The sequence below is a fragment of the Maylandia zebra genome, linkage group LG7, assembly GCF_041146795.1.
Source record: "Maylandia zebra isolate NMK-2024a linkage group LG7, Mzebra_GT3a, whole genome shotgun sequence".
Lineage (NCBI taxonomy): Eukaryota > Metazoa > Chordata > Actinopteri > Cichliformes > Cichlidae > Maylandia > Maylandia zebra.
In genome coordinates this window covers 53,828,751-53,939,996 of record NC_135173.1, presented here as the reverse complement: position 1 = coordinate 53,939,996, position 111,246 = coordinate 53,828,751, and the positions used below count along the sequence as shown (strand labels likewise).

The window sequence follows — 111,246 nt, the reverse complement described above, 5'->3', positions numbered from 1 at the left end:
CAAACCAAATCTAAGGATAATCTACAAAAATTTGTTGTCACATATTACTGCCAAAAATCAAATGTGAAAGCCAACACCATTACTGGGCGGAGTCACCCTCAAGGACCAATGACTGTGTGTACTGTGTATGAACTCAGATCAGAACCGATCTGGACCCAAGTGTTGGATTGCTGATCACATAAACCCATACTGCTGAAAGGATTTTAAAGCAGAATCAAACATTATACATGGTGCTATAATGAGAAACGGAAAAAGGCTAAGCAAGGAATAGGGAGTGAAACCTACACAGAGTGAATGAGTCGCTCCCAGGGAGTAGCAGAAAAATTCCCGTGTTCTTCTCTTCCTCCCTCACCAGTAGTTCCAGTCTTGGTCTGATTGTGACTGAACTGGACTGAACGAAATGATGGCGTTTAACTAGGTTCTAGGTTCTAGGTTCTAGGTTCTTTATTATTTGTCACATGCATAGTTATACAAGTATAACACACAGTGAAATGTAGCCTGACACGCTCCTCGACATGTGCAAAAATGGGGGGGGGGGGGGGGTGTAGAGGAAAAACATTATATATATATATATATATATATATATATATATATATATATATATATATATATATATATATATATACACACACATATAGTATATACACTGGGTGAATGTGCAGTAGTAGCAGCAAGCAGGTGAATTCTGTACATTAATATGAATGGACATCTGACTATTTTACAGGATAGACAATATAAACATATTTAAAATTAAAGGAATTGAAATGTACATTGTGCCTTGGTTTAGTGTCTGGAAGAGAGTCCTGTCTCAGTCAATTATAGATGATGTGAGAGGGCGGGTGTGTGTGTTTAGGGCACGGATGGCTTGGGGATAGAAGCTCCTCTTGAGTCTCTCTGTCCTTGCCCGGAAGATGCGGAACCTTCTACCAGATTGCAGAAGTTGGAACAGTTTGTTGCCAGGATGGGACAGGTCCTTCAGTATCTGCGCTGCTCTAGTCCGGCATCTCCTGGTGTAGGTGTCCTGAAGCGGGGGGAGAGCAATCCTGCAGCAGCGTTCTGCTGTACGGATCACTCTCTGGAGAGCTTTTTGGTCCTTCACACAGCTGTTCCCGAACCACAATGTCATGTTCTGTGTGAGGATGCTCTCCACAGCGCCTGTATAGAAAATCCTGAGGATCTTTGGAGAGACCCTGAGCTTCCTCAGTTGTCGTAGGTGATACAGGCGCTGCCTAGCCTTTTTGGTCTGGACCTGAATGTGGGCAGCCCATGTCAGGTCTGAGGAGATGTGGACACCAAGATACTTGAAGGACTGCACCCTCTCCACTGGAGCTCCATTGATGATAATGGGCTTGTAGTCTCTGTGCTGACCCCTTCTGAAGTCCACCACCAGCTCCTTGGTCTAGTGGAATATTCCACTAACACCCACCGTCCTAATTCTGGATGATTTTGTCCCAGTTATAGCTCCATCAATATTTCACCATTTACATTTTATGCCCAGTCTATGGAGTACATTACCTAAGTCTGAGCCACACTGTTGTAGTCTGGACTTATATGAGAGGAAAATTTTCACAAATGTTTTTTACTCATTCAGAGATTTGTGGTGTATTCATGTGAGTGCGTCATCAACCACATGAAGCAACCAACAGACCACAATTTCTGACATGTTGCCCCCTCTTCCTTGCTACCAGCCTTTCACAACCAGACTGCCATGTCCTGTGGCTGTCTACATATTTTAGGCATCACTTGTGGCCATATGTCTTTTAACAAAGACACAGAAACGTTTAAACCTCTCAGGTTTTCCCACTGAACCCAGTCCATCTTCATCACGTGCATCTCCTAGTAACCCCACACTCTTCAACTCTCATGTCCTCTGTTCCCGCCCTCCTCTTTCCACTGAAACGACCCTCCTCCTATTCTCTTTTTTTTCCCCCAACCGTGCTTTCACCAGAAGACATCTGGATTTCCAGTGCAAACCATTACATGGTAACAGCTTCAGCTTTTATGATCTTAGCAAAAGAAGTGGCAAGTAGCAGCCATAAAACAACAGACATCCAAGGAGTGGTATTACAGCATGTTATGAATGGGTAAATTGTGCCCTTATGTTTCTTTCATGTACGCTTTGATTAAAAAAAAAACCAGTTGATTTTTAAATATACTGAAGGAGTAAGTTCACAAGAAGTTCCCACTACTATGCTGCGAGTCTCGTTTCCAGACATTGTGTTTATCAAGACCAATAGCCGTTGGGCACAAGCTGAAAAGTTAAGATTTTCCATAGGAGTGCTGCCAAACCTCAATTAAATGTTTTGATGAATCATTTTAGATGGAAAGTGTATCAAACAGGAGCAGTAAAAAGACGAGTGATGGAAAAGACATGCGCATGTATGGATTGTATATCCGTGTTCATGCTGCACGAGTGCTTGTATAAGTATGCTTCCACCTGGCTTTTAATACTTCTCTTCATGCATAGAATAAACATGGTATTTTCTTAAGTGGCATAAAGGACAGAGGTGAGAAGGATTGCTCCCTTAGGCATAAAACACAACAGGGAAATAGTTCGAATATCTGAGATGGGTGCTCCTGGAATTCAGAGAGGCCTATTTAATGCACCAGGACATAACCGTATTACATTTGGTACTGCTTTTTGTGTAGATCTGACTATGTGTAAGAACATCTGCTGGGCAGATATGAGAATGGAAGTGCGATGGAGAATAGTCTAGGGACTGTCAGGCAGTTTTCAGTCCTTACTTTTGTAAACTATATACATCAATGGACTTATTTTCCTCTTTACTAGTTTAACATTATATTAACTGTAAAGTTTCCTCCATTCTGGAGTCAGTCATATGGCCAAGACTTTCACCATCAAGAAATATGACAAAGACACAAAGTGCCTCTTCTCTAAAAGGTTAATATGAGTTGGAATCCAAACCCTCAAATTGCATTTAGTCAGCGAGGCACTGGAGCCAATGGCATCATGAGCAATAAAGGGAAAAAAAGATGACCACAGGCTGCTTGACTCAGCACATCTCACTGTTTCCAGCATTTCCTGAACATCTTGCAATGCTTCATACACAAAAGGTCTTATGTAGCTCAGTAAAAAGAAGAATTTTAAGAAACGTTTGGAACGAGAAACAAGAACACTGTTAGTTTAGGAGGGACACGTAGTACTTGGATGTTTTTTGTGTAAAGTTCAGAACATTCACTTGCACCAGTCCAAATTAGTTAATCTGTTTTCATATATATAAAATAATTGTACTGTAAATAACTTGCATGTCTTAGAAATGTCTAATGAAACCAAGAGCAGGTAAATGTCCTGGAGAATTTTCAGTGAGCAAGTCCCACCCGGTGACTGAACCAAACAGAGCACTAACAGAAGTGAGAGCATGTGTGATGTGGACAAACTACAGTTATGTGCTGCATGTGAGAAAGTGCAACTTCAGACAATGATTGGATCACATCTGAAAGCAGGGAGACGATGTGTGAAAAGGATTTTAGAATAAAGGCACTATGAAAACCAAAACTGCATCAACAGCAGCATATATTGTATATCCTAAGGCAGGAAATGATTGGTAAAAGACTGGTTAAAATAATATTTATATGTAAACAAGCAGCCTAAAGCATTAATGAGTTGCAGGCCACTTGATGTCTCTGAATTATGAATCCTTTTTTAATATATTCTGTCATTTTAGTGTTTGAAGTTCTGATTATTTTTTTTGTAGGTTGAGTTTTGTTATCTTTTTAGTCTACTAATGCTGGGCCTCAGTGTTTATTGTATTATTTAAGTTCCATTTAGTATTTATAGACTTTTGGATGCCTTTGTGTTTAGTTCCCTCAGTGTTTCCTGTTTCTCCCCATTTCATTCTTCTGTGGTTGCGCCATTGTCCTGTCTTTTTTCAGCTTTAATGTGAGTTTTCTTGTCTCTGTTTATGATTAGTCTTTTGGCTAATTCCTGTTTTACTTTAAAGGTTAGTTATCAGTTGTACTCTGTGGTATTTTTACTTCCCTAATTGTTGACACATGAGTTAATTGTGTTCAGCTAGCTCTTGTTCCCCTCCTGTCATGAGTTACCTCTCATTCTATTTTTAGTACTATTTATACACATCCAACAGTGTATAAATAGTCCTTTCCTAGTCTTTTTTATTTTGTCTGTTAATATGCTGGTAATGTTTCTGGTTCTTCTCTTTTCCCTTGTGCCCTGTAACGTTTGGATTGTGGTCTACCTTTTACATTTCTAATGAACATTTAGATTTCTTGGTTTCAGTTGGAATTCTATTCCTTCTTTGTTTGGCTCTTTGGGTCCTCAACAATCAACTCACCACCAAAACAATGTATCTAAACAAAATGGGACATCTTACATCACCGTTCACTATGGCTAACTGAATCTCATTAAACTTGGGTGCATCTCTTCTCATTTCTTTACAAAGCCATATTCAAAGTCTAATACCTCCCTAAAATAAGTACAAACAATATGAGTGGGCTGGCAAAATTAGGTAACATAGAATCACCATCTACTAAACTAAAGGTTCGTGGGTCCCTGGCTGTAGCCTTGGGCAAGATACTGACTCCCAAATTGCTTCTCATGTGATCAGATTGTCAGTGTGTGAATGTTAGATAGAAAGCACTTAAATTTAGGGAAAAAAAGTGTTTGTGTGAATAGATGAAATAGGAGACATGTTGTTTAAAGTGAGTTCTCGAGATGAAAAGCACTATTTAAGAGCTAGTCCATTTACCATGGGCAGTTTGAAGTTCAGCGACTGAAGCTAGTTTTCCACAAAATTAGGACAATGTCAGGGTTGGGTCCTTACAGCGTGTCTGCATCACTGACAAACATCCACAAACAAACCAATAAGAACACAATAATGAATCACAATACACTGGGGAAACCATATGTGTCATTGGCAGATTGGGGCCAAACAACACACACACATGTGCATTCATAAAGAAGATAGAGATGGAAGGAAGAAGAAGAAAATCAGAGTGCTTCACTGGGTAAATGGCTAACCATTTACACAAGACAAGCCTTCAGGGTGGCTACATTCATCAATTATACTGTCTGTGATCTTAATAGAATAAATTTTTACTAATCCTGATGTATCCTTGGAATATGTAGCAAAGAAAATGACAGTAAATCCAATAGTTTTGTAGAGATTTTACTCAAGATCATAAATGTAATTAATCTAATGAAGGCACCAGTAAAAAAATGGATGATCAGAGTCAATATGACCCAATACAGAAAGTGCCAGCTGTGAAGAGACAACAAGACAGAGGATTACTAGAATTACTAGTAGACATCCTTCAGGACCATGCACCAAAATTTAAAGCACGTCATCCAGTAGCTGCCAGGACATTTCACTAGATGTAAAGTCTGAAGAATTAATGCTCAGTGGACCAAAAACTGCAAAAAATATATATATATATACGTTCTTTGGCATAAAACCAGATTGTGATGAATGGGAATAGAAAGCAAATACAGAACACATATCTAGTAATATCCCTTTATATTATATACATACAGTTCATTTAAATGTGGAAGTTAGAGTATTTGGTGTTTGTGATGTTGCCAAAGGGTTAAAAGCTTTTGTCAATAAAAGGAAAATGAGCTTTACCACAAGCTTTTTTCCTTCCAACTTTGCACTCTGGGACTGCCTCTGCTTTATAATCTGGCAAACAAAGCAACATAAAATGACACACGATTTACAAAAAAGAAGATTTGATCCAGATTTCGGGACTACCCCTTCTTACCCCTTCAGTGACATCACTAATGATTCAACCACACCACTTCAACTTATTCAATGTGGACATTTTTTTCTCAAGTGAGGCACAGCCACCCGGACTGCAGCTGGCGTGCGTTTTATCTCTCAAACTCCCCTTCTAGCGCAGAGTGTAGCGTCTCTGATTAGCATATCCTGCTGGCTCTTAATTATTACAGCATGTATGTGATGTTTAATTTATGACATCAATTCTCCAAAGAGAACAAAAAAAAATTAAAAATCAAAACAGAGTGTGACAGAGAACAGCAGGACCAGTGTGAGCCAAGAGGGGCTGCATGCCATATGGGAGACTAAGGTAGTGCATCTGAGTGCTTGCTTGCCTGCAGAGTATACAGCCAGCCTGGGGCAAGGAGCGATCCAAAGTGTTCCTCAGCTGCTGACAGAGTCACTGGAGTCATTCAAGTTATATAGAATAGATGGAAAAACTTTCATCTGATTTAACCTAAACTTGTAATCATTAACGAGATCATTTCCTTTTATATATATATATGCATATATATATTTGTACGGCTGTCTCAAACCTCATGCCTCAAGAATCTCATCAGAAGAAAAGCATTTCATTAAAATATAAGTTGTTTTTTTTTACCAGTACTGGAAAGAGAGTGGAAGAGAGCTATACACATTACATGCATGCAGCAAAGATCCGGCGCTGAATCAAAGCCAGCTTGCTGAAATAATGAGTCAATCTACAAACAAGCTACCAGGTGGGAAACTGCGGTGCCCCAGTGATTGGTGCACTCTGCCTTCATGTAATAAACTTAACTGGGAGTGCATAAATGATCACTGTCAGAAAAGCATGATATTTATTTATGCTGTTGACTAAGGACGCCACCTACAACTCCCTTCTGAGGCGATTCTTGCCTCTGCTCTCTGACTTGCTGCCTGTTTACACAAGAATGAGGCTGAGCTTGTAAAAACTCTGCAGAGATAATGAAACAGACTTTTTAGGTATCAAGTCAAAGGATTCAGTGCTCGATCCCTTAGTGCAACAAAACCCACCAATAAAAGGAGACAATTTCTGAAACACCTTTGTAAACAAGCGGAGCATAAATTTGTAGCAAGGGGCCATCTTCAGTTTGATCCCCTTTCTGCTCGATTCGCTGCCTCCCTCTCCAACCGCATCTGATATTTTTACATGGATGTTTGGTGTGGGCGACCGTGGCTCAGGGGGTTGGGAATCGCATCTGTAACCGGAAGGTCGCCGGTTCGATCCCTGGGCTCTCTGTCCTGGTCGTTGTGTCCCTGGTCAAGACACTTTACCCTACTGGTGTTGGCCAGAGGGGCCGATGGCACGATATGGCAGCCTCGCTTCTGTCAGTCTGCCCCAGGGCAGCTGTGGCTACAACTGTAGCTGCTTCCACCAGTGTGTGAATGCGAGAGTGAATGAATAGTGGTATTGTAAAGCGCTTTGGGTGCCTTGAAAAGCACTATATAAATCCAATCTATTATTATTATTATAAATACACTGCTCAAAGAAACTAAAGGAATGTAGATCTCAATGGGAATAAAAATCATGCTGAATATCTATAATGGTATGGACTGGGTAACAAAATACATTTATTTCAGCAACTCAAAGTTGCACTGAGTACTTCTCTGAGTACAATAATGTACCCAGCGTACTGGGGGATCATGCAAACCTTGGATATAGCTCCTCAGACCATCACTGTCCCACCACCAAATTGGACATGTAAACAATGTTACAGGCAGCATAAAATGCTCCATGGCTTTTCCAGACCCTTTCGTGTCTGTCACATGTCAAGGTGAGCCTGCTGTCATCTGTGAAAAGCACAGGGCACCACTGGTGGACGTGCCAACTCTGGTATTCTCTGGCAAATCATAATCGGGCTCCACAGTGAGCATAGGGTCCACTAGATGATGTTGCTATCCTGTTCCTCCTTGAAAGAGGGAGCAGACAGTGGTCCTGCTGATGGGATAATGACCTTCTATGGCCCTGTCCAACTCCCTCAGAGTAACTGCCTGTCTCCTGGAATCTCCTCCATGCTCTTGAGACTGTCCTGGGAGACACAGCAAATTTTCTCACAATGGCACGTATTGATGTCCCATCCTGGAGGAGCTGGACCACCTGTGCAACCTCTGTAGGGTCCAGGTAAAACAAAACATGCACACGCACCTTGTGATTTTAAACTCAGTGTGTGTACTTAGCATACTGAGGTAGACACACAAACAGTATTTCACAATTAAGCAACATTTTATCCTTCTGATTTCATTCTACAAAAACTGAATACCCTGAAAGGTCTTCCTCGGGGGATTACCCTTCATACTCAGGGGAAAGGCATTTCTCTAGAGCACAACCATGCAGGCCGTTGTACACTGCCAGGAAGGGATTTGCACTCAGTTGATAACATGCATTTGGTGAGTTCATGACAACGTGTCAGTTGTGTAAATCTGGAGGAAAGATGTATTAGTGTTTGTTAAAAGTATGCGAGTGTGTGTGTGTGTCTGTGTGCATTCATGCTTTTCTAGTTTAATCTGATGTATTGCTCTCCTGCGGGCAGCTGCAAAACACATTAACAGGTGCACAAGTATTATGCACTCATGATAATATTTATATGAGCTCGGTTCCAACCAAAGGCCAGTGGAAACTCTCTGTGTTTTGGGCATTTTGGGCGTTCACATCATCGTGATCAAAACAAACCGCAAAAGACGGGGGTGCACCACGTGAGTTTATTTTTTTTGTCTGCGTAGGTGCCTTCAAGCATCCAGCAAAAGTGCCTGCTTAGAAACACAAACTAGACAGATTCGGCCAAATTCCTGCGTTGGCACTTGCTATTTCCCGCTTCCCATATTTGCGTGAAAAAGTAAATGTTATTGAAACTCAGTAAAGGGTGCCTAATTATATAGAAACACGAAGAAGAGGTTTGGTTTGTCTGTCGGCTATGACTGACAGAAGGTGGGTCCTGACATAACCACAGACAACACAGTGAGTGTTTGGAAACTTTATTCTGGAGAGTAAGCAGAAAGTAGCGCGAAGACACATAGTCCTGCATCATGGTGGAGTCTGTGACAGACTATTTAGAGTCCATTGTGGTTAGCTGGGATGAAGGGGCATTGTACAAATGTGCAGAAAAAGAGATTTTCAAACCAAATGAGACTTTTTACCTGGTTAAATTAAAAGAAATGCCTTTTATTCACATGGTCCAAGGCTATTTATTGTAGACTTGTGGAGCTGTTTCTGGTTGAATTTGAGAATGTGTCTTTATGGTGGAAGGTCCGTAAGTTTGACAGGTTGACACATTATAGTCTTTTTTTCTAAAACCAATTAAAGCTTAACCACAGCAATGAGATGTCATAAATCATTGCTTTTTTATCATTTATTAGTAATGGCAGTACTAAAGACTGATGCAAGACTACAGTGAGTCACCAATCAGCTGCCAGGCCTCCCCCCTTTTGAGTTCAATAAATTGGAAAATGGTGTGAAGAAGCAAGTGAAATATAAACAGGTCTGCATTTTTAAGATTCTCCTGGGTTGACTTTGGCTCTTAAAACAGAAATATGCTTATTTCCACTTTAAAAATGTGGGTACTCGGTTTCAGCTTGGAGAATCTTGCAGTTTGCCCAGAGAGAGTCAGGTTATAGAGGACTTACCTAAAAAAGTTTCCCTATATTCAAATCAGTTCAGTTCAGTTTTATTTATGTAATGGCCAACAACAGTATCCTCAGAGCGCTTTTTATTGAAAGGTAAAAAAAACCTGCAATAATAGAATGAGAACCCGAGCAATCAGGCGACCCCCTGTGAGCAAGGGAATAGTGGGAAGGAAAAACTCCCTTTTAAGAGGAAGAAACTTCCATTAGACTAGGCTGAGGGAGGCACAGCCATCTGCTGCAAGCAGTTGCGAGGGGTGAGGGAAGGAAGGCAGAACAAAAGACACACTGTGCAAGAGAGCCTGACATTAACAATAACTTTTGTCATAACTATATCAAAATGTCATGCCAAATAATTACACATTCAAGGAAGGCTATGCTAACGAAGCTTATTTGAAGACAAGATAATTTGAGCATCTTCGTGAGAAAACTGTTTGACCCAAAGATTAGATCACAAAGCATTAAGGGATTTACCATAATACTGTATCAGTATTTAAGTCCTCCTTCTGTTGGACAGACTAGTAACTTGCCTGCACCATGTCTCTCCTCAGATCCTTGCAATTATGTGACAAGCCGCCTTCAGCAGGGAGAGAAGAACATAACAAATGGGTCTCGTTAAAACACATAGTTATGAGCTGCCTTTCATAATTACAGTGACCACTACAAACAGCCGACAGGGCGGAGATGGGCTCGTAGGGTTGGGGAAGGAGACACGGGTAGTTAATTTCTTAGACGACAGGCGACGACTTTGGCACTTTAATTTTTGCTGCTCTGGCCGAAAGGTTTTATTTAAGGCGGTGTTAGATCTCTTCACTCAGAGCACTGAAATCCAAAGACATGTTGAATATGATAGTTTACAAAAAGAAAAATTGCTTCACCTTAAAAATGTTCTTCTGTAATTTGGTTAATTTTGCAAATTATAGCTGAAATTGCGCTTATTACATAGTCGTAACAACTATAATTTAGTGAGCCAAGACCTAATGCACCTCACAGCAGTATGTTTATGATGACAAGCAACTTCAACTTGTATTTACGTTAAAGCAAGTGCAAGTCTAATTTGCCCATTACCACACAGACCCCCCACCCACCCCCAAATTGTAATGAACTCTACTACGCACCACATTAACAAGGATAAGGCATGTCTCTCTATGTTCTGTTTTCTCTTCTCTCCCCAAATGTCTCAACCGTTCCCTGACCCTGTGTTTTTCTGCTGGAGGTTTCTTCCTGTTAAAGGGGAGTTTTTCTGTCCCACGTTTGCCGAGTGCTTGCTCACAGGGACTCCTCAGATTTTTTTTTAGGTTTCTCTAATATAGTAGAGTCCTTACCATACAATCTATAGCATCTTGAGGTGATTGTTGTTGCTATATAGATCAAACTAAATAGAATTGAATTGATAAATAAGCTGACAACAGCATTTATGAGCACACACTTTCGAAGAGTGTAAGCAGATGTCTTGCATTTCTTGAATAGCACAAGCTGGATCAAGTTCAGTGTTGTTAAAACAGGAAGGTTGCAGCTCCGTTGAACCCAAGGACCACAGGGAACTCTTGTGCTCCACAATATCTCTGTCACGGCTGATAAACTAAAGAAATCCACATCTCGTCTGTGATCACAGTGCCAACAATACATTGTCCTTTGAGCCTACCTGTTTCACACTCTTTGGCATGTAATTGCAAGTTATAATACACCCACGCGTCTGTTTCTTATTGTAGTTATTATAGTTAATGCCGCTGACTGATTCATGGTTGACAACAATATGTTTGGCCTACTTCTTTTGCAAGAGAAAAATCTGTGCTTCCAAAATGTTTTCCAATACAGCATATTGAAGGAAGCGAGCAGATAGGTAAGACTGACTCATTGAACACCAGTGCTTTTCCTCTCTGATGACAGATGTCGTTTTGTCTTTATGGGTGTGTAAGTATAAGCCTTCTTTCTCTCTAGACTTCTGCAAAATTTCCCCACAGTGTGCACGGGGAGATTTGCCATGATAAAATCTGGCACGGAAGGAGTCACACATTGTGGAATGGAAAATATGGTGTGCCGCTGTAGTGCATCGTGCCAAACAGGCTTTAACAAAGCATAACAAAAACAGCCTGCAACTGAAAGAGAAGGCACTTGGTTCATTTTATACATAGATTAAAAAAAAGATCAAATATAATTTAAATATATATTTAAAAAAATGCTACCAGCTTGTTTTGTGGAGTCTTGATTTAAAAAATTGTGATTTGACCCAGAGATACCTGTTGTGTTTGGGATGATAGATGTACCTTTTTTTTTTAGGCTTTTCCTCTCTTTCTTTGTTCTCCTACCCCCCTCTTGCTGCTTGTGCACCTGAAGGAGGCTGATGGGCCATTGAGCTCACAGATCAGAGAGCAAAACATGCAAGCAGACAAGCACTTATGTCGTACCTCTGATCTTTTTGTTATTTCCACATCCTTGATCTGGAGTGCAGCATCCAATATTGTGTAAAAATCCTTTCTGTGTTTGGAGCTATGAAGAACTCGGTGACAGGATCTACAATTTATCTGGTCTTTTGGCGTTCTGTATATGACTTTCCTGCTTCTACCTCCTAAAGAAACTATGATTAAAGTGTAACCACAGCATGGGCTCCATTCTGTGATTTGTCTCTAGGTCACAGTGCCGAAGGGCAATGTTTTGATGGAGGGTCTGTGAAAAATTATTGCCTTTACTTGAAAGCTCCGGGATGCAGGTTTGATGTATATGTGAGTCAGCTTGCACAAAGTTTACAAGTTCTTGATTAATTAAATGTGTTTGTTTATGGGGAACCTGAGGAGCTAGCTAACATAGAGCTGATTTTTTTAAACAAACTTAACCTTAAAAATATCGATATATCTAAATATCTCAAAAATATCTTTATTATATCAAGGGGGCAAGGGGCAGGGATAGCTCAGTAGGTCGAGTGGTCACCCCATGATTGGAAGGTCGGGGGTTCGAATCCACTGAACGGCTATCCTGAGGTACCCCTGAGCAAGGTACCGTCCCTACACACTGCTTCCCATGCACTACATTGGCTGCCTACTGCTTCGTTACATTGAATGGGCTAAATGCAGAGAGTACTTTCCCTCTGCCTACATTATTATTATTATATCTTCCATATTTAGGAGTGGCTTTCTATACTTTCCTTCCTTTCCAAGCGATCGAGACGCATGTTTTAGTGATGCACATACTGTAACTGTAATGTCAACAAAAACATCAAACCTTGTAATTGTCCCTTCATATTCAGTAATCTTAAACATCCCACTAGCCACTTGGGGTTTCAAAATGGCCACCTTTTTTTTTCAAGTTAGGCATCATTTCTGACAAAACTACTATTTTACCTCCTAATTTCAACTGCTGGATCCATTTCAGAGGTGTAACACTTGATTTCCATGTTTGACAATGGGGAAGTCAAATTTATGCACTCAAATTTCTAAGTTGCAATTGGGCTTTTTTCCCATCCATTCATCCAATTCTCCTTATCCAGTTCAAGGTTGCGTACTCACAGATTTTCTATTAGATAAATGGGAACGAGACTTAGGTTATATTGCTTTATTAAAACTAATATGCAATTTCATTAAAACGGCTTACAGTAGGAACAATCAAAGAACAATTTTGCTCCTATATTTCGTAGCGACACGTCATGAAAAGACAAAAAGAAAAGAAAGAAAGTCACTTTGGCCACCAATAGCACTACCAATTTCAGAATTGGCAGTGCTATTTTTCCCCAAAGAGTTGATTTGCCATTAGTTGAGGCATCATGCTATACGTATTTCAGCTGCACTGATAATTATCACTGTAAAACTGTGAAGGAGATTCATGGGTGTATTCTAAAATTCAAAAATATTTTCTGTTTCAAATGTACTTAGCTGTAATAGAAATGTAAACATATCATTCCAGCACACCTTAGATGAAGATTACTGCTCAGGGTTAAGGTTGCGGTCAGGTTGGGCACCATAAAACGTGACTGGTTAGGGGCACTGAAGACAAAAGTCTGGAATCAGACTTTATTTCCCTCCATTCTACTTTTGTGACTAGTGTATTCTAATGTTTTCCCGTCTTGGAGCCATAATACAATCAACGCCAACCCGCTGAGAAAAAGCACAAATTACATGCAATTTGCTGCAATCAGGTGTTAACAGTTTAAAAGCTCATGTTCGTGTGTCATACGCAGTTTTAAATGCTTAGCTCTGACCTAAGTAATCCTTTCAACCTCCAAACTAATTTTTTTTTTTAAATAATATTTAATTAAAGGTCAAATCAATGTGTGCCAGTCAAATATATATTTATGGGCCCACCTGGCAGGTACTGTAACTAATCTCAACATGTGACTGCAGATTATGCAGTGCTGCATGCTTTGATTTAGTGCTATATAAATCTTTACTTTGCTAATATTATAACTTGGCTAAGCTTGAGCCTGCGAACAGCTGGTCCACTCTGCTCATAGTATATGTTTACTGAGGAAACTGTCAAGCAAGGATGTGGAATTTCTCAGCTACTTTTCTTTTTTTCAGCCACAATCTCACCATCCTTAGGTGTCACTAGCAGCAGACAAGAATTAAAAAAGAGAGCAAAAGCTGGATAATAATAGTAATAATAATATTACAGGGAGTGCAGAATTATTAGGCAAATGAGTATTTTGTCCACATCATCCTCTTCATGCATGTTGTCTTACTCCAAGCTGTGTAGGTTCGAAAGCCTACTACCAATTAAGCATATTAGGTGATGTGCATCTCTGTAATGAGAAGGGGTGTGGTCTAATGACATCAACACCCTATATCAGGTGTGCATAATTATTAGGCAACGTCCTTTCCTTTGGCAAAATGGGTCAAAAGAAGGACTTGACAGGCTCAGAAAAGTCAAAAATAGTGAGATATCTTGCAGAGGGATGCAGCAGTCTCAAAATTGCAAAGCTTCTGAAGCGTGATCATCGAACAATCAAGCGTTTCATTCAAAATAGTCAACAGGGTCGCAAGAAGCGTGTGGAAAAACCAAGGCGCAAAATAACTGCCCATGAACTGAGAAAAGTCAAGCGTGCAGCTGCCAAGATGCCACTTGCCACCAGTTTGGCCATATTTCTGAGCTGCAACATCACTGGAGTGCCCAAAAGCACAAGGTGTGCAATACTCAGAGACATGGCCAAGGTAAGAAAGGCTGAAAGACGACCACCACTGAACAAGACACACAAGCTGAAACGTCAAGACTGGGCCAAGAAATATCTCAAGACTGGTTTTTCTAAGGTTTTATGGACTGATGAAATGAGAGTGAGTCTTGATGGGCCAGATGGATGGGCCCGTGGCTGGATTGGTAAAGGGCAGAGAGCTCCAGTCCGACTCAGACGCCAGCAAGGTGGAGGTGGAGTACTGGTTTGGGCTGGTATCATCAAAGATGAGCTTGTGGGGCCTTTTCGGGTTGAGGATGGAGTCAAGCTCAACTCCCAGTCCTACTGCCAGTTTCTGGAAGACACCTTCTTCAAGCAGTGGTACAGGAAGAAGTCTGCATCCTTCAAGAAAAACATGATTTTCATGCAGGACAATGCTCCATCACACGCGTCCAAGTACTCCACAGCGTGGCTGGCAAGAAAGGGTATAAAAGAAGAAAAACTAATGACATGGCCACCTTGTTCACCTGATCTGAACCCCATTGAGAACCTGTGGTCCATCATCAAATGTGAGATTTACAAGGAGGGAAAACAGTACACCTCTCTGAACAGTGTCTGGGAGGCTGTGGTTGCTGCTGCACGCAATGTTGATGGTGAACAGATCAAAACACTGACAGAATCCATGGTTGGCAGGCTTTTGAGTGTCCTTGCAAAGAAAGGTGGCTATATTGGTCGCTGATTTGTTTTTGTTTTGTTTTTGAATGTCAGAAATGTATATTTGTGAATGTGGAGATGTTATATTGGTTTCACTGGTAAAAATAAATAATTGAAATGGGTATATATTTGTTTTTTGTTAAGTTGCCTAATAATTATGCACAGTAATAGTCACCTGCACACACAGATATCCCCCTAAAATAGCTAAAACTAAAAACAAACTAAAAACTACTTCCAAAAACATTAAGCTTTGATATTAATGAGTTTTTTGGGTTCATTGAGAACATGGTTGTTGTTCAATAATAAAATTATTCCTCAAAAATACAACTTGCCTAATAATTCTGCACTCCCTGTAATAGTAATAGCTTGCCAGACAGACTGCCAGACTGTCATAGCTTGCCTGACATTTGGTGCGTGTGTGGAAAACAAAGCGTGGAGAAACGGATAGAAACACTTGAGGAGTAAATCATAATTTCCTGTTTTAGACACTATATCCTATCTTACGTCTCACAGGAACTGTTTTTTAGCAAATGATGAAAGTCAAAATTAAAATGAAAGTTAACCAGCAGTGTGCCAGCATTAGCGTATCAACATCCTTTTTGTTAGAAGGCAAATTAAGTAAGCTCGTGACGGCCTTGTTCAGGAGTAGTTTGGAGTCTCTGAGATTAACACAGTGTGGGCAAGTGTGGTGTAGGCATGAACCCACCCTAAATATAGGGCTCGGGCCATAATTTGACCCATGTTACCACATAACGGTTACAGTATATGGCTAAGTGGTCAGTTTAGAAATACTACTTTATACTTAATGTAAATTTTTACCCCGCTTTTTAGAACAAGCTTTTCGTTTCAAACAACAGAGGGGAAAAAATGAATGTCTTTAAAACCAAGGAGTTTTTCCATGTGGTCAAAGAGGTCACCTGAGGATCTGAGAGAGGCCATCTGAGAGATCTTTCAAAGGTGCTGAACTAATCTAACAAGCTTAACAGCCTTCAAGTAAAGCTGTTGCTCTTAAAAATCCTACAGCGTGTAACATACAACACCTCTTAGTCTGAATTTAGAGGTCTGAAGTTAGAGGGACCATGTTCAGACTCATCCTTTCCTATCCTATCCCACTTCACAATGTGACATCATGGCACGGTTTCCAATGTTGCTGCTTGTTTACTTTGCGTAGAACCAACTTTTACTGGGCAATTAATAGAAGTCTGCCCCCCACTGGAGGAGGCATGTGACAGCTTATAAAAGACAGCTGCCATTTTTGGCAGTTCTTGAAACAACAGAAAGTTTGAATCTCATGCTACATTCAGCTCTAAAAAAAGTGTTATTTGGTGACTATATGGCACTAAGTGTTGTTTTCTTGTGTGTTGCATTGTTTGTTGCCTCTCTATCCTCATCTTTTCCATTTCCTGTTCCCCCCCCCCCTTCAAACCAGCTTTGCGGCACATGGCCACCCTCCTGGTCCTCCTGGAGATGTTTCTCTTTTTAACCCTCAGCTGTTATTTTTTTTCCCTTTCACTGCCATATAAATTCTTATCATCGATCACCACCCACCTCTGCTCCTCTAGATTTGGGTTGTCAAACATAAGCAAAAACTCCATTCGAGCCCATTGGATGGCTTTGGAAATTTAGGAAATTGGGCATTTTTAACTGTATTTTCACAAGCTTTACAGCTTTTCCTACTGATAAAGACTTCCCCTATGGCCGTTCATACAACACCAAAGCAATTAAGCAATAGATTTCTGTGTTTTACACATTTACTTCTTACAATTCAAGCCCAATGAGTCATGCTGAGAGATTTCTTTAATTTACTACAGAGGCATTACTTTGCCATGTAGAGAGAGTGAGACATACTGTTGAATTTGAGCTTCTTTTTCTCATATTGAGATCTTGCATTGATTAAATGTGTAGTTAAATTTCTCTACACTGACATAAAGGGTAGTTTCACTGGTCTGGCCTGCATAAGATAAAAGTGGGCTGTATGTGGGAATGATATTAAATGAATTCACGTCTCTGCTCTAGATAAAGAAACCACATAAAAGGTGGAAATTCTTTTACATATTTACTTTTATTAACTCTTAAACATTAAAGTGTTGTGGTACTAATGAAAAAACTTCCGAGGGTAATAAAATCTGCAAGCACATTATTTCATCATACATTCAACAGGTTTAAAGCCCGTAGATCACCGATTAACATGAAAAAGATATGAGCTTTGAGTGGATTATTCCTTAGAGTAAATATCTGATTCATTTAAAAGGCAGAACATTACAAAAAGTCATAAATAGATGTATCTGATCATCTAGGCTCAGTATACTGTTATATCAACTAGCACTGGGGGTCCACCTGTGGATTGCACAGCACGATTTTTCTCGCAGTCCCATGACAATCAGCTCCAGATAAATCAGCTCTTGCAGATAAAACACCTCGCCTTTCCATCTATAAAAAAGCAGTTTTGCTTTTCCCGCTCTGAACCACTTCTCTGGAAATAGCGGACTCCATGTAAAAGAATTCCGAGCGCAAGAGCTGGAGGCGTGAAACTTTCACCTCAACTTTTCCTCCCACCCTCGGCCAATAACAGGGCTGGCCCTAATATACGGGCTCCTCTGATTTGCCCGAGTCTCCTGTCCGCAAAGTGAGTGACAGCCTGGGGGGGAAGACTTCTTCCTCTTCTGTGCGTGTGTGTGTTGCCCTGTTGAGTTGAAGGGGCTCTACGTGACTGAAAGAGAGGGGCCAGCACTTCAGATCGGAGGCGCAGCGGTGCAGGACAGTTCAGAAGCGCAGAGAGGAGAGGAGTACGGGAGAGACGGTGGCCGTCCGTCAACCAGCTGGGGGAAAACACACACTAACAAACCCTTATGGCTGCTTGAGAAATAACGATATACCCCCCCTCCCCCCTTTTTTTCTCTGGGACTTTTTTGGCTTTTAGTTTTTTTTTTTATTGTCCTGACCAGAAGTTTTTGCAAGTCTAATTAGCTGTTGAAAAAGTGAACCCACTTTGCCGTGGACGTCTCTGGCGGTCATGGATACCCATATAAGATGGAAAGTTAAACGGAGGATAAGGGACGTCCAAATCACTTTATCCGTGATTCTCCTTTTTATCACGTCGCAAGCGAGCTCAGGTGAGATGCAGCTGTGTGGGGCTTTTTTCTTTCTTTTTTTGTGGATGCACTTTGGAGGAGCGTTGCACTGAAAAGTTTTTTGCCTTTTCGCTCATAGTGGACCACAGATGTCTGCCCCTCCTCTTTAATGTATTCATCTTGGTGGTGTGCCCCGAAACTATGGGAACTTGTCAAAAAGAATTAAAAGACTGCTTTTGGAGGTTTCATCTGCAAGTTGTGCTTAAGTTTTTTTTTGTTTCTTTGTTTGCCAAAGCAGTATAGCTGAAGTGCATTTATTTATTTCAATGCATAAAAAATAGGAAATATATGTATTAATTAGTAACCATCATAAGTAACTAGTTTTTCTCTGGCATACTTATTATGTAGGAGTAATTGCTGTGGTGCATCTTAAAGTCTAAATACTCTTTTACCAGTGCTCCTTTTTCAGCAGATGAGAAGGATGAGTATAATTTTCATAAGAAGGAGGGGCTGAAGCTCCTCTGAAGTGGTAGGGTGGAGCCGCCTTAAGGACTCCACATCAGGGGACAGCGCTGGGGCCCTGCACTGAGGCTCAAGCAAACACATCTTTCACTAAATGCATTCTATAAATTCTCCCGATGTTTCTCACTGACAGTTATATGAGTCTAGTCCAAAAACATGAACAAATAATAGTTTGGTATGCCAGTTAGAGGCCCGCTTATTTTAATTGGAGAAGTGACCACCTCTTTGTCTCAGTGGTGAGAGGGCATGCAGTTGGGTTTATGCTTGGCCTATATGTATTATTAGCGCCTTAAGACTGCCTGGCATGGGTGGCGGGCTGCTGTGTGCTGTGAAGGTCTGACACAGGACATTGAGATGAACAGATAGCTTCTTCTGTCTGCTCGGGGCAGTTAAAAAGCTTCCATGATTGTGCTGATGGTGTAAATTTGTTGTGATGCCTGATTACAGCCCATTATGGAGTTCAAAATGCACTCCGGTTTAGAAAGCCATGATAACATATAAAGTTGAAGTGGTTTTATAGGTTCATGTCGTTGAATATACACTAAGAAAATTACTGCAAAGTGTTTATTTTCATGTTTCCTATAAACACTGGTTATTAACTGGACAAAACCTTGGTCACTGTATGCTGGCTGGGTCAAATCTGGGTCATTTGTGATGACTGAGGAGGAGTTGAATTTTTGGTGGGACATTAAAGAGTGTGGGCCTGAGGTCATTTTGATGGTGGTGGCTGGATTTAATCATCTCTTGAAACTGACAGAGAGGAACGAGAGTTTTGTAAGAAATCCCTAAGGGTTCTGGTATATTTTCTGAAACTTGACACACACCAGACAGGAAGCACTTCATGACTGATTGCAAGAAACATGCCAACTCCATGAAAGCTTTTTTTTTGTGAACTAATTATTCTGTCCATCAAATATCTTTTAGATTTTTACATTCATTTTTTAAAATTAGCTGCTTTCAGTTAAACACTGTGCAATGCAAAAATGAAATCCAGTTTAGCTATTAATACAAACTTTTCTTTTTTTTTTGCTAAATGGCTTTTCTAGACCTCTTACAATCAGATAAGACAAATAGTCTACAAATAATTACTGACAGCTAGCAAGTTTATCACAAGTGAAAGCTTATTGCTGACCTAAGCCTCATCACCTCTTAGCCTGAGGGAGGACCAAAATGCATCAAGCTGAAGACTAGTAGAGACCTGCCCAGGCATACAATACTAATTGTTTAGGGCTTGTCAGCTATGGTTAAATTAAAAACCAAAATTTTAAGTATGCTTTTTTGTTTTGTTTTTGTTTAACACTGAAATCAAAAAAGGACAGTTGAGCAAATACCATTTACTAAAGAATTAATGTTGTATTCATGTTTTATCACCAGCTGTTTAGGTAGTATGATGCTAATTCCACAATGGTTTTTGTTTTGAATACAATACCCAGTCAAGATCATAGCCCAACAAATTTCTTATCAAATGATATATAATGTGTTCATAAATCTATAATTAATGTATTTCCTATAACTAAAATGCGTATAGAGCTCAATAAAAAGACAAGCAAACAATACAGCAAGGCCTAACCTATTAGCAGTTAGCATATTCTTTACACAACGGGTTACTTACCCATGAAGCATAACTACATTTTCACTACATTTGATTCAGAGCCTTTTCCACTGTGAACTGTTGGCATGTGATACATTTTGAAACACAGAAATGAGTTAATAAACAAATACTAAAACGCCACATTCTATAAACTAACGCAGTTGGGAAAACGATGTTAAAATAGCCTGCTATGTAGAGCTAAGCTAATTTGTTGCAGCTTTATTACAGTCTCTCTTAAAGTATAAAAGACAGTCTTAATGCTGTGTGTCTGCTGTTAAATGTAGCTTAGCTTATTTGATGCTGACCAGAATTGAATTATGTGGAATAAGCTCCTTACTCATTATTTTATAAAGACAAATACAGAAATATGCATTGAATTTATACTGTGATTAAGTTATATACTTGTATCACAGTGTATATATTTTAATATTTTGCGGTCAGTTTGTCTTTCAGTAGACTTACGTTTAGAAAGACCTTGTCTTGGTATTAGAGAGGAAAAACTCAGTTTAAGCTATGTGAAAAGTGGTAATAACAGAAGGCCCTGGACAAGAATTTGAAGAGGGGTCAGAGTTCAAAAGTGAAGGTCAGGACTGCTGTCAGGTTTACAGTTTCACTGCCTGAAGAGAGGCATTCTTTATAGTGTAGCTCCTCTCATCTTTGCTTCCCATAATTCTTCTCTGTGTCTTGGAGGCAGCAGGGTAAGATGTGAGCTTTTCAAAGAACCTTTGCAACAGTTTGAAGCCAATATAAACCCTGAAATGCAGAATTCAAATTAGGATTGATTGATATGTGTAGTCTCGACTTTTTAGCTTACTGATGTTTTCACATGTCTGTGGGACACAGTATAACTGCTATAGAATAAATCTAGCTTATTTTACAAATGGTTTCCTTTGTGTTTCTGCTGACTTGCATTTTTTAATCTGGCCTCCTCAATCAATGGACTCTTTTCACAAGTATTAGATAATCTGCTTTGACTCTTTTTTCTTTGGTTTGTTGTTGTTTAATTAGTAAAAGGTTTTTTTTGGATCACCCTTGTTAATACCAGACATTTAAACCAGTTCAGATCGTACTTGTCGAGTGTATTTTAGTCATCGAAAATGCTGAAATAACATTCTTTGAATACCTTGTGCAAATGAAAACATTAATGGGTTTTGGCCAAAGTCACCAAGGGCATTGAAAATATTGGAAGAAAAGGCTGACAGGCTAATAGATCACAAAATATGGTAACGACTTGAGAAATACCCTATACAGTAAGAACTGATATATGTTGATTCTCTACATAAGTTTTAAAGAAATATAGAGAAGAAGGCCTCGCTGTTTCTCTGAGCTCCTTCCCATCTGGACTTGATAAGTTCCATTGTGCTGTCTGCTAAGCCCTTCAAAAAGCCAGAAAAAATGGCTTCCAGATGTTTTCTTCCCATTCTATGTGGAACAGGGGACCATGAAAAAAAAATACTGCTGCATTTTTTTTCAAGTGAAAATACATTCTGTGCTAGTTTTAGAGAAGATTTCTAATCAAATAACATCTGTAGTCTTAGAGCAGATTTGATAAAAATAATGATGCTACGCCTTGCATTTCAGCAAGGTTTGCACATACACATTGAGGGCTGTTAAAAGGTTCTTTCTGTTTAAGCACGCCAGGTTTATGGCAGGGTTAAAGGTCGACTACAGCTGGTCCACAGCTGTTTTTTATTTATAGTCTCATATCTGGAAAACTCGTTTTCAAAAGGAATTTATGTGGCTTACTCTGATTTTGACTTTTTTTTTTCCATATACCGTTTTTCATGAGCCCAGTAAGAAAAAAATCATAAAAGATACTGTGACCAGAGAGATTTTAACCAATGACATTACTTCCTGATTGGTAATTGCATATCAGTTTATATAAATTAAAGGCAACAATGCCAATGTTTCATTTACAACATTGGGTTTTAACCTTAAGAGGGATATTCAGATTTATGTTACCATCACCAATCTGCCTTAGCTTCAATCTTCCAGTGAGAATGTAACTGTAATTTCTGAAGGGCCTTTCTTACTTACCTTGAAGTGGCAATCCTGAGGTCACGTCAAACTCAATCAGATAAATGGCGATGAGAAAAAGTGGCTTCTTGTGTGTGCCTATTGCCATGGCGCTGAGGAAGGAATCCGAGTTAGCTGTTCTGTGGGGAGAAGCAGTGACCCTGCAACTGCATGTGCCACTTCAGCCCTGTAAATACAGGCTTTGTGGAAACGACTCTGTAAATCAGCCCTAATGCCTGATAATAGCATGGAAGATAAAGCAAAATATGCAGGACAAGTTTTTGACCCCGTGTCAGAGTTAAGGAGATCCTTTGTGCTGCACAAATAGTTCGTTATTTGCCATATCTTGGAAAGTATATCATCTAGTCCTTTCCAGACTAATTAAGGTTCAAATAATTGTGTTGAACCGCTCAATGGTCCTCTGTACTCATGACACAGTGTGCTTGATTTGAAGCCAGTGGTAGATTTTTCTCCAAATTAGCTTATTGCTAAAAGCACACCGACATAGATGGATCATTCCAGCTCCAAACTACAAGCAAACGGGGACGATGTGTTCCTTACACTCTCAGAATGGAGACAGTGGTGTTGGAAATGTCAACATGACCCTACGAGTGATGTAAAAGTTGGATGCTCTACCTAATGATGCAACCCCCCACGCCTGTTTTTGATTTCAACCGTATGCTTTGTTGCAGCGTGTAGTGCATGGCAGAGTGAAACGTGAATTCTGGTCCAGGCTCACAAGCCGAGTATTCACTTTAGCTGGGAAACAGTGCTTCTCTCTGTAATGGGGTATTATAATCATTGAGCATGGAAAGCAATGTATGACTCATCCTTTCCAACCCCATTCCCCCTTCCCCAGCCCGAGCTAAGCCACAGCCTGGGCAGCAGAAATACTGAGTGTAAGCATTTTTTTTCCTACTAGGGGGAAATACAATGGCTTTTTGGTCACTCTAAAAACTTTACTGTAGCCCCATGTACTCTTTAATTTATTGGCTGACAAATTTAGAAGGAGTTGAAATAATAACACAGTAAAAAGTAAGGTTTTGCTTATTTAGCAGTGTTTTGTCATGAAACCAGCCTCAATGAACTTACAAGGGAGCAACAAAGGAACAAGCTTGAGTTTCACTAATTTGCCAAAGCAAGCTCAATGAAGGCTAAAGGTCCCGGAAAGGAAACCCTGTTTCTTATTATCTTCCCAGTTGCAAAATGGTGACAATATAAGAGGAAAATGTTCACTGTCAAAACATCTTGCAACAAAATAGCATAATTTAAAACACAATAAAACTTTTACACGTACAGTACGCGGTTTAGTGAATACTATTGCTCGCATTAGATATTGAAAAGCTACACATTATAAAGCTAAAAACTGAGACAAAAAGTTTTTTGGTTGCACTGATATGCTAACCAAAACCGCAATCTTTCCCTATCCTAGGCCAAAACTCTTTTTTGTTATGCAAACTCAACCACAAGTTGTACTCAGAATACAAACTATGGCCTGTGGCATTGATGTCATTTACTCTGTTTGCATGAAAAACCCAGAAAATGTTTCCAATGAAAGTAAAAAAACAACAAAAATTGTGTAATTTAGAGTTTTGAGTTACAGTTTTGTGAACAGACTCATGATAAGAAGCAATGTCATACAGTGATGCTCTAAATGAAGTTCGGAGCTAGTGCAGGACCTCCAGAGTCAAGATGCTAGTGGTGATAATGTAGAGTTAGTAAAAGGAAACCCAGGAGGACGAGGCCGTGATGGGTAGGGAACGGAGGGCTGCATTTTACGTGGAAGGCAGAATTCTTAAAAAGTAAAGGCTACTTCAAGAACAGGAAGTGACTGGTTTTCAGAACACAGTTATGTCAAAATTGTTAAAGGAGTGAGTTTGACAAAGTGGGAAAGCAAAAATGATGAAAAATAGAGCAACAGAACGGGACTACAGCATCACTCTGACACATAGAGGAACAAAAGCAAACTGTCAGGGAACAGATCTTCCTCAATGAAATTAACCTGAAGGATCATTTCTTCAAGACTTCAAGACTGTGCATCTTATCATAGTTAGCAGCTGATTTTGATCACTTATACTGCAGCTGTCTGTCATTCCTGAGATTTACTCATGCTTTAACTTCTGTTCACCCACAGGCTTGATGTTGCTCAACTGTGACACTGGTTAAAGTGTCAGCAGGAGATGAATTGATGGTTGACTTGGCTGTCAGTGCAGCTCGTTGCATGTTATCTGGCACCGTGATGAGATGGCAAGGTTTTGTTTTTCTGCAAGTTTCATATAAAGACTGTATAATGAGAAATATGACTGATAGTTTATATATTCCTGTTGTTTTCATGCCTTTTCACACTTCATTGGCTTGCTTTTAAAAGAAAGAAAAAACTTTCCTCATTCTTTTCTCTGTGATTTCCATTCTCATCACTGACAAGCTTGATGTGCGCCTTGAAATTATGCTTTCATTTACTTCTCCTTAGCCATGCCTATGAATGTAAACATTCCCAGTTTAGAAATATAATTGGATTTTTTTTTGCACACACAAAATATAACCCATGTTCCACCACACATATGTTTAACCACTATATTATTGATTATGTGGGCTGAGTGGGACTATTTCATTATGGGTCAATGAGTTCACTAAAGATGATGAAACACCTTCTTGGTGAGAAAACATTGCACATTTGATTCCCATCATTAGCTGTGAGGCACAGCAGCTCCGTCGAGGCAAATAGGTTTGATAGGCAGTGCTGGATAGTCCTCAACGAAGACAAAAGCATCATTATTGTGCAGGATTTTGTATTTATTATTCTGTTTCATTGCGCTGTCCCAGTGTGTTGGTGCTGGAGCTGTTCTTTGTGAGGCTTTCCGAGAGGAAATGGTTCCGTAATGTCAGTGCTGCAAGGCTCTCCTTTATCATGAATTTCTCAGCAGTCAGCTATTAAAACCATATCTGCTTGTGGGAGAGGCAGAATGAGGGGAAGGCTTCAGTGCAGAAAAAAGGAAAAAGATAAAACAGGCAGTCTGTGTGTGGAAGAAGGTTGCACAGAGAGATTAAAAAATAAAACAGAAGCTGCCGAAAAAGACAAAACCACAGTGGGCGGAATGAGAAAAGACTTAATAAGTGAGAGATAACATGGATCGCATATGCGCTTCAAAAGAACCAATTCTGTAGTTTTTGCTGTAAAATGAGAGGTGCACAGTGGAATCTTGACTCTGTGGTGGACGGCAGACAATGATTTATCTTCAGCGCTGTGAGCTGCAGCGTGGAGACAGTGAAGTAAACCATATGGCATTTACACTGTTAAAGCAATAAGAGTGCAGCTAAAGTACAGAGCATCAGACTGCATTGAGGAAGCTCAGGTCAGGAAAACTCTGTTGTCTGGATCATCTTTCAGGTGTGTGTCTGTGTGTGAATCCTACCTGCTTGTCATTTTTTTAGTGTCTTGTCATTTTGCAACTAGGCTTGAGCTAATGTTTCATATTTTAAATGAATGTCAGATTTATTTGATCAAAACCACAGGAACAAATGCAGTGGATATGTAAACAAAACGATCCCGGGCTTCTCATATCCTCCTCTCCTCCTATCTTCCCTGCTGCTTTATCCTTGTGCAGCTTTTTCAGCTGGTCACTGGGTCAGTGTCCTGAAATGTCTGGGACTGAAGCTGGCGGATAAAATGAAACTGATACTGGCATGTGAAGTCATTTACAGACTAAACACTGGCCTTTGTTGCCTTTGGAAGTTGTTGCCTAAGAAAACATTTTCTTATGATCTAGTCATTAACTAGATGTACTGTGTATTGCTACTTGGGTTGCACTGATTGTTAAATTCAATACCAATGCCAGTGTTTAAACGAGCAATGTGGGTGATACCTGAAACCAATTAATTTTTTTTCTTTTCTCAAGCTTTTGTTTTTGTGCTCATTTATTCTCTCTCTCTCTGGACATGTTTTAAAGTTTTTCCAGCTCATTTAGTTTGTGCAAAGGTAATGCAATACAACAAATAAACTTCCACCAATGACATGAATAAATTCCATCTTTCTTTTTCTTTTCTTTTCTTTTTTTTTTTGTCAGCAGCGCAAATATCAGTTGATGCCAATATTGGGTTCATACTTTGGTTCATCCCTACTTGGATCTTTGTAAAGTACAACCCTGCTGAGGACATGATGGTTGCTATTGCTAATGCTAACAGTAGCAAAGGCATCTAGACTTGTAACTTGAGCTGAATTGCAGCAGACACATTTCAAATGGTAAAGTGTTTACTTTTACCATGGTATAGGTTTTTCCAAGGAAAATGGTATAGGTTTCCAGTTTGTTTCACTCTTCTTACAGTTTCATGACCAGTTGCTGAGTAGTTTGCCAGTGTTTGCAGAAAAGTCACTGTCTTCCATGTAATCAGTTGGCAACTGCAGCAACCTGCTAACAATCAAAGCATAGAGGTTTTTGGTGCAGCACCAAATACCTCTTTGTTGTCACTTTTACTCTAGCAATTACCAGAAACTTGAGACCAAAATGTCACAAATGTCACATTTTTTATGACACTGTCCGTTTGTGAGATTTCTTACCTCCTTGATATTCGATGAACAACTTAAGTGGTATTATTGCAAAGTGGAAGTGTTTAGAAACCACAGTAGTTCAACCACAAAGTGGCAGACCATATAAAGTTGGGTCACGTAGTGCTGACCCACATGGTGTATAATAGTCACCAACACTCCGCTGACTCAGTACTTGCAAAGTCCGAGACCTCTGGCATTAACTTCATCAACAATACTGTATGCTGGGAGCTTCATGACGTGAGTTTGTATGGCTGAAAAGTTCCTGTCGGTGTAATGTGTTGTGGCCCTGTGATTCTCTTTATATAGTTTACGCTAACAGGAACTTTCACATTCACTTGGTATTCAGTGTAGGTGTTTTTTTAAGGTGATTTCAATGCTTTGCCACAACTTAAAACTTTGTCTGAGCCTCACTGCAGCGCATGCAGAGAAGTGTGATTGGCAAGAAACCAGTCTAGTTATAGTTTACGAGTTAATTAAAGTTGTGGAGATGATTACCATCTTGGGTACTGGCATCCCATTCCGGTATGTGCTTGCATTAGTTTACACATGCATCTGCAGTAACATGTGCCCGTGCAGTGTGTATAATGTGCTCAGTCTAGCATGAGCATAATGCCTACAGTATGATTCTCATGTCTGGTCACATGAAACCCAGAAGCAACAACTTAAGGTCAGCGCTGATGGAGGTGTGTTCATTTTTTTCCTTCATGCTCTGGATCTAATATGCTGTACATTTGCAGGAGTTCATATCTTAAGACAACATCTGCAAACTTAATAAAAGGTTTGTTACTTTTATGGGATTAAATGTGAACCATTAACGGGGAAAGAAAAAGGATGGCAAAAAATCTCAAATAATTTGTACTGATTAGGCATTTTCTGTCAGGATCTAAGCCAGTTTTAAGATAAATCTTTCCGCTTCAGATTGTAAAGCAAAGTGTTTTGCTGAAGGACAAATATGGAATAATAACAATAAATGTTCAAATGAGGTGTTGCAGAAGGGTAAGTTACAAAAGTAAGTTGGTGAACTAGATAATATCCACCCGCATGAGTCATGCCGGTCCAAATATATCTTATGTGTAAAACCCCTGAGGCTACTTGGTTGTGTGTTTTGTTGGTTATGAATTCTGCTTTCAATTTTGAACTGTAGGAATGCCTTACATCGCCCTATTTTTAAAGTTACATAGTCTTGCTTTAAGTAATTAAAGCCAGGACCCTAATTGTAACCTGCTGTACTCACAGTGTGGCTCCAGCTTCATAACACTTGGCTTCAAGTTTTATAACAGAATCAGGTGAAATAAAAAAAGACTCCCAGACCCTCCCCATCTGTAATGCGCACTAGGAGGGGGAAGTCTCTCTTTGGGCATTCTTGTTTTTGACTGTGCTGATTTCCAAGAGGAGCCAGGGTCCTCTTTATGACTGCTAATTACTCCTTGTCCTCAGCGCCAGGTCAAGCATGTGCCTGGAGAGTTAGGCCTCACTTCAGGAAGGGCTGGAGGAGGAGGCAGTGAAAGAGGGAAGAATGTTAATCCACCCCACCACCATGAAAAAGTCCTAATTCAGTGGTCCGGCACCCCTCCTCCTGTCAAATGAAATGCTGCTGTCTGGAGTCGCTGAGTGTTGTCACAGAGACTCTGTGTGTGTACACGTATGTGTGCGTTAGTGGAAGTAGACGGTAGATGGATGTTTAGGGGAATGGGATCCACCACAGTCCTGGCACGGAGCCGAATGTGGATTAAGAATGTGGCACTCGAGCTACTGTTCACATAAAGAGAGAAAATCTGAAATAAAAAAGGTGTAGTTAGGTAGGGAGGGGAAGATTTATAAAAGAGCTTTCTGCCAACTTCTTTGTATAACAGTTTGTTGCAATGTAATGTTTCACCACACCTTTCAAATTAACTCAGACTTTATGAATTCATTACACTTTATTCCACTGTGACGACCTGTGCTTGACAAACAAAACCATAAACGGCTTTTTTTAGCATGTCACATCAAAGATCAAAGTAATTTGGTGGCTAATATATGTATCCAATGTACAGGGTTTTTTCTTTGTACATGGATGGGGACGCACTAACTGTAGGATTACAGCCACTCTCAAAAACCAACAGAAAGTTTCATAGAAAGAAAAATTTTGTGTTCAGGTCGTAGTTTTCATTACTGAGAAAAGATCCATTAATTTCACAGTCTTGCTAATACCACCCGATGTTCTGAGTGGTGGCAGTGCAGGTTTACTTTTCATGCAGGATTCATGTGGCATTGCTTATTTCACATCTTGAATGGTGCTTCAGTATTTAGTGGAAGCATGCGCAGGTAACATGAGAAGTATAATGTTTTTATTTACACTGAAGGAGTTCCTGTAGAGTACTAAAGCTTAAGGAATGCCATTTACCATATTTGTGTCACATCCACTTGCATGAAAGCAGTAAAAACAACAGCAAAAGTGCTACAGCAGATCCATTGGGTGAGCAAATGTACACAAGACCGTGTCATGTAAACAGTTTTCTGTGTATGTATGGAGAGCCAGCGTCTTGGATGTGAGGGGCTGTGGTCTGGGAGAAAATTATTTTTAGCATCCAGCACCTCAGGTGTTGGTCTCTTGAGGGATCTGCCATGCTAAGTGGGTAAACATCTCAGGTTAACAAGGTGGGATTGAGAGCCATACCTGTGGTTTAGGATGTGGTCAAAAAGGTCGACTGCCTGTGACAGAAATCTGTAAATGAAAGTGCGTATGTGTTAACGGATGATGGAAACATAGGCGATAATGTTGGTGTTTGTGCTCTGAAGTGCCCAAAAAGATTGCTTTATTGAAAGGGACGCGCTTTTGGCTGATTCTCAAATGGGTTTTTCAATAGGGCTTTTATTTTATAGCTGTTATATTATGCTTTCCTTTAGTCTACCCCCTTCTCTTTTAATCCTATTGGCAGGCTCCACCTTGGTTCACCTCCAGGTGACCGATCCCTGAGGTTGCTTTAAGGACCAGGCGCATCCATAACCTCACCTGAAACCAAAAGGATTTTATATGAGGATAAAAGAATAATATAAGAAATTGACTTATGGATGCTCTGAACTGGATATGAAAGAATGCTGTCCTGATGCTCCCTTCCAATTTGCTAATCCACGCTGACATTTGATCATGTCAGTGTGGATTAGCAAAAGCAACACTCCTTGGAAAGGGTCGCTGGGTGCTCCTTACAAACATCCTCCTTTTTTTCTCCCCTTAGTACTGACCTGGATGTTATTACTAACTTGTTATTGAGTATTAATCTGAGTTTAAGTGGCTGTAGCACAAAAATATTTGATCTAACTTGTCAGTATTTGTCTGTGACTTAATAAAATGGCTTGTTGGAAACATCTCATAAGTGGAGGTAGTGTATCTGTTTGTGTTCATACTTCATACAAAATGATAAAAAGGGGTTGTGTTAAATTACCCCTACGGTCTAGAAGCACAGGCTAAAAAATCAGGCTTTTTTTTTTTTATCAGTGAGTTAAAGTTGAACTTGGTGTTTTTACCTGTCACCACCAGAGTCTGCAGCAGTGGGGAATAGCAAGGTTGTGTCCAAATAAGGACACGGGGACAGTGTGTGATAGAAGGAGATTACATGAAGATGTATGAGGAGGTGAGATGGAAAAGGGAGGTTGTGGCTTGCTGGTTGAAACAGTCTGAGAATCAAAGACACCACAGTACGCCACCACCTGAGCATTACTATTGGATTGCAACACTGTGTACTGACTTTATGACCACACTACTAAGCTGCATCATTTAGACAGTGGTCACTGTGTCAGCTGTGAGATAGTTATTTCCATCCCTTGTATGGACTGCCTCTGTGCAGTTATCAATTGATCTGTCTCCCAGTGAGCGCTGTTAGATGTTGGCAGGTTAAAGGGAATGACTGTTGGGGCAAAGAAGTCTGCTGGGGAACAGCAGAGATATTTGCATTTTGTGGTCCCTCTCAAAAATTGTAGCAAATAACAAAAATGTTTCTGTGATTCTATGCTTAATGCATCAGCCTTATAAATAATCTTCCTGTGTGGTTAATAATGGATTATAGAGGCTTCAGATGGATATTTTGATGAATAGATTGTGCTTGCTAATGCCATTTAAGAAGTGTGAAGATACAGGGTAAGTTTTTTTTTCGGCCAAATATTTCTCACATTATCAATTGAGGAATGACACAGATATTGAAAGCAAATGCATACTTTAAATGAGTTAAAGTATTCTAAACTTTTTCAACTCTGGAGGGTGACCAATGTATCAGCAGGCTGATATTATCTAATTGCCAGTCTGTTGGTATTTGTTTTTATAACAGTTGCTAAATGAAAAATGAAAATGAAATCAAGAGAGAGGAGAAACACCCTTCAACCATGTTATGAGTGTTAGCGTTGCATAGTTTGTCCACCAGAGGGCACTGCACCCTCCCTGTTTGTATCGCAAAACTCTGCCACAAACACAACAAGCAGCTAACCTGAACAGAGTCGAGTAACACAAAGGGTAAATCAATATCTACACATAATGAATTTTATGGAAATCTGTTCACGTGTTTGAAAAAATAAAATCAGTGGATATTTTGAAACATATTGGCCTTAAAAATCAGTCTATATGATGATAGGTGGACCAAGTTTTCACAGGCTTTGTTCGCCTTGTGCCGCGTGACTCCTTCAGTAGGAATAGGCTCTTCTGACCTTTTGTTCATGAAGCAATAATGATGTAGAACACGAATGCGGATTAGTAATCTATCAATGAGGAAATTTGTACAAGAAGCACATTTCCATTAGTGTGCTATATCATTACTCTGCTGCTGAGCTCTGAAAGTAAGCCTCATTAGGTGAACCTCTGTCATCATGACTGAATGATAGACATTTTCTGGCTGCTGCGTGAGCTGCTGCTTCATTGTGAGCTGATGACAGACGAAGCTCTTTGTGTTTAGACCCTTCACCCGCGCAGAGGCTCTGTCATCCTGTGGGTTTGGACTGACAGGAATATAAGAGTAGTTATCTTTTTGACATACTCACAGGCTTGACTTGTTGGGGTTTTAAACAGATGGGTGCAGTGGGTGTAAAAGAGCTGCTATCACAAATCCCTTAACCACTTTTGCCTAATATGACCCCAGCACAACAACACAGTGTAACTCGGACACGACTCGAATCGTACAACTTTCTTGCCTTTACAAAGTAATATCTGAACTGGAAACAGATGCTTCAGCATTCTTGCTTTGTGTTCATTGCCAACCTGATGTTTTAGTAAAACAAGCAAACAAATAAAAACAGTATGATTTTTATTTTACTAATTGTAGCCTTAGACATCAGCAGCCCTCTTTAGCTAATTCTTTGTAATGTCGGAAACATGCAATCAAACCTTCGAGGATGAGGAGGAAGTTTTTCTTTTACGAAGCCTGCACAGCTGCAGAGGAACACGTGCATCCAAAGTACTCTTAACTGAAAACCTCTGTTTAGGACGCCCCCCTCCCCCCCTTTTTTTCTTTTTAATTGATCTGCTCTGAACGTGAGTCATGTGTAATGACATCCAGCTGGAGGTTGCTGCAGGGCAATGGAGAATGCACTCAAAGACTATTTAGAGATGCCTGTTCACCTTTCTTAGCAGCCCTTTCACTCTTAGATGGATGGGACCATTGAACATTTTTTTAAACAATGTGTGTGGTCTGTGTAGACCGAAAAAGACATAGCTTTACCTGTGTGTGGGCGTGTTTTTAATCTTGTCTAGTGGGTTGGCCCTTGGTATTCACATAACAATACAAAAATGCTTTCTTTTTTTCTTTCCTAACTCTACTGCCATAACCCCCTCTGTTGTCCTTTTTTTAGATTGTCCTTTCAAAAATGAGGACAGCCTTTGATCCTCAGTCGTGACCCTGTGTGCTATTGTCCAGAACCTTTCTTGGGCAATGCTTGGTACTAATGTGTGTCATTGGGTAGCTTGCTATCTGTGCATCTGGCTGCAGGAACAGCTGTTTGTCCTGGGTGGTTTTGGCATGTGACAGTGCGGTCCAGGGTCAAACCTCGTGTCACATTGTTCTGACCTAGTGTACTTCTGTGGTGGCCTGGTTACAGCTTGGACGACCGGCTTGAGAGTGTGCTAATTGCATGGTTGTGGTCTAAGGGAGGCAGCGGTAGATTTAACATAGCAGGGAAAGAGATGGAAGGATGGGTTTTGGTGCAGCTGAAACCAGTGATCATGGGTGATCTATAAATGGGCATGTCTCTGTTTAGCGCCTAAATGGATAACAGAAATCTTCACTGAACCACAACAGTGGAGTCTCCTGCTGAGTAACTAGTGCTTCTAAGTCAGCAAAGGACAGAAAATAGATTGAGTGTGCCATAATTAAGGCTTGCTTAATATGCAGAAGTTTGGAGTTGCACAAACTCTGCAGTGGCATTGTTTTAGCAATGCGCTGGCCTTCATAGAGACTAGCCAAATGCTCCGAAGTTAAGTTTGTTGAATATGAATCTAATGTCCTTTTTGTGTGTTTCTCTCTCTCTTCTCTGCAGTGGAACCAGCAGACCTCTTGAAGATTTTAGATTTTCACAGTTTACCCGAAGGTGTTACGAAAACAACGGGATTGTGCTCACATAGAAGGTCATCACAAGGACCCGATGTGGCTTACAGAGTATCCAAAGATGCCCAGCTCAGTGCCCCCACCAAACAGCTGTACCCAGGTGAGTATATGACTCAAGGAACTTTTCATGCTGCACATGTTCAACTAAGAAGTAATTTAAGAACTTGCAATGAAGAATTTCTCCTCTTTCAAACATGAAACACATAACACTACAATAACGCCAAATCACATCAGCAATCACCTCAAGGTGCTCTATATCGTAACGCAAACACCGTACAATTATAGAGAGAAAACCCCTACAATCAGACAACCCCCTATGAGCAAACACTCGGTGACAGTGAGAAGGAAAAACTCCTTTTTAGCGGGAATAAACCTTTTTCTGCTTAAAGACATTTTCCCAGGTTTTAAAGTTAAAGTCTTACCATCTGTTTGGCTTTCGTGACCTTTAATCCTACTTCACATTAAACTCCAAATATAACGTCTTAACTTGGCTGGATAGCATTTTGCATTTGCTCCCGTCTAGCCTGTTCCTTTCTCCCCCTCCAGATTCGCAGTTTTGTCCATTAGCATAAGCTGATAATTTATCTCGACTCTACCTTTAACTTCTAGGTTTTAAAATGGCTGTGCCTGCTGTTTAATCTTTAAGTCCCCTGCAAACATGTTGACATCTTGCTAATGCATGTCCAAGTGCGTCTGTATTTTTTACTGAAACAAATTGCCTACCACGTGTGGACACTTTTAGCAAATGTTGGTAAAAGAACGATAATGAAAGTGCACATCAGATGCATTGCCCTGTAATATTTAATGTCGCAGCAGGAGGAGCTGGGTGATGAAAAAGCAGCGAAAATATGGTTGGTGGATGGGAGGGAAGCCTGGGGTTCCACTTTTCTGTGTTCTATCATGCTGACGTGGCTTTGAGTTACTGCTATATACTGTGCTGCAGTGCTTCTTTCCTTTCTCCCCTCCCTCTCCAGCGCTCTTTCCTTGCTCTTCTCCCTCCTTCTCTCATTTTTTCCCTCAAGCGTCATCGCTTCTCCCTCTATCATTTCTCCTAGACTGCTTCTGCCTTGCAGTGTTTTCTTCCTTTGTCTTTGCTGTATATTTTTTTTTTCCCCATAAAACATAAATTAAAAAACCCACAGTTTCATGACCCAGACAACCAATTTCTGAAAATGATTGTGATTGTTGCCTTTCCTTTGGCTTACAGATATAAAAAGCCGGTGAGGTCTAGATATAGCAACAAGAGAGAAATAATATCCCTTCCTGTGCGCTAAGCTTCCACAAAGTTTAGATTGGATGGCAACTCCATTCGTGGTCTTCTAAGATGCTACATTGGCCTTGGTGGATCTTTGATCCGTGGCATAACTCTTCCTAGGGGCTTAATGTAGAGCTGCAAGGCTCCTGTGGGCTGCATGCCCTTACATGCCCTCCAATCAAACAAATACTGTTCACTTTGATGCTTTATGACAGCATGTCCCCATATGAGTCTCTGTTTAGACACACATGCTGTAATTACACACATGCTACGCTGGATCATCCAAAATAACAGTCTATATAAAACAAACCAACTGGAGGAATTCACAACAGGCACCGCACAGTCTTAAGGTGCAAACAGACTAACTAGCTGTCTTTGGCTTGAAGGCTTTAAAATTCACTCGCAGTGTTTGTGATGTGGCCATCTCTTGCCTTTATGGTACAAGAACATAGAGCTAATATATTCCAGAAGGCAGTTGAGGTCATTTTATCCGGTTCTTTTTCCCCTCTTTAACTAAGTTTGCTACTTTAGTCTGGAGGTACAGTTTGAGTTATGACTTCAGTCTGGAGGTACAGTTTGAGTTATGACTTCAGTCTGGAGGTACAGTTTGAGTTATGACTTCAGTCTGGAGGTACAGTTTGCTTTAATTATTGAAAAGGTACAAAAAAGTCACACATAGAAAATAAAGGCATACAAATACAATTGTTTTGCTTTACAATAATGGTATTGAAACAAAAGCACACTAGCACCGGCTAAGATCACACTGCCTTGTGACCCCATAGCCACAGACAGCTTGTGATGATGTGTTGGAAAAGAGCAAGTGCAGACATGCACTCATTAGGCAAACATGTGGAAGAGATGATTCATTTGAAACTTCTGAGGCACCCTGAACAGAAGAGACCTTTCTTACCTTTATTAAGTGAAGGAGCTGGGAAGAAACTGGGCAATAAAACTGCCTCTCTCTTAAACTACAACCCATCAAGAACAAATAAGCATCTGAGAATTCATTGCAATGGAAATTGCAGTAAATCCCAATTTGGGCATTTTAATTTTGTCCATTTGGAACATTTTTTTCTTTACCTTCTGCGTATGTTGTGCGCCATCATAAACAATAGCCATCAAACACCAAAGGAAGAAAGACTCAGCAAATCCTAGGTTCTCTGAATGGGGTTAGCTGTAACTTAGCCTGCAAACCTGTGGTCACAACTGCTTTAGCTAGACGGCACCGACCACAGATGGCCAGGGGCTTCTGCTACAGCTTAACTCACAAGCTGTAAAAGCAATCACGGTTCTGTTGTGTGCCAGCATCCCTCAAGAGTGATATGTTGCATTCAGTGCCACATGCTACATATATAGTGGCATTTAATTTCAAGCAAAACTAGGTTGTAATCGTGTTTACTACTATTTATTTGGAAGATTTTGTAGAATTCATGGATGGACAATTAATTCTCCATGAGAAACAGGGAGTCTGCTGTGGAGAGCTGCACAAATAAGCCTATAAAGAGTTTATAGAATAACTCCAAGCTCATTGGTGTGGCCGTCCACAACAGTCATAGTTTCTCATGTGGGCCCATGGGAAAATTGCCTATCTCAGACTTAGATGTACAACATGATCTTTGAGGGCAAGCTCAATGACTCCAGAGTAAGACAGTAATAACATGTCATATCACAGCTAAAATGTTTTTTTATTATTAGTGTTTTCTTAAGTTGTACAGTGGGAGCTGTTTACATTAGAGCCACTTACTGTTATGTTAAGTCACTTCACTGTTTCGTCCTATTGCTAGGTGCACTCCTTTGCAAACAGACAGCTCTGCAAGGCAGTTGTTGTCTCTGCAGCAATATGCAGTCCCACAGGAATGCAGCTTGTCTCATACAGAAGAAGAGAGTTGGACACAGTGATGACTGAATGACCAATTACAGGACACAAAGCTTTCTACCCCATTACCTGCGTGTATGCACTCTAACAGATGGCAGACATCATCAGAGAAAGTGCCGCCATAACCGGGTCCCATGCTGACGTTTTGTGCATTCTCTGAGGCTCTGTAAGTTTTGTTGAGGAAGAATACTCAGGCGTACACATCACATACCTGTAGCATGATATCACAGGACAAGACATTCCCTCTGCCCTTTCCTACGTGACGAATAAAAGATAGATACAAACTCTTCAGCAAAATCTGGAGTAAAATGCTGGATTTAGTCTGGCTAGCTGGAGGCGTCTTTGAGTTTCCCGTGACCTTTTTTGGCCTGACACTGGTGGCTGAGATGCCAGAGTAAACTCTCGGGACTGTTGGCACCCCAGCCTTTCCATTCCTACCATGTTGGCACAGACGCACACTGACAACACGAACACACACGAGGTATGAGGTATCTCTCATCTGGTGGCCTGGAGCAGCAGGTTGAGAAACACATTCTGGTGGGGGGGTTAGACTTTCTCATGCTGGGTTTGGGTCGTTATAGTCCCAGCAGGGCAGATACAGTAGGACGATGCTTTGCAATTTGCTGCTTACACTCCACAGAACACCCACTCATTTTCCCGTGTGCTCTGGTTTCCCTTTCACCCCTTAGCTGACCCTTCACTTCTGAACAAACAGCCTTCACCAAACCACTGCTGAATCACTGCCTGAGTGTCTGACGTGGCTATTGTGCAAGACAGATGCAGCACTAAATTTCCTTAATTGTGTTTCTTTGTTCTGGTATTTCCCACTTGCATTATTTATATCATAGTGCTTTAATTTCATGTTCACTATGCAATCAGCCAAAGATTTGTGGATCTGTCTTCCTTACAAAACGCTAACATCTCAGGAGCTTTTTTTTGAAGAGCTGCCTTCCTGTTGCTTGTCTGTGTTCTGTCTCTCCTTTTTCTCTGCTTTACACCGTCCCACTGAAGCATCTGTCAATTAAAGCAATGTTTTTCATATGATGCCAAGCAGAATTCCTGAGGGAGCTCACTGCCAAGGCATGTGCTCTCCGCATGATGCGATCTGATGCCTAGCGTTTAATGAAGGAATGATAGAAAAAGGCAGGAAGACAAGACAGGAAGGCAAACAGACGTCCAGATGCTGACAAGGCTGAAGGCCGATGGGAAAAAAAAGAAGAAAGCGAACGAGTGGCGGTAGCAAAATTCAGAATCGGTTGACTACCAAGTAGAAATGACATACGTATACGAGTATTTGCTGAAACAAATATTCTGAGCTAAGGTGGCGGTGTGGATCTGAAGGACACTACAAGGCAGACTGCTTCGTCCTTAAATAAGCTATTCATTTTCGTGTTTGCTGTGCGCTCATGTGACCACCAGAGGTCGCCTGTGTAAACAGCGACTTCTTAAAACCCATGAAAACTGCTTTGCAGTTGAAGGTTAGACTAAAAAATTGTCTTCTCTTCTCGTCTCTTCTCTTCTCTAACCCGACTGAGGTCCTCTTTTTTTCCTCCACATTGTCTGATTGGCTAGTATTACCAAAGTTTCCCCAGTTTAGTTTAGCAGTGTCTTCATATTCTGAATATGGTGGCTGGGTAAGGGGCTTTACCAGCGTAGCCACTGTAGCCACAAACCCTGCCTTTCTTTTCCGGTTGTCTGGAAATCTCTGCTCCACACATGCTAAAGACTGGAGATTACAACTGGAATTCAAGTGGTTTCTTTGCTTATGTTCAGTATAATCCAGATAACAGTGGTGGCTTTAATACACTCTGGTTGCCTCCTGTTCTGAAAGGTCATCTGTGTTCCCAAATGTAGTCAGACCTTAGCACTATCTGGGAAGCAACAGTCTGCACAGACAGTTGGCAAGCTTCCTCCTTTTTGGAGGTCCTAAGAACACCCCACTACAGGAATTTGTCTGGCAGATGTTTTCCACACTGAAGCAAAATGCAGGAACTTGTGAGGCTTCTCAAAGGAGCCGAGCAGACGGAGGCCAACACATCCTCTTTATATATTTTTCTGCGTTTAAATACCACTATACTGCTGGTATTTCCATTTCCAGGCAATGTGTCTTTCATTATTTCTGCTGTAAAAATGTGTTGCTCCTCTCCAGCCCTTCATTGGTGTCTCGGCGTCTGCTAGACCCATCAGCTGTGGCAGAGGAGAGAAGCGGAGAGGAGGAGTTTGAAGGATAGTTTGACGAAGTCTCTGGGGATCACATGCTTTTGTCATTAATGCTTTTCACTCTGCGCTGCGCTGGAATCGATCCACTTTTTTTCCTCCCGCTAACTTTCATTTTACCGGCCAACCCGTTCAGATGAATCCTATCCGGTTATATTTTGGGCACTCAAAAATTTCTGGTGTTTCCGTTTGGTGCGCAAAACCAAATCTTTGATTCCACCAATATAAATGATATTTGTTAGTTTTTGTTCGATTTCCATTAGAAGCATCAGTAAAAAATAACCACACTCCCTTTAGACATCAAAGAACGCAGTCAGTCTCCTAAAATAACACAACGACTACAACCTTGCAAAAGCAAACCTCATACTTCATTCCTCTTACGATGATGAATGGTTACGGCTGCTTATAAGTCTCCAAAAAAAATAAATGTTTTTCTCTTTCTATCAAACCCACCATTTGTCCTGCCAGGTGATGTCTTCCCTGAGGACTTTTCCATCATGGCCACAGTGAAGCCTAAGAAGGGCAGCCAGTCCTTCCTGTTGTCTCTGTACAATGAACAGGGCATCCAGCAGCTTGGTCTAGAAGTGGGCCGCTCTCCAGTCTTCCTGTATGAGGACCACACAGGCAGACCCAGCCCCGAGGACTACCCCCTCTTCAGAGGAGTCAACCTAGCCGACGGAAAGTAAGTGCAGTCTTTCACCTCACTTGTACAAAACGCTTAAAAAGCGTGTCAGGCTCTACTTTTAAAACAAATTTAAATCATTCTATTAGAGTGGACCCTCACGATGATGGTAGGCTTTGACAGCAGTTTTGTTTAAATTTAGAAGTTTGGAAGCAACTTTTTGTCACTCTCAACCTTAAGTGTCATTGACTGCGTAACCTCACTACGCTACTAACAACTAGGATTTGAGATTGTATTTCACTTTGGAAGACAGAGATGGATAGATTCGAATTCAAATGGACAAACACAAAAAGAGGCCTGTAATCCAGTAAGTGTGTGAATTGATTGTACCTCCCATTCCAGGTGGCATCGAGTGGCCATCAGCGTGCACAAGCAGACCATCACCCTCATTCTGGACTGTAAAAAGAAGACCACACAGAAGTTACTCCGAAGTCCCCAACCAGTCATTGATACCAAAGGAATTATAGTGTTTGGAACAAGAATACTTGATGAAGAAGTCTTTGAGGTAGGCGTTAAACTCAAACTTTTAATCCGAGCTTTGTATATAGTATAATTTGGCAAATTTGATGGGTCATTTGGGACTGTTTGCTTCATGGACTGCTGGCTTGCCATTTATTCCAGGTTCAAATTAGCTTCAGCTTTTGCTGTTTTCATGTTGAAAGGCTGTATGAAAATGAAAAAACAAAACAAACAAACAGTGCCTTTAAACAGATGATTTAGGCCCAGTTCTATATAATCAGACTCGTCCTTTTTAATTACAGCACAGACACATGTGGCTGTGGTGCCAATGGTGGTCATCCCCAGTCCCCAATTCTTTTGAAATACTGCTTGAAATTGGGGACTGCGGGAGAGGCCGCATCCTCTATAGAGATATTTGGCTTGCCCTAGTCCACCAGCATCTGATCCTCCTGCCACCCACTCTTTCACACGCACACAATCGTAAATCAGACTTAATTTAAGGTACCACATATCCCACATCGTCCGCAAAAGAACTTGGTGTCCTGCAGTTCCCTTCTGCTGCCAGCTGTGCTAGATTTGCTTGCTGCTCAGTTCATCCTCTTTTGCTGTTTCAAAGTGTTGCCTTATTGTAGCTAAATCTATAATCAAGCTGTTATAGTTCTCTTTGCGGCTTCACGTCTGGATTCTTTGTTTAAAAGGGCTATGACACTTCGCTTTACAGAGGTTTTTCCACAGGCAGCTACTTGTTTCAGTTATTAGAATAAGAGCTTTATTCCTTCCACCCCTTCTCTTCCGTTTATGCTTAATAAAGATAGGGAGTCAAAAGATGTATGATAATCTGACTGGTGAGAAGAAGCTTTTTGTGCTTTATAATACCTGCAAGTCCCTGATATGGCTCAAAAAGTGTTTGTGCACTATGAATTCATTTGGACAGTTCCTGTAAGAGAGCTTTTGTTGGGTTCCTGTAACAAGTTTTTGTCTGAATATGTGTGTCTCTTAAACCTGACCCCTGTGTTTGTGAGGAACACAGACACACACACAGACACACCAAAATATTCTGAGAGGCACAAAGAATAGTGTTGCCTTTGTCCCTTTGGAGTTGTGCTTGTTTAAAAGAGGGGATTAGTCTGCGAGGCCAAAGCCCTCAATAATAATTAGTAACAGAGGCTGACTGATGTGACTGATCCTTAGCCAGCTGACCTTTAACCTTACTGTTACTCAGCCGTATCAGATGAAGAGAAAGAAATATGACATCACTTCCCTAGCCACTGTCGCTAAAGTTTCCCTGAAAGACATGGACAAAATTATAGCCTTGTAAACAAAATCGAGTTTCTAAGTAAGAGACTTATCTGCAAAATGAACTCTACATATGAAGCTTTTTATCCAATGTTGTGGGGAAAATGTGGTTCATGAGGGAAAAAGGGAAGGATGCCAATTTTACTGGAGCACAAATAAAGATATCGTGTCATCTGTTTATATGTCTGCATTCTGTGTTACAGCCATTATTTCCCCTCTTCAGCCTATTAGCTCACAGCTGCCAAAAAGATGACGGCATTTATCCGTTTGTAACTCTGCTCTACTTCTATTATTTGCCCCTAGCATACAAATCAGGAGATCGGGGTGATAGTGGAACAATTAAATCTTAGCCAGCAATTTTAGCGGCGGTAACAGTTCAGTAGTTACCGTGGGAACGGACAGATATTTTGTGGGAGATGTTTAAAGCCCCCCCTGCTGTGCGTCTGCCAGTTAGGAGACAGGACAGGCTCCAGTGCTGCAGAAAATGGAAATTATGCCACATAGTTTCCAAATTATGCTCAGGTTGCACTCCTTTTCCTCTCATTACTCTCTTTGTAGTTTAGTCTGATCCCGTGTTGACTTTTGCCAGAGCTGGTTACCCCCGAGAGCTGGTAAGTGTGAAAACACAAAATAACATATGTGATTTCACTGTCGGACCTTTACATTAGAGTCTGGGGATTTCCAGGTCAATTTCTTCAGAAAACTGCAAACCTTTATTTTTATTTTTTGCACGATACTTAAAAAGAAAACATAATTGCTGGTAATTGCTGATTTATAAGAGATTTTAAAAATGACATACTTAATGGGTCCTAAAGGGAAAGTACAACCCCGAATCACATTTACATATTTTCCTTCTTGCCTGTATTGCCTCTTAATCCATTTCACTTGTTTTGGAGAGAAAAACATGAAGTGAAAAGATTAGGATTTATCACACTGTTAAATCAGAGTGATTGGTGATTGGTGCTATACTTCTTTTTTTAATGGAGCCTTTCCTTTGCATACAGTAGTAAGAAGAAAAGCAGTACTTATATGCTTAGGTGGTTTGTGGTTTGGTTTCTGACAAGGTTTTTGTGGTCACAAAGAGCCTGTCTGTCCTCTTGCACCACTCTATTTTAGTTGCTTGGTTAAGGGTGCTATGTTTGTATGGAAGCCCGTTTCCGCCACTAAATAAAAAAAAAAAGCTAGTATCCATAACTCGAAATTTCGAGTTATTTTCTCGAAATTTCAACGTATTAACTCGAAATTTCGAGTTAAATTTCGAGTTAGCTTTGCCAATCAAAAATATACACCTGGAAGCATATGGCGCAGAGGAACGCGCACTCAAAAACGGATCCCAACAAATTGGCGCTTTCGCGAGTATGTTTGCTGATAGTAACACCATGTGATTCAGCTAATAACACAGGGATTTCATAATTTGTGAAGCCAGGCTGAGAACACTCAGCAATCTGTGCATTCACGACTGGATGTAATACCGGTAGCTTAGCTGTAGCATTTGTAGCTGAGGGCCTCAGCTTCCGGGTAACGAGGAAATGACGTCATTCATGTAGATTACGGATTGGCAGCGCTAACTCGAAATTGCGAGTTGCTTTTCTCAAAATTTTGAGTTAATAAATCGAAATTTTGAGTTAATATGTCGAAATTTCGAGAAAGTAACTCGGAATTTCGAGAAAATAACTCGAAATTTTGAGTTATGGATCCTTTTTTTTTTAGTGGCGGAAACGGGCTTCCATAGTGTTTGCGCTTGTGCCAATAAAAAGTGTGAAGGGAATTAAAAAGATTTTTAGGTGTGCAAGTAAGCAAACTTTTTTTGGAACCAGGTACAGTAATTGGTGCTGTTGCAAACTAATTGTAATCTTTTGTTTTTTCCCTTTTTCTCTATGATTGTTGTTTGAATGCTATCAATTGCCGCCATTATTCAGTATAAGCTGTTTTATATCATAGGTTAAAGACCCTACAATATTAATGGGAAAACCCTAACAATCACATGACCCTCCTATGAGCAAGCACTTGGCAACAGTGAGAAGGAAAAACTCTCTTTTAACAGGAAGAAACCCCCTGGAGAACCAGGCTCAGGGAGGGCCGGCGATGTGTGAAATATCTTCTTGAAGTTTTCACTTGTTTTGAGATGATGACCATGGATCAGTAGAGCTACTCCTCATACACTGAAATGCGGAAGTGCAAGCATAAAGTTTTGTGTGTGTTTAAAGCAGATTTAATGTAAAATGAATGTAATAAAAATGACTACACTCATTTTATCCATTAATTTGAAAGCAAGTCAAAGATCGCCTTGATTGTTGAAATATTGGTTACGCTGACCAGTGTCACCCCTGAGATCATCATTTTGTGGTTTAAATCTGCTTAAGAGTGCTTTCCACAGCTATGGTCTTCTCATTAGGATTAACAGTTCTTTGATTCAATGAACAAACTCCCTGAAACAGCAAATGAGAGTGTAGCCTGTGTAGCATTTAGCTTGGTTGACATAGCTAGCTAACATGAGGTCTTTTAGAAAGTTGTTTACTCTCATATCCTTACATTCTCTTCCTCATATTTTTTAATTTCGATTAAACCTTCACTTATTTTCTGTTATATGTTTAGCTCCGGAAAATATTCACACAAGAGTTAAAGCAAGGTGCCGTTTTATGTTTGGGAATGCAACCTGGAATGCTGACCCCTGCTGGTCTTTGCAAAATCTACACAAAAGTGGTAGACTGGTCATTCTAAGAGAATAAGCGTGTCATCAACCAACATTAGATTAAGGTGTTTTGAAAACTATCAAATTAACATTAGCATAACAAAATTGCAATATAAAGAGTAGCTAAATCACCTTAAAGGGTACTTCTCTGACAGATATACCTGTGGGTACAGATTAGATATTATTGTTTCTCTGTTTGGATGTATTTCTAGTGTCTCTTTATCTCTGCATGAAAGACTCCAGATTCTAAATGTACCCCTGATTTCCTTGTTCAATGTTGTTTCAAACTGAGTTTGCCAAGAACAATCAGAGATAATTTAATACCCATCCCTTAGTTGTAAGTAGCATTCAGTGAAATGGCGACCTGTGGTTGGTCTGAGGTAACCTAAGTGGGACAGATGAACCACTTGGCCCCACTCAGAGTTAATCCACAGGGGAAAGCGGTTGAATTGAAGCAACTGAGGTGGAGATGTGCAAACACAGCACTTCTTGTCTGGCCAAAAGCACAGACAGCAACTTCCATGAATGTGGACAATGATATGGTGGAGTCTTTATCACAGAAAGATATATTCGGCCTGTTATAGGGGAAGACATCAGAGGGAAGTTTTGAGTGTACAGAAAACAAAATAATGTTCCGAAATGAGAAGGGCTGGAGGAGAGGGGGAGGTCAGAACAGGAGGTGTGGGTACAGAAGCCAAAAATGTTGGGTCATTCGCTGGAAAGAATGAGGAGTTCTCTCCCCAGCTGATGTCAGTCTTGGAACAGGAGCCGCACCACATGACATCATCCAGAGGTTTCCTTGGTATCCGCTGATAGGCTGTCCCAAGAGCGAATGGGAGGGTGAGTGATAAGTTTGGTAGGATAGGTAACAAAACAGAAGATGATTACGCTTTAGATATACAGAAATAAAGGATTAATGATGAAATGAATAGGGAGGGTTAAAAGTAATAGGGTAAGACTAAGGGAGCAGGGGAATGGGTCTGGAAGCCTTCAGTCGGAGTGGAAAGAAGCAAGTTGCGGGGCCCCTGTAGAGCAGATAGAGCCAGGAAAAACTAATAAAAAAATGCAACACATGAGCTTGATGCTCATAATGAGCTTTAATATTGTCATGGCCTGATGGGTTTTTACACATCCTGTTTTCCCATCTTCACCTCAGGACTTTCCTCCATTTTTTCCCGCCAACATCTTTATTGTTCACATGTTTCAGTCATCTAAGGTAAAGATTTGACAGAATGAGTGATATTTGCAGCAGACTTTGCAATCTCCCAATACACTTTGAACCCTTTGTCACTCAGTTTTCATTGGTCAGTTTGAGTGACTTTGCCAGACCTTGGCTTGGCTCCTGTGTTATTAATTTTTTTCTCAGTTAATAGTTTCAGTAGCTTTAGTAAAAGCATTTCAGTTTGTGGCTCTACTGTTAAAAATGTACGTGACCTCAGATTTCCATTGGGTGTCAGAAAGCAGTAGCAGTTTGTTCAGTTTTTCTAATGCGTGGATAATGGCCTCTCTTCTTTTGCCCCATTAGAGGAGGCCAAGAAATTTGATGCCCTGCTTGGGTCTCCATGACTGCTTTGTATAAAAAAAAATATAAGTGGAAATTTAGGTTCTTCCACAAAGAAAAGAAAGGGGGGAAAAGGAGATCCGGCTTCAAGTGGACAATAAAAGTGGTACACATAGTAATTAATCAAAGCATTACAAAAGTGTGTCTCTCATTTACACTGCTCATATATTACACAGGACTTCCTAATGTTATAGAAACTTTAAAAAAAAAAGTAGCCCCAATCTTATGTGTGTATGCATTTTCCCCCCTACTCAATATAATTCACTAGTATAGTGTGTGCTGGGTCATTTTTTCTGTTAGGTTGACTGTAACACAGTCAGAATTTAATGCAGAGTTTCGCCCGGGGCTGTCTTTGCTCTACAGAACTCCTTGAAAAGCTTATCCACGCATTTATTACATCCAGATTGGACTACTGTAACTCCCTCTACTCGGGCCTCCAACACTCCTCTCTTTGCCGGCTCCAGTTAATTCAAAATGCAGCTGCGCGTCTTTTAACAGGTACGAGAATTCATGAACACATAACTCCAATTTTAGCCAAATTACATTGGCTCCCTGTTAAATATCGTATAGATTTTAAAATTCTTTTGTTCACTTTTAATATTTTGAATAATTTAGCGCCCAGTTATCTTTCTGATTTACTCCATTCATACAATCCCAACAGGGCACTTAGATCATCCAACCATAGGCTCCTAGCACAACCTAGGACTCGAATGAAGTCGAGAGGCGACCGGGCCTTTGCATCCGTGGCACCCAGACTCTGGAATAACCTCCCCGTTCATATTCGCACTGCCGAGTCTATCCAGTCTTTTAAATTACGTCTTAAAACTTATTTTTTTACTTTGGCTTTTGATTCTGTCTAGTTGGCTGTTTTAGCTTGTTGCGTTGTTACCTATTGTTTGTTGTCCTCTTCTATTGTTTGTTTTAACTGTCTCATGTTTTTATTGACTGTGAAGCACTATGGTCAACACTGTTGTTTTTAATATGTGCTATATAAATAAATTTTGATTTGATTTGATTTGAGAACTCCAAATGAGGGATGAGGGATTGTACGGCGTGTGAGCCAGGGACCAGTGTTTCTGGATAGATCATCTCAAATGATCTCAAGGTCTCAAATAACCCTGAATTGCAATGTAGAGAGCCCTCAAATCCCCTGTTCAGAAGTGTGATGGCAAATTAGCCCTTGAGCGCAGACACTGAGAAGGCCACAAACATGGCTGATCAACATATAGCTCAGAGAAAGTTCTGTAACTACATTCCTAAATCCAATTCACTCATCGTACACTCTGCTTTCTGAATTCAAATGCATTCTGCCACAGTATAAATCCTTAATCCAAAGACGCCATGATGTTCAGTTTATATTGAAACTATTTCTATGAGATGCTGACTGATCATCATGATCATTTACAAGTCAGAAGCTAGTGGCGCTGTCAGTCTTTTTTTTTTTACATTTACATCTTTGTAATGGCATTTCAGTTCAATTAGATTAAATTTTATTTATATAGCGCCAAATCACACCTAAAGTCACTGCAAGGTACTTTATACTGTAAGTAAAGACCCTGGAATAATACAGAGAAATCCCCAACAATCAGATGACCCCCTATGAGCGCACACTTGGTGACAGTGGGAAGGAGAAACTCCCTTTTAACAGGAAGAAACCTCCAGCAAACCCTCTTTTTGTTTAAACTTTCCCAGATGCAACCAGTTGCGGCAGATACAACCAGTTTGGGTGAGGGGTGGGCATAAATGGAGAGGGCACATATATCATGCAAACTCCAGTGAAATGCAATGCAATGCACAAAACCCAGCCCCTAAATATATGATAAAGTTTAATCAGCACTTGAAAAAAGTTCCAGCAGAAAGCTTTAGCTAATAAAGAACTCAGTGTATGATGCTGAAAGTCCTTACTGAAAGTTTAATTTACCCAATCACACAAGTACTTATATACCTAACATTACACTATGATGGCAACTGTGGATTGAACCACCAACCTTCTAATTAGTAGACAACTGTACTCCTTAAGCCACAGCTGTCTTTGCCTTTACTGTGGAAAAGGGTTGTGGTTAGTGATATAACTTTAAACCCCAAGTATATGGACCTGGATCCTAGTAGCCACTTGCTCCACATACTTATGTCTTCACGTGCTTCTTTGCATTATCTTGTCCAAGGTATACATCCTGCTTCACTGAAAAAGCACACTACTCTGTACATTCTAGGCCAGACATCACTATCCTTGGGATAGATGGAATTTCCACGGATAATTAAGATTTTCCTTAACTCATGTCAAAAGTTGATATTTCACTCCCTTTTTTTCTCCGTGTTATTCCTTTACTGTGTCAGCAAACCGTGAAGTGTGCCCTCAGCACTTTTTAATGTAGATTTCAGCAAATGCCCAAGCCAAACGCCCTCCTAGGTGAGTGAAGCGGTTTCAGCTTTCCCAAAAGAACAGGAAATGGGAATATGCCTTCCCGCAGTCCATAGAGATGTGGGATTAAAGTCTTATGTGCAGTGAGTGTCGCAGGGGCTGGGAAACTAAGGGTTAGAGTGACACGGGACATCCAGAGGGAATCAAAAAACTGGGCAGCGACAATGAGGTGGGGGAATGGTTACTGTAGGGGGCTGTGTTGTGGATAAGTGGGGCCGGCAGACAGACATGTTGCTGTTGGCAGCAGCTCTGAGGACTGAGATTGGACTAGAGTCTGGAGGGGAAAGTGGATGAAAATTCAATTGATGTCTGACGACGGTTTACATTTATGCATTTTGCTTTAGTTTTCTGCACGTGCGTGTGTCTACACATATACTTCTATACCTACATGTGCGTGGTTATGTGACTTTCTATGCATGTGTCCTTTCTGATTTATTTCCCCTATGCAGCGAGCTGACCTCTGCAGCTTGTTGTTTGGTTTTTGTGGTCAGGTTGGACAATGCCCAGATGCTGGGGCTGCATGTGAGTGCGCCGGTGTGGGCTGGCAGTGACACCAACGCTTGGCTCGGAGCTCGGGGGTGACTGTGGAAATATGTTGGGAAAGTAGCGCTCCTTAAACTGCAGCAAGACCTCCAAGAGTTACATTCTGCTCTTTGGGGGCCACCTACTCATTTTCCTATGCTGACATCTGATCATAAAAATGATGAAAACTCACCTAGAGTTTTTCTTCTTTTGACTGCTGCCTTTGTCTCCTGTGAGGTTTAGAAGGTAAAAAGAACCATTATCAGATGTCCCCGTGGATATGTGAACATAATGAGCGTTGGTTTGTGCTGTGTATTTCGTGGTACGCTACTCTAAGCTTGAGAAGGTGCAGATTTCATGGGACACAGTGCCTGCCCCTCCACCAGCAGGGCGGGGGGAGTTGCCTTAGGCCCTTCCTCTAATCAAAATGCACCTCTTTTGGTCTATGCTCACCTAATGCTTTAAGTATGTCTCTGTGTGTGCAAGTAAAATGAAAAAGACGGAAGAAGAATATGTGTGCATTGGTAACTGTCCACTTTTAACCTCCAAACATAGCCACGTTTACTCCCGTTCATTATGCGACGTGATGATTTTGAAATGTCACCAATATTGATTTTCGTCCTATCCATCGCATTTTGTAATTCAGAAGACGGAACACAATGAACTTGGTCCACCCTGCATGATTGTGGGTCAGATACAAATGGAGACAGATGTTTGGCATTGTGATCACCAGAGCACTCTCCTGCCCCCATCTGGACATAAGCAGAAAAATCTAGCAGTGTTGTGTTTCGGGAAAAAAGAAAAAAAAAGAAAATAGGGTGAGCTGGGGAATAAAAGCTTAAAAGACTGTGTGATATTTTATTTAGGAAAACTCTGAAAAGATGAATTTTTCAGTGGCATTGATCTGTACGGATTTGCTCCCATTCCGCATTCTTGCTGCGAGCTGTGGCCTTGCGCTCTTAACATGTTATGTGCGTGCAGGTGTCTTTCAGCGTGAATCGTGTCCAAGTGAGGCTGGCTGTCGCTCACAGCCACAGGCGATGGCTTTAACACCAGAGCTCGACATCAGGCGAGCTCTGGCGAGGAGCAGAGTCGTATTTCAGCGGAGTCTGGGGAGATGCTGACAACTGCAGCCCTGTTATTGTCTGAGAACTCTGCCTTAAGCACTGCTCTGATGTGCCACATGATGCTCCAGAGTGAAAAATATCACTGTCCCTCCTCTAACAGGAGAGCTGATTGCATGTGTTCTATGGTTTCACCCAGCGTTTGGGTGTTATGCAATAATACCAGGGTTTTTTGGTTGTTTTTTTTAACCCTTTGTCTCAGATGTCAATCACCTCATTTCTCGGGGTCACATATCGGCTCCTTGTGATGTGACTCGTGAGGTGAAGAATAATCTATAATGTCCTGTTAACCAATCAGCCTTATTACACGCTGAATGTCTGACTCTGCAGTTGCACTGCCGTTTCCCCTCGTCAAAATTATGGTGACACAGCCCAACCCATTTGCACTAATGGAGTAAATTCCTCATGCTCTAATGGGTTGCTGGACTAAGCTGGGCATTCAGGGCCAGAATTCAAAATGAGAAATTTAAGCATCAGCATACGTCTGCGGTATAGTATAGGGAACATTTAGCTCCTCCCCTCTAACTGTAAAATAGTAGCTTATGCAACATTTGGCTTCAGAATCCGTGGAGTGACTTGTGGTGAAAAGAGGCTCAAAGACAGGAAATCAGAACCAGCTTTAGTGGTTGCCATGCCGCCTCGAGACTTCGACAGTAGTTTTACTGTGAAGGTGTGCAGCTTTCAATGTCGGTGTAGAAAACAAAACACACAAGAAAGCGGTGGACTTACTATTATCACATGCCTGGCAATTGAGGCTAAAAGTTAAAGGAGGTCTTATACAGATATGCAACTCATAAAACAGCTGAAGTCATAGTGAGAGCCTCATTATAAACTCTAGTGGAGGTTGATGGATGTCAGCCTTTTTTTTTACTTCTATCCCCAGCAGGGCCTGTGCAACAGTATACTTTTCTACCTAGGCAAGCAAGGACCTCTTTCTTTCTTCTTTCTGTGTACATGTCACAGATCATTAAGCGCCTTCTGCCATGGTGCTCTACGTGCTGCGAGGATGTGCTAATTAAAGCTTTGGTGTATGATTAATAGTCTCGTCTTGGAAAACTTAGGTTCATGCAATACCACTTGTGGCCATAATGTACCCTGACATTCCTTTGGCTGCTGTGGGAGATGGAGGGGGGAAAAAAGAAAACAGAGAAGTGCAAGAATGGCATGTGAATAGGAAAGCGGTGCAATGCTCCAAATGGAGGGGGCTATTTTGCTGTAGAGTGGGTTTATTTCTTATTGAGTGTGACCTCATTTCAAACACTGAATTCCCATCGTCCCCTGTCAGCGCAGCTGCGGCACACTGCTCCGCTGAAATAAGAGGGGGCATTGCGCTACAGTGATACCAAGTCTACCCTCCTGTAGATTGTGGCTTCAGAGGTGGCCATTTGAAAGCTTCAAAGTCCATAGCTGGGAGTGCTGTGTAATGGCTCCTCTAGTCCTTCTGTTTTGGAGGAAGAGACTGATTTCCCTGCATCCACTATAAAGTCCAGCTATAACATAAACCAAGGATGGAGCAGGAAACAACTTCTAGTGAAGTGTTTTGCAAGGGTTATTAAAGGATCTGAGGCAAGGGGTACTGAGTGGTATGTTCAAGCAAAGCAGTGGGATTGGTGCACTTCATTGAACTCTCACTGGTTAGACCACAAATGCAATCCATTTATGCATGTCAGTAAAGAAAGCTCATTTCAGCTGGAAAGACATGTTGAGGGTTTTTTCTTTTTCAACTTTTGGCAATTGAACATAATTAAAAACACTTCATCCTCCGTGGCGGTCCGTTCCCATAGCTGCGTCGCTTCACGATCCTCCTGCCTCCTGGAAATATATTTGTTTCAGCTACGCTGACATCGTGTTTGATTGATGTGGAATGACATCACTGAATTTGGAATTGCGACCAGGACATGTTTGGATAAATGCAATACAAGGTTTTGGTGCCATATGAATTCTTTTCAGAAACGTGTGGGAAGCACACCCAGCTCCCTATGTAGCCTGGGGATCCTTCTGAGCCTTTCTCTCCCTTGTTCTCTCTCAGTAATTTTCTAGCAGCCTTCTCTGTTCTGTCTCTTTTTTAACTTCTCTCTGTCTTAAATCTCTCTTCCTCTTCTTCTGTTCCACAACTGCATGTCCACTCAGTGTATACATAGATATACACAGAGCTCTTATCTCTTCTGATCTAGTCCTAGCTGCAGGTCTGCTCATGCACATGCCTTACACAATCAGTTTGAAGGTAAAATCACTTACAATTCACACAGACTGAGGTCAGGCTTACATGTTGTGCTCCAAACATTTGATCTTGTTTATTGTGTTGCTGTAACTCTGTTCGCCTGACACTCTTAACTCTGATGCAAAATGGCATTCTTGGACCCTTGACAACGTTCTTCATCATTTAGTCACCCTGAGATTCCCCTGGCTTGACCTAGTTTCTTGACTGCCTGTTCTGCAGCAATGTCACATTTGCAGTGTAGATGCTTTCCCTTTTTCACCTCACAGGTCACACAGTGTCATGCATTGCTTCTGTCATTTTCATTTGTTTACTTATTAGCATGCATGTATGTTTGGGTTTCTAGGGAGACATCCAGCAGCTAATGATTGTAGCAGACCATCGTGCTGCCTATGACTACTGTGAGCACTACAGCCCTGATTGTGAAGTGCCATCCCCTGACCAGCCACAGAACCAGGACCCCGGCACAGACAACGCTGTGAGTAACATTACTTTTCTGCTTTTCAAATCATCTCTGGCTCCATGTTTTATTCTGGCACTCCTCTAAATTATTTTTTTATGGTTGGCTGGAAGAACAACCAGCAGATTCTGATCCTGTGATCCAAGCCTATGAGCAGCAGTGTGCTTTGTAAGGAGCTGGGATAAACAGTGTGTTTAGAGCTCAGTATGTGAAAACGAGAATTTTAAAACAAATTCTAAAACCTACTGGAAGCCAGTGTAAAGAATATAAAATGGGAGTGATGCTTGCTCGATTGTGGGAACCCGTTAATAATCTGGCCGCAGCATTCTTTATTGCTTGAAGACGTGAAAGAGATCATTTATCTAAGCCAGTAAGCAAAGCATTACAATAATCTAAGGACGATGAAAAAAATGCATGAATAATTTTCTCCAGTTCCAAAAGAGACCATAAGTTGCAATTTAGAAATGTTCCTTAAATGAGAATAGCAGGAACAAGACATGAATTTTACATGTGAGTTGAAACCTAGAGAGGATTCAAATATTACACCAAGGTTTGTAGCACTGACTTGATGTGAACAAAATGAAGTAAGAGCCCGAATGATTTGAGAATATATATCACAAGGAGATATAATCATGTCTTAGTCTTGTTGACATTTAAAATAAGGTAATTATTAAAGAGCCAACCAATAAACCATGGACTAAGGTGAGCAGCCTGCACAGCTGGTGAGGCTTAAAAGACATATATAGGTGAGCATCATTGTCATAGAAAAAGCTTGAATGGTGCTTGAATTGTGATAGCAAAAGAAAGGATGTAGAAAAAAATAGTAAAAAAATAATAATGTACCCAGTACTGAACCTTGTGGAACCCCACAGCTTAACGAAGCAGTGTTAGAAGAGAAAATGCTCGTCCATGAGAAAGAAAGAAATGTAATGCAGAGCCAGAGATAACAATGATGTGGTTTTTGTAATTTTGCCTCTGTACAATCCCAGAATGTATTTTAAAGCCAGTAATCAAAATGTGCGAAAGTCTAGAACTGCTGGATGTCAACAAACGCTGTGTTTCCCATGAAGATGTTAGTGTACAAAAAGCTATGCATCTAATTATACCTAAATGACAAAAAAAAATCACAGGTTTCGTCCAAGTTTTTTTTTTTTTACTTGTTAACCAGTGCATAAGTGTAAGTGCAGCTTTGTAGGCTACCGCTTACTAGAAGCAGTTTTTGTAGATTCTTTACATACAGAATGAAACTACACATTATAGAATCCAACAAAAGAACCACTTAGTATTTTCTTGCTGGTCTTACTCATGGAAATGATTAAACCATAATTGTCTCTAATACTCAAATCAGATCTTTGCTGGATCCTGTGCTGAAAAGAGCCTCTTGGCATTGTGTAAGAAACCTGCAATGTGCCAGAGGAAAAGTGCTGACTGGGAAGAACCAAGTTATCAGTCTATGCATTTACTTAATCATGTTTAGGAATGATGTGGTGCCTGCCTAAGCTTGCATTCATGCACTGTGTCATTTTTCCCACTGAATACCAATATACTCAGTGTGTGCTAATTAACGGGATGTCAAAGAAGTGTTACAGGATGAACAGGAAGCTCTTCCTTTTGACTTTTTGATTTGCCCAGGGCCCTGTTTGTTACACAAAATCTTGCCCCTCTGTTTTCCTTTTTTCTAAAGATAGGTGCTGGAGTCATTAGGAAAACTATGTAAGAGCAATGTGTCATTCAGTCATAGCAGTTTACAACAGGCAGATACAGTGTGAGCTTTCCACAAGGAGGAGGAACTCCTGTGTGCTTCTGATCGATGGTCGACCGGTTGTACAAACATCAGCCAGCCAGAGGCAATAGCGCAGTGCAACATATTTAAAAATCATGTTGCTAATAATTGATTGCCAATCTTTCTCTCTCAGTCATACACTCTCTTAATGCTGGTGGAATGTTTTTCTCCCTTTAGAAGAAAGCAGAGGACAGCTACTATTATGAATACCCTTACTACGATGATTTGGAAAAGCCTTATGACTCAACTCTTGATTCTGAGACAACTGAGACAACCACAAAAGAGGTACCATTTCATGTTTGCTCTAAATGCCCGCATCTTATACATAACTGTATTGTTTCTATGTTACTACAGTAAAGCATCCAATGCCAACGTCCCCCTCCAAATATCTTTACAGGAGACAGAAGGGGACAGTCTGATCACAGGGGGTGAGATTTTGAAAGGCAGTTCGACTGGCACCGACTGGACCTCCATCTCCACCGGCTCATCCTCTCGCTCATCCAGCAGCTCTTCAAGTACTGATACTGGAGGAGGAGAAGATGATTACGCATTGGGGGTCACGTACGGCACCTATGAGGGCTATGACGACTACTATGACTCCACGTCTTCACCTGGTGGCGTTGATACCTCTCGAAGTGTCACCATCACCGGCATCGGCACTGGGGGCGAGCTGGACCTGGGAGCAGGGGGAAGGGTTGATTTGAATGCCGGGACTGGAACGAGGGTCATCACCACTGGTGAAAGGACTACAGTCACAATCTCCAGCAACAAAACATCAGTAGGTGGACATTAATCATGGGAGTTAATTGTTGCCAGTATTACTGCACACCTTTATGAATGGTATTGTACTTTGTATATATTCATTTTATTTTCTTTGTTCTTTTAAAAAAACTTTAAGAAGTTTGTAGCACAGGCAAAGTCAGACAAAGGTAGGGTGACAGAATACACAAACATGTATGTAGGAATAGGTCATAGATAATAACTACTGATTTGTGAATAATGGGACATAAATATAAATTGGGCTTATTATGTAATATTATATTACAGTTTATTTCTAACTAACTAGGCGGCTCATTCTCATTCAGTTGACATAAAACCTTTTTGGGGCCTTCTTGAAAGAAATGTAAAGAATGTAAAAATAAGGTCAGAGGTCAAATGTGACTAGATAGATAGTAAAGTCTACAATAAATAAACAAAAAAGTTAATGTAAAAGTGCACAGGTGCCTAGTAAGGGTCTGAGAAAATGTACATGTGCAACAGTGATTAAAAACAAGGAAAAGTAAAAATGAAGCATAGATTGGATGCAAACTATAGTGTGATGTTTAGAATCTCCATGTACCAGTATCATTTCCTACATGCTGCCAATACAAATGAAGGCAGTAGAATTTAAAGCATAGTTTTAAAAGATAAAAGATGTTTCATGAAAGTTTGACCTTATTTGACCTTGACTTGAGATTCAAAGTTAAGTGATATTTATGTGTGTAAACAATAGCAGTAAGAAACATGGTTTTAAATAGCTCTATGTAGCATTATTATCAGCATTAAATCTATTGACCTTGAAGGATAGGTCAGAGGTCAAACTTGTCATGATATTTTAAATCTCTATCCGATACTTTTATACGCTGACACACCACAATGGTAAGTCAATTATAATTAGATTGTCAAATCAATACGTTTATCTTGAAAATGTTGGTGGATGTAGGCCCAATGTTAATGGATTGTTAACACCACCCCACTCTACACCCCTGCAAAATTTGATCAGAATTCATTCAAAACTTTTCGAGCTATCATGTTTATGGGTGGAATGGTATTCAAAAGGCCACATTGCCAGTTATCCTCAATTATTCTGTCCTGTTAATTGTTCCAACAGGCAGGAGCCTCCCACGATGACTACGGATCCTACGGATATGACGACTATGACTTTGACAGGACCCACACCATTGATGGAGATGGCAGCAGCAGCAGCAGTACAATAAACATTGGAGGTGGAGGCAGCAGCAGCAGCAGTACTCTGAACATTGGAGGTGGAGGCAGCAGCAGAAGCAGTAGCACTACTGTGCACGTCAGTGGTGGAGGTGGTGGCAGCAGCAGCAGCAGTACTCTGAACATTGGAGGTGGAGGCAGCAGCAGCAGCAGTAGCACTACTGTGCACGTCAGTGGTGGAGGTGGTGGTAGCAGCAGCAGCAGTTCCACCATCACTCTCGGGGGTGGAGGAAGTTCCGTGTCAGTGGGAGGCGGCTCAGCCAGCGCAGGCACCGGAAACCAAGGGTCCATCGCCACCGGCACTGGCCTGGATGTGGATGCCTATGATTACACGGAAGGGTTCAATCAGGAGGACCTGAAAAACTATGACGGAGAGCTAGATGAAACCTACGATTACGGCACAGAGCTGCCTAACATAGGGCTGCCCGCTAACACTCAGGATTATGGGCAGGTGAAATTAAACAGGATACACTGCAGAATAAAAATAAATCATAAAGGTGATGAAGATAAGTGAGGGTGGGCTGACTTTGTTTTTGTGTCTGTGCTGTGTAGGGTTACGGAGCTCATGGTGAGAAAGGACAGAAGGGAGAGCCTGCTGTTATTGAGCCTGTGAGTATGACTGTTTGAACAACATACACAAGCAGCAGACGAAGGCTCCGTTTGGGCTCATGGGGAGGACATATGTGTAATCCACATCTAAACACAAACTATCCCTTACTTCCTGAATAAGGCTCCATAAGCCACACAAGCTCACCACAGTCATCTGTTAGCATCCTCGGACGAGGCCTTGCTCCTGGCTGTTCATCGTGGCTAAACCATAAACATTTGTTGTAGAGCCATGCGGCAATTGTTAATAAGCTCTACACACGGTGTAGGGAGCGTGTAATCACAAGGGAAGTAAAACCAGGAAGAACAATAGGAAGTATGAAAGGAATTGTTCAATTAAAAAACCTAAAACAGACACTCATATATATATGCAGGTAACACTGTGAAAATCTCTTCCTATATGGATATATATGCCACAAAAGGTTTGCATGTATCTAATATAGCACCAGCTGTTTTACTTCAAACAGAAGTCATGGAGCTCCACCAGGCATACCTGCCTCTGTGACTGAGTGCCTTCAGTGTTTACAGAAGGAGTTCATGTTTTTTGAGTCCACTTCCTTAATGAGCTTTTGTGTATGCACACGTATAAGCATGCTGGAACACACATACGCAACCTCCCAGTGTGCTTTTGTCCCTTTGCAACATGCAAAAAGCTGTGAGGTAGAAAACTAAGAAAGCTAAAAAATTACAAAAGGGCAACATGTTATAATACAGCCCTTGACTGAGGGTGTAATTCCCCTGTAACTGAGTGGACTTTCTATGTATTTTTTTTTTTTTAAAGTATGCAATAAAATTTACCTACAAATACTTAATGATAGGTACACTAAAATAAGGACCTAACAAGTCAGATTTTTACAGGAAAGACGCTTCTGTAAATACATTTATTTGGTCAGTAAGTAATTTTAAGTAGCACAACGTCTGGATATTTTGCAGGAATTTTGACAGAAATTATGCTACAAGTACAAGTGTGGGCTGTATTATGAAGTGCTAACTTCAATGAAAAATAAATACATGTACAGACCCAGCCCCTCAATCAGTAGCCACAATGCAGGTGACACACAGGAATAACTGCAGGGATTGAAGAAAAAAAAAAAACAACAAGTCTGAAGGAAGTGTTTAAAATAAAAATGCTCTGAAGGCAGCTTGAACTTTGGAGAGTGGGCAGAATTTTAATCTCAGAAAACAAAAAGCCAAATTGCTACCACAAGAGCAAACAATGTGGTATTTATGTAGCTGTAGAGCTGCACTGATGCATCTGTTAAGTCAGATCCTTGAGTCTTTGAGACATTGAAATGAGATGAACTGCTATTATTGCCTTTTCAGTGTTACTGATCAGGCCCTAACTCAAACACTAACCCTACACTTAGACTGAACTAATTCCAAAATGTTCATAGGCATGGCTAAACTGGCTTTATGTTTCCGTTTGCATGTGTGAATAAGTTTAACATCCCCACTGATCTGATTAGCCCTTAACTGAACTTGTCCGGGTAGGGGAAGCACCTCAGGATGGCTTTGCCTGTTGTTTGCAGCCACTCTCTCGTTCTCTGTGGATCGACTGCAAACACAGCTGCAGTGACAGGCATGCATGCACATGAGTCAGCAAAGATGGGAACATGATGAAGGGACAAGTTTACAAGTGAACGTTTTCCTGTGTATTGTACTCAAGTGTGACAGTGTTGTTTGCAGCCATGTGCTTATGAATGAGGCCTAATGATTTGTGCTTGTGTGTTTCAGGGAATGTTAGTGGAAGGTCCGGCTGGGCCTGAAGGGCCAACAGTAAGTCAATCTTCCTGTCTCTTAACTTCCTGTGTTTTCCTTTTTTTCCCCCCCCCCTCGCATCGTAATCGCTGCCATTTTTCTTGGCAGCCGCTTGGTAAAGAAAAGCCAATAGAGCTTCCTTTCACGCATTCATTGTTTGTCTGCACTACCAGAAAATTCGAGTTTTAATGCTTTGCTGGCTCCCGATGCAAAAAGGAGTGGCCCGAGCAGTTCCCCCAAAGCGGTTTTTGGACTTGATTAGATGTCGAAGGAACGTCGTCATTTATTTAGGAAGATTCCTTTAATACAGATTTGCTTTGACACCCTGCAGATGGAGTCCAGCCACTGAAGCGTTGCACTACAATATAAACAAATAAGAATACCCCACAAAGATTTACAGCTTCACAGCCTCTCTTATAAAATATTGCCACATGCACATTCCGTTCTGCTGTATGTGACCATTTTGCAAGATGAAGGCAAAACCTTGTGTTGTATTGTGTGTATATATAGAAGTTAAATGAGGTCTTCTGTTTAAAATAGGGTCTCCCTGGACCCCCAGGTGCTTCCGGCCCACCAGGCAGTCCTGGAGATTCTGGAGAGAGGGTAAGGTTGTTTTTTGTTTTTTTTAATGTCCTAAACATCACCAGAGGTTTACAAATACAAATAATAAAACACTCACTTGTGTTTGTAATTTCCCATCTAAGGGTCTTCCAGGTCGTCCTGGTCTTCCTGGTGCTGATGGCCTGCCAGGACCTCCTGGAACTGTCCTGATGCTGCCTGTAAGTAAAATACAATTCTTCTTCTTCTTCTTCCAAAGTCAGAAATTCTAACTTAGTGCTTTAATCCTTGTTTAACCTCCTTTAAGACCAATTGTTATTATTGACACCGTGTTTTAGCGATAACTTATACAATGAAGTGGAATAAAGGGGGTTTCCCATCAAGCCATTTATGATGAGCCTAACCCTTACGAGTAGGGGTGGGTTTTGATAATCGATTTATCGATTAAAATCGATTCTGGCTTGGATAACGTAAAATCGATTCATTAAAATCCTGAATCGATTTTTTAATATAAATTTATTTTGCCCAAAACACCAGAATCTCAGGTGAAACCTCACAAAATCTCAACAACCACCAAACAGCTAAAACAGTAAATGAGAGCAGGAACACGGATTCTGCACATAAATGTAAACACAAAGCGCAGACCCACGGACAAGAATCAGTGAGATGTCGCCTTTCTCACCCGACGGCACGGACACGGTCGGGGCTGAAAGCCGACAGCTCGCTGATTCTGATGTTTCGGCGGGTCCGCGCTTTGTGTTTACGCCCTTTTTGCGCTGATTCTAAAGCTGTTAGTTTTATCTCTCTCCAAACAATATTGACCGAACCAGCAGCAAAAGAAGATCCAAACTACGCTTCACATAAACATCGTCATGAATTCCCTCTGACTTTTGCTGTTTTGCTTCCACCACACTTCATGCACAGCTCGCTCTCTCTCTCTCTCTCTCTCTCTGTACTTCAAGAACAGTTTCCCGTCTAAAAATCTGTTTTCTGCATTATTTGCTTGCTTGTTACCCACAAGTCTACCGTTGTTTACAGCGCTGTTGGCCGCTGTTTTTTTCCTTTCACTTACTTCCGAAAAGAAAACCTCATTTCTGCTGTTCAATGGGCTTCTGAACAAATTGAAACTTTTTAAAATTATGCAAAATGCAAAACGCTTAGCCGTGTCTCTAATAAAACCGCTGTAACTTCAGAGGTAATGTTCATATGTTGATTAATGTTCTTCTTTCGTTTTTGATGTACTGCAGAATACTTTTATAAAATCCCAGGCCAGGAAAAATCACCTTCATGTTTTTCTGTGTTTTATCTTCAGCTACTTTGACACAGAAGCATCTGCTGTGATGCTCACACCTTTGATAAAGTCTTGCGAGTGTCAGCTTCCTTGTTATAGATACAAATATATGTAAATGTACTGATCTGAATTTGAATATTTCTGACTGTCTGAGGCAAAATTTCCCAGATACAAATCGAATTGAATCGAATCGTGGATCGAATCGTTTCGGGACCTTGTGAATCGGAATCGAATCGATTCTAGAAATCAGTGACGATACTCAGCCCTACTAACGAGCGTTTTGTTGCATAAATATGTGCTTCAACATGTTGAGTGAGATTCTTAAATAACAGCTGTAATGTCAGCTGCTTTAAGCTGCACAAATCCTAGCCAAGTCAGCAAAGTTAATGCTACCGAGCATCTTTTTTTTTTCTATGTCAGACTTGACCGCAACAGTTGCTCAGACATCCTAATAGCTTCCTGTGATGTCTACCTCCTCCGCTTTCTTTATTAGGTGCTGGGAAAATGCTGCTGCTGCGGTTGTAACTGATTAGTTGTGCAGATACAGAGTTGTGGTTTCAGGATTCCTCAAAAACTGTCTGGCGGAGTCATGTGGCAAACTCTGTCTGGACAAGGTGTTCTGGTGTATCTGCTGGCAGAAAGCCGGCGATCCTTGAGCTCCAAGTCTAATGAGAAACACGCCTTCTCATCATTTCAAGATGTTCTGTCTTGAAATGATGGAGTCAACATGAGCAGCACGGCAGGGTTAGGTGGCAAATCTAGACACTGGTGAAGCAGCTTCTCTTTTTTTTTAGCCATTTCTTGATAAATCAGAACATCTCGTTTGCATGGCAGAGATAGAATCAAGTGGACGAAGAAAAACTGCGGGATTTGTGGGAAAATATGAAAAAATATTGTTTTTATTCAGCTGCAGTACATCTGACTCATCCCTGATGTTCTAGATCAACGGTTTGTATTTTGCTTCGTGGCAACAACCCTCTCTGTGACTTTGAAATCCTGCACAGCATTTCACTGCTGTGTTGCCTCTGCATCTGCAGCACAACTGACAGTCAGTCTCCTGAGGACTGTGCCGTGTAATCCAAACCAAGATGTCTGGCCCAAACAAAGTCAAGAGTTGCACCATAGGCATGAATATTCATGTTAGGGTGTAATGCTGGCTTATCACCACCAGATGGCAGTCGAATGTGAACATTATGGCCTGCAAGCAGCCATGGATGGAGCTGATTTGACAGCTGGAGGCTGTAGCATAGTTGTTGTTTTTTTTGTTGTTGTTTTTCTTAAATGGACAGACTGTATTAAAGAAATATTAGAGCTATTGTTGGTAACAGTGTGTGGCTGTTTAAACTTAAAAGATTAATTTTGCCACAGGCCAGCACTTTAGTCCTTACACATGCTTCTCTTGGCTCTCATTTTTTTGTTTCTTGTGTATTCCTCTTTATGGGACTGAAGTCTCACCAAGCTATCATTCCTTCCATAGTTCAGACTCAGCGCCGGAGGTGACTCTGGGCAGAAGGGACCTGCTGTATCAGCACAGGAGGCCCAGATGCAAGCCATCATGCAGCAGGCTAGGGTAACAGTTTACACCTTCACATTTCTGCTATTTTTACTGCTCTTTGTTGCTAAACTCTGCGAACTATAAGATTCTCATGTGGAAAATATCTTATTTCAGATCATTTCATTCTATACTTTTAACTTTTTTCCCTCACTTCTCCTCAAATGTCATATTTTTTTTTATTTTTGTTTCGTTTTTAACATTTTGTTACTGCTTATCACATGACTTTTACTGTATTTGTGGCACATTTCCTACAATGTTCTTCCTCATTTATTATTAATAGATGCTGCATTTTGTGAATTAAGTTTAACATTAACATGCAGAGCACAAGTATAGACACAGTATACAGCAGAGACAAATATGAATTGCTAAATCTGCTGCAGTTCTATTCACACATGAGCTAAATTGTCCTCTTTCCTTCTTTTCCATATGTTTCATTTGATTTCATTTTTATGTTATTTCTCCTTTCTTTGGTCAGCTGGCTATGCGCGGTCCTACAGGGCCAATGGGTTTGACTGGCAGACCTGGACCGCTGGTATGTATGGCAAATCACCTCCCAGCAAAAACACTGAAGCACAAATACTCTGATCTGCAGATTCTGTTGCACACAGGATGGTCTTGCTCAATTGTTATATGAATTTTTAGTCAGTATTTTTCTTTTTAAGGGTCCTCCTGGTGTACCAGGACTGAAGGGGGAGTCTGGAGAGGCAGGACCTCAGGTACTAGAAATCACCATGCTACATTCTGTTTTCAGGATCAGTTTCTGATCATATCAGTCTAAGCAAATGTGGAAATGTGTTCACTAATGCTGAGCCTTTGTAATATTCCGTTACTAGCAAATCAGCTAAAAAGCCTAATTTAGGTGGATAGATTGGAAATGAAAAAGATGGCTCAGTGATTTACAGCACTTTTGTTTTAGGGACCACGTGGACCTTTGGGAACCCCTGGACCTCCTGGAAAGTCTGGTAGACGAGTAAGTTGTCAACCAAGCTATTCAGCAGCAAAGAAGTAATATTAAGACTAAGCATGATAGTTTTTATGCACTTCACAGTGTTTGTTTGCGATTGCAAATAGTAAATGCTCTGTGATTGTCTTGATCTGGAGGTAGAACATGTGCTGTTGCTTTTACAGGGTCGCTCTGGAGCTGATGGTGCCAGGGGCATGCCAGGACAGACTGGACCAAAGGTATGTCGTCTTTTCCATTCACGATGCACTTAAATGTGCCACTTTTGACAAAAAGATTTTTTGAAGTTAATTTTTAAGCTGAGGTGGTGATCTATATCATTAAATGTTCTTTTTTCCCCGCTTTTAAGGGAGACAGAGGATTTGATGGTCTGGCTGGACTTCCTGGTGAAAAAGGACACAGAGTAAGCATTTTAACCTTTAACCTGAGAGGTGTGTGCCTGTTGGAATTTGGACAACAGTTAAACATGTTCATATTTGTTTTCACAGGGTGAACCCGGCCCCCATGGACCTCCGGGTGGTCCTGGAGAGGATGGAGAGAGGGTAAAACAAAAAAAAGAAAAGAATTTCACTCCTGCCCCTTCATTTTCTTATCAACCTCAAGTGCTGTGCACACGAAGTCGCACTATCTGAATTTGTTCTGCTCTTGCACAAATGACTTCTTTGCAGGATTCTTCCCAAACGCACCGTTTTGTCATCATTTGAATTGAACTTCCACTTTCTCTTCCTACTTTCTCCTTCTCGTCGATTTCGTTCCTTATAATACGTTCAGTTTTTTCTCTTTGCAAAAATACCTTTTCCCAATTTCCCTCACCTTCTCCATTAAACACAACTGATGCAACTTGATCCCCCACTTCCTCTGTTTCTTCATTATGTTTTCACATTACACACACACACACACACACTTGCACATCCTCACTTTCTCCTCCATTATAATTCACTGTCTGTTCCACAGCCTGACCTGCTCTTTTCTTTCCCAGGGAGATGATGGAGAGATCGGACCCAGGGGACTTCCTGGTGAACCAGTGAGTGATCACATATATTACCATTCAGTCTTACACTCAGGGAAATGTATAAGAGCTGCAGGCCTGCTGTCATCATGTTATTGTGTTACTGAACAATCATACTGTCGGCTGGTATCATATATCACATGTTCATAGTCATATAGACTTGGAATTTTTTATTTTTTAGTGCTATTGTGGTGCAAAGTGAATGTTGATCAGAACTCATGTGTACAGGGGAATCTCTAGTGGTGAGAAAAGCAAGCAGAACACATCAAGCTTCTTTTAATAGCCTCCCACACCCCGCCTCACCCATGCAGGATACTCCCTGCGGAGGGTGGAAAAGACAGGAAAAGGAGAAACCATCAGAAAGCCCTTGATATTGCATGTTATGATCTTTTTTATCCACCAGGGTGCGCTACATTGGTTTGAATTCACACAGTCAGGACAATCCATCTACTTGGGTAACTGTAGCTGTGAGGCATGGCACACAGAAAGAAAATCACAGCACTGTTTCATGGGTACGGCTGAGGGAAATGCAAGAGTAGTAAAAAAAGAGAGAGAGAAAGAAAGAAAGAAGGAAAAAAAGGAGAGCGGGCTTCAGCTTTCCCTCACATCTCACTCTGTAGAAAATCCTCAAGGACATTTGGAAAGTGAGGTTATTTCCAGCAGTATAATTTTGAAACTTGATTTAGCTGAACGTGTTTAATAATGCATCAGTCCTTTTTCACAGGTGTGATATCACTCTCAATCTCATTTCCCTTCATTTTTACCACAGGGGCCTCGGGGTTTGCTGGGACCAAAAGGACCTCAGGGACCTCCTGGACCACCTGTGAGTGCCCACCCCCCACCCAACCCTCTCACCTCTCCTTCAACTTCTCAACTTTTCATATCCAGCAATAGATTTACAGTTTAGAGAGCGGAATCAATTTTTTAGCATCTCATAAGCAGCGAGAGAAAAGGGAAGGACAAACAACAACCACGGGGAAATACAAAACTCAATATCTCTCAGACACAATATACAAAAGAGTAGCATATGTTATTGAGTTTAACTTCAGCTTCTCTGATAGATGTCTACAGTGCAGCGAGGCTTCAATCTAATTTGTTCCAGCGGATTTAATTTAATGTGGACACTGCACATTTTTGAAACTGATATCTCTCTGTAGGAGTTAGCGATTCAAATACATCAGACTTTAAAATTCATTCACACAGTTGATTCTGTCCATTTTAGTCTTTTATAGATTTGCTGCCTTTCCCTTTTCATTTTTTGTTCTTAATGTTCTTTTGTCACCTGCTGTAGGGCGTTACTGGAATGGATGGCCACCCTGGACCCAAGGGAAACATAGTAAGTGAAGCTGGAATGAACTAAATTGCCTATATGTGCAAACTCTCAGATAAACCAACACGCACAATTTCAATTTCAATCAACGTTTGCTTAATTTCACCCTCAAAAAAGCCCATGATATGCACTCATGGGCAAACACACACAAGCACACACACACCAGTTCAATCAGACATTAAGACATAATGAAGAATAGGCTGCCTGTGTTTAGGTCTATTTGAGCAGTCCACCTCGGCCGCTTGTACCATTCCAGCTCAATTTCAGGCAGCGCCCGGCTGTAATGAGAGAATGCCTAACTGAAGCAGCTCCTTTGTTCTGTTGGGAACGATCCAACGAGGTAGAGATGAAAGACCAGGAGCGTTCCCCGACTCTTGGCCTGAGGAAATATAATTGATTGCCAGTTATCTCATTGGGAAAGGTGTTGTTGTGTTTGTGCCTCAGCAGTTTCTTTCATTAGGAAAGTAGTTGCGGTAATGTGCACTGTGTACGTGTGTGTGTGTGTCTCTTACCTCGAGCCGTGGAAAGATGCTACTCCATCAGTCCAAAAGTTGTGGCTTATTGTGTTGTTATGAGGTAATCATGCAGAAGTGTGCTACTGCTTCTCATTTATATTTTTTCAGAGGAAATTTTCCCCTTTGCTGGACAATGCTGGTCACCAAATCAGTTTCGCATTCACACAGCCTGGTTGAAAATCAATAAATTATTCAGTCTTTTCTACATGGGGAGATTTCTAAGACAATTTTTCTTTTTCAGGGACCCCAAGGAGAGCCAGGACCTCCCGGACAGCAAGGCAACCCAGGAGCCCAGGTGAGTGATGAAAATGTAGTGTGAATTTAGATCTTTCTTTCTCGGAAGTGTGAAATGAAAGCTTGCTGATCATTTCTGTATCCTCCCCACAGGGACTTGCAGGGCCTCAAGGACCCATTGGACCTCCAGGAGAGAAGGTAACATACCACGTGGCTCTAAAATCCTGTAACTCCACTAAAAAAAACTCTAAGATGCTTTAAAAACAAAAAGAATCAGAATGTATAAAATAGCTGGTCGCATTCATTTTCATGAGCGGAAAGCCAAGTTGCTATCTTATTCAGAAATGCTTATCACACAATTATGCAAATGCCTCCTCATCCCCAATGCAGGACTAAATGTTGCCTTGTAGATGGTACAGACAGATTTGAATCCTGATACATTTTAATTTCATTTCAGCTAAATTACATTGGCTAACTTATATGGAGCACACTCACTTTATTATTGAGCATTTGGGATTTGGTAATGTAGGTACCGCGTGTGCCCTGATTTTAAAAGACATTAAAGCCATCATGATATTTGCTAAGTGTAATAAAGCGAAACAGTAGACTTAAATCGTAGATCTTTGAATTTAATACAACACATTCAATACATATGCAAGACTTTGCCACCCCAAAACACCATGTAAATAATTTTTGGGACTAGAGCTAATGAGCATAACAAAGAGAAAAGAAATCTGCATCCTATTATCGTCATGATTCATTTTATGTGTCTGTACCTTTGCTTGTCTAAGAATCCTACTGTTTGTCTTTTGGCCACTGAGGTTCAAATGAATTATAATGACAATAAATGAAATTTTACGCACACTCATCATCACCAAAGGATGACACCTACAGGATTTTGTGATCCCCTGGGTTCTGGTGTCATGTGTGGGCTTCTGGGATATGTCTCGCCAGCATTTGAATGGATTATGTAACAATAGTCAGTGTTATATCAGCTAAACCTCACGTTGTTGTTATACCGATAGACATCTATATCCTGTGATGGCTCCGTGTGCTCTTGTTATCTTGTCATGTTTACTCTGACCTTCTATCATCTACCCAGGGCCCGACCGGAAAGCCAGGCTTGCCAGGAATGCCAGGAGCTGATGGCCCTCCGGTGAGTTTTTAGGCCACGTTTCCAAAGAGCCGTATTTTATCTTTTTCCTCCCCTCTGTCTGTTTATAAAGAGTTTTTTATAGGTAGCTGTGAGAACTCACATTTTTAAAGCCATATCTCTAATTTTATTTTATACAGCCTTTTGCTTCACAGGATAAAACACATCACAACAGACGCACTTTATATAGGCAAACAGTCCCTCTGACATCCCTGCACAGACAGTACACCTGCTATAATGGCAGATGTTTCTTGGAAGGTACCAGGTGGCACCTAAGAGAGATAGGGCCAAGATTTGAATAACTACAGGGCAAGAAAAAGATTTAAAAAAAAAAAGCAAAACAGAAAAAGGAGATAAAGTGGAGCCCCACGACACACAATATCTCTCAGCCTTTTAATAATTTCTTTTGAGGGTAGTTCTCCCTGAGTTACACAGCCAGGCTGTTCCTGTTAAATCTGTTTTGTTGCATATAAAGCAAGCACAATATTCCCAACCTTAGTGCTCCCTTTCTGCCTCTTCTCATGTATCTGTTTCTCTCTCCATCCTCATATCACTAATAGCCCATCAGAGGGTTTGCACAGCTCCTTTTGTTAATGAGAATGCAATCATTTTCCTCTTAGTCCTTTCAGATGAGCATCCATGCATGTGTGTGGATGTGTGCGTTTTTTGATGAGGTGGAGTTTTGTGTCATACATGCACGATGCTGTTTGCTATATTGCTTGTACAAAATTAAGAAAATGACAGTCTGTGCTTTTTGAGCTCAGTGATAGCTAGTAGGGCCTCTTTAATACAAATCTCAAATGCAATTAGACTGCAATGGCTCTATTTTTTTTATTTTTTATTTTTGCAGTTTTCCACTTTGATACGTCCCTCCAACAGTTTTAATAACCTAATTTCTCTGTTTAAGGGGCCTTGTGGTATTTATGGTAGTAATTATCCTCAAATGAAATGCCATAATATTGCTCTTAATAATTCACAGGGTCACCCTGGAAAAGAGGGGCCTTCTGGAGAGAAAGGCCACATGGTGAGTTTTATTACATTTGCTTCCCATGAGCTAGCTTTCATTTCTTCCTTCCTTTATTTACGCTTTTCTCACTTTTTCGTTTCCCCTCCTGTTGTCCTTGTTCAGAAACATTTGCATAAAATGTGTTTGCATTCACGAAGATAAGATTAGCAAAATGTGTGCGTGTGTGTGTGTGTGTGTGCATGCTTGGATTGTTAAAAACTACGTGCTGCAAACTCTTATTAAATATTTGTCTCTCTAGGGTCCTCCTGGCCCTCAAGGACCTATTGGTTATCCTGGGCCTCGAGGCGTGAAGGTGAGTTGATTATCAACCACTAAGAAATTCATTTTATGTATTTTTTTGTACTTTGCATTTAATGTGTTAATAGTTCCCCAATATCTCATTTGAGTGTTGTTGTTGTTGTTGTTTTTTGGTGTTTGGCCAACCAGACTAGTGTGATTTTGCAAATAAATAAATAAAAATCCCCTTAAAAATGTTTTGTATAGGCTTCTGTCTGTGTTTGTCAGAAAGACTGAGATGGCAAAGGGGCTGATAACAGTTCAAGGTGCACAGCCCTCTCCTTCCTCTGTGCCATTAGTATCTGATGAAACCGAGACAAAAGAATTCCCATCAAATAATTCTTGGAAAGAAAGTGTGACTGATCCAATCATTAAAGCTGCTACTGAGCTAGGGGGATCACACAAGTGGCTCGACTCGTAGCTAATAGTCCCCCTGTTACATGGCTGAAGTCTGCTCTCAGGGAAGATGAAAAGATTGGTCAAGAAGGAAGAAACTTTGTATGCTAATTTATACACCAAAACAATGAAAATGAATCCATCCTAAAGAGTATCCTCTTTTGCACAATTTACTTCTAAGTTTTAAAAAAAGTGTAGCCGTCCGTTATCCTCCCCACTGGTTTGTAATTTCTGCCTGTTCTTGTATCACAGGGAGCTGACGGTGTGCGTGGCCTTAAAGGACACAAGGGTGAAAAGGTAAAGGAATTCAAACAGCCGGCTAAAAAACGTCTAAGAAAGTTGTGTGGACTTATTTGATCATCTCTGCATGCATACCAATCAAATGGTTTCAACATCGTTTTCTTTATCCTTCTGCTAGGGAGAAGACGGCTTCCCCGGCTTCAAGGGAGATATGGGTATCAAAGGCGACAGGGTAAGGCTTGTTTGTTTAAACTTGACTGCTGGATGAATCACTCAAATGATCACATTAATGAAACAACTCTTAAGTGCTGCACTCAGAACTACCTTTGTTTTATTGGGGGGGTGAGGGTGACCTTTATCCACAGTAAGTGAAAGGAGCAACCACTCCTGTCACTTTATCCACTTTCATTGCCTAAGCCTCTGTGACTACCGCAGAATTGTGGCTAATGAGCAAACATAAGGTGTTGTTCCAGTTGACAAGTGGTTTGTGTGCGTGCGTTTGTTTTAATGTGAGCAGTTTCCAATTTCTTTTCCATCCCCATTGCCTCTTTCCAGTCACTCCTAACCTCGACAACTTTAGGAGAAAAGCGCGACTTTGACAGGTTTTCCTGACTACAGCCTCTTTCTCCAAAGTGCTTCAGGGATTTACACTGTCAAGTCTTAAGAAAAAAATGCTTTCTACAGTAAGAAACATAACTTGCACAAGCCAATACTTCAAACATCAACCCTCCAATCCCTGACCAGGCTGTCTCTAGCTGAGCATAGAAAGGAAGGAGAAATCAATGGCACTTTAAACCCCTTTAAACCCGGGAGAGAGACATGGGGCTCCGGCTTATTTTCCTCTGGAGATGCAGCAGATCCAGATGAAAGCAAAGATTTGAGGAGGCCCTCTGCTTTGGAGATGCACATAGACCGGAATGTAAATGACTCATTTTGAAGCGTGCCTATGAAAAGTGTGTGAGTGTGCTCAATTTAAAGTGTTCTGTTTGATGAGCTTGCAAGTGTGAGTCAAGTACAGTTTGTCTGATGCCGTTTTAAGTGCTGGTGTGCGAGCACACTGGCTTTGCCTTCAACTCTGCGCAAGCCTTTAGCTAGATATCTTTTTACACACCACCAGGTCTCATGCAACAGTGACTGGCTGTCAGAGTGAGTTTGTAGTCTGTCACTTAATATGTGTCCCACTTGAAGGAAAGCACACTTAAAAAGAGAAGCAATATTAAAATAGCTAATTTCTTTAATGATGAAGCAACAGAAATTAGCATCCTTAAGCCCCTTTTTCGATGAATAATAAAAGCAAAGCTTTTATTATTCATTTTATTATTAAGTTATAGAGCAAAAAGTGACCATATTTGTGCAAGAGGATGGAGGTCTAAGTTGTCAAAAGTGCAAGCTAGCTTGGTTAGCAACCAGCTAATTAGTGCTAATAGATGTTTTGCAGGCACGTGACCGCTTACCAGTCTTGTAGGACATTTCGCTCAAGTGATTGAATAGCCTACTAAACATTATGTAAATGAGATAAACTATGGCAACTATGAGTAAACATACAAGTTGATATACTCCCTCAGAGGAAGTAAAACACTTTAAAGGCAAGCATCTTGCTTATTAAGGTAACAAGCTATAGACTATAGAGAGCAAAACTGTTTTTTTATACCAGTCATAACAAAATACTTGTTTCAGATCTCTCTTATAGTACCCAGATTCATTGTAATCACCTTAGAAAGCTATATGAGTGGAAAAATATTCCCACTGATGCTAATAATTTGTGAATGCACAGTCAATAGAATAATCTTTGCAAAACCTGAGGGGAGAGATGTGCTCAAGTACCTTGTTTTTGTTTGTTTGTTTGTTTACCATACAGGCTAATGGCATTTGTATTTTTTACATCTTGTGCTTTCCAGGGAGAACTTGGACCAGCAGGACCCAGAGGTGAAGATGGCCCCGAGGGGCCAAAGGGTCGTTCCGGGCTTCCAGGAGATGCTGGTCCTCTTGGCCCAAGTGGTGAGAAGGTGAGATTCTTAAAAAAACTGACTTAAACAGAGGCAGAGTAATTGCTTGACTGGTCCAATCCTTATCCAGTGAGGACAGGCGAAACTTGTGTTTGTTATTCACAGTGTAATTTAAAAAGCCGATATCCATCCGAATCTTGGTCACACATTAGCTAACAGCAGTCTCTTTCATGCCTAATTATAGCCTTCACACCAGCTTTTCCCCACACACTGATCCGGTTCTAAAAATACCGCTGTAGTGTTTCTGCACGTTTTAATGGAGATGTTACTCGCTAGAATAACAGAGTTTTTATTACTTAAACTCACAGATGCAAAGAGCTTACAGCATACTGTGGGAGAGAGCCAGCCTTCTTTACTTCCATTAAGTTAGGAATGTACATGGAATTAGGAGATCAGCGAGGTAAAGAAAGTCTGTAGATAACTCGTAAACCCTATTTAGACTGTGTGGGCATCTTCACAAGTGCTGCTATTTTGGTTTATGTAGTTCATGAAAACATCTTGTGTTCAACATAATAAATACTTCTTGCATTGCAAGAATCAAAAAAAATTAAGACACTGCTTTTGCTACAGACATAGCTGAAATAGAGGCTGTGGAATTCGGGATTGATGAGATTTATAAGCAGAGTGCTTCATGTATATAGAGCTGTTTGCGGCTACTCTGTAGCAACCTGGCTAATCACAGTAAACACAGTTGGCAGCCTCTGTGTAATGGCTGTAGTGTCCTGCTGCCCTTCAGATGAGTGTAGTAGTTCAGCTGGGTACAGAGAAGGTTCATATACAGTATAATGTATGTGTAGGTTATAGGTACTATAGCAAAGACAGTGTTAATATTAAATTATAAATCAACAGACTCTTACTAGACGTTGTAATTATAAGTTTTAATTTGATGCCAATTGAAATCCTCTGTTGGCTTGAGAATGTTTAATTAAAAACATTTATTTACATTTTTTTTACAGGATTTTATTTGAAATAATCCCATCATCGCCATGCATTTGGCAGATGCCAAAAGCACACATTTCTCTCAAAGTCTGAAACATCTTGTCTTTTTAATATGAGAAGAGGTTATCACTGGTTATCAGGTGTCACGGATTAAGAGGAATAATTTGGTACGGCTCTAATAAGGAGTTTGGTTTGAGGCAGGAGAAGATCAGTGGATTAAGTAAATGCTGTGTTAAATGTTCAGTTTTTACATTTTTACATAGAGCAGGAACCTTATTATGTCTCTTAATTTGATGAATCGTTTCATGGAGCTCAACCTTGTCGTTTTTTTTGTTAAAAGTAGTAAATTAATTTTTGTAAATACTTTTTGATAAACTTTTATAAGTTCCTGTCAGGACCGTATATAACAGTATACTTACTAATCTTTCTCTTTTACAGGGTAAACTCGGAGTTCCTGGATTGCCAGGATACCCAGGAAGACAAGGACCAAAGGTAATTGCATTTATACTGCTAAAGAGCATTGTTATTAATTTACTGATTTTACCATATCCATGCTCGGTTACAGTAATTACTGTATGTTAATTTGGGCGAGGCACCAATGAAACCAATGATGCCGCTAGATGAACATACAGTATTTCACCACCAGTCCCTGGGTTAGCTCTGTGTTATCTGTTAGAGCTTTCTGTGTTCATGGACACATGAACTTGCGTGACACTTGTTAGGGTCAGTCGACTGCTGCTTTTTACTATTTTATTAAGTTCCATATTTGCAGAGCCTGTCAGGTTGGTTTAATTGCTGATCATCTAGCTCTCCAATAGTTTTTTCGTGGCTGAAAATATACCTCCATTCATAAGCCTTTTCAGGTTATGTCTACTTACGTGTAAGTTGTTTAGTGTATGGTGTTAATAATCCCAAATTATTCTCAAATAATTGCCTTTCTTTTTTTTTTAACAGTTTTTTTTAAAATTGTGCTTTAATGTGACTTTATCTTTCTTTTAATTCAGTGTAATAATTTAAATTATGTCTTATTTCCTTGCTTTGGCCAACATTGCTTGTTATTAAACTTACTTGACAATTTAATTTAAGCTAATGTTAGAACTCACAGAGACACAGTTAACCTGACCAAAACGTGCTTTTCTGTGTGTATTTGAAAGAGAACGAGGAAAATAAAAAATACACACACGTGCATGTGCAGGCTGCTTTTGCTGAACTTTTTGATGGCTCATCGTTTAGCCTCTCTGAGGCAAAGCTGCAGTCTGACAAGCGGACATGCTTGAAGCTTCCTGATCAAAGAGCTGGGGATTTGAATATGCTATTTGGTGTCAGCCTTCAGTTGCTGATACAATAGCAATAAAGGAATGCTGTTACTTGTGTGCATGCAGTCTTCTGTTAAATGTATTAAGCCAAGGGTATAAACAAGGAATATAGTGACTGTGTTTGCTTCTCAAATGATTAATTGCTCTCTTGCTCACACACAGGGATCCCAGGGTTTCCAAGGTTTCCCTGGTGCCAATGGAGAGAAAGGAACTCGGGTATGTATGTAGATAGACTTCTTGATATTCGTCTCATTCCCTCAAGGGTTGGATACAGGCGTACCGCCAGAGACAGGCTCCCGTCCCAGCTCCAGATTTATCAACCTAGTGGAAGTTGCATGGCTCTAACACAAAGCAACAGAGACACAATTGCTCACCATTGCAATTGCTTTTCATTACCACTTGCACAATTCATTTGGATACCCCAAAAGCTTTGTTTATCACTTTGTGGCTCTTGAGCAATGCTTCATTTTCTTTTGTCGAAGGGATGGGTCATTAGCTCGCCTGCAAGAGTAATGGTTTGTCAACACGAGTGGAGCAAGGCGCATTAAGCTTTGTCATCTTCACAAAACATTTGTAAAGTTTATGAGACCCAGCTCCGAGACAGAAAGGGATAATAGAGCTATTAAGATAGTTTCACAACACTTGTTTGAAACTTAAAAAGCTACATAAAAGATTTAATAGTTTTCCTCATTAAATTTGTATGTAGCCAGTGTCATTGTAACACTGCTGCAAAATTGCTATATCATGCATAATTGATTATTAAAATATCATTTTCCAAGGTGGCAATGACTTCACATGTAAGTGAAGATAAATGTTAATGGTCTTTTTTTTTTTTTTTTTACAGTAAATCCTATTTTATTATAAAAAGACTATTTCTGAGCTCATAAATGGCTCAATTGTGCTTGCAAACATTTCTGTCTCCTGGCATTAGAGTCATTCTTCCAGAGGATGCAGGATCTTAATAATGTGAGTGGCATTCCTTTGATCGTTGTGTGTGTTCTTCGTGTCCACAGGGAACAGCAGGAAAGCCGGGCCCACGCGGACAGAGAGGACCAACGGTTAGTCTTACTCAGCAGACTCGTGCTTCCATGCAGATGGCGAACTTGGCACCTGAGTAAAAGTGGCCGTTCGACCTGAACGTGCTCGAAGGGGAATCCACACTGAGACAATAACCAAGCTTTTCAGATCACATGCATCCTTTACAAACTTTTTTTTTGTTAAAAAGCTTTTTTTTTTCTTTCTTAAGGGGCCTCGAGGAGAGAGAGGACCAAGAGGACAGACAGGAAAAGCTGGTCCAAAGGTGAGTATTAGTATTTATTTTAATGCCACTTTCTGAAATATGTCATTATACATGTTCACATTTGATTCCTTATTTTTTGTGTCCAGGGTAACTCAGGGAATGACGGCCCACCGGGACCTCCCGGTGAGAGGGTACGTACCGTAACAGCATCACCAGGAGTCATTTTATTCTCGGGACGTGCAGAGGTTTCGATCAGACACGCGATTCTTAACTCAATTATGTGCTTTTTAAATTTTTATAGGGATTGCCTGGGCCTCAGGGACCAACAGGTTTCCCAGGACCAAAGGGCCCCCCTGTAAGTCCAGACACTCTACTGAAATATGACCTTTGCCCTTTGTCTTTCCATTCTGTGTGACCTTTAATATAAATTCTTTAATTTGTTTGAAATTCTCAGGGACCTGCAGGGAAAGACGGATTGCCAGGACATCCTGGACAGAGAGGAGAAACTGTGAGTGTGCTGTGCTTTGGTTATTCAACTCTTTATCTTATATCTACATCCACTGAGGCAACTTTATGACTTTTATTTCCTTTTTATAATACACAGGGATTCCAAGGCAAAACAGGCCCTCCTGGTCCTCCAGGAGTGGTTGGACCTCAGGTGAGTGACAGCCATTGAGTGTTTCTCTTAGTTGCTTCATTGACGCACAGCTTTTTGTTCACTGTATTCCTTTGTGCGCAAACAAATAGCTATCAATTTCCTACAAAAAATAATTAAATATGCATTTGCATTGTTTTTCGAAAAATTAGGCTCTTGCAGAATTGCAAACCTTTCACACACAGAAGCACAATAGAAACCTATAAGTTGTCATTAGGAATGCTTTCTTAGCATTTTGCTCGGTGAATGAAAATCGATTTAGCTCCTCTTACCTATATCTCAAGAGCCACGACTTAAGTGTTGTTTATCCTCTTTCATATTTGCAATGGGCTCTTCATCCATTATGCATAAATGTTTAACAGACTTTTCCTCCCAGCCGTTCTGCTAATGCCGGCTGAGGACATTCATAATAATGAAGCTGTATGTGGCTTTAATGACTAGTAAGCCTCCCACACAGCAAATGTTCAGCTTTTCCTCGCCACGTTTCTAATAAATGGAAAAATTGTTATATCATTTTTGTGTTAATTTGCTGATTTTGCTCTCTGCTTTGTCCCTCTTTTCACACTTCCTCTGTAACTTGGTTTTATACTTTAGTGTTGAATGGGATATATTTATTTATTTTCAATTCTAGGGACCAACAGGTGAGACTGGACAAACGGGAGAACGTGGACACCCTGGACCCCCGGGACCACCTGGTGAGCAAGGTCTGCCTGGAGCTGCAGGAAAAGAAGGAGCCAAGGTGAAACTTGAAGTTCTATTTATTAGTGAACTTTTTTTTTTAACATTGTCAGCTAATTAAAATACATGTATGTAACTACAAAGCTCATATTTGTTTCCCATTTCACTTACAGGGTGATCCTGGCCCTGCTGGCCCGTCTGGTAAAGATGGCCCACCTGGGCAAAGAGGTTTCCCTGGAGAGAGAGGTCTGCCTGGTCCTGTGGTTAGTATTGCCTTCTGCTTTGTTTAAAGCCTCGTGACAAAATCAATATCACTCACAGCTTGGTTATTGCATAATAGTTCTGGACTATTAAATTTCTGTAAGAATGCGGTAAACCTCAAGAAATGGAGATGATATCAGATCCACTCGTCAGTAAAGGAACAGCCTGCTCTTGGCTGATTTTTCTATCTTTTTCAAATAATTCTAACTTGACAAAGTCGTGTCCTGGTAGTTACGCAACTTATATTGTTTTCTTCATGCCATTTTATTACAAAGCCTTTTCATTAACCTTAGGATTCAGACTTTATGTGATGCACTAGCTCCTTTGGGTGTTTGCTGCAGTTTTGCCAAACTGTTTTCCCCTTCAACTCTCAACCTTCACTTTGGAGTCTATAGGAGGCTTTCCATCTCATGCTGAGCCTCTTTGCAGATAAGGAGTGCAGTGTAAGGTAGAATGTGTGCTTCCCCAACAGATGTGTTTGTTTTCTGAGGCCTTTATTTCACTCTCATCTGCAGGGAGCTCATGGCCTGAAAGGGAATGAGGGTCCTCCTGGCCCACCTGGCCCTGCTGTGAGTACAATTTACCGCATCCGTATCCCCACTTTGTCACTCTCACCTTCTGTACTCTCTCTGCATCTCTGATATCTTCATAGTAAAGTTCCTACCCTCAGCTATTCCAGACCCTTATATAATATAATGATATGCACTGTTTGCTACTTACATAAGGGAGGTCTGACCTATTTGATGTGCCTGATATTATGCTTTAGTTTCCTGTGTTGGATGGCTTTGATATTAATGGTGTCTTATTTCGATAACTAGCTACCAGCTAGCTAATAACACAGTGTGTGGTACTGCTGTAGGGTTCTCCTGGTGAGCGTGGTCCTGCAGGGCCAGCAGGACCTACAGGTCTCCCAGGACGCTCTGGCCCCCAGGGACCTCCAGGCCCTGCTGGAGAGAAAGGTGGACCGGTAAGAGCACCACATTGTAGGAATAGCATGGCTACACTGCACATTTTTGTCTCACTGACAAACACAATGTTGCTCTATGTCAACAATCATTATTTTAGGGAGAGAAAGGACCTCAAGGTCCAGCTGGAAGAGATGGTATTCAGGGACCTGTTGGTCTGCCAGGACCTGGAGGACCTCCTGGCCCACCTGGAGAGGACGGAGACAAGGTACAATAGTATTTTTGGTTTATTTGTATCCACGTGAAGAAAAATATAATGCAATTTAATAAAGCTGCACTTAAATGTCTTTTTTTGGTTTTTGAGCAGTTGTTGTTTCACAATCTGTGTCTCTCTGTGTACGCACAGGCCTAAACTAGACACTAAACTTTGCAATTGGGCTCCCAGCCAGACCCTCTTGTCTCTTTCTCTGTGACCTTAAAACGCTGTGAGGGGAATTTGTCTGACAGGGTTTGCATCGATTAACAGATCCTTAAAAGGAGAACTGGCCTTGTTGCTGCTTTGTACCCGTCTTTACAAACAGACACAGAGAGAGAGGCAACGACAGGATGGGTGAAAGTGACCCTTTAGTATTCAGATCCAAGCAACTGCTCATCCCTTCTAAAACATTTGCAGGAAGATCAGCTGCGGAAATACTCAGAGGATAATCTCTCATCCTTTGAAGAATGCCTCAGTTCTTAACTGGCCTTACAACATTCCCCGTGGTGTAAACGGACAAAGAGAATACAGAGGGTATTTGCCATGCAGATAAAAAACGATCTTGCCAGATAATGTTTACATACATTCAGACACTTTCTCATTATAAGCCCAGCTCACAGGGAATGGATAAGTCCAAGGCCTTTATTTAGGAGACTAAAGCCACCACAGAAAGAGCTTTTTCTGATTCAAACACCAAAGTAAATGCCTTTGGTTTTTGGTGGTTATTAGCATTATTTTTAACACCCACACAGGCATTTGGGGGGAACAAAGTACAAGGTTCTTCAGTTGGTATATTCTGGTTTAAACAGGTTCTGATGGGAGTCATAATATATTCTGTTTTGGCTGCTTGTTCTGTCACTGAGTCAGCCATCACGATAAGCCCCCTTCAGAAGTATATTTTTTAGGGAAGGAGTGATGTAATTGAGATATCTATAGGCAGATCTAAAGGTACAAAACAATGTTTTTTGAAAGGAAGGACAGTTCAGGCAAATTAGAGATTGTTAAGAATATTCATTGTCAAAGTTTTATTTTCCTTTTATGTGCATACCACTGGCTATTTTTTTGTTTCACGCTTTGATGCTCTCTTCACAGGGAGAGATTGGAGAGCCGGGCCAGAAAGGAAGTAAGGGTGACAAAGGAGAACATGTAAGTTTGTCTGTAGAAAACACATCATTTATTCATTGTTTTGCTTTCTAGAATTCTGAGGCTGATACATGAATTTTAAATACTGAGTGACAGACAAAATTACGCTTTTTCATGTCCCCAACTGCAGGGTCCACCCGGTCCTACTGGCCCTCAAGGACCTGTTGGAGCACCGGGTCCTGCTGTAAGTGTCCATTTTGAGCTATGTGTTCACATTATTCAGTGCCTTATCTATGTGTTAGCAGACTGACTCTCATTATCTCATTATCTCTTCTGCTGTGCAGGGTGCAGATGGTGAGCCTGGTCCCAGAGGTCAGCAGGGTATGTTTGGCCAGAAAGGAGATGAAGGATCCAGAGGATTCCCCGGACCTCCAGGCCCAGTTGGTCTGCAGGTGCGAACTAGAGTATTAAGCAAACTTCAACCATGGTTTTATTTAGAAAGATCTGATTAAATAATTTTTTAACCTTTCAGGGCTTACCTGGTCCACCTGGCGAGAAAGGTGAAACTGGAGATGTTGGTCAAATGGTAAGAGCTTAGTTTGTGCGCATTCTGACTGTGTTATCATTGAGCACCTTTACACTACAAGGAGCATGAAGATGAATTCCATTTCTTAAACTGAGGTGGCTCTGCTTGTTGCCTACAGGGTCCACCAGGTCCCCCTGGTCCCAGAGGTCCCTCAGGACCCCCGGGAGCCGACGGTTCTCAGGGACCTCCCGGTGGTATTGGAAACCCTGGTGCTGTTGGAGAAAAGGTAAAACTCTTTTTCTTTTTCTTTTTTTTTGGACGGAATGATTTTAGCCGGAAACTCAACCATTCATGTGTATAATGTAGTTTGATTAGTCCCGTCAGTAGTGGGACTTTTGAGGCTGATAACATAATCAATATTTAATGAGTTGAAATTCTGATATGACACATTCATATCAGCTGTTTAGACTCCTGACGATCGAACTTTTCCTCCGTTATAGATATATTTGCGGTGCTGGGTATGTTTATTTTCAGACTCACCTGTCATAGAGAAAAAGTTTTAACTTGGAGAAGCGAACTTAAAAAAGTCAGATTCATTGTGCTAAGCAGTTTGTTTGGGTTGTGTTTTATACAAAGACTGATACCTCTTGAAAGGCTTTTGCAGCTATTAATATTTCACATGCCTATTTATATGATACCATTTGGGATGTTTTTTTCCTACTCGAGAGTGACAGATGCACGCCAAATCGAATGGACAGGGTGTCATTCCCGACAGTAGCCTGCTGCTGGGGTGGAGAGATTATAAATAAATTGTCAAAAAGATCTTACTGCAATTCTAAGAAGATAAATGCATTATTAAAGGCGGCTACAGCTTTCATTTGTTGCTGCTGCTTCATCATCGAGGCCTCCTTTGGTAGTTTTTGCAGCCGCTGGAATGCAGCGCTGGGCAGTTTTTTTGTTGTTTTTCAGCGCTTGCTGTCCGGGGTGATGGTATAATTTGCTTTATCTGGTTCGGTCAATAGAATCACCTCTTGCTCCTTTCTAATCTCCCCGAGGATAGCCTGTCCTGCTTCTGTGCAAGCAAACACAGCGGTCTTTGGGCTAATCGGGCGTCAGCTGAGCTGGCATTTTATTATCCAGCCCAGGGAGCTGCCAAGCGACAGAGTCCTGGCCTTTTTTTGGTAAACACATCCCTCACTGTGTCTGTGATGAGCAGCTGCCTTTTCCTGGTTTTCCTATTCTCAGCAGTCCTTAGTGAAGGTCATCATAAGAATGGAGTCAAGGCCTCTGCAGGGCTTCGGAGGCGCAGCATTGCATAAAACAGCAGCGTACGCCGCTAATACAGGCGGATCAGTGAGGCTTGTAAACAGCCATACCAGCTGCTTAGAGGGAATTTCTTGACAGCATGGAGGCAGATTTTGGAAAACAGCCAGACACTAATTTAGAGTATCAGTTGATGTTCACAACACAGAGCTATTGTTCATGCTAGAGGGAATCTGGATATGCTTATCATAACGAGTCACTGTGCAGCTTGTCGTTGGCTCTGCAGAGCTGTGCCATCAACTGACATCCTTGTTTCCCAAACATGACATGGGCTAATATTCTTCCACTAAACACGTGTGTGGTAGACCTCAGTAGGGAGGACAGTAGTCTCATATGGCAGTGAATAACGATAGTGCTTGGCATATAGGTGAGTCAACAGGGCAATAAGGCAAAAGGAAGAGGACAAGATATATGGGCAGGGTCCAGGGAGAACAGTGAGGTCAGCGCCGTCCTTGCTCCTGCCACCCAGTCTGCCTGCACTTGATGAATTGAAATCTCTTGTGCCATCTCTTTCTATTCCCATTTTTGGTGACAAGGACACTGGGACAGTGAGGGGCTGCAGTAAATTATGGGATTTTTAGAACCACAGAAGATCAACAAATCACTTTACTTGTAATGTATGTCTCTCTCTCACCTACTAATACCCCTTGTTGCCCACCTCTTTCAGGGAGATACCGGTGAAACGGGAGAGCCAGGCCCTCAGGGAGAAGTTGGCCCACCAGTGAGTTATCTCAGTCTATTTCATTTCATTTTTATTAAAAAAAAACACAACAAAGAGTTTATCTATAATGTCCATGATGTTAAAAAGAGATTGTATTTATCTTCCACAGGCCATTTTCCTCATGTTGTACACTAGCAACTCTGAATTCTAGCTTATACAAGTAATTGCACTGGTAACATGCTGCATATTATTATAGGGTTCAAGAGGAGAACGAGGAGAGAAGGGAGAGGCTGGTCCGGCTGGTGCTGCTGGACCTCCAGGCCCTAAGGGACCCCCAGGAGATGATGGTCCAAAAGGCAGCCCAGTAAGTTCTGTTCCAGGTTTTTTATTAAAATACACTTTGCAACATAAGTCATTAAGCAGAGGACGATCATAGTTACTTAAAAGTAAATGTCTAAAAAAGAACAAACAAAAAATGTAACTTTATTCATTTTCAGGGTCCAAGTGGTTTCCCTGGTGACCCCGGCCCCCCTGGAGAGCCTGGTCCAGCTGTACGTATGGCAGCTGTTCTGTGAATAAACCATCCAAACTTAAGTCTTTATGCACTTTTTATTGCAAAACATCATGACTGAGACCCTCTTCAATTCCAATACAGGGCTTAGACGGTTTACCGGGTGACAAGGGCGATGATGGAGAGGCTGGTCAGGCTGTGAGTGTTATTTTTTCTTTTCCACTCTGCTGCATGTCATTACTGAGAAATGTAAATAGTCTTTTCAATGTTGAATTATTTCTTTTAAACCAGGGTTCACCTGGACCAACTGGAGAATCTGGTCCTGCTGGACCACCAGGAAAGAGAGTAAGTGCTGCCCTGCACTGTCTTACTCCTATCCTTGTGAAAATGTTAAAAAGTTGCTTAATTTATTTTATTTTATTTTTTAAATAGGGGCCTCCTGGACCTGCAGGACCCGAGGGAAGACAAGGAGAGAAGGGAGGCAAGGTAATTCATCCAAAAACACAAAAAATTTTTGTGTAAGTAAAACAACCTAACAAATGAGCTAACATCAAATGTTTTCGTGTGAATCATTTTCCTGTGTGAAAGGGAGAGCCTGGGTTAGAAGGTCCCCCTGGAAAAACAGGTCCCGTTGGTCCTCAAGGATCACCCGGAAAGCCAGGTCCTGAAGGTCTCAGGGGAATCCCTGGTGCTGTCGTAAGTATCTTATTTCTCAGCCTCGCAGCGATTCATCACTGTCATACCTTTATGTAGTGTGGTTTTGTTTAAACAGCATATATGATTCGCTAATTTGCTAAATAAATCCAGAATATTAAAAGGAACTGGTTTTCTTGTGAAGTGGGGTTAAAAAAACTCTACAAATGTTTTTGCAGGGAGAACAAGGTCTACCTGGTGCCCCAGGCCCAGATGGACCTCCCGGACCTATGGTGAGTAGAAATAACTTGTATTGCCATGCCTCATATAATGTGCGACTGGATCTGACAGCTTACATTTTCTCACAGGGCCCACCTGGCTTACCTGGTTTGAAAGGAGACTCTGGTGTCAAAGGAGAAAAGGTGAGCTACTTCAGGAACCAATTTAGTGATTGCTGAGTTGTTTTTTCCTTTTATTTTTTTGTTTTCCACTGACCATCAAATTCTTACTCCTCTGATTGGAACGTGTCTCATTAAATGTTGCTTTGATTACATGTGCTTGTGTTGTTCTGTTTGCTCAGGGCCATCCAGGTCTTATTGGTTTAATTGGACCACCAGGTGAACAGGGAGAGAAAGGTGACAGAGGCCTTCCTGGTCCTTCTGGATCAGCTGGTCCCAAAGGAGACAATGTGAGTAAACAACACTGCACCTACATTTTTGAACAGCAGCTCAGTTTGTGCCATTAGTCAGCTAGCTATTGACAGACTTTTGTTTGATCTTCCTTATTTAGCAAGAGCAAATTGGTACCACTGGTGTTAATATCTTTCATACTAGTCAATACTGTTGCCTTAGGAATAAAGAAGGTTTTTTTTTCTTGGCACACAACATTTATGGATTTGCAATTTCTCTTTTCTTTCAGGGTATTGCTGGTCCTGCGGGTCCACTTGGTCCCATTGGCCCCCCTGGATTACCTGTAAGCTTAGCACGTGTGTCTTACTATAGACTCATGATGTAATGTTTGAGCCAGTACTGATCACTTGATTGTCTCTGTGTTTTTAGGGTCCCCCGGGTCCTAAAGGAGCTAAAGGCTCATCGGTAAGTGATTAACCAAAAGCTGCAAAAAAACGCAAGCATTTATCATGACACTTATTTACGAAGATTAACCGCTGGTTTCATTTTGTCCTGCTCAGGGTCAAACTGGACCAAAGGGAGAGACTGGTACACCTGGACCTCCTGGCCCTCCTGTAAGTAGATGCTCTACTTTTTGAGCAGTAAAATTCAAAATGACGAAATCAGTCATTATAATTTTGGTTGACAGTAACCGACATTTATCTCCTCTCGTGTCATCTCTCCATAAAAGGGACCTCCTGGTGATGTCATCCACCCACTCCCCATCCAGGCTCCTATTAAGGGCCGATCACGTAGGAACATCGATGCCAGCCAGATGGTGGACGATGCAGCTATGGATGCCAACTATAAAGACTATGATGATGGCATGGAGGAAATCTTTGGCTCACTTAACTCTCTTAAGTTGGAGATTGAGCAGATGAAGCACCCACTGGGCACCCAGGGCAACCCTGCACGTACCTGCAAGGACCTGCAGCTCTGCCACCCTGATTTCCCTGATGGTTCGTGTTACATTTAGCCCAAATTGGTGCTTTGTTTAATTCTCTTTCTTTACGCCTTTTAAACTTTAACAAAATCAAACACAGCTAGCTAGAAATGTTTGTAGAAAGTCAGTGTTACTGGCCACAAATCGGGTATGTAATGTTAATGGTGAAACAAACAAAAAAAAAGAAGAATACAGCCTGACTCAATATTTCCTGTTTCACTACATGCTCTTTTAACCCCTCCACCACCCCAACATGCACATCTGGGCTCCAGGGGTGGATATACTTGTCACCCCTTATTTCTATATTGTAACATATACAGGGAGTCATGTGCCCTGCATAACTTAAACCCAGCCTTTAATAATGGGTCATGATGAATAAATCCGAAAGATGCTTACAACTAAAAACAAAACAAAAACCAAAAATAAATTAATAATATAATAATGCATTAAATTAAGTAATTTTTTCTTAATCTGCCTGCAGATTAAAAACCTTTTTGTATTCATATTTGAATGTGTTGACTGGACAAAACAAGCCATCGCATTCCTGTGTTTTTCTAATATTTATTTATCATGAAAATAATTGTTAGTCACAAACAAACGTCCAAATATAAATCACTGTTTAATTCTGTTTTGTAATACAGAGGCGTATTATATCTGCAGTGTATCCGTCACAGGAGCGTGACACTTGCAATTGCTCACATACGGACTAGTTAATTACTAATTAATTAGTAAACAAAGTACTTTTCCACTTCTCGGTGCATCATCCATCTCTAGGTGAGGATGTTATCAAACAGCAGGATTTACTTTTCAAAAATGAATGTTTGATAAACCATCTGGGATGTCTGGCGTGCTAATGAGTGAGGTGCATACCGCATAACCACAACATCCAAGGTTCAATTCCCTCTAATTGCTCCAGTTTCCTGATCGCTGTCTGCTTTGGCAGCTGTTAAAACGAAGCCAAAACCTTAAAAATTAGGATCAAATAATGAAATTAAATAATGAGTTATGCATTTATTAGCAATGCTAATTTAGAAGAAAAACACCCACAGTTTAGAATGTGTTTAATGTGAACTGAAGATGTAAACACAGAGGCACGACACACCCAGTGTCTAGCCTTACCTTGACCTCAATGAAACACTATATATATATTGAATTATATATTCTGTGCTCTCTCTCTCTCTCCCATCCGTGTGTGTGTGCGTGGGTGTGTTTTTGTGTGTCTTCTCCCTTCCTTTATCTGTCCAGGTGAGTACTGGATTGATCCAAACCAGGGCTGCTCCCGGGACTCCTTCAAGGTTTACTGCAACTTCACAGCAAGCGGCGAGAGCTGCATCTTCCCAGATAAGAAGTCTGGAGGGGTAAGTCTGGCTGTGTGTATACAAGCAATGCAATCGCACAACATGAGATGACAACACAGTAAACAGAAAGTTTGGGCCTTAAAAAAACAACAAAAAACAAAATCTTTGCTATTTTCATCGTCTATTTTGGTGATAAGATTGACAGCAAGGGTAATGTGAGCCGAGCACTCTCGATAAGCTTTTTAACATTTTTTACCCTTCACATTTGGGACTAACCTGAGCATGCCAAAGCAACACTATATACAACAGTAAATGTATTTACCCGTATAATTAGCCTCCGCGAGATTAGCCAGTGTGTTGCTTCTAAGAAGATGTGGGAGATGATTCACCAGGACTCCTCCTGCATATCCCACGAGAGGGACCGAGTTATTTTGCTAGCGTGCAAAAGTCTCCTTTTAGTCCTGCAGCGAGACAAGCACTCACATTCACTCTGTTGTTTCAGAACCATTTTTAGATAGAATGACATTAAGGACTTTATCACCCATAAAAGCCTTTGGCAGGTGAGAAGATTTTTGCTTCATTATGCATGAGTGCGTGAAGGAGTGTAGCACAGCGGAGTGGTGAAACATTGGGAACACTGTCTTTGACGAGTCGGGGGTTGTGTAATAGCGGCGCGCTACAGCCATTTTAATGATCCCACTCACCAAGCCTCAGAGGAGCGGGAGTTTGCCTAAGCTCGGAATAATGAAGCAGACTTTTTATAGCGCGCTGGTGATGGGCTGTTCTCATTCGTGTCAGGGCTGTGAGAAAGAAAAGCCCGCGTTGTCTGTCTTTTTGCTTTCAGACATCCAAACACTCCCATGCGCGTTTTGAGATGGGCGCAGTGGTCACAAGAGCACACGCTTTGTAAGATCCTCAAAGGGATAGTGCTGCCTTCAAGGTTGAATTTTCTCCTCCACTCTGTGCACCGTGGCAAAAAAAAAGTGAAGGTCACCTTGGATGCAGCGTGGGTCTAATGTGTGCCATCTCCCAGCGATAAGCGATCTCCGGCCCATCATTCATTAACGCATTAAGCCATTGATGACAGCCCCATATCAGACCCTGCTCTCTAATTATAGAGAAATTCATCATTGTCATGGCTGAGACCATTAGAGCTGTGCCCCCGTTGGCCAGTTCACAGCTTTTAATGGCGTAACAAAGTTAGTGCACCATGGCTGCACGGCGCTGACACCGAGCAGCAGGGATGGAGGCCCGCACTATCAGAGCTCCTTGCCTGCGATCATTTCTTAATTAATCACTGTGTACTCATGAATTTTTCAGCAGCAATTAGCTGCCAGCCCCAGTGTGTACAGTACAAAATAGCATAATGGCTTACAAAAATCTTCTTCCCTGGTCCAGTCGGTCGGTCTCACTGCGAAACTGTTTCAGGTTTTTGGAAGACTCCTCAGAGGACAAACAGAAGGCGAGAGAACAAAGCTGAGAGGGGATGTGGGATTTCTGTCGGATCTTGTTTCCTTTTCTTATAACACTGCTGTTTTTCCTCCTCCTCCTCCATCCTCTTCCTCTTTGTCGATCCATGCCCCCAGGCTAGGCTCACTTCCTGGCTAAAGGAGAATCCCGGTTCCTGGTTCAGTGAATTCAAACGTGGTAAACTGGTAAGCCAGACCCCCGACTTTCTCAAGTCCCTTTCCCTTCCCTGAATGCCTCTTATATTTTACAGAGCAAAATGGCAAAATGGCCCAAAGACTCGCCAGGCACATGGTATAGTCACTACAAGAGAGGTTCCCTGGTAAGTGTTGCTGCCCGCGGTCCCGGAGTCCTGGCTCAGGTCTGGACTCCGTGTGCCTGAGGCTCTGCATGGTTCTGGTTCTGTGAAGTATGTATCGACTGGCTCCTCGCTTGCTGGTTGTTTCGTTATTGAGTTGCATGATTCAGCATGAGCTGCACTCACCTTCAGTCCAACGACATAGTCGGATGCTCTTACACGGAAATGGAGGAGAGGTTTGTGGACCATTCAAAGCAAGAAATGGAATCTGGTGAAGAAACATATTTAGTCTAAAAAAAAGGAAAACAATGTGCGTAAAAATTCTTGTCATACCTCTGCTACATTAAGAGAGCATCTTTAAAGAGTGACTGTGTGCCTTGACAATCCCACGGCTCTGTTAGTTCATCCACTGATAGTTGATTTATTAGTGTGGACAAAACGTCTCAGACTGAATGCATCGCTTACACATTTGTTATTGTTTATTTGTGATCTCGACAAGCTCTTGCCTCAGCAGGGCATCTGTCCTCCACAAATGGCAAAACCCAAGTGTCATTCTCTCTCAGCTTGCACTCACATTCCCATTCTCTCCCTTAAACGCTGGAGAGTACCTCTGAGTCAAATGGGTCAGGCACTCAGTCACAACCCAGGGGCCCTCTGGGTACTCAGTCACTGTTGACTTGCGACTGTGATGATAAAGAGGTAATGTGCCTATGATGATGCCAGGCTGGATTCACACGCTGTACGGGTCAGGGCGGGAGGGAGGGGATGACGAGTGGTGGGGTAAATGAGAAAAGCACGGACCTGCTCAGCCACAGTTTGAGCCACAGTGCCGACACTCACAGACATAAATTACAGAGAAACAGTCTTAATTTTTTAAAATATATTCATAATTAAAAAATCAAATTAGATCATTTATCCTCATTATTAGCTGGAGATTGCGTCAAGTCAAAGTGTCGGCACTCTGGGCTCTTTATATGCATGTGTGTGTGCATGGACCTTCGCTTACGTGGAAGAATGAGTGGTAATAGACGAACAGACACACAGACAGTTTGCTGCTCTGGCTGCATGGAAGGGATCCGCATGTGCATGAGTCTTCAGTAAGTCCTGTTTGTCTGAAAGACAAAGTGACCATGTGGATCTAATGGATTCCTGCTGGTTGGTATGCAAATAGTCATTTACGGACATTAAAATGAAATACAACTGTTTCCAAAATCTGCTGTCTTGTCAGTCAGTCAGGATTACTATAATCAGCTTAATGCGACTTTTTGTTTTCCTTCTTGTAACATGAGCCTGAAAAGCAGGGATGCTGGGTTAATTATAGGCTAATTAGCAAGCAATTAACATATCATTACTGCCACATAGTTCCTATTACGACAATACATTTTCATGATTTTACCATAATTTGCTCGTATCGCTTATATATTTTACATAATCACACAATTACGATTTAAATGAGCTCTTTAGTTATGCTTATTTTTTATACTTTGAAGGTAGATTTGTTCCGCATTAAGCCTTGAACATCAGTGCAGCTCCCGGGCATAAGGCCTTGGAAATATTCTGCACTTATCCTCCTCTTCTAAAAATTTACACATATTTGTACGTTACTTAAGGATAAGGCTGGTAATTACATTTTTTATTCGTTGTCAGCAGATTTCATTAAAGACCCAAACCAACAATGAATTACAGCACTAATAAGCACAGTGTGTTTAACGCCTGATAGCGATGCTGTTATAAACACTCAAAATTGTACTAAATGTGTATTGAACTGCAGCTGAATATGTGCTTTTTGATCTTTTCTTATAAAACTACACAACACAGATGCTCTAAGAACTTAAAGTAAAAATGACAGCTCTGTATTGCGGGCTGTTTTTGCAAAGATTTAAACATATGGTATTCGGTAGTAAGGTTGCTCTTGGTAATGTCAAGGCACTTTACCTGTTCAAAGATGGGATTTCACCTGAATAGGTCACTAAAAACTAAATTACCCCCTGTCTTGGTTTGATATTTCATCGTCTCCAAAATGGGAAAGGGCATTGCTATTTTGAGGAAATGCTCCGTGTATGTTCCTGCTTCTGTTATGATTGATGTTGTTCTGTCACACCTGGAGTATTGCCCAGTCAGCTTGTCAAGTGCTGCTGAAAAGCATTTAAAAAAACAAGCCTTCAAAAGGCGTAGAACAGGAGAGACAGATTAGTTCTCCATTGTTCTTCTCGCACTTGTGTTTGCGACGTTCATACATTGGTGGGGCCAAATTAACATCTAAATTAAGGTCAGGTCTGTTATTCATAGAAAGATGTGCCGCAGGTCTCACATAAGTAGCCTGTTGATTGTAAGAGGACGCTGTCAGTAAACTAATTGCACGGGCTCTTCAACTGGTTCCATTTTAGGCGCCATGTTTAATGTTGTTGCTGTTTTTGTTTTGTTTTTTTTACACATTTTACATTTTTTGTTTCTTTGTTCTTTTTAAACATATTTTAATGAATTTGTAGTGCAGTAACAAAATAGGTAAGGGTAGCATGAGAGATGCTTACTTTGATTACACAAACAATATGTATGAGTAGGTCATGATTTGTAAATAACTGAAATAGTTTAAAAAAAAGATTTCTTCACTCTCGAAACACACGAGGCAGTAATTTTGAGTAAAATGTATCTGAAATATATCAAGTCAAAGTTTTATTTTTTTTATTTATTATTCAAATAATTAATCATTAAGGAAAATGTGCTCAGTACAAACTGAATGTGTACCAATCAAGTGAATTTCATTGAACCAGATTTCATTAAATTTGCATTGTACTTATGTAACAAAATTACAAGGAAAATTTACATTTAATTAAATTAGTTAAAGTCAGCATTTTGGGGAGATATTTTTATAACTTGAGCTCATTATATAATGTTATACTGCAGTATACTTATGACTAACTTGACAGTTGTTTTTTAAATTGATCCCACATTTTGGAGTCAGCTTCAAAGAAAGGCTGATGTGAAATGTAAAAGTGAGGTCAGAGGTCAAATGTGACATTATATTGAGATGCAAACTATAATAGAGTATTTATAATTCCCATATGACAGTGTAATTTCTTAAATGTTGGCAATAAAAACAAAGGCAATAGAATTTTTTAGCAAAGTTTTGAAGATAAAAGGGATTTAATGAAAGTTTGACCTTATTTGAACTTGAAGAAGAGGTTAGATATCCAAAGTATTGTGATATTTTGAATCCCTATATGCCTAGATGTTATCAATACAAACAATGGCAGTAAGAAACATAGTTTTACTGCTCTATATATTATAATTATCACATTGACCTTCAGATCACTCTATTGAACTTGAAGGAAAGGTCAGAGGTCGGATGTGACATTTTAAAGCTTGGTCCTTTCTGCATATTGATAATATACACCAAACTTGAAAGAAACATAGTTAAATCAAGTTAATTTCCTCAATTTCCAACCAATCAATCATGAAGCTGACCTTGACAACCTGGATGTAAGACAAATATTAATGGTCTGTTAACATTAGTCCACTCTACACCACTACAAAGGTTAATGAGAATTCATTCAAAAGTTCTCAAGCTATCACGTTTACAGACAGAAAGAACGACATATTTGTGAACGCCTAATGAAAAGTCTTTAGTATTGGACTGACATTAGCATTGTTTGGTTAAGGTCTTTATTACTAATTTTGATGAATGCCAGCCTTACTGCTCTACTAGGTCTATATGCTGAGTCATATTATATATTAATGGCACATCAAGTTTTTTGTCTGGTTGACTATTTTCAATAGTCAACACATAAAAAATGCTTCCAGGTGACAGAGGAAACTGCATGGTGTAAACATGGAAATGTCTTCTTTTTGCAGCTTTCCTATGTGGATGCCGAGGGCAATCCCATCGGTGTGGTCCAGATGACTTTCTTGCGGCTGTTGAGCGCAGCAGCCAGGCAGAACATGACATACAACTGCTACCAATCGGTGGCATGGCACGACCAGGAGCAGGACAACTATGACAAGGCCATCCGCTTCCTGGGCTCCAACGATGAGGAGATGTCTTATGACAACAACCCCTACATCCGTGCCTTAGTTGATGGCTGTGCGGTAAGTCAGGGAAGTGTGTGCGTATGTGTGGGTGTGTGTTTTTTGGGAGGTAAGCTGGGTTCCTTTGATGGAAACTGTTGGAAAGTTATGCTTTGAGTATCTTTGTAGTCGTTGCGTGAGCAGGAGTCCAGCAAATGTGTGCGTGTGTGTGTGTGTGTGTGGTGTTTCTTTCTCTTTTTTTGAAAAGAATATTTTCCGCACACTGATTCTTCAACCCCACTGTGTCTTTTCTCTTTGACAGCTGAAAAAGGGCTATGAAAAGACAGTACTTGAGATCAACACACCAAAGGTGGAACAGGTGCCATTTGTGGACGTCATGTTCAACGATTTTGGCGGCCCCACGCAGAAGTTCGGATTCGAAGTGGGGCCCGTCTGTTTCATCGGCTAAGACTTTTTAACTGAGCAAATGGAGAAAGAAAAAAAAAAAAGCATATTTTTGTTTTCTCAAAAACAATTGATGAAAAAGAATAAGACGATTCTATTTGTAAAAGAAAAACGTTACTTTTTTTTCCAAAAAGCAACAAGTATAAAGTAAAATGAAATCAAGTTGAGAATGCGGTGAAATTTTTTTTATAGGAAACAGAGGAAAAAACCTTGAAACCTCAGTGTGCCTTCTCCATCACATGCAAGTTTTGAAACTGGATGTCAGATCCTCCTTCCTATACAGTTCACTCACACACAAAAACCTAGCCCCATGTCACCACACTTTTGTTCCAAACAACGAAGGCGACCTTGAGAGCCGCAGCCGTTCCAGACGGTCGCGCTATGTGCCTTGGACTCCATTTGATTTGGCTCTTTTTTTTCTTTGCTTTAGTTTTGATCTCATGTTTTCCTTCATCTCCCTGGCTTTGCTTTTTTCTCAGTTTGTTTGCTCATTTCACTACGGGAGCTTTGTTTGTGCATAATTGTCTCCCCATTCTCTTGGGATGGGCCATATATATATATATATAAATATATATATATATAAATATATATAAATGATTTTTTTTATGTTTGTAAGTACATTCTGTATATTTTTCTGGGTATCTTTTATTGCTTCTGGCTTCAAAACATGCATGTGACTTTCTATATTTGTGAGGTAGGAGCGCGTGGACGACATCCAAAATTGTAGAAAAGTGAGAGAATTCGACTTGTAAAATCAAAATCCAGAAAACAAACCCCAACCCCGTGGTGAGTCCTGTCTTGTTGCAACTGTGGAGCACGCCTTTGTTGTAATTTAAGAACAAAATGGAAATAAAGGACGAAAACAAGCTCTGTTATTATGTGACAGTTAATTTGCAGACAGAAAACGAAAAGAACAAAAAAAAATACATTCCTCCTTTTTGTGTCCTCTGAACAGAACAAACCGCATTGGTGGCAATATTCTTAACTTAATAAAAGCCTTCTTCACGTTTCCTGAAATCTGACTGCAGTGGGAGATGATGATGGTGATGATGTCACATTGTAACGAAAACACAAAGAAATCGAAACCTAGGTGCTATTTTCTCTCTCTTCTGTGGTGCTATGTATTTTTTCTAGTTTTGTGTTTGAAATATGGAAAACTTGTGCTGAGAGTAACTCCATCGCCACCAGTCCCTTTGACTCGCTTGAGCATCCAGTGGTGGTTTATGCATGCCGTTATTTTTTTGTTTGTTTCCCATACATAGCCACTCTGAGATCAGTGCAGCATGTTATCTCCTGCTTCAGCGGACCACACAGATAAGAAATGGGTCTGTAAAAAATGTTGGAAATGACGAGAGGGATCTAAGATGGTGCTGTTGGCTTTGCGTATCAATGCTCTGTGACGCTGCATTTTTTTTTTTTTTTTTTGATCATGTGTGCCACATGAAACTAGGTTAAAAGATGGACATGTTGCAATTGGGCCAAATGGATACAGTGCAAATTAGAAGGTCCTTCCACCAAAGGTTTTCTTTTCTTTTCTTTTTTTTGTTATGGGAAAACAACTCGAGAAACTTGTTGATTAGCCAGATGGAACGGTTTGTTCATGCAGCGTCAAAACTTGCCTATCGGTCTATAATTCTTTTTTTATTTTTTGCCCTTATTGTAATATTGCTCTTTGTTCAAACTATGCACTCTTTATGCTTATGACCACTAGTATCTACCACAGAATTGTTACAGCTCTTCTTTTTTTTTGGCTTCCTTTTTAAAAAAAGAGAAAAAAAATCTTTAAATATGTGACTTGAACCTTTTCTGTTAAGATAACTCAATATGCTTGTAGATCTTTGGCTTTATTTTTCATTTGATGCAGTAAATCCAAATTTAACACTCCGCTCTCAATAATAATTATAATGATTTTTTTTTTTTTTAAAGAACAAACAATTATTTTGTAAATTTCCAGAACCAGCAGTGATGCTGCCATTTTTTTCTTTTTTTCTTTTTTTTTGTCTTTGTTTCATTTTGTAGATTTTCTGTTTGTTTGTTTTTCACAGTTTTGTCAAACCTGTGTAAGGATCAGAGGATAGAAGATATATTGGTTTTTATGTCAATAAATCCAAGTTTACTGTGGCCATCCACTCTTGTATGTCTTTTGAAGCATTAAAACCTATCTGTATGCATGAAATTGTAAAGTTTTTTCTCTTGTTATGATTTTTTTGTAGCGTGGCATGATCTCCGGTCCATGTGTTATTCATCAGGATACGTTAGCTTTTTTTTTTTTTTTTTTCATTGCTACAGATGGAAAAAAAAAAAGAAGAAGAAGAAGAATAAAAAGGTCATGTCCACAATTGTGAAGTGGAGAGAAACTGATGAACTTGTAACTCTACCAAAGCCAATGTTCGTTTGTAGTATATTTATTGTATTATTTAAAATAAAAAAATAAATGTTAAATGATACCATAGTGTAAGTGTAAGAGGCGCCCTCTTTACGTGCAAGGTTATTATTATTTTCCACATGCCATCTATTTTTACACAATATGAGAGCACCTTTTTAATGGAGCCAGGCACAAAGCATTTTGACACATTCATTGAGGCAGCCATGCTTTCTTGTTTACCGAGCTGTGGGCTGTGTGTGTGTGAGAGATTGTGTCCTTAAGGATGTCTGTTTAAGCTACACAACAGGTAAAGTACAATATGTTTTTAATAGTGTAAACAGTTGTAGCTCTACAGATGCTTCACAAAAGGCAAGATCACAGCTGGTGATCACAGCTACGGTCATCCGTGGATTATTCCCTGCTGAGGCTTCAAAGAAAGAACCGACTTCCTTTCTAGGCTTTTTTGTTTGTTTGATTTTTTTGGACCGAAAATGTGTACATCTATCACTTCCAGCAGATTTTTCTACTTCGCCTTGCAGGTTTTTCAGGACAAGCGGAGGAATATGTGCATTAACCGCTGTGTGTATTTTATGTAAGCCTTCCTCGGTGATCATTATAATAAAGCCTGTCATGCACCACTAATTTCAATAATCTCCAAAGCTTTGATCAAATCTGCGGTGGTGAGGATGACTCGCAGCACTTCAAATGTCTCATTAGGAAGAAAACCTCACACAAGCCTTAGCGCAGCAAAAATAAATAAATAAATAAATAAAACGTTGTTCTGCATGATACCCGTGATCAATATTTAATGCAGTGTTTACAGGATGGATTTGGGACGATCAGAATGCATGGATTCCACTGAGGCAGCATCCTGGGTGAGTAAAGCAGCAAAGCCAAAGCGAAAAGTTCATTCCTCATTTAAGCTCCCAACTTTTTACAATAGTGGGGATAAGAGGGCCACACATAGGGCCTTTAGATCCCTCCAATTATGGCAATAGGTGAAATGTCAAAGACTGCAACAGCAACACGAGGGTGACAGGCCCTGTGAAACCTTTGTAGGGGTGGATTCAGGATGTGGTGAGATTTGAAATGGATGCAAGGATGGATTTGGGACATGCAGATGCGCTTGAAGCAATGCTGCAGACCAGGAAGTGCATAGTGAAAGAAATGTAACACCAAATGTCGAGGTGTGCTGTTTAAGATGCAAGCAGCTCAGGTCAATCAGCTCAGAGAAATTTTAAGAAATACTCTGACACTTGGGTCTTCTACGTAGGTAAGATACTCAAGCAATAATATAAACTATACTAACTTAAAAGTAAAACTACTTACTTCATGGTAAAGGTAATTTCACCTTTTTTGTGCCATGTTAGCTTGTGTCCAAGAAGCTCAGAGGGAAGCTTCTTCTTTTTTGTAGTTTAAAGGATCAAAGCTGAAATGTAAGTAAAATAAAGACCCATCAGCGTACTCTTTGCCCTTCTGCACACTTTGTGCTCGCTTCGCTCCACCACGCATTTACCCTGACTGTCAGCGCCATCCCTGCAATGGCTCTCTGTCCCACCAGGGGGGTCAGCTTCACAGTTTGGGAACAACTGCTTTACTGAAACTTCAAGCAATTCACTGACATTTGAACCAATTACACTCTGTTTTAGTTTTCATTGTTTCTTCTCTTGGCTTGTTGCAAGACACAAGCTTGTCACTGTTAAATGGTGATACCACAGTTCTAGGATTTTCTGTGGCTTTTGAGTTTTAAATTCATATTTGACTTAATTATTATTCTAGTACAGTTATTTTGGTATTTTTGGACTTATTTTGATTGTAAAATTATTCTTCTTTCTGTTTTGCTGTTTTCCCATTGTGTCCAAACTGATTTCCCTCTGTTGTGTTTGTGTGCTTATGCCTTCTGTGCTTCACTGTCTGTGATTGAGTTTAGGCTAGTCTTCAGCATCTGTTGTTTTTCTTCCTTTTATTGTGATTGTGTTTATTGTTTTCACTTTTTGTCAAAGTGAGCATCGGGATGGAAAAGAAAGGTGATTTAAGTGACTGAACGCCAAATCGTTGTTAACGACAGATGGACTGTTCTAAATATTTAAGAAACTCCTGAGCTACTGGGATTTTCCTGCACAACCATCTCTAGGCTTTACATAGAATGGTCCAACACAGAAAACAATATCCAAGACAATGGTAACTCAAACAATCACAATGCAGAAGAGCATCTTTTGAATGCACAACACATCAAACCTTGAAGCAGATGGGTAACAGCAGCAGAAGTCCACATCGGGCACAGTTTGCACAGGCTCACCGACAGACAGACATGTGGAAATGTATATATAGTCTAATCCTGCTCTTGAATTCCTGGTGTATTTTATGTCATCCTCTTAGTTGGTTTTACTATACATTCCTATTGTCTTATTTTCATTATTGATCTTTTTGCTTTGCCAAATCAGGCCTTTTAGTTTCAAAACCTGTCCTCTGTCTCATGAGACGTAGGCTTATACTTTATATTGCCTTTCTTTAGGAGAAATATGGGCAACTAATAGTAATATTACAAAGATTTTATCTTTAAAATACGCCTGATGCCCATGCTCTATAGTGGTAATGCAGCACAACATATTTAGAGTCTTGTATGAATCTGATAAATAACTGGCACGCTGAGGATTTATTGGCATTCTGTACGTTAGTGCTTCACTCAGTGACAAAAGAGCGCCTGTGTCTGGGACTGCTGCAGGTCATTTCTGAGGCATCCCACAGGGATAGGACACCACTCTAAATCTGAACACTGTAAATGTGTTTCATTGTTTTGCTAGCAAACTGTTCCCAGCTGCAGTTATTTATCAACCAGTTTCATTTCCTCTGTTCTGATAGCTTGCTTAATAAGAAACTTGTGAGTGTGCGTGTGTGTGTAGCACTGATGAAGTGAGGTTGGGGATAGGACTTCCTCTAGATTCTTATAAGTGATCCTAATATATACAAAAAAAAAAAAAAAGTCCAGTAACACTCTAAAGGCTAATTATTCATTGTTAAAATGTTTGGTCTGCAAGTTGGGGAAGAGCTAAAGGGTCAAAAGCCAGATGTTAAACGCGAAATTTGGGACCAAACCCCGGTGTTCACATGTAATTGCTTTGAGCCTGTGGATTTTCAGCTAACAGAGCCCATTCATCGCCCGACCCTGCACTGCTGACCTACTTACATACGAATCAGATAGAGGAGCTAGAATGAGATAGCGTTACAACACTGGCACTGACATATTGGAATATTAATAAAAGGCTGCTCTGCTCTAATAGACTTTGAGATTGAGGAATGGCCATACAGTTCAGGTTGTGCGTGCTGTAATGTGATTAGCGTCGGCCACCCAAGCATTGCACAGAGCTGCAGTTCTCGGCTGTCGCTGCCGTGTTTGTACCCTGTCGCAGTTTAAGAGGGATCAAGATTCTCTTAAAGATTTAAGGAAGACATTGAGGGAAAAATGTGAGATTTTGTCTCTGTATCTGAAAATAAAAAAACAACAAATATTTTGTTCTACCTCTCTTCCCCTATTTTTAGTAACTGTGTGAATGTGGTATGTTACTCTTTCTCTTATTTCCATTTTTCTTTATTATATCCTCATCTGGCTTGTTATACTTTTTCCCTTTCTGTCTTCCTGTGAGCTCACTTGTGCCTTATTATCCTTCTCCCTGCTGTGTATTTAGTCCGTTCATTTAGTCTTTGGCAGTTCATCAAGTTATCAGCCTCCTGTCTCTTTGTGTGCCCTATGTGTTTTTATTTTTTTATTTTATTTTATTTTTAACTTTTCCTTAATATTAATCTCCCTTTTTACTCATTGGATTTTTTCTCTGTACCCTAGTTTGGTTTTTATCCTGTTCAGCTTGCAGTGGCTTTTGTTGTCACATTTTTCCACGAGTCCTATTAAAATCATCTTCTGTTTTACACCTGCCAGCATTTTGGGGTCTGCTTTTCAATTAAATCCTTACACGTGATAGATTTCAACTTTATCTCAGCTTTACTTATGACTAGTACCGTGCAAAAAGTTTGAGCTACCCTTATATCTTTTTATTTTGCTTCCACAGAGCCAGACTTTCTTTGAATTTTCTCAAAGTTGTCTTAAACAATAGTTCTTCAGGCTTTCTGAAGGTCTTTCTGTTTTTCTTTGGACATTGGCTTTGTCACTCATTTTCAATCCAGCCGTCCTACCTGATTGTCTTCAGAGAAATAATTGGTTTTTTTTTAAATGTTTGTTAAACCTTTTAAAAACGCAGACCTATAGTTCACTGAAACATAAAAAAGCCCATTAAGTAACACATCATTTCTTCTAATTTCTTTAGTTTAATAGAATGTACAAAAATGCTAAAGACAGGTTGACAAGAATAAAATAATGTTTTTGCACCGACACAGTTATTCCCAAAGAGCTATAAGCCAAAGACTTGGCATATCTCAGCACAGTGTGCAGTGTGCTCCTAAAAAAATTTGAAGAAACTCTACAAGTGAAGGGCATGTCCTTAAGAAGTCTGTCCATGAAGCCAGGTAACACACACCAATTAGTTAAATTGCAGGAATGCCTTAAAGACATAAAGACCTGGATGGCCGCTAACTTTCTGCTTCTTAATTCAGATAAAATTGAGGTTATTGTACTCGGCCCTGAAAAGCTTAGAAATATGGTATCTAACCAGATTCTTACTCTGGATGGCATTACCTTGGCCTCCAGTAACGCTGTGAGGAACCTTGGAGTCATTTTTGACCAGGACATGTCCTTCAACGCACATATTAAACAAATATGTAAGACTGCTTTCTTCCATTTGCACAACATCTCTAAAGTTAGAAATATCCTGTCTCAGAGTGACGCTGAAAAACTAGTTCATGCATTTATTACTTCCAGGCTGGACTACTGTAATTCATTATTATCAGGATGTTCAAAAAACTCACTGAAAAGCCTTCAGTTAATCCAAAATGTTGCAGCAAGAGTGCTGACAGGGACTAGAAAGAGAGAGCATATTTCTCCTGTTTTGGTTTCCCTTCATTGGCTTCCTGTTAAATCCAGAATTGAATTCAAAATCCTGCTCCTCACATACAAGGTCTTAAATAATCAGGCCCCATCTTATCTTAATGACCTTGTAGTACCATATCACCCTATTAGAGCACTTCGCTCTCGCTCTGCAGGCCTACTTGTTGTTCCTAGAGTATTTAAAAGTAGAATGGGAGGGAGAGCCTTCAGTTTTCAGGCCCCTCTTCTGTGGAACCAGCTTCTAGTTTGGATTCGGGAGACAGAAACTATCTCTACTTTCAAGATTAGGCTTCAAACTTTCTTTATTGCTAAAGCATATAGTTAGGGCTGGACCAGGTGACCCTGAATCCTCCCTTAGTTATGCTGCAATAGACGTAGGCTGCCAGGGATTCCCATGATGCATTGAGTTTTTCCTTTCCAGTCACCTTTCTCACTCACTATGTGTTAATAGACCTCTCTGCATTCAATCATATCTGTTATTAACCTCTGTCTCTCTTCCACAGCATGTCTTTATCCTGTTTTTCTTCTCTCGCCCCAACCTCCCTGAGCCTGGTTCTGCTGGAGGTTTCTTCCTGTTAAAAAGGAGTTTTTCCTTCCCACTGTCGCCAAAGTGCTTGCTCATAGGGGGTCATGTGATTGTTGGGTTTTTCTCTGTATCTATTATTGTACGATCTACTGTACAATATATAGCGCCTTGAGGTGACTGCTGTTGTGATTTGGCGCTATATAAATAAAATTGAATTGAATTGAACTGAAATAAGAAATAGGAAAAAATCCAGCAAAATCCTGACACAGGACCTGAGACATGCATGTGGAATGGTTCCTGTCATGAAACTATTCTTCAGAAAGGGAAGCAGGGAGGAAAGGCTCAGGTATGCCAATTTATACAAGAATTGGATTTAAAATCTGTGGCAACCGGTGAGTGTCTACATTCTGTAAAACATGGTAGATGCTCTGCATTTTGGCCAGTGGTGTTGGGGATCTTCTTTGGTTGTTGACTGCCATTTGTTGTGTTCTCTGTCAAGATAATCCCATCATGCTCTGGGCTCTGGGCTTTATTATCATGCGTTTTTTTTTCTCCAGGTATGTTTTTACTGTGTTAGAAGTGAGTTTGGGATTATTGACATGGTGTAAAAGAACTTTAAATGTCCTTCAAGAAGCCTGGGGAACTATTTCTGAGGACTACCTAAAGAAACTAGAAGAAAGTTTGCCTAAGAGAGTTCAGGCTGTGTTGAAGAATAAAGGTGGTCATACCAAATACTGACTTTCAAGGTTGTTTGAAGAATAAAAACCCTGTTTTTGCCTCATGCATGTGCTGCATCTTTTCCCCCATTTTTCTAGCAGAATCAAGAAATGAGTGGTGACACATGGCTTTTGCACAGTACTTTCAGCCTGTTCTCACTCCCGGGGCGTAGTATACCGACGTTTTGTCACGTCCCGTGGCTTTGCATTCCACAATCAACACAACAGTCAAATGTGTGGCAAAATTAATTTAGCTGTAATACCAATGCTCCAACACCTTTAGTACCACCGTTGTCAATAGCAGCAAAATATAGTTTCTCCAACTTAAGACCATTGCTGCTTCCCAGTGTTCCTTCTGCCACCACCTTGCCAATAATCAACAGCAGTTTAGCGGAGCAGCAGATAAACACCCCAAACTAAACACTCAATGCTGCCTACCGGCAGACTGGGGCCATGAGAATTGTATTGAATGCTAGGATAGAAGAGGATTTGAAAATTATGCGCACATATGACACAAATCTGCCAGGATTTAAAACCACATATTTTATTCCCAAACAATCAAAACAGGATCTTGAAAAAAATGTCAGGGGAGTCTGGAACATGTCACTCAAACATAGTCTGCACACTCCCACATGGCGCTCCAGCACCTGTGTGGGCGTGCAGAGGCAGAATAGGAGCCACTGCAGTCTGAAGAATCGTATATATTTGTTTCACTGCTCTGCTGATTAGTGTTAAGTATTCTGCAAACAATCAAAGTTTGTGAATCGCATCTGGGTTTGCCAAGAAATCTGTGTTCTGTAATTCTGCTGAAGACTGGTGACAAATTGAAGGATAAAACAAGTGTGTTGGCAATGCGGCGGTCTATCAAATGTCACCTTAAAAACTTCAGCACTCTTTGGCTTCTGAAAGGTCTCTGAAACTCTAATGGATGAATGAAACACCATCCTCCCTACAGATATTCCAAGATTTGGTGTTTTGGTGAGACAGAGTGCTGTCTGACACATTGGTCCAAAATCTACCGGACGTGTCCACAGTGGTTGAGACCTGGTGACCATTAAGGCCACAGCGTAAGATTTACATCAGTTTTATACTTTTGAAACCAATCATTTTAGTGAATAAAGATGACAAACAGCATGTCTGTACTTCTGTCTCGACTTGTAAACAATGATTTGATTTCCCAACAATGAACCCTCTTTCAAACTGTCTTAGATCTAATCTTCTTTGCAGGATGGAAGAAGCTGAGCCTGCTCAGCATTTTAATGCATGTCACAGAGCAGGGCTGGATGTTCATTGCTTCATAGTGCCATTCATGCAGTTATTTCCTTTACTTTGGCTTTCAACTCATTTTATGTATTCCAGCAGATGTTGCACAACTAATTATTTCTACCATGGTCTAATTTTAAGATGATTACCAGACAATAATCACAATGCTGTACTTTGTGTTGGGAGAGAGGGAGAGAGCCAAAGTTTTCAAGAAAATAAAAAATGGAAAGAGAAACATCACGTAAAAGGATTAGAGAGGAGGCAAAGCCGATGCTAAGAGCAGATGGATTGCAAAAAAGAACTAGAAGACAAAAAAGGGAAAGCAGCGACAGGGAAGCGAGGGAGATGTTTGATGTGTAAATACACAGCACACAGCCGGTGATGTTTTCCCTGCAGAAAAGCAGGTAAATAACACATGAGTTTGGATCGGATTTAGAATAATATTCAAATAATTGTCAGCGGTTATCATTAGCATGCTGGAGATGAATTAGCGTTGCTGTCCCGTGGATCTCCTTTGTTCTTCTCAGCTGTCGTCATGAGGGAAGGCAGCATCTGGGAGGTCGTTAAATTCAGTTTCCTAGTAGAAATGAGATTTCTCGAGGGGACTGAGAAAGCTTGAGATGGCTCAAGAATGAAGAAAAATGTTTAAAGTTTGAAGTAAGAAATATTAAAGCCTGCAACGTAAACATAAACGGCATATTGCGTGTCAGTGCAGACGACTTTCAGGAAGAAATTCTTAAAGTATCGAGGTGATTTGTTGAATTTGGTGCCAAACGGAAACAGTTAGCAATATGACTTTGAACCTTCTCTCAGCAGGAGAAGCTTTGTCCCACTCATGTAAAACTTAGCACTTGATTTAATTAGATCATCTTGTTTCACAGCCAGAAGGAAGAGCATATGGTCCTGCACTTCCCCCCCGCTCTTCACTCACATACAGTAGCACTGTTCTATTTTCAGGCTCTTAGAGTATCAGCTTTGAAGCTGCAGGCTTCTCCTCCACACTACGGTGCTCCCCTGTAGAGAGGCAGGGTCATTGAAACCTGTGTGTGGTACAGGGCCCGAACAGCAGCCAAGGACAGGCCCAAATTAAAAGCATTAATTATTTCTCCCAGGCACAATACGAGCAGATTTTTTTCTCCCCTTGATGTCATTCAAGAAAGACAAACAAGGACAGAGTGAATTAATCGCTTAATGAATTCACTTAACCGAGTTCTTGTGTTTCGTATTGTATACTCTTCTGCCTTAAAACTGAGCTGAGCGCTGGAAACAAAGCACAAACAGTCCCATCAAATTTCACTTCAAATGCCGTTCCTTTGGGTGCACAAAATTGCAGGCATCTCTCATGTAAAATACCCACAAAACAACAACAACAAAAAAAAAAACCCACCTTGAAGGTTTATAGCTCATATGAGGAAAACAGACCAGGAACAAACACATTTTTTTATTCATCCAGCCAGAAGCCAGGACAATAAATTCAGTGGAAATGAATGAATGCACTTGAGGCAGCTTTTTTTGTTTTGTTTTCATCATATGTTTTTCCTGAGACTGACCGCCCAGTGTGCAGAGAGAAAGGTTTGCCGCTGGAGTCAGGGGAGGAGATGGAGATGCCTTATGGCTTGACATTTTGAGACACAAAGGAGAAAAAAAAAGCATATCATATAGCGAATACACGGAAGCGTGGGGTGGGGGGCGATGACACAGAAACCAATTTTGTTTGCGCTCAGATTCACTTGGGAGACTTTTATTTGTGGTTCTGGTATCTGTCAACAAACACCTTCTGCTAATATTTCTTTGACTCTATTTCCTTTACTCCTCTCACAAATGAGCCACATCTCTGCTGGTGCATGCTGGGTAAGCACAGGTGGGATCAGTGGCATCATTGTACAGTTGTCTAACATGCAAGCGTGCAGCAGGGTCGCATTAGGAATGTGCATCACGATGAAGCCATTATTACGAGATCTTAACAACCCCCCGGTTTGCTTTATGGAGACTGCACGCCATTTATTAGCCATTCTAAACAATGCGAGGGAAGATCTAGCGGAGGACATGTCTGATTCAGCCATCAGTTCCTCTTTGTTTTCTCGGATGGGAGGCCACATCTTTCAGGTCTCTAGCAGCATATGTCTAACAGATTCAAATGAATCAGCTGATAAAATCATTTCAGAGTCTGTGCACTCAACTGAATATTTCATGATGCCGAAGCTATCGGCCACGCCGTCTCACATTTCTCTGCCCTGCTTTTACGTGCTATTAAATCATTTGCCGAATGACAAAGTACAATCGGGATTAGGTGATTTGCGGATGCAAATTCAGTTGCAATAAAACACACGGTATATGCAAGCGTTAGCATGGAGAGACGTGCATGTACGCTGTTGTAAAAATGACACGGTGATATATCAACGTGCCATATTTTGAGATATTCTTTGTAAGAAATACAATGATTTGTAATCTCCTTTCTACATACCGTCCTTGTGTGACAGACAGAGCAACTTTTAGTGTCTAAAATCATCTTAATGTTACTTTTTTTGTTCCAATTTCTTATTTCAAGTCTTAGAACTGCCTCTGCCAACTTACCCAAATGTCATTTTCTGTTGATTAAAGTCACCCAGAATCATCCAGCTTCACTGCATCCTGCCAAAACAAAGTTGGTCGAAAAAAAGAAGAGAAGATTAAATAAGGATGGGTGCAAATGTACCACCTGAGGTCACAGCGCATAAAGGTAATTCATCACTGTCATTTCAACATCAACACCTTCCCAGCAGGTAAAAAAAAACCCCTCCCAAACCTTTGATTAAACATCAGCAGGAGACAGCGGTGCCAAGCAAAATCAAAACCAGTGAAGCATCTTTGGCCTGCAGGAGACTCTTTTGCAGTCAGCTAAGCAAGACAGATCACTAACCGGTCCTAAGAGAAACGTTTAATCCTAATGAGGTTATCCCGCTCGTAGCATTTTAACATTGGCTTCCTGAGTGCCTTAAAAAAAGAGTAAGACTGAAATTTTATAAATGATTTATTTGTGCCATTCTTACCTTCACTCAATGCTGATTTTACAATGTGAAGTGATTCAATAAAGTAATGCTCAAAAAATCACACCTTACTTGAATGAGAGACTCCACCTGATAAAAAAGAGGGTTCTACAACCACCACCTACAACTATTGTGATTTGCCTGTTCAGCGTTGTTGATCCCTCCTTTGCATATTTTGATACTGCTTTTGACTGAATAACAATTATTGCCTCAATATAAAGTCTTGCAGATGGAAATAGCCAAAGCTACTGGATTGGATGTGAAGTATTACAAAGTGGGTGGGACACAACCAAAACAAATATGTAATTAACGCACTGCCCAAAAGTAGATTGCTGGTAACAGTTTCGGCCACTCACATAGCCTACACAGTGTCCCGAATACAGGTAGGTTTCCAATCGCCCTCTGGTGGACAAACCATGCACCATCAACACTCGTAGCATGAATGAAGGGTGTTTCTGTCACGGACCCGGCTCTGGGGACTCGGGGTCCGTGGGCAGTGGGGACGATGACTGTTGTTGTTGTTGTTGTTGTTATTGGTATTATTATTATTATTATTTGGTGTGTTGTCTGCACTGCCCCTGTGCACATCTGTATGTAGGCAGGTATGTGTGTGTATTGCCTTTCTGCTGTGGCCAAGTTACAGGCACCTTCAGCCCTGGGGGCGTGGTCTAACTTGAGGGCTGGCCACACCCGAAGTCCTGGCCGCACACCTGGGCCCTGTTTCAGGAAGCCGGTTAAGTGGAAAAACTGAGTAAGTATACCCTGAGTTAACGAAAACTCTGGGTTTTCGGTTTCACAAAGCGAGTTCAGATGAAGCCTCAGTGAGTCACTATGACGACACACTCCGTGAAGCTAACCTGCCCCCTAGCAGGTTTACTACAACTAACCCTGACTGTCTCCGCCCCTTTGTCGGAAACCTGACAGTAGGAAGTGTCGGACATGGCATGCCCCTTCCTTGAAGAGCCAGTAGATCGTGAAGCCCAAATTCTCCGCAGAGCTCTCCGCCGGGAGAGAGTGATCAGAGCGCGTTTGGACATTTTATCATTTCCTGATGATTTTCTGTGTGAACGTTACCGTTTCTCAGCACAATCTATAAGTTATTTGGATAACATCCTCAGGCCATATATTACGCATGTGACACATCGTGGACATCCTCTCAGTTCTGTACATATTATTTGTATTGCACTTCGGTTTTTTGCAAACGGGAGCTTTCTGTATAATATTGGTGACGCTGAGCACGTTTCCAAGGCTACCGTCTGTCGGGCAGTCAGGAATGTTACAGTAGCACTGAAACGTCTCCTGTACACGTTTGTGGTGTTCCCCGGTCATAGACCCACAAGATTTATCAAAGAGGGATGCCACAAAATTGCAGGTATCAGGATGACCAAAACTTAATTTATGATGTGGTGATACTTGGACTACTACTTAAATTTTACATTTATTCTCACGGTTCCCAGGCGTGATTGGCTGTATAGATGGCACTCACATTCCAATCATTGCTCCTTCAGTAAATGAAGGAGACTATGTGAACAGGAAGTCTTTCCACAGCATTAATGTACAGGTACATAGTTCCCTGTAGCATTTCAAACTAACAAATTATTTCATCATAGTAATGGATGCTAATTTGTGTTCGCTGCACTGTGAAGATCATATGTGATGCTGCCAACATTATCACAAATGTGGAAGCCAAGTGGCCAGGCTCTGTCCATGACTCACAAATATTCCGTGAATGTACACTGAGCACAAAATTTGGACATGGTGAGTTGAGAATACTTTAAAATATATAAAGACCAATTGCTTCAGGGACATTTGAACTGAAGTGTATCCTTCTGTCTTAGGAGAGTTCACTGGCTACTTGCTTGGTGATAGGGGGTATCCATGTTTACCCTATTTGCTTACCCCTTACCCTGACCCTGAACCGGGCCCACAGCAGCGATATAATCTGGCTAATTGCAGGACAAGAGCCAGAATTGAAATGACTATCGGAATGCTTAAGGCCCGGTTCCAGTGCCTGCAAAGACTCAGGGTCACCCCAGAAAGGGCATGTGACATTATTGTGGCATGTGTGATTCTTCACAACATTGCCACAATTAGAGGAGAACACTGTCCTTCTGAACCAAACATCAGCAGTGATCCAAACCATGAACATCCTGACCCTCGCACGGACATACAAGATGGAAGCGCAGTCAGAGACACCATATGTCACAATCATTTCCTTTGACCCATCACCTCAACATGTTGAAAGAAGAATAAACAGATTTTTTGTTCAACTGGCTTTATTGGTCGCCTGTGTTTCCTGTACACAAAGTATTAAAAGATGTAAACCTCATAAAGTGTCTCTGTTGCTTCCTCCTCTGTAACAGCTGTCAATGTTTCTTCATTATTTTCCTGCAGTAAAGAAATAAACAACATTGCTGTTCTACTGTGAACTCATATAATCTGTGGAGTATTACTCACAACTGCATGTTGGTCTGGCTCAACAGGAGGCTGCACCAGATGCAGTACACCATCACCATCAACTGATAGAATATGAGGTTTATACAGGTCACTTATAACTTACAAGGGACCAAATGGCAATTAACAAACATACCAATCACCTTACACTTCATTGTCATTATGCTCTCAAAGACAACCAAGACTGAGGCAAGGCAAAATCAGTAGGAAAATAACTTCACTACAAAATAATCCATTATGGTAAAGAGTTTATCAAATGAATGAGCAGCACTGCAAAGGTGACTGTGAAGAAAGGATGTATGCCCATCATGTATTATTTTGAATTTACCCCCTATGTAGGCACTTGTGTCTTGCGGGGTTATTGACTCAGAGGATGTCCCCGCAGAGATGCCTTCGGCCACAGGGCGCCCACTGTTTTGGCTGAGGGCCAACTGCTCAGCCTCTGTGAGTGGTGGTGGTGGAGGACCCCCACCTGTTTTTCGGGCCTCCGCTTTTTTTCTGTTGGCTATAACGGGGTCACATTTGAGCATACAGAGTAAGCAAATATGTACTTGTAATGTGCTCAGATAATTTCAATAATTTCAATAATTTCAATAATTACAGAAAGAAAATTAATGTAGCCTCTAACTGCAATTGATTTACATAGGACAAACAGACCAAGCACTATGGCTCATAATACAATTACACCTCACCTGTTTGGACTATATTTTTATATTTCATTTTTACTTGCTGCCAGGAACGTTTGGGGCCTGTTGGGTTGCACCTGCGCTCACATCACATCACAAAATAAAATGTATAAAATAACAAATAAAATAACATATGATAAAATAACGTGTTAAATGGGTGGAAATCCCTAGATCAATGTTTATATTAACACTCACGCATTGACTCTGTCGGCTATGTTTTGCCATGCATGCTCCCTTTGTTTTGCAGCTGAGGCTGTGTTACTTTTTTTCTGAGAAATTTGCATGTTATCGGCATATGCTGCCATCAGAATTTCGGCCTCAAGCGCTGTGAAATACATTGACCGCGCCTTCTTTCCCTCCGTCTCCATGGTGACTCGCTTAATCTGTGCTCCGCTTATCAGGGCTTTATGTATCCTCGTCCGCGCGCTTCACTTGGGGTTAAAGCAACTCCGCGTTGATTGAACTAATTGTTATCAGCCTTTCTGAAACCGAATATTCCGAGTTGGACAGTTCGGGGTTACTCAACCCTGAGTATCGTTTTTCACTCTGAGTTTTCTAAACCGGCTTCCTGAAATAGGGCCCTGCTCCTCATCTGGGCTCGTCGGGGGAGCTATTTAGATGAGCGATGGAGCTTCCACTGACGCTGGATTATTGCGTTTGACTATACGTCAGTCTTCAAGCAAGTCAAGTGTGAGTGTATGCCTGCTGGGATAAGTTGTAACGGCTGCCTCTATTGTTTTCCCCTCAGGAGGAGTGTGGGACGAGAAGGAGCAGTGAGCACGGGGAGTGCAGGGACACTGGGGCAGAGAGCACTACACGGGGACTTTTGGGAAGAAGACACTACACGGGAGTCTGGGAAACTGGGGATTTATTGTTGTTTACTTCACCACCTTGTAAATAAACACTGTTGCACTGAAGAGTCCGGCGTTTGGGTCCTATTTCCCAATCTCCCCACGGTCTGCCAGCCAGACCGTGACAGTTTCTCTCGTCCGTTCTTTACTTTTTAACTTTTCATATCTGCTGAGCCTGATACATCAGCAAACAACTAATATCAGCTGACTAATAACTAGTGTCTACAACACTCATTAAATATTCAGATTAAGTGCAGCAAACAGTTAATATTGCATATGGGTTAGACAGTCTGAATCATGATCAAGACTGTGTTCATGTCACATGACATTCCTTTGAAAGAAGACACAGACTAAGAATGACCAAGGAGGTTTACATGTGAGATACAATTTTTCTGAGTAAAATTTTTGCAAGTCACTGTTGAAAAAAAAACATGGCATATAGGAATGATGTTGATTGGTTGATTTGTTGGTGTGGCAGGTAACAGCAAAAACCAAACTTCAGGAAATGTGAGCAATTTTGTGATGAAACCACTAAGGTAAAGCATGTTCAAACAACAGTCTAAAGGTACTTATACAGGTTTTAGCTATGCTAACCATTTGATAGCTGTAGCTTGATATTTGTCAAACAGACACAGAAGTGACCAAATCTGAGGAAGCACAATTTTTTTTTTTTTTTTTTTTTTTTTTTAGGATTTCTTGAAATGGGGAAATTGGGAACAAAGCAAAGCTCTGAGTTTTGCTGTGCTCCCTGTAGCAGAATGACACCAGTGAGACACAGATGATTGGTGAGGACCAGTTGGACTGCAGCTTGTCAAGCTTGTGCTTCTTGGTGTCCACAGCCAGACTGACTGATGGGGAGAATAATTCATCTAATGGTATTAGATATTATAAGTTGACACAGCTCACTGCTGTCATCACTCATCTCCCTTGGTACCAGCAGCAACATCACCCTACTGCTGCCTCTCTGCCCGCCCACACACACACACAGACACACTGTACTGTATGCACAGCAAAGTTCAGACTGGCAGATGCACCTCAGCTTCTGTACATCTAGAGCAGCTTTTGCTCTTTCTGCCACTCACCTTCACTGTGATCATCACCTCCTGAACTATTTTGCAGCAAACACACACGCTGTAAATGGTCCTCAAACCTAGAGAGCCTCTCACTGGTCTCCAACCCCAGCCTAGAAATATCTCTACTCATGTGTGCGGCATGACGCTGATCAGTCAAAGTGATTCTGTTTAAGGGCTGACTTTTGTCTGCTCGAGGTGTCATTAAACCTGAAATGACAGCTGGATTAGGAAATGCCGAGCACACCACGTTAGAAGTACAACAAAGATGTTTCATCATCATAACTCAGCTGGATCAAATACACGTGCTTGATGCATCTTTAATGGCGCCAAGGCAGGTATCAGGAAGCATTAACTTTTTAAGGAATAATCCACCCTCAAGTATTCTTACACTGTTAGTGATCATCAATCTGTGACACTCCCTCTGTAAGGGGACTTTCACCGTGCACTCTGTCAGCCACCTTCGACTCCTGCTGTGTTTTGTGATTTTTCTCTGCAGCTGAATAGCTTTCAACAAACCCAAGGGGTGTAGATGCTTTCATTCAGAGGAGGGAATAGTAACATATAAATATAATAAGCTTGGAAACTAGTACACACACAATGCTGTGTGCATATATTATCATTGTCATGCGTTTTATTCTGTTTCTTGTTCAGCTACCTATTGCATTCATGTCTACTGTTTATCAAGCATCCATCTGCTACATTTATGCAGGTAGACAGGGAGCCAAGTAAGCATGGTAGCCAAGATATTCTTCTCAGTTCTTTGTTCTTCAGATTGTATTACATTCCTCAGCCAGCTCAACTGAACTTGCACTGAAAGATCAACAGTTATACTCAAAGTTCTCTCTTTAAAATCTTTAAGGCTGTTTCTAGAAATCCTACAAAGAGAACTCAGTTCTGACATTTGTATCTGAAATCTCATTCCTTTAGTCTGCACTTGAAGTTTATGACCACATATGAGGGTTTGGAAAGTAGAGAGAAATTTTGCTTTCAGACAGCAGTACAGTACATTACCTACTTAACTGCTGATGCACCACCCTGTCGAACTGTTGATCTCTCTGACTTTCATGAACAAGACCGCCTGACGTGAAGGTGCTTGTTCAAATGGCTTCAGGTTACAGGTTTTTTTTATTGGTTTGGCACAGTTTTCACAAGCAATTGGTACATTTTCAAAACTCTTAGTACTTATATCACAACAGATCATCATAAGTGCACCTTTTTCAAACATTTCAGCATATTTGCAATTGTGTTAGTACAACACACATAATGACAAAATATCCTTTTCACTACACAAAATAAGTGTTTCATCTAAATAAATGTTTCATTCACAGTTACTGCCTTTCATAATGTTATCACTATCAAATTTTTGATTTGCATCTCTTATTATTCAGTTTAATACATTTGTCTATCATTTAATTGAGACTTTGCACTGTTCAAATATGGAGCAGGTTAGACTCGTAGGGAGAGGAAACCTTCATCGAAGAGGTGGTGGTGCTCCTCGACAGAGAGGTGGTCTTCAGAGAAATGTAGGCAGAAGACAACACACCATGATCTCTAATGAAGTCCGGGCCATCATTGTTGACCATGTGGTTAACAGAGGCTTTACCATTGCTGAGGCTGCCAGGTTGGTACAGCCTAATTTACAAAGGTCAACTGTCAGCTCTATCATCAGAACTTTTTGCCAAGAAAACCGGTATGTCTGCTATAGCAACTTCACTTCTAAAATATAGTACTCTATTGTATAGATGAACAACATGTAATTGTCAGTTTACAGTAATGTAATTTGTAATACTTCAATATTGACAGTATATGATTGTCCTCAGAATTAACAGGAGACAACCTGGTGGTGGTCGCCCACATGTTTTGACTGACCAGCAGGAGTTGGCTGTGGTGGAAATGGTCAGGGCAAGGAATGCCATACAGCTGTCTGAAATCAAACAGGTTATTGAGAACAGCAATGACACCTTTGCCAATGTCCCATCAATTAGCCTTCCAACGATTGCCCGGCTTTTGAAGAAGCACCAGGTTTCCATGAAACAAATTTACTTGGTTCCTTTTGAGAGGAACAATGTCCAGGTGAAACAACTGCGTTCAGAATATATTCAGGTACAACACTAAACTGGCATGCAATTACTGTAACAGTACTGACAACTATTAGTTGTAAAAAAAAAACTAACTAAATTATCATTTCAGAGGGTGATGGAG

General features: G+C 40.8%; 1 protein-coding gene across 3 annotated transcripts; it reads left to right on the top strand.

Moving 5' to 3' along the window:
* The first annotated feature begins 17,868 nt into the window (after positions 1–17,868).
* Positions 17,869–93,540, top strand: col5a1 (procollagen, type V, alpha 1). Of its 3 annotated transcripts, none has more exons than XM_076886670.1 (66): positions 17,869–18,296; positions 33,425–33,592; positions 39,309–39,522; positions 39,865–40,027; positions 52,163–52,294; positions 54,237–54,344; positions 54,457–54,837; positions 55,930–56,493; positions 56,595–56,651; positions 58,383–58,424; positions 58,947–59,009; positions 59,111–59,185; positions 61,733–61,825; positions 62,286–62,342; positions 62,473–62,526; positions 62,727–62,780; positions 62,939–62,992; positions 63,121–63,174; positions 63,260–63,313; positions 63,751–63,795; positions 64,550–64,603; positions 65,072–65,116; positions 65,867–65,920; positions 66,013–66,057; positions 66,962–67,015; positions 67,992–68,036; positions 68,278–68,331; positions 68,964–69,008; positions 69,130–69,183; positions 70,850–70,957; positions 72,335–72,388; positions 73,375–73,428; positions 74,226–74,270; positions 74,459–74,512; positions 74,599–74,643; positions 74,754–74,807; positions 74,907–74,960; positions 75,057–75,110; positions 75,739–75,846; positions 75,959–76,048; positions 76,562–76,615; positions 76,906–77,013; positions 77,112–77,219; positions 78,300–78,353; positions 78,481–78,534; positions 78,635–78,742; positions 78,823–78,876; positions 78,995–79,102; positions 80,807–80,860; positions 81,057–81,164; positions 81,298–81,351; positions 81,456–81,509; positions 81,603–81,656; positions 81,744–81,797; positions 81,900–82,007; positions 82,184–82,237; positions 82,313–82,366; positions 82,525–82,632; positions 82,863–82,916; positions 83,003–83,038; positions 83,134–83,187; positions 83,304–83,571; positions 84,801–84,913; positions 86,574–86,642; positions 90,471–90,704; positions 90,946–93,540. In XM_076886670.1, exons 1-66 carry the CDS (start codon positions 18,197–18,199, stop codon positions 91,090–91,092), a joined length of 6,027 nt encoding a protein of 2,008 aa, XP_076742785.1. In that variant the 5' UTR covers positions 17,869–18,196; the 3' UTR covers positions 91,093–93,540. The 3 variants fall into 3 exon arrangements, with proteins under 3 accessions (XP_076742785.1, XP_076742786.1, XP_012774201.3); XM_076886671.1 differs by lacking the exon at positions 86,574–86,642 and adding an exon at positions 86,440–86,508 and having other exon boundaries at positions 17,870–18,296; positions 54,240–54,344; XM_012918747.5 differs by lacking the exon at positions 86,574–86,642 and adding an exon at positions 86,440–86,508 and having other exon boundaries at positions 17,870–18,296.
* The last annotated feature ends 17,706 nt before the right edge of the window (positions 93,541–111,246 follow it).

Bases quoted from the DNA above. Each gene is read 5' to 3' on its own strand.
- col5a1 (XM_076886670.1), top strand. From the start codon at position 18,197: ATGGATACCCATATAAGATGGAAAGTTAAACGGAGGATAAGGGACGTC. The intron at 74,961-75,056 runs GTGAGTGTGCTG...TATAATACACAG, and splicing joins CTGGACAGAGAGGAGAAACT to GGATTCCAAGGCAAAACAGG. The intron at 81,510-81,602 runs GTGAGTGTTATT...CTTTTAAACCAG, and splicing joins ATGGAGAGGCTGGTCAGGCT to GGTTCACCTGGACCAACTGG.